The sequence below is a fragment of the Thalia democratica genome, chromosome 4 (assembly GCF_965202585.1).
Source record: "Thalia democratica chromosome 4, ktThaDemo2.hap1.1, whole genome shotgun sequence".
NCBI lineage: Eukaryota > Metazoa > Chordata > Thaliacea > Salpida > Salpidae > Thalia > Thalia democratica.
In genome coordinates, this window is record NC_139168.1 from 50,060,745 (window position 1) to 50,204,923 (window position 144,179).

Here is a 144,179-nt window from a genome sequence, read left to right on the forward strand (position 1 = left end):
GAAACGAAATTCAACTTTCTTGAAATTAAGTAAAATTGAATTAGCAAACAGCAGTATTTTTACGAAAGAACTAATTTTGTCAAAATCTTTGTTTGTAGTTAGTCAAAAACCTTAAAAATGTTTTACAAATTACAAGGCTAGTCTAAAAAGGTTAAGAAGCGACAGACATACAAAACAAAATCTAAAAATGTTCAAAAAAAAGTTTTGTCGAAGCCACTATTTGTAGTCGGACTAAAAACTTCTTTGAAGAATTCCAAAAACATTTTTAGAGTCTACCGTGCATACAAAACTATTTTAAAAAGATACAGTAGTAACCGAGGTTTAAGACAAAACTAGATAAGCAAAAGTTTTCAGATAAAAAGAGCTAGAAAACGGTTAAAAAATAGTTCATAAAAGATATCAAGTTAGTTTACACAACTGCTTTTTTTCGAATTTATGTTTTAACATTAAATATTTTACACATTAAGAACTTTTAAGTCGACTTGAAATATATATTTTTTCTAACCAAGATTAATAAAAATGGTAACTTTTTTCACTTAACTGTACTAAATCATCTTAAGTAACTTTTTAGATTTTTATACCTAGATATTTAAACAAAATAATTAACTTTAAACTTTTTGATATTTTTTTTTTTAGAATACATCTTGTATATACGACTTATAACTAAATTTTTAAAATACTAAGTGCTAACCTATTTTATACAATAATTCTAATTTAAATATTTACAAAATAATAGATGGTTTTTTTGTCATATCATAATTAATTTGTGCTAAATTTATTTGTTTCTTTTTACTTTAATAAATAGATTTAACTTTTTTAAGTCGTGTTATATACTTATTTCGAAATAAAATATCTGTTTTTGTATTCTTATTTCTTTTCGTTCTATTTTTTTCAAAGCTTTGGTTTATCAGTTACAATTATAAAATAAATCTTATTTAATTTAATTATAATATTTTTTTGTCATGGATTATAGTGTTTTTATAAAACCAGTTTCTCTGCTCTAATTATATAAACGTATATAATTTTTGTAAAGAAATCTATAAATAATTTTGCTGTTAATCAAACACCATATTTTTCATAAATTTTGTAAGTTTAGGTGTTACTATTGTGACTAAACTTTATTTTAGATACCTTTATCTTGAATTTTATTTATAACTTATACGCTTACTTTTCTATTCTTTTCTTTGTTTAAAAACTCCTACCGTAATACATAACTAAAATTTATAAAAGAAATCTAAATTCATTCTTACTATTTTTTAATAAGCTTATTTAAAAAAAAAATCTTTCAATATTATATTTTTATTACTTTGGTTTTATGTTGTATAGACTACAAGCTTATAATAATGTCTGAGACGTTGAGCTGTGTCAACTTTACCCACAAACGGTAGCTTTAGTACTTTGTACTTAAGCCCGCTTGGTAAGATCTCAACTGCGGTTTCTCGCGACTATGCCTGTCTAAAGAGTCCTAACAAGGACGAAACCGGTCGTAGGTTGTTTCGGATACTGTTTTTGTCGAATGCGTGGTGAAGATCATTGTTTATTATTGTTTCATGTTGCAAATGGTATCTTAAAAGATATTAATATAATGCTTATGTACGTCTAAGAACTTTTAACAAATACAAAGGTGTTTTAAATAAGTAAATGCTAAGCATTTTTTTCAACCATTTTAAAAACTAGTTATAATATACACTAAGTAATTCAATGATCATTCAGACCTTGAATTCGTTTAGTTAATAATTGAAAAAAAGTTTTAAAGTTAGGTTTACTTACTTTACTTACTATTACAAAAAAAAATTCAATTTATATTTTAGCTTGCTCATAGTTTTGGGAAGACTTATGAATTAATATGTAAAATATGTTTGTTGTACATAGTAATTTTTAAAGTAAATACTTGTTGAAATCCAGGTATCGGCAAACTGCGGTCCACGAGCATGCAAATTCGGCTCACAAAAGAAAAATTTCTTTAGATATTTGGAGGTTTGAAGTGAATAGCAAAAAAAAAAAGTCAACACTTGCACTAAATATTTTGAGTACACTATAAAAAGTAAAAACTGAAACTACGACTGCGGCTCGCAAATATTAAACTTTTGAAATGTGGCCTGCGATCACCAAATGCCTGTCTTAGATCAAGCTTTACGTGAATACATGAACATCAGTAATAAATAACTACAATAATTTTGTGTTTAAATAAAAATATCATTTAAGTTATATAATTTTATAAAACATAGATCTGGAATATTTCTGTAACATATTGAAAAATATATAACTATAACAATTAAATAAACAACTTACTTGCAAATTTAATAAGGAAAACTTTTATAAATAAGTTTAAAGATATTGAGGCCAAGAATAAAACAATCGAATTTATTATTATTATTATTATTTAAAAAAAGTGAGTCACAAAGTAAACATTTTCGAAACACAGTGATTAAAATATACATATTAACATAATTCACAGTCGAATGCAAGGGTGATTTTTGATTACTTTGACAGCTGAGAAACACAAGCAGAACCTCTTGATACCCAAAAATCAGGCTTTTTATCAGTTGGCAGATGTATAAAAACAACAAAATTTGTTGAGTGCCCTGTTGTAAAATTAAGTAAACAAGTTTGTGTAGTTAAGAACTAAATATCTAACTACATACAGGGTCGCCACTACTTTTTTCTAAATTTTTTTCAGGTTTTTCAGATTTTGTTCAAGGTTTTTGAAAGCACATCTTTTTTTGATAATTTTTAGTAGTAAGTTATTATTGAGTTAAATAAACTGCTATTGAAAAGATATAAATTACTAAAGAGTTACTGTAAATAGTGCAATTTATTTTATTATGTTGAAACCTGTACTAAGTTCTTTTAAGATGGTTGTTCAAAAGCCGTTATGTTGGTTTAATACAAATAGCTAAAAGTCTAGTTGAATTTTTTCTTAGTTCGAACGTGTTATCTTTTATTAATTCTTGTTAAACTATTATTTGATATTTTAAAAGTTGCAATAATTAATTAAAATCTCATACTTTTTTAAACAAGAACTAAGTCATAGAAGTAAGTGCTATTGTAATGCTATTTGCATGTTCTCCTTTTTGAGAGAGCATATTTTGTGTAAAAGCTCTGGGTACGCTTGAGCTATGCTTTTAGTTTTTGCTGCTTTGCAGTTAACTTTCAGCCACTAACTTTTTAATTTTTACTGTTATCAGTTAACTATCAGCCATCGTTTTTGTTGGCGACTTTTTGCTGCATTCATTTTGTGAATGGTTTCGATCTTGTTTAAGCGAACGACCAGTTCGCTTTTATTTTGTTTCATGAGTTTAGATTAAACAAACACTTAGTTTTCAGCTTCTTTGATTCATGTAATCTAGTCTTTTAAAACAACTGATAATTCGATTAATTGGTGTTTTATATGGTATAGTATTCTATCACTCTTTCGTTTCCCAATTTTATTGTAAATACATTTGATCACCAAAAACTCGAATTACGTTTAAAGTAGTATAAGTAATTTATTTATTAAACCTTTAGTATGTAGATACTAAGTCAAATTAGTGTATTTAACAAATATAGTTTTAACGTTAGCTTGGGGACATCTATTATATAAGTTAAAGCGCACGTTGCGTTGTAAACCAGGCCCCTAACATTGTATAAATAGAACACCCCTAGTTAGCGACACTAGAACTGATATAAAATTTAGCAAGTTATTAGTGGATTTTATATTAATATAATTTTTAATTAAATAAAACCGCAAGTGAAACTGCTATTTTATTAAAATATACATAGATTGTAACTAATGTAAATAATACTTTTAAAGATTTATAAAACATTTTCTTTAATTTAATAAAAAAATTAACTTGTCTGAAGTATATTATCCATCTTGTGCTAAAATAGAAGAATGACAACATTCAAAATGTGCATTGTTTAGTTTATTATATTTTTTTGTTAAAAAAGTTTGTTCACTTTATATTTTTCTGTAAAAAATGTGCAACATTTTTGTTACAAGTACAAAGTATTGTTTTTATTTCTTTCCTAATGACTTCCACTCACTAACAGTATCAACAAAAAGTTAATGTTAAAATATTATTGTTTTCATAACAACAAAGTTAATTAAAGTTATAGATTTATAAGTCATAAAAACTAAAGTATTTTAATTTTATCTGTTTTACAAAAATTAACGAAAACTCAAGCTTAAAAAAATTCTAGGTTTTCTGTTCAAAATTCTAGGTTTTTTATTGCCTAAATTATCAAATTCCAGGTTTTTTCAGGTAAAGTGGCAACCTTGTACCTAAATAAAAAAGAAATAAGTAATTTAAAGTAGCAAAAAAAGAATTTAATTGAAAAATTGTATAAGATCATTATTCATAAAAAACTTTTATATACCAGATTCATATACATTAAAAAATTAACTGGTAGGTTTAAGCTTGAAGAAGATAGATTGTTTTTCAAACAAATGTTTTTTAAGTCTAGAAAAAACATATTTAAAAGGATTAATGCATGAAAAAATTGCATATTAGTTTGATTATTAGATAGAAAAAAAGCATTTTTCACAAGAAAACGGCTAAGGAATTGACTGATAAAATATTACTACAAAAACAGAGTAAAAAAAAAGGATTTAAAAACTACTTAGGTTTACATGAGACTTAGACAGTGAGATTGATTTTATAGCTTTACTTTTGCTTCAAGTTTAAGCCCTTTTTCAAAAGTTAGGATTCCAAGTATTTATGTTTCAAGAAAGAACTTGTAAATTAGAACCAATATTTAAAAAAAAAAAATTTCATAAAAGACTTCAATGAGCAAAGAAGTTGAGAACTACAAAAATTAAGAAAACTTAAAAATTATGCTAACAAAAAAAAAGTTTATATTTTTTATTGACAATACTAAGTGAAGAAATAACTAAAACCGTTATTAGGCCCACATACTGTAAAAAAAGCAAAACTATTAATTTTAATTGTTTTGGTTTCCTATGTATAAAACATTTTTAGCTGTCCTACTATTTAAACGTTACTACTACTTAAGCTACAAGTAAAAAAATTTAATCTAATATCTTACACGTTTTAAAGTACAAAAAAGTCTGTTTACTAGCCTCAAATAATATATTTGCTTTGTATTCTACAACCTTATTTTACGCAAGTATTTAAAAAATTATAACCTAACAAATCTGAAGCCTTACCTTTTAAAGAAATTATGTTAACTAATAAGTTTGTAAAATAAACATAGTTGAAAGACTATAAATAGTTTCTTTGTACCAAGTTTATTATAGAAACACAAAGATTCTGACTCTTGTACAAACGTCTCAGTTGCTAATAATTTTATGATATGACTTTTTGAATACTAATATATTCTTAACTATCTTCTTGTTTCAAATTTAAGCTTAAAAAAATGGTTACAAAACGATAACCTACCAGTAGTTGATAAAATTCCAGCTCTAGCTGAAGTTTTGTACAGAGGACATATGTAGTCTTCTAAGGGTGGAGAGAAGTCAAGTTGAGGCTTCATGTGCAGTATTGGCATTTGCTCGTTCATAACTAGTTCCTTTTCACTTGCCATTTTCATTGAATCTAAGTCAAATCTGAAGCAATTTGTAAAAATTCCATGCACATAAACTCCATCTTTTATATCAGGAAGCTGCAAAGTGTATATTTTAGAAAAGTTGAAAAAACTTGAAACATTTTAAAGTTGTACAATTATTAATTTTGCTGTTTAATATAGACACCGTTTTTATACTAATAATAAGTTATAGTTCTAGCTGATTGCTTTAAGTATTAAAACTAATGACATGTTTGGAAGAATCAAAAATTGTATGATTTAAAAACTTGTAGTTATTTTTACACCTACATATTAGAACTTTTTAGAGTTTTTGCTATTAAACTTAGTTTTAGTTATATAAAAATAGAAGGTATGATCATAAATACTCAAAATTTTAACAGTTTAGAGTTTAAATTATTTCAAAGTGGTTTGTTTACCATCTACAAAAAAGGAAAATATATATAACTCTAAAAGTTCACAAAAAAAAATATTAACAATTAAAGATATCTAATTTTAGTTTTAAGTATCAAGCACTAGTAAAACCAACTATTAAAAGCTAGAAATGTGCTGCGTTTTCAAAAACTATTTAAACTTTGTTTATCAAACTTAAAATATAAATTAAAAAAAAACGAATTCATAACTAAAACAGGCAAACTGGAATTAGAATACATAAATTTAATTTGGTTTATAATGCCCGAATATAGTTCTTCTAACTACTATTTTTTATAAACCAGTTTTGTAAATGAGTTTAAAAATATATTGTACTAAAAATTATACTATACTTGTAAAATTATGCTTATTGTACTAAGCTAGTACAAAATCTTTAAAACAAACACAACAAACAATTTGGTCGGATTGACAAACTTCACCATACTGCATCTTATCAATTTCATCTATATATTGGGACTGATCTCTTATAAACTTTGTTGCTGAAAAATTAAATGCCAGTCTGTCAATAGGATAGTCATATTTTCTTGCATGGTTCTGTAAAACACCGGTAAGGAATCCTGTTAAAATGGGTTATTATCTCAATAAACAAAGTTTTACATTTGATACTTAAATAACTAATTTAATATGTTATAAACATGTTAGTAACGTTTTAAAAAATAAACATTAGTATTTTTGATTAAGTATAATTAACACCGTATAGATCTAAATAACTTTTGCCACAGTAAACATGGGCAGAATGAAAAGTTTAATTTAAGTTGTTTAAAAATAACAATTTTCACCTTGAGGAAAAAAAAATCCTGACAACCAAAAACTTTTTGGTGGTCCGTTAATAATCCAATTGTAAATAAACTGACATCTGAGCTGAAGATCATAAACCCAAGAGGCGAGTGGCTTCAGTGACGGATAGGCTGAGTCGGACCACATTGTTGGTACCTTGTAAGTATTGTTCAACTAGTTTTTAGTGAGAAAACACTATAAAAAATTTTCACCAAAAAATATTACATTATATGTATTATATGCGTGTAGTGGAACAAAATAATATTCGGAACCTTAAAGTTTAAGTTTTAAATATGGATTGTTAATAAAATTTATATTCATTTAATTTAAAAACACAATGATTGAAGTTTAAAAAATTTATTTCAATGAAAAAAAATCAACTGATCGTACTAAATTTACATAAATTAGATAATAAGCAAGCAAATCAAAGTAAACACTTCATAATTTTTGATTACGGGAACTAGAACAGTAAATTTAAAGGTTAACCAAAAACACTTTGATACAACGTTTAAATTAAAAAACCGTACAGTCCTGGTTACATCGTCCTCTTGTGGTCTCTTGCCAAAATTATAGATCTATCTTAACAAAAAAAAAAACATAAAATAATAACTGATATACTCACTTGATTATTGAGGAAGCTTTTGTAAATTAATTCCATTTTTTCACTCATTACAACAATACCATTGATCGCTTTCTTGATGGTTTTTAGCGAATCAATTATGATGTCAAGCAACTTGTTGAAGCGTTCTACTTCTTGTTGTAGCACAGTCGTCAACGAGTTTAGTCTGCGAAATTGTTTTAAAAATATTAACTATTTAAAAATACAGAATAACAGTTATTACAGAAATTAAGAAGTGCTCTAAATGAGTTTAACTTGTGTTTTTGAAAGGAAAAGTCGTTGTGCTATGTTTGTATTAGGCTGTAAAGCAGAAAACTAAAATATTTTTAATAACCTTATAAATTAATGATATATAACTTAGTATTTAAAATTGAATTCTTCTAATAAAATAACTTACTTGTATGCAAAAATAGTACTTATAAAAAATAAACTTAAATTTTGACGTTTAAGTTTTTAAAATTTTTAGATCACCCTTTTTATGTTATGAAATTTAATCTAACTTTTAGAACTTAGTAACAACTTTAATTTTTAGCTTTAATTAAGACTATGTCTACGATAAAAGAAAACATTTTCCAACTTAAAAAAAAATTAAGAAAAAGTAAAAGTTCTGATTAAAAATAGAATATTTATCTTTTGTACTAAACATTTATCGTTTCGCTGTTTCTAAAAGATTAAAATTTAAAACCATTATGTTTATTGGCTACTCAATGAGCAGTTTAGGTCTAATATAAGTTTTTATAGTTTTTGAATTTAAGTTTATCAGAGTTTTTTTACGGAGATCTGGGTTTAATTTAAACAACATAGTATTATTAGAATATTAGAAAAATTGCTTAAAACTTAAGTTCTTTGGAAATATTTGAGTGTAAAACTTAAATTAGACAGTCACCTTCCCTTGTCATCAACTTGGAATATTTTAGCATCAGCTTTATCCATGTCGAGTTTGAAGCAACTCAGTTTAGTGAGTATTAATTCAGCCAACTCCTCAACAATCTCATCAGCTGTCTTTCCTCCATCTGAGGACGTCATACGAGGCTGCACTTCCAAAATAGAATTAAACATGTCATCCGTTTCTTGAATCTGTTGTTTTATAAAAACATATTAACTTGAAGAAACCAATTTAGCATAATTATTTCGTTTAATTATAATCAAATTTTTAAAGTTTAAATCTTCACTACTAAATTTTATCAGATATAACCTTGTGGAAATAGTCTGTAAAATATTTGAAACTTGAGTTACACTCTTTATACACGAACGAAAAAAAAACAACTAAATAAACTAACTGAAATAGGAAAACATTTTCAAACAGCCCAATTAAAAAAAAATAAATAAAATAATAGTCGTGCAGCAACGATCTATCAGCACGGCTGAGCATATTACTCAAGTTAACAAATAGAGTTAAACATTTTATTAAAAAAAGTTGAAGAAGAGTAGTGATTTTCTAAATTTACTCTGCACATCATTGTGCACATGCAAACTTTGAAAACATTGGTATAAACAGTTTCCCAAAGAAAAAAAAAAACAGTTATAATATGCATTATACTTTTTAAACTTGTTTTGTCTTTTTGACTAAAATTCATACGTGGTTTAGTAGTTAATTTAAAGCCATTTTAAAAATAGTTTATATAAAATAAGTTATTATCTACTTCTAATTACTTATTATACACAAACAATTAAGTATATTAGTACAGTTGCTATGACAAAAAAGACCACTGAAATGCTCACTAAACTGTTTTGTATTATGTATTATGTCATAGAAATAGCAAAGCTTCAAACCAAATTTTACTTACTTGGAATGCAAGATTAGCATTGTTATGCATTCCGAAAATTTCCGTATTGTCTTCCAAAGGTAAACTGTTAATATACTCCTCGTACTGTTGAAGAGTGTCAAGATCAGGAGCATAATAAACGCCACTATCTGAATATTTGTAACCTTCATCCAACGAGTCTTCACTGAAAAACTTTGACAACACCTAAGAAGAATTAGTAAGACTAAAAAGTTCAGCGAAGATAATTAAACTTAGAATAATTCAAACAGGTATTTTATTGAAAGTAATACTACGAGCATGTTTAAAAAAGATTAGTTACTTCTAAGCAAAATTTATGCTTAAAGTTGTTTTTTTAAAAGTTTAAATAAAATGACTAACAGTTCTTAGACACCTCTGGTCGATAGCATCAGTTACTCTACCACCATAAGTAATTTCTCCAGTAATATACACTAGAGCATCCCATGGTATTATACCTTCTTGTGAACAGAACAGTTGCAAGTTAAGCTGAGCACATTCTCGGTCGGAGTCTGTGAATGGATATCGAATATTCCATCCTAGAGGTCCAAATTTTTTTCGTTCCTAAATATATTAAAAAAAAGTTAAACACTTTTAAAGCCATTAGAAACAGATAAAAGTAAATTACAAAGTATAAAGCTATTAATGCATTAAACAAAAATATTTTTTATGTAGAAAAATAAAATATTATAAAAAACTTGCACTAAAATCAAATTAATTGCTTCTTCAACTTGAATAACTTATTAAAAATTAGACAAGTAGTACTGTATACACTACTTTAAAACCAACATACTTGTATAATAGCATGGAAAAAACAAATTCCAAATATAATTTTCCTCCACGAAACACCAAGATGGTGGTCTTCAAAAAAAGTGGGTGTCAGGGCAGCAAATGCACCGCGTAGATTGGACCGAAGTCCTTTTGGAGGCTCGTTTGTTACCTAAAAAACGTACTTATTTATAAGTAATTTGTAATTTAATTTAAAACTACTAACCTTTACAGAACCTTGTAGCAAAGTAACAGGGAAAAATGGAGCTGGCATCGAACTCAAGAACAACCTGAACTCTGAGTGAATTTCTTTTCTTTTCATTTCTTTCATTCTAAAAAGAAACATTTGTCAATTAAGGGTATAGGGGGCAAACTTATCTTTTTTACATAAATTAACATTGGCACTTATTTCAAAGCTTAGAGTATATACTATAAGATACTTTTTATAGAACAGAAAAAAATCAATTAACTTTCGAGATATAACAAGTTTAGTTAAAAAACCGATACAACCGTATGGAAGTACTTAGTAATATTACAAACCACTTGTAGAAACCAGATTTTTGAAAAAAATAATAAAAATTGTATGACCAAAATTAAAAAAAAAACATAAAAAAAAAAAACTTTTTTATAAAAAACAAAAAATAAAAAATCTGTTTCCTACAAGTTGTTTAAAATGTATTAATGATTACTCTCAAAAAGTTTTAAAACAATTACTGAAAAACTAAAGGAGGAGACAAACTTTTGTGAAATAGTCTATTGTTGCTCTTTTAGTTTGCGCCTCCCATAAAGAACCTATTGAGGGCTCTAACTTTGATCGCTTATATCTCAAAATTTACTTTGATTTTTGACAAGCAGTAAAAAGTAGCTTATCTAATTATGTAAAAAATCAGACTAAATTTGAAAAAAAGTGTGTTAACCCTCCTATGCCCTTAACAGCTAGTATAGAATGACAGACAAACGAAAAGTTGTACGTTTTGTACCTTTATACCAATAAATGTATCTTATAATAGAAGTCGAAATAATGAAAAAAAATTAAATATTTTAAAATACACAAAAACTTTAGTTTTATGTCAAAGTAAAATACAAAAAAAAAACTTTAAGTGTGAGACTGCAATTATTAAAAACGACAAATACTAAAAATCAAACACATTTTTTATTAGCTCAGTCAGAATCAATTATTAAAGCAAATTTTTTTTATAAACTGTAATTATATAACTAAGTTTAAAAGCAAACATTACTCACGCTTTGAAAATTTCTTCAAGTCTGGGCATAAAAGACTTGGCGAGATGACAATTTTGAAGAAAAACCCAGCCTCCCGAGATCCTTGCATTTTCTAATAGTTTCTCTGCAACGGGTCCTTGGCCTAAATTAAAACATTAACGTTTAAAATATTAAATGACTCTAACATGTGTTGTTTAAAAAAAGTCAATCAAAAGTTCAAATTTGTTCTGATAAAATTAAAATTGTAACAAAATTTTTATTTCAAAGTGGAAAAAAAGTTATAAAAGCTAGATTTTTGAAAATACTATTTGAAAATTTCGTGAATGAATTAATGTAAAATAGATAAGTTTGTATCTAAAAACGAAGTAACACTTTCTGAAATCTATATAACATTAACTGTCCGAAAGTGTGTTTTACTTTAGTCAGTTACTTTTTGTTGAGTTGTTAAACTGTAAGCGGATTTTTGTTTTCGAATGTATAAGTAACTAATAATTGTTGAAAACAATAGTGCTTTAGTTATCTATTTCGCTTATGCTTAATTAAGTATGTTTGGTACCGCATAAATATTTTAGTTAGCTTTTGTAATGTTCACTAACTTTTTTTTTTGTATTTTGCACTTATAGTAGTGTGTGTAAATTGAATATTATTTCTCAACAATTATGTAATTCACATTTAAAAATATAAGACGATAGCTTGAAAACAAGCGCAGGCATAACCAATTTCGACCACAATACCTTATAATATCCTTTTTTACCCAACAAACCCAGCTGAGGTACAACAAGAATAAGAATAAAGTATTTTGAAAGCAATCAAACAGTATAACAGTGTGCCATAGGCATGCATTATTTTATATTTTTGAGAAAGAATCTATCTATTCGCTAAAAACAGCTATAAAAATATTCTCTCAGCATTCTTAAAACAATTTTCCCAATTCCCAAAACAATTATTTATTTGAAGGAGTTAATTTCTTTCCGATGCATATATATCGGCGTTTGTCTTCCAAACACGTGTTAGTTTTAAATTGCGCTTTGTGCCGTCTTAAGTTACAATGAAGTTCGCAGAATCAACGAATCACCAAGTTAAATTCAACGAGCCAAATCATTAAAGAGCTACGAGTTTAAGAACATCGAGCATCTAATTTCGAGATCAAGAATATCAAATAGCGAACATTAACTCTTCTAAACTACTAGTATTTATAAACTTTACGATTGTTTACACTTTTCATAGTTTTTACTTGTGTAGTTATTCAAACAGTTTCTTTTAGACTTTTTGTAGTTAATATACTAAAATAAAGTACTTTTAATTCTTTCAAATTGTGCTATAATTTATAACTTAGGATAAAGTTACTTTAAGTATGATTACATTATTTGTAACTTTAGTACATTAAGCTTCTCATAAGTAAGATACATAGTTTAGCTAAGTACTTGGAGACCACAAATTTAAGACCATAAACATAACTAGTACTATAAATACATCTCTGTGGTTATAACAGTATATACTGGTTTTAAAAATGTCTAACTACTAATTTTATTTAAGTAGTAACCAATGAAAACTCACTATTATTTGATTTGGTTTGAATCATAAGAGTTAAAATTTTTATAAGCTTTTGACAACTACAATTTTAAAGTGTTTAATTTCAACGTAAAGGGGTACTACAGAGAGTTTTCAGAAAGACTTAGTAATAAATATCAGATTTATATGATAACTTTATTAACTTATTTTATAATTTTTTATATAATCTTAAACCTTGTCCTAACGATATGGCCTGATAACTTTCTTGTTTATTTTTTTCCTTGGTGAACCTGATGAATGAAGCCATAGGATCTGAGCCAGGACTTAATACGAACACAAGTGGAGTAGTATTAGTCATGTCTTCGAATAAAGAGTGAAAAGTAACTGGGGGATTTTCGACAAACTTTCGACCCAAATTCATTAAAACAAAGTCCATTATTGCTGGTACCACCTATTTAATTAGTTAGGCTGATTTAGTCCAAAAGTTAACAATATAAAATAAAAGTATTTTTCAGACAATAAGGTTTAATGATATAAAAATATTTATCTTTTTACATAAAAAAAAGTACATTCATTTCAATATAGTTTTTAAAAACAGCTTTCTTTTTTACTCACTCTCGCTGGTTTGAAAAGTTTGACAAGTATGAGTTTTTGAAACATGGTTAGCCTTTCCTCCCAGTGCCCTATAACATCAACATTATGATTCTCATCATCATTTGTACCTTTACTTGAATTTTCTTCATCTAGTAAACTATTTTTCTTCTTAGCAGGTCTGTAATCCGGTGGTGTTTGATGCTATGCAAAATATTAAAAAGCTATCAAATTTTTAAAGAAGCAACCAAATGCAGATGTTTCAATAAAATATTTCAGCATAAATATAAATTAAATAAAGTAAGTATGTAGAATGCATTAGCCTATAAAACTAAGTTTTATACACTTATACAACACTAGCTTACCGAGTAACCATCGTATTCTTTCAAATTAAGTCTTATTTCAATTTCACCTAAAGCACAATATATAGGAGTTCTTGTAAGATCTTTACATAAACCAATAAACGGAGGTAAACTTTCTTCCAAATCATATATCTTATTCCAATTCTGGTCAAGTAGAAAACAAAATATTATGTTACTGTTTAAAAAACATAACGTTTAGTAAAAAACTTATAAACTTAGTTGAATTTAAATTTATACTGTATCTCGTGATAATCTATAGAATTTTGCTTTTTATTTAATACACTTAATCAGTGGTCGGCAGGCAACTTCGAATCCGTGAACCCTAAATCACAAAATTAAAATTCTGTGCACCCCAATTTGCATTCCTTAGCGCCGCTAGTATTTAAGAATATGTAAACACTTCTAATCTTTTTTTTTTAATAATAATTCGGTAACAACCAGTTAATTTTTACACGCTAACTTTAAATTTACCAGTTTACCCTATCCATTTCAATAAACTTCTAATATCGATGATACAATTTTTACAACAGTATTTTACTTGTATCACCCAGGTCTAAAATACTAACTAGATTAATTTAATACATTGCCACTACCCCAATTAACAATCAGTAGTCTTGGTACTTTTTATTGAATGGTAAATTTAAATATTTAGTTAAGTTAACTATATAATTTGACTTCTATCTGTTTTTAACATCTATGTTTTAGGAATCTATGAGATTTGCTCACTTCGATTTTTCTTTGGGCGGCTAAGGGTGGAAGAATTTTTACATAATGTAACAGAATAAAACTAGGAAAGTACAAAAACGGTCGTTTTATTAAAAACAAAATGGTCAATTAGATATCAAGGTTGAATATATCTTAAATGTAGTAAGATTAAAAAAAAAAACTTTAATTTAGTTTCTGCGCAAAAAAAAATTATGTACCCCAAAATAAGTTTCATGCACCCTAAAAGTCTCGTGCACCCTAGAGAAATTTCATGTACACTAGTGTGCACCGTGCCGACCACTGCACTAAATTACAGTTTCTATATATATGTAGTATGTATTATTATCGAAAATAGTTCTGGAATATTTCCAGTTTTCAACATTAGTTGATGAATTCGAAAACACGATTTAAACTCAACTTTTTTTTACTATAGTTATATGATATTTTTTGAATGTTAAAAGTAAAACTAACTAACAATTAAACAATTAATAAGAATTTTAATTAGTTTTTTTAATATAAAATTTGTAATAGCCTACATATAGATTCTTATTATTATTATATTGATTTTGAAACTTAACTAAAGTCTAAACTTTACCATAAATTCAACCTTAAAATTAAAATTTAATTTGTTTTTAAGTAAAAATTTTAAGTAAATAAGCTCGATCGCCTAGACAAGTATAAATTACAAAATAATAATATGAAACTTAAAAACACGAAAAACTACATACAAATTTCAGAAATTCTTATAATTTTATTAGGCATGAGTCTTTTATTAAGGTGAATCAAATAACAATTGAAATTTACTTCTTCACTCAGCCAAAAAACGTTAGGCTTTTCGGGTCTTTGTCTGTCAATTGCAGATGCTCCTCGAATCAAGTAAATCCACTCTTGCGTAGATATCATGCTGTTGTTACGCATTATTTCAACACACATCATGAAACTGAAGAGCAACTTGTGTTTTTCAAACAAACCTCTAGCTACGTTTCGGTAAACAGCAAAAGTTGTTTGTTCCTGTAAAATTAATAATTACATTAAACTTTTAAAGTAGTTATTAATCATATTTGGGCGAGAAAAAGTTGCTAAACACAAAGGAAAAAATATTTATGAGTTTTATTTTATTTGTGAGTTTCATAAGTTTATATTAAGTAAAAGACTACAAGTGTCTTTAAAGACAAACTTTTAAAGGCAAAAAGTTAATATTGTAATAACTTAAACCGCTAATTTATTTTTTATTAAAACAGTCGTACAAAGCTTTTAAAAAAAATTAAACAAGTTTTGTTGTAAGAAAAAAGTCAGATCTATAAATTGCTATTTTATAAACAAAACTAAAGCAAACCAATAAAATATTTAGTCTTTTGTTTAGGTCATCTGAAACTGGAGCAGATGAAATTGTGGTATTAAAAATATTGTTAAAGTACTGTAATGAAAACATGTACATTGGGTCTATTTCCTGCAATGATGACAGTACAAAAAATAACACTGATCCCCGCGTTGCTATTGGTCGATATCTGTTGCATTGTTTAAATTAATGATGTTGTAAGGATTATAAAAAGAAGTATTTTAAATTTTACTTTTAATTTTTGATAATTATATGTTTTTTAAAGGTGTAATACGCTTAGAAAACACCTATTATGCGAAGTAATTCAATAAATAACAAACTTCACATAAATATTTGGTAATGTTTCAAATAATTTAAATGACAAGTAGTTTAAAAATTTGTAAAAAAAAAAACTATTATACAATGAATTTTGTCAGTGAACTTAAAAAATGAAACAAACTTTGTAGCCTAAATTATGTGACAAACAAAACTTTTTGTACATCTGAGGTGAAAAAAAACATTAACAAGATTTAATCTACGTTTATATTAATTTAAGTAAAACGAGCAAATAATCTTATACTTTTCCAAAATGAAAATTTTAGGGAATTCATAAAAAAAAACTACTTTTCTCTAGCAATAGATATATTCGCTTCTGTTTTTTCAGCTTCCAACAAACGTTTGGTTATAATACTACTAGTTATTTTAGAATTATTAAGAGTATCGACAAGTTGCTGGTTGTCCAAAATATTTCCTTCAACATTAAATAATAATCTCAGTATTTCATCTTCTAACTCTTTTAACTGAGTCTTGTCGGTGTTGATTCTAACAAACAAAACTTGATTCAAAACTAAAACACGAATATCGAAAAAATACATTTAAAGTTATTGAAATCTGTAGTTTGTTTGCTTTTATAACACATGAAAGTGCGTACTAATGCGAGCAAAAAACTAAAAATATAGTATTGCTGTCAATAAAAATGTATAATGTAAAATGTTTTACGATGTTGCTGATATAATAATTATACACAAAAATATTTAATGAAACTTTAGCATTACTTAATACAAAAATTCCTCATTTAGCTAAAAATATACGTACTCTATTAGAATGTATGACAAAGAGTTAAATAATAGAGACTTTTTATAACTTTTATTCATTTTTAAATATGAGAAATGTGTTTACTAAATTTAAATTATAAAAAGTTTCAGAACTAAATGCTCTTTTAACTAAAGGTTTAAAAAATATATATCAACCTCGCACAAAAACCTAAGAAAAAAGTGCCAAAAACTACATACAGTAACCTCTCGCTTATTTACGCACATTGTGTCCACAGAAAAAATGCGTAGAGATACGAGAGATCGCAAAGATACAAGAGGTACCAAATATACTTGCTATAATGGCTGTTTTTTCATATTGCTTCTAGTTTAAAGCAGACTGGGGACTTTCCCACTTTTAACAATTTGTTTACTTTATTTATAAATATTAAAACGAAAGATAAAACTATACATATATTAAAAAAGGGTTTAAATTTATATAAAATAATAATATTTGTTTTTAGTAATTTTAATAATAAGTAGATTTTATTTTTATATATAATACTAGGTGATTTATTTGACACTTAACACTCATATTCTATTCTATTTAGCAAATTCAACTTATAATTAAGCATTTGTTTACAATTAAGGAATGGTGTGGTGTCCATTTTTAAATTTGTTCCTATAGTCTTTTACAAAATTATGCCTTTGGTGCTGTAATGGATTTCTTCTTTTGACAAAAATACTTAAAATATAAGAAAAATGTTTAATAAAATTTGTCTATGTTACTACAACTCTTTTTAATTTGACCTTTGCCCACATAAGGGTAAACTTGTCTTGCATTGTATTAAAGATATATTAATGGATTTTTTGAGCAGGAATGAAATTTCATGCAATATGAATTTGAGGAATTGCCTAATTTGTATAAATTTAAAGTTTTTATTTTTTGAATTTTTAGAATATTAAAATGCGTAACTAAACGAGAGTGCGTAACGTCACGAGTGCGTAAAGATGCGAGAGGCTACTGTAATGGTTTTCAAACCACAACTATGTAGTAAAACGATTATGTTACGGAAAAGAATAAACATTGATATAGATTTAGAGAAGTCTTTTAATTTTCAGTTTTAATTTGTAAATAATAGACAAAAAATGCTTAAAAACTAACGTAAGTATGAGCTCAGTTCTCTGTTTTTCGAGATCAGGTCTTTCTAATCTGACTACATCCGACAAAATTTGATCTTCTAGCCCAAGTTTTGTCACCGTGAAATTGATGATAGTGACCTTGCATAATCGTATCATAATTAAAAACTAAAACATTGAATCCAATATGAGGTTATAACAACACATCAAAGGCATAAAAGGGGGGTGTAAAACATATTTTTAAGAGTCTTATTTTTTACATAAATAACCAAGTTACGAGTTTTTTACCGTTTGTTAAAATTTGGAGTTACTTTTGAGATATATGCGATCAAAGTTAAAGAGTTTAATAGGTTCTTTATAGGAGGCGCAAACTAAAAAGGCGAAAATAAACTATTCTTATAAAACCTTTGTACACTTTTTGAGATAAATACGTAAAGCTTTCAATAATTTTTTGTTGAAACAATAAAAAAAATATTTAGTAAGTAATTTTTAAAATTTTAATTTTTTATTTCGAAAATAAACAAAATATTCTTTTTTTGTCATATTTTTATTTATTTTTTAATAGAAAAACTGTTACTACAGACTTTTCTCCTCACATAAGGAACCTAACTTACTCTCTGCATTTAACCAGGTTATCTCAAAAGTTACTATGTAATACTTTTAAAATAGACTGAGCATTTCAAGCTAAAAAATAACTAAAGGGTCTATAATATATAATTTAATAAAATAAACCAATACTCTAACTTTATCAACATATTTTTATAACAAAATCTAAAAATTTCATATAAATTAAACTAGCCTACCATTTAATATTTCACTATAGCTTTTTAGATACTTATAATTATAAAAATATTGTTTAAGTTTTGATTTATGCAGCAACTTGTAGACATTTATAAAAATTGAGTTGTTGTATCTACGTGTATCAGAATTAAACTAACGTTATATTTTCCTTAATTAAGATTTGAAAATAAATAGTGTGTTGTTATTTTGAAAAATTTTTTGTTCACAGTTTAAAATTTAAAATTTCTCAAACATTATGATCTCAACTGGAGATTGAATTAAACGATAATATTAACAAAAGTCTTAGCACCAATTTCAAAATTATATAAACTGCTTGAAAATTCTGTATGTTATTCATAATCAAAGTATGCTAATAAACAAAAAAAACAATATACCTTAATACAAATTTCAGGCATATAGTGGGGGTTTGCCATCTTAGTTGTCATATAAAACCTAAAGTTTTTATCATAGTCGATGTCTGAATCACCTAACCTGATAAGAAGACGACCTCCTGATACGTATGTCTGTTTGTTTATTTACTACAACAATCAAAATATCAAAAAGAAGATATTTTACAAAATAAATATGAAGTTTAAAACTACTTGCTAGTATCAACGCATTTAGTTTTATAAGTTTTAAAATACATTAGTTTACTTGTTTTAATAAGATAGGCTCTAGAGAAGGCTCCAAGCTTTCTTCTATTTCCTCGCATAAAACCGGTGTACCCATTCGTATAGCATTTTCAAGAGTTCTTAAAAAGTTTCCGTCAGTTAATTTGATTATTTTTAGACCATTTTCAGCTTCTTTATTACGAATCCATCTGTATTAAGTATTTTTACAAGTTTGTTAAATTAATCTTTATAAAATTTAATAACAAAAAGTGTTTAAGACTATTTTAATAGCAAAGTAGCCAGACTTTTAAGATACTAAATTGTACACTGTTTCAAAGAAAACAGTTCTACTTATAACGTTATTACTTCAAAATAGTATTGAACAAATTATTAAAAGGCACAAGCAGCCTTATGACAGGTTTTGCTATTTATGTTTGTAATAAACAACAAAACCAATAGTTCGTAAACAAGTTTTACCTGTTTGCTTGGTCTTGTGGGTCGATCATTAGAGGCCACCGTCTTGCTTTGGTGCACATGATTGCATTTTCAGTGCTTATTACGTCACGAGGTAGTCCTTCTGCATTCCATTGCCGTGTTACATAAGGATCACCTAAAATGGTCACTAATGAGGTGTCATCGGATGTTGGAAGCTCCTGGTAGTTTATTATTTTATGTAAACATTTAAAAACGTTGCAACAGAAAAACAACTTACAGCTTCTTTACAGGCCGCATTCCAAATACTGACAAGTTTTTCTCTGTATGTAGAAGTGAAAGCTCCATAATAAGCAACACAAGCGGCAGATATAAACACATCACCAATTACATTAGATATTTGCTTTTCATATGCTGCAATATTTTCCTTCCAACGTACCTACCGTTGACAAAATATTTTAAAATAAACTAAAAAAAATGAGACTTTACTAGCATAAATTAATAGTATAAGTCTATAAAAAAATATGTGTAATGATTTATTAAATAGTATAATATAATCTAATAAATAAAACCACTTTTATTTATTGATTGTTAATAGCAATAGGTAAAGTATTTGTAAAAAAAGCAAACAAGTAAATGTTTTATTTTATATCGTTTTCGTCTGTAAAGCTAAAGCTTCACACTTGCTTAATAAAGGAGTTGTGTAAAACCAGATGACAATTTTGGACATGTGAACTTTAAAAATGGGATACAAACTAATGAAGTATAATTAAAAATTTAATTATCGTTTTATATAATTGATTGGCTCACCAATAAAAATGTTAAGTTTTTACTTATACATTTTGAAATACAGTTTACAGTTCTTGCCGCAAATCAAAAAACTTGAGTGCGTTTTAATTAAGGTTAGCATGAAAAAAAAGCTTTAAGTCACAGTTAAAAACTACTTACTATAACTTAAACTTACTTTTTAAGTACAACTTTTTAAATATCATCAACAAAATTACATTAATACAAATTAAAACAAAAAATATAAAATTATTCAAAAACGAGTTATAATAAATCCTTAAGAACGTAACAAAGCTCCTTTTTTTCTCAGGACTCGGTAGCATACTACCAACCTAACTAAATGAACATAAATTTAATTTTAAAATTCAAATCTGGTCTTAAAATTAAAATTTCTTTTAAAGCACAAAAATATATTTAAGTTAAAATTAAATAGTTAAATAAGAAGTGAAAAATAGTTTTACATGTGCTTGATTTATCTTATTAATGATTTGAAGTAATTGGTAACAACTAAATTCAAATAACTTAATACATCATTAATCCTAAATTTGAACAAATAATAAGCAAACATTTCTTTAATTCATACAGTTTAATAGAAAAAACAATTTAAAAAAGCCTTAAATATACGAAATATAAGTTCATTTGTTTCAAAATAGATGTTTAAATATTTACCAACATCTATTAAATAAAAATACAGCACTAACAGCTTCATCAGCCAATGCTGAAGTCAATTTACCAGCTCTTGCCATTCTTGCTTTTGTAAGTTTTTGTTGTTTTAAAAGTCTATCTTTTTCGTCTACACTCTCATCAAAAGTTTGCTAAGCATTAGACAATATTTTAGTTTTTCAAACAAATACTTTTGAAACATATAAACAGTAACATTAACCTAGCCTCTCTTAAATTAGCTATGAAACTAATATAAAATTTCTATGCAATAAAAATTAAACCAAAAAAAAATGTTTAAAGTGATATAGTAAAAATTGTTTATATTTAAAATCAGCTATTGTTTTGTATTTCATTGCATTTTATCATACGAAATAAAAGTAAACGATTAAAATTTATCAAAATTATTAAACAAATGTGCGTTAAAATTTCAAACACTATTCCTAAATAAAACTATATACATAAAGCTTCAGAAATTTACTGATCTAAAAAAATATACTAAGTTTTTGATAAATTAAAAAAAAATCGCTTATTTTTCGTAATTTTTTATAAAAGAAATTAATTAGAAGCAAAAATTCTCGTCAATAGCAAAAGCTTTTTACTTAATATATCTAATATAAATTTACTAAAAAAATAAAAACAATTTAAATTTAATAATATTTTTCAAATATATTTTAAAAGATAAACTTAGTTATCTTTAATTAATTGTGTGGCAACAACGCATGTAATGATTATACGTATGTTATATCAATTCTAAACCTGTAACTCGGCAATTTGTGCTTGAACACTTTCTAATTTATTTTGTTTTTCTTTTAAAGATGTCATGACAATATCCAACTCAGCAGTTGCCTGTTTAAGCTTTTGACGTTTAGGTTCTACCTCCTTCACAACTAAAGAGTATGTGTGCATAGCTCGGACCCACATGCACAAAGACTTGCACGCTTTTGAAACCTATTTTGTTAAATATGATACTAATTATAGATTACTAGAATTTAAAAAATGCTAAATAAACTGGTAAAATTATATACAATACTAAAAATGAACAACTACATATGACGTTATGACTTTGATTTCAATTTTCTTCCTATTTTAATTGCTTTTGAAAGTTTAAAAAAAAGCAAATTAAATTTTTTTAAATATTCTACAATAATAGGTATTTTCTAAAAGTGTTACTAATGGAATAACTTTGATTTATTTTTGCTAACTGAATATTAGATATACAGCGTTTTTCATCTTCATTTTAGCATAATTTTATACACTTTTGATTGATTATAAACTCTTTAAACTACAATAAACTTTTGATCAACTTTTCAGTTTCTAAACAGTGTATTGAATAACAAAATCATAAAAAATAAATTTACTTTTTCTACTTTTTCTGGAACAAAATCGGGATTATCAATATACTTTTTTAGTTTTTTCAGTATAATATTGCTAATGTTATCTTTGTCGTACTCAATGCACCTCTTTAAAAAGTTTGAATCTCCTAACAAGCTCTTTGCACTTGCCCAATCAGTTTTCATTTTAAACAGTATGCAAACCTGTAGTATAACAATATATTGTAGAGCTGTATCTGAAATTTTCGCTTTTTATAATTCTAATTCGTAAACAACAAACTAGCGTAATAATTAATTAACTAGACTATTATTAATTAAAGATAAACAAACTCAAAAAATCGTGTTTTTTTATTAATTGTATGTTTTATTTTTGTGAAACTAAGTTAAAATTAATAGTTATACAATCATATCAAACTGATAAACAAACTTTAATTTAAAAAAACGTTAAAAACGTTGAAAAATTGAAACTTATTACCGGAATGTTCAAGGCAGTCTTTAAACTACAAGTATATGTAAATCAAAGATAATAAAACAAAATTGCAGAAACAAATAAAATTCATTTTGAAATTTAACACAACACAAAAGTTTGACATTTTTTCAGTTAAAAATTTGTAAATAAAAAAATCTAACAGTTTCTAGTACAGTTTGAACAGCTTCAGGTGGCTTGATAAAATTCTTTATTTCTGTAATATCAGCTTTATCAAGAGCATCTAATGCTTTATTAGCTTTATTTAACACTGGCATTGCTTCGTCTAGATCACGTTGTGCGTCATCAGCTATTGCTTGTGTTTCTTCCGCTTTTACTTTGGCAACTGCTTCGTCTTCTAATACTACCTTCTTCACCTGTTTCGTTTATTTAATTTTGAGCACACTTAAAACTTTAAAGATTAATCATTTGTCTCAACAAAAAAATAGAACAATTTCACTGCATTAATACATTGCAAAATACATTAATATAAGAAGATAGTTAAAACTTATGTTTTTACTTTGTCAGCTTTTTCTTGCTCTACTTGCACTTTCTCCATTAATTCTTGAGTTTCTTGGCTTTTAGTGACAAGTATTGGCTCCAACTCGTTTGCTTCAACTTCAAGAACTGATACAACTGAATTTGTTTCGGCTAGCTTGTTCATGCCAGACTAAAAAAAAAACAAATTGAAAAAGTTTTTTACAAAAAATCTAAAAGCGTTCAGTAAATTTATTCAATACTCTTAATAACAAGTTAAATACGAATGCTTGCTAACAATAAATCTATCTCTTTGCCCGATAAGTTCTTTCTTTTTAATTCCAAGCATGCTAAGGTATAAATTAATGAGCTCTAAATACGAAGTTGGAGTGGTATAATAATGTCTTCGAAGTTCTTTATAAAACCTATAGGTTATTTTATTTTAAACTTTAAAATAAAAGTATGTAAAATTAAGACTTAATATTTGAAAAATTTTATTAGTGAAACATATAAACAATACAATCATTAGATTGTGTCTTAGTTTTTAAACTTTTTAATTAATATACCCAATTATAAGAAAATACAGTAATAGTTTATATACAAACTTTTCGGCCATGTTAGTAACACTAATATGTATGGTAACACATATTTTAGAAAGAGATTCTTTGTAACTATCTTCAAGCTCATCTACTGGACCAAAAAAATTCTTTGCCACGCTTAATAAAGCCTCTTCTGGCCACTGTACAAACCTGCAATTGAGAAACTTATTTTAAAACATGGCAATTTTTAAACAGTTAAAAAATTGACAATAAAAAACTCTATAATAACTCTAAAAAATGAAAATTAGTTTCATAAACCAGTCAATAGTGCAGCAGTTGACCAAAGATGGAAACATTCTACATCTGCTTCTGAAAGCATCTCCCACTGGTGACATACATAGTACTATATGAAGATTTTCACGTACTCTGTAACAAAAAAAAAATCAACATATAGCATTTTTATTAAATATAGAAATTTGAAATATGGTTACTTTTGTTCGTTGTGAAGATCGCAATTCCATCATTTTAAAAAATTCAATGTTATACTTGTTTTTGAGCAAGAGATTTAAAACTTAGATAAATTCCTTATATAGTTTCAAAACTTCACATAGTGAAGACTAAAACACTAAACAAAATGTCACTAATAATATTCTCTTTATTTTAATTTTTAATTCTTGTGTGCTATCAATAAAACTACTAGTAAAAAAATGTCATTTTAAAGAAAATTGTTTAAAAGTTATAGATGAAGATAGCTTTTTTTTTGTTTTGTAAAATTCCACTTTCTATACAAAAAACTCAACTTTAATCCCTGATATCTCTAAAACTACACTGAATATTTCAAAGATGTAAAAAGTATCTAGTGACTGATATTAAGATCTACCAGAAGATTATAACTTATAAAATCAAATAAGACTCCCTCCATAAATTTTAAAATTAACACTGTAGATTATGGTTTGAAACGAAAAAGTTTTTACAAAAAGACAAACCTAGCTATAAAGTGCTGATACACACCATCTCTGTCACTTTCACTGATACCTTGGAGTTTGGCATGTGGCCTTACTAACTGCAAAACTTGCTCAAGCTCGTCTTTTTCAAACAAATTGGCTACTTCCCCACTATTTAGTATGTTGTTGATATCCTCTAGAAACTCCTCTTGAACAATCTATTTTATTTAAAGTCATAGATTATCTAAAATATCAATAAATTTCTTAATCGAAATCTTTCTTAAATCTCTAGAAAAATACGCCAATTTTAAATTGTAGTATTTTGATTAGTAGATTACTGCTTTTGTCATACTTAAAATGTTTAAGATATACAACATTTAGTTTTACACCTCTTTTAACTAAAATTATTGAAACTTTATTGTATGGAAAAATGTTGTGTTAATAAAACTTGCAAACAAAAACTTAGCTCAAAAATTTTTTATTGCATCAATTTATCTACAAGTTTATGATATAAAACCTACTTGTGTATCAGTGAAGAGAAAGACAGTATTTAATCCATTACCACCAGCTAATTTCATAACTTTTCTCAAGTCTTCATGAAAACTCTCGTAGTTATACCCTCTAGTAAGCTCGATCTGGTAACAATGATACCCACATATGTGGCAGGCAAGTCTTGTGAGGGACTGCTTACCACAACCGCCTACCCCCACTAGTAACGCATTTCCTCGCTGTGTAGTTATCATCCGAACTATTCTGTTTAAAACAGTTTAAACCTTTCAGTTGTGCTTTAAAATTTTCCACATACACTTTTTTATTTATTCAAGCGATCGAAGTAATAGCTTTAAAACATATTTTTGAACTTGTTATATAAACGTAAAAAATTACAACCGGAAAATACTAAAATGGACCTCAGTAAAACAAATTTATAAATATTCAGTACAAAAACAAAGAAAATACATCTGTATCATATTAAGTAAATATAAGTTTATGTCTGACGAAATGTGACTAATTTATTTATTTATATTCGTAAACTTTTGTCTGAAAAAATAAACAAAACAATTATCAGGCTTTGCCAACCTAGATACATGATCTATAGCATCTTGGAAAAACACAAGTTTCATTTCTTTTGAAGAATTCATGTTAAAATCATCTAGATAATCTTCTAAAACTTGCTTCGTTCTATCCGGTCTAAAATATTTTTTGTAGAGTAATAAGACAATAACTAGTAATATTTTTTTAGTTATATTAAACGTTATTATACGAAAAACAACTAATTACTAAAAAACTAACTTTTTTTATTAACAATCATAACTTGTTCTGTAAGTGACTTATACTTTTGTTAATTTATACAATTTTAATAACACTAAAACCAAATACTGTTTTACGTACTTTTCAAGTTAAATGTTTTACAACACATTGTTTAGCTTGAACAGTATGTACAAAGGTGTTTATTTGTATTTTCAATATATCTTGCTCTGCTTTATTTCTAAAGAATCGAAAACTATAAAATCATTTTAAAATACTTCATCATAAAAACTACATATATACGAAACTATCCCTAATAGTAAAACATTAATATTTGATATAAAATAAGTGAGCTATCAAAAAAATCAAGTTACATTTGAGTGAGATCTTCATAAACTTTGTCCTCGGGAGGACAGCTTATCTTCATAAAGTTACCAAAAATAATTGGCTTTCTTAAAAATTCATCAGGTTCCATCTAATAAGAAATTGCTGTGGTTGAGTGAAGTAACATAATTCTTACAAAGAAAAATTTATAAATCAAAGTCAAGCTAAAACAAAACAAAGTTTGTAAATAATTCTAAAACTTGTATGTTATTGACTATAAAAACTAAATACTAATTTTTTATCAAAAAACTAATAAAAACACTAGGGTATTCTATTTTTCAAGGAAAAAAAACTTTAATTTAAAACAACTTAATGTTTAGGAAATTATTAAACTTGTTAGAATGTTACAATCCTAAACGATCTTTATGAGTGCAATAGGTACTAATTAAAACAAACTCACTGATATATTAAAATATTTAGATGCAATATCGCTGAGCATCGTGTTAAAATAACTTTTATCTGGTTGATCTATTAATCTGTCGTGAAATACTCGTAACGATTCATGAGCAAATAAGTAGAATATTTGTTTCTGTTGATTTTGGTGAAACACGTAGTTTACACGACTTAATAAAGTTTATTTAGTTAAAGAACTTTAAAACTGAAAATTTCATAAGGTCTAGTTTGAGTTATTTAAAATACGTTATTTACACAAAGTCTTTCGTATAATAAATTAAAACGAAAGTTTATGTTTAGAAAAATATTTCAATATTGTGGTACAAAAACATAAAAACTAACAGGGTCGCCAAAGATTTTTTGAAAATTTTTCCAGGTTTTGTATATTTCTTCCAGGTTTTGAAAGTACAAATTTTTTAGTCTATTTTTAGTATAAAATTAAAGTTAAGGTCTAAAATAATATAAACATTTTGAAAAGATACTGTAATGCTACTTTAAATGTGTTACATCATAAAAAATTAGAATTTTACAAAGTAAAGTTTATGTGATAGATGTTTTATATATAGTCTAAGTTTTGTTATTTTTCATGTAAAAATTGTTAGAAATTCTAGATTTTAAATGATTTTTTTCAATTTCACGTTTTGTCACGTATTTTCAAAATTTCTCAAATTACAATTTTCCACGTTTCTTTTTACCTAAATTATAAAACTCCAGATTTTTTGGCATCCCTGAACTAAAGACTCACTTGATCTCTTATAACAGTTTCATCAGCTCTTAGAATTCCCTGGACGCATTTGCTTAGATCCCTAAGATTAAATACATAGTGGGATTTGTCAGGAGTGGGAAGCAAATCGGTTGACATACTATTGTATATTTCTACTGCTGCGTCTACTATTTTGTTTCCACATTCTTTTACTGCTGCAGGAAACTCTTTGAAGAATCCCGTTAAAATTGTCTGTTGAGTTTAGAAACAACTAAAACTATTTAACTAGTTAAAAATAAAATATTGCAAATTAACAATGTATGAAATTATTTGTACAACCATGTTAAACAATACATAGTTTTGATTAAATTTGGTTTAAAGTGCTCCATATAATTAAAAACCTTACACCTCCTTATGTAATTTCTATTAAGTTGTACTTTTACTAGCTATTAAATAAAAACGTTTCGTATTTTAAATATCAACAATAAACCATTTATGAACGTCTTTACTTAAAAAGCATTATAGATATTATGTTATAGCATCAAAAACTTTTACTAATTAGTCGTTAATATATTTTTAAAGTTTATATCATAATACACTCTAAATGTTAGTTTATGTAATTTTAATTTCCTTATAAATTTTCGTATATTTAGAAGGTCAGGTAAAAAATATGGAAGAGTGATAATAAGGATAGTCTAAAATTTTCGTTATCAAGTGTAATATATTAAATGCTAGACAATATAACAACTTACAGAAAATATAGCTTTAAGATTGTGATCACTTGGTGGTGGAAGTGAGAGCATTGAAAAATGACGGGTAAATCGAGGTGTTATTGTGTTTCTTCCACCTCCTGGTGGCGCACAAGCGGCACATATTGTGACGTCATTTATGACCTGTTGAAATTAGTCGCATGGTAAGTTAAGATTGGAAATATATTTTAATTAGTGATCTATCGGATGCACAAAATTAAAATCCGTCTGGATATTTGTTAATTTGAGATTAAGCCGGATCCAGTTAATTTAAACATTTTAAAGCTTTTTATGTGTTAAACTACACTTCAATTTTTTAAATCACTTATCATAAATGTAGAAAACATGAAATAATGTGGATATGCAAGATTTACAAGCCTTTTGCGGAGCGGGCATATTCGAAAGTAAATCTTGGAAGGCTGTGTAACTTTGGATAAATTAAAAATTATTTTTCAAGTTTTCGGAAAATCGTTTTGAATTTTTTTTTGTATAATTACTGTGTATAAAAATAAATTATAAACCACATGTGTAATAATAAAGCTCAATGTTGGTTGCTTTGCACAAGTTGTTTTCAAGTTAAAAAAAGTACGTCACACGAGGGAGGTTTCTACTTGGCAGGTCAGATCTACCCATACTTTGTCCATCCCTTACTAATGAATTAAACATGTTCTAGCTAATAATATATTTACGTTAAATAAACAATTTAGTTTTCTTTTAAAGCTTTTATTGTGTAACATAGGTGTAAATGTTTAAATAAAGTTGTAAAAACATAAAACTTAGTTATAAGTCTTTTCACTGTAGTGCAGACTAAAAAAACTCTTAGTAATAAATAGTACTTACTTTCCAAAACAATTTTTCTCTATCATACAATCCACCAAAATCTTGGTACTGTCTTAATAGTTCAATTGGGGGCTGACTTCCGTAAGTATCATGTTTTGGCATGTTTAGATCATCAACAAATATGATTATTCGCTTTCCTTTAGGGGCTCCTAAAAATATTCTATATAAAAAGTTATATGACAAAGGTGTCTGGGGAATTGAGAGGTGAAATAGCTTAAGTCATTATATACTTTAACTACTTATCTCTACATACCTATTATATTTTTTCTTTTTCGTTCAAGCTTAGTTTCAATAAACTCCTGAGTTCTGAGAGACGAAGTTTGAGCAGAGAAGTTCATGAAAAGTGGAACGTAATTTTTAGGTGAAGCTATGGATTCAAGCAAACCACGAGCAACCACCGATTTACCAACACCACTTTTACCTAAGTTAGATAAAAAAAAATCAATTTATACCCACTTAAAAATTTGTTAAAAACGAAAAAAAAGTCTAGTTTAACATAATTAATTTTATTTTAACAATGCATATCAAAATTAGAATCCAACAAAAAGCTACAACAGAAAAAAACCGAGTTGAGGAGTTATAATTTCATAAAACTAACGATTATTCAATTATACTATATTTATATAAACTAAGTATCGATTTCACTTATAATGATCAGCTTTAATATCTAACCTAACAGTTAATGCCTTCGTTTTTAGGTCTATAACTGTCTTAAAAAATTAAAAAATAAACAAATTAATATTTTTAATCAAAAAAAAAAATTCTCTAAGTTAAGCAGCTGCCGGATTGTATTTATTTGCTTATGTTTTTCATTTAGATTGTTTCAAAAATGAACACACTTCAAGCTTTTTAGTCTTTATCTTAATGAAAAAAAATTTAATATAAAAAGTTTTATTTTGTTTTTAATTACTGCTATCAGAGTAAATAAAGGTTTGAAGTGTTTTATTAAATTTCTAAAAAAAAATCTTATTTCAAGTAAGTCTAAATTATCTGTACTTACTAAAAAAATGTTAAACAAAAAAATTTAAAAATAACAACAACTCATTAATAGAAAATAACTAAACAGAGATAATACATTTAAATTGTTTTTCTAAATTAAATCGACATAAATAAAATATTTTTCGACAAGTAATAAATTAAAGTGGTTCTAAAACTTATATTAACTGTGAACAATAGATCGCTAAAGTAAATATACTTTTTTAAATTTAAATTTAAATATATAGCAGTTTTGAAAAGAAAAACTTAAAAAGGGCTTTAAATAATTTAAAAAACATATTTTGCAACAACTTTGAGGAATGCTGAAATACAAAATAAAAAAACAACTAATAACTGATAACATATAGACTAACTTTTTTCATATTTTAGTCGCTCAAGAGTTTTATTTTTTGAAACAGTTGATATAAGTGAATAACAAATTTTAAAAATTTTTGTTTAAAAATATACATTTTAATTTAAAAAAGTATAGCAAAAATAACTAAAGAGAAATTAAAAATATGCTAATAAACAAACGAACCAGTAAAAAGAACGGATTGGTTGACATCTAAAAATTTATCCATAAGATATCCAAACCTCGTAGTATCTACAGTCGGTACTAGAATATTAAAAAATGGCATTTTAGGGTCATAAGTAAATGGTAACACGCATCTTTCCCATAGTTCGTACCTCTTTGCTTCAAAATCTACTAAGTAACTAAAAATATCCCCAGTAGCAGGTATCTGCAAGTATGAATGATCAGTTGGTTGTTTAATTGTATCAACAACAAACCTTATTTGATTTTAAAGGAAGTTTAAAAAAAAACATTTCAGACGTTAAATTCTAACAGAACTAGAAGTTTAAGAGAAGTATACATTTTACAAAAAAAAAAACATTTGTTTTTATATGAAAGTTCAAAGTATAGACTTTAAGTAACTTTTTATAGAATATAAATAAATATAATTGTTGAGATATGGTCTTTTTTGTAAAATGTTTTCGATATAAACGTATGGACCAATGTTATTTAATTATCATGTTTCTTGAAAGTTTGAATATTTACTATTTTATCTAAATATGTTTTTTAACTACTTAAAAAATATAAAATAATGGAATTTAAAAAAAGTTGTGAAAATAAATTTTTGGCCCAAAAGCTTACAAAAAGACTTTCATCTTTGAAAACACAGGGAATTTTATGCAAAGTTATAAACAAATTCTGCAGGTTACTTTCTAAAAAAATAGTTAGTATTGAACTGTAAAATTTTAAGATAAAGTTGAAAGAAACTTTAGAACTAATCTTTTTTTTGTGCTTTCTATAAAAAACTTATTGAACTTGCCATTTTTGAACCCTTATATCGAAAAATTGCTTTGATATCTGTGAAGCGGTAAAAAGTGTCTGATAACTGTAATAAAACTATAAAAATAAAATCTATTTATTAAAAAAGGTTGACCCCCTATGGACTTAATCTCTATTAACAGCATTTTTAATAACATGTATGATAAAATAATACTACTTACTAGTTTATAATTAAGGTAATATTTAAAAAGTTTAAAAATGGAAGCACCTTTAGTTCATGATTATCTTCTACAAGAGATCTAAAATAGGTATCGAAATCGTCATAACTGTTGTCATCGATATTGCCAGCTATTGACCAAGTGTAAGAGAAAACAAAACTCATTCCAACCACATGCTGTAACTTAGTGCGATCCTAAAAAAAAGAAAATTTAATACAAACTACAGTCTAAGTTCTTAATGATTAATTCATCAAACTAATTTAAAGTTTATACCATTGCAAAAAATAGCACTTATTTAATTTACAAACAATTTATTTTAATCAAAGCTTAAAACAATAACACTTTAACTATGTTATTCATCGATTCTTTATATCATTAGAAACTAAAATCAGAACAGACGAAAATGAGACAATCTGAAGCTAATACAACTTTATTGGAAAATCCAATTATTGTTTTAATATAAAATTCAGAAAGCATTAAATTTATATTATGATTTTAAAACTAACCATTTTAAAGTCAGGGCCATTTTTTCCAAACAGTAGAGACTGCATGAGTTTGCATAAAGTGTTAACTTTAGATAATGAAGATTGCTGCATTGTTTGTTTTAGTTTTTTTTCCACGTACCTATGAAAAAGTGTTTTATTTAAATACAAAATCTTACACTTCAGTATTCTAAAATATCTATTAGTGAGTAATTTTATTACGATTTAACTTTTTTATTTTTTCACTTTAGTTGACGGTTAAAAAGTATATCTTTCAAAATGAAATGTTACTAGAAAAAAAAGCTTTTTACACAATGACATCTAAAAGTATCAAAATATTGTCGTAAAATGTACAACCTAAGTCCATCTTCGACATAGGCATCGAACAAATCGCTGATAAAGTTAGTGACAGCGTTGTCTACATGAGGTGCAACACAAGTTTTTAACCACGTGCTTACCAACGGGCGCCACCCTAGATCTGTTGGGTCAATGTATACCATACCACACCTAGATACAGTAGCTGGAGAAGCAACTGCTAAGTCCTAAATAAGTGTAACCGAAATATACTTCAATATCTTTTTAAGTTTTTTAATTGCATATATATCTTAAAATTAAAACTTAAATCCACTAAACTATTTTTAATTCAAAATGAACAAAAAAGTTGAATAGATTGTAAGAGATATCAAAACAAGTCATATAAGGTATAAAGTAATAGAAATTATTTTAATTAAACGTATTATTTATTAAGCATTAGCTGACTTGAACTTCAAAAATCATGTGAATAGTTTCAGCTAGCTTTATTCTCTCACTGTTTGCAAGACACAGCATTTTATTATCATCGAGTACTGTGTTCATGTTTTCAATCCATAATGCATCAACCGGACCATCACAAATAATCCATTGATGATCAAAATTACCATTCTCGGTTTGCTGTTATGCGACAAAATTAAATAGTTTAGGCTTGATTTTTTAATAAAATTTCAAAGTTCGTACTGAATAAAAAAAGTTTGAAATATATTAAACTACTATTTAGATCAAATTAAAATTTTTAATATGTTTTTACATAAGATTAGGCAGAAATAGATATTATTTAAATAAGATAAAATTAAATTAAAACGAAAAACTAACTGTTACTGAATTAATTACAATTTTTTCTAACTTTAGAGGAATCAAACCTTACAAGCGTTTCTGACACTTATAGCCATCAACCCATCTTTCCATTCCATAGTTGAAGAGTCTTCTTCCCCGTACAGCTCTCCCATACTGATTGATTTTGGGTTCATTACAGTTGTTCTCACTTCTTTGTAATCTGGGTTGTCGTGACCTTGTTGTTTAAGGTCTTTTAGCACATCTGCAAGAACTTGATAACAAGTTGTTTTTCCCCCTCCAGTAGGCCCGACTAACATTAATCCATGGCGTACTAACATAGTCTCGTACAACTGGATGACCTTGAATATTAATATAGTATCGTTTTAGTTAAACTTTTTTGAATATACTATGACATTTAAAAAAAATATTTTTGTCTTATGTATTCAGATTAAGTATTATTAGTTATACAGTAAATAAGATTATTAGTACTCTGTTGAAAGAAAAAAATTAAAAGATTATATACAATTTAATCAAACAACATAATGTTGTAGATAAAACTTGTAGACTTGATCATAGTTGTTTACATCCAGAAATCTTCTCAATAGAATTCTGAACAACATGGAAAGATTTTGGAAAATTAATATAAAATACAATTTTGATAATAATATACTAAAACACCTTAAATAACAGTTTGCTAGATTGTAATTGGTTAGCGAAGATAGAGATATTGAGTTAAAAAAACACAAAAGAAAAAAGAATTACCTACTTTGAAACATTAGTAAAAGTTTGTTTTAATTAGTGTTCATTATTAAAACACAAACCGAACAAAAACGTTTGTTATAAACATTCAAAAACTAGTTTTGAAACATTTAACATTTTTTAACAAACTTTTTTAACAAGCACAGATACAGGTTTTAAATGTTTTCTGTTCATCACATCCTTAATGGTTTTTTCAAAGACTCCGTAGTCATGTTCCGGTATATCAACACCAGGGAATAAATCACTTAAGATTCCTCGAAACAACTGTGCATCCTGCATTATCAGATTATAGTTTATACGTTTGAGCAATAAACTAAAAACATATAAAATATGCATTGAAAACTGTACAGCTCCCTATTTTATTTCTATATTTAGTTTATTTTTTCAAGTGTTGAATCTTTAGTTAGTATTTTGCTTGATATAATGTTTACAAAAGTAATGTAAAAAAACTTTTTTATCAAGTTTAATAATCGCTAAATTATTGTATACAAAGTCTAAAAAGTTTTAACAAAAAAAACATAATATATACTTGAGAAAGAAATTTAGGTAAGTTAGAATCCCTAAGAGCTCGTATCAGGGTGATTTCTTCGTGAATATGAGGGTTTTCTCTTTTTAGGGAACCTGCCATAACAAGCACAGATTTGACTGCTCTCATTCCAAAGTCGTAGTGATCTTGTTGCGATAACTGTAATTAGTTTTTTTAATTATCATTATAATCAAATTAAACAAATAAAGATAATATAATGTTGTGTACTTCAGAACATTCAAATAACATTAATGTGTGTTTCTATCGAATTCCTGCTTAAAAACAAAAAAACTAAAGTTACCTGCTCAGAGCACAACTTATACATTTGTGCCATTTTTCTCGAAAGCACTTTAGAACCTTCAAAGCCTTCAGAATACAATATTACTTCAGCAATGAGCTGGTAATTAGGCACCATCATGGCGATGGGGCGGAACAGGGCCGACAGGTTATCAGGAAGCTCTGTCCTTCCCGCATACCCGGGGTTCATGGTGATAAAAGTGGCACAAGTGCGCACTAACTTGATCTCTCGTCCTTCAAACACAAACCTACACAATTATAGATTTTATATTAAATTGAAAATGTAAAAGTTAAAAACGTGCCTAGTTAAAAGAATCAAATTTAGGAACGTACAAGTTGAAAATGAACAACTTAGAAAAAAGTTTAAAATGATCGAATTGTAAATAAAAAAATTAGAAACCTTAATAAACCATGTTTATTTATAAACCCTTTTAATTATTTTTAGTGTTTTCCGTTGTCATTTTTATAAATCTAATTAAATATAATTAATCTATATCAGCTGTATTGTACTGGCTAGGGCTGTATAAAGCTAACCGTGATAAATGCTGCATTTTTGCATTTCTAATAGTAAGTAACTGTTGCGCAATGACTGACAAAACTTCAATATCAATTCTATTGAATTCATCACAACATAACCAAGCTCCTGATTGCGCTAATCCACTATATAATTTTACATATAAAATAATAGTCAAATACAAAATTTCTATCTATATAGTTTGGTTCTAGAAAAAATAACTGTAAAAAATCTTACTACTATAACATGTAATTATCAGCCAGTTCAATTTTTAGACATATGCTATTGTGAACATATAGTGTTACATATGGTTCTACACTGGTTTTAAGTTTAACGCAATAGCACATGAATGTTTTATTAAATATTGAAAACGCCAAGTTTTCGATTAAGTTTACACCACATTACATAGGTTTTTATAGATTAATAAACAGCTACTATAAAAAAACAAATAACCTAAAAAATCTTCCCATAATTCTGTAATCAAGACTCTCACTGCAGTTAAATACCACACAAATATTTGCCAATGCTTTTGCAAGGTCCTTAGTAGTTTCTGTTTTTCCTGTACCAGCAGGACCTGCCGGTGCTCCTCCTAAATCCAACTGTAAAATTTTCATACTGTTTTAACTTTAAAACAAATATTATGTAGCCTAATTGTTTATACAATTTCCTAAAAACCGTAATTTTAAAGATTATAGTAACAATATGTGTAGTACTTAAATAATATCATAAACACCAAAAACTTAAAAACCTGCAAAGCACCCATCATAGTTAAGTAGTGCCGATCAGTAAGAGGAGTTATTACTAGTCTAGCAGATGCACCAAGATACTCGTATCCATAAACATACCTATTTCCTGCACTCCTGATCACACAGTCGTCTATATCAAGTTCCCAATAGTATCTCAACTGCCGATTCCACATAAAGTCATCATTATTATCAATTTTTTCACTTACCTGAAATTATTTATACATAAAACTTAAATATTTCAATTTTAAATTTTTTAAACAGTATTAGTAGTGTTTTTACCAGTAGAATTATTAGTTACTTATAAACTAATTTAAAGCTTAACATTTATTAAGTTTTAAAATAATTATTAATATACAAACTATAATATATATGTATATATATATATATAGATTTTCGGGCAAAGTTTTAAGATAACTGATAAATTAAGATCAGTTGACTAATGATCAAAGAAAATATCGGCAAAAGTCTTCAGAGCTAAAGCCTGGGTTTTGAAAAATAAATAATTTAAAGATTAAGAGTTATTAACCGCATAAAAATCGTGTCTAAAACAAAAATCGAAATTGAAATTCCCGGACAGCTACAATTTTATATATTAATCATTTCAAACTGCTTTAAGTTTAAAACTATCTTCCAATGGGATACAAGACAAAAATATGTTTTTGTTTTGTCTTGTATACCACTAGACAAAAATTTTAAGCTTATTAAATGGTTTTATAATCTAACAACCAATTAATAATCTTTTTTTTTTACCATCTGAGTTATGATATCTCTAGCGTGCACATCAATGGTTATTAGTGCAGTAATATTATTCCTATGAAGTTTCGGAATTTTCTGTCTAGTCAAAGCTGCTAAAGAGTTTAATCTTTCAAAATTGACTGCTTCAAACTTTTTCATTGCTTCTAATACTGGATTAGAAGCTAGTTCTGTATAAGCAATGTTTTAGTTTATTGTATTATTATTCCAACACAACTATTATTTTATAATTTAAATGTTTTGTATCATGTTATAAATATATTGCCTAATTTTGTTTTATATTTTAAGTTAACCTGTGTTATTTTTCTTCATGTTGAATATCTCTGTGACTTCTGAACACCACATAACTTGTGATATGGTAAGTACTACCTGACTACAATGATCAACACACCAATCTTCTCTGATCTTTGAACTAAAATCTTGCATTGCAAGTTTAGCTAATTTTCTTAGATTAAATACCATTGCCTCTTCTACCTTACCAAGCCAGTCTTCGACGTTACCACGCGCTTCAAAGTATAATGAATTTACCAGCGCGTGAATTTAAAATTGTATGTTTAAAACAACAAATATATATTTCAAACATTACAGTAAAAAATATCATGCTTGACTAAGAAACTTTTTGAAAATATCGAGATAAAAAATAAATTTATAACAAAACTTTAAAAGTGAAATTAGTTGAATTAGCTCTAAACTTATAAAAATATGAACGAAACTTAACTAACCTAAGGTCAGAAAATTTATTAAACAACATGTAATTGTATAAAACCTAAAAAAAATATGTTTTCTATATTTCACTAACTAAAAAAAAAGTACAATTTAAAAACCTTTTAGGCCCTTGCCTAAACTGACAACTTCACCTTCTGGAGAAACCATTGAAAAGATATCAGTCGTCGCGTTTCCTTCTTCATTTTCACCAAACTGCAACTTTTTTATCGCATCGAAACACTTCTGAAGATGAGGTTGGACCGCCTTTTTGATAAAAAGATGTATAAGTACTACAGAAAGGAATAAAAATGTTTAGTAGAAATAAAAAAATTCATCAATAACTATGATTTGTCAAAACGATGAATATTTTACTAGTAGTCAAAATAGTTCACAAAAAAACTTATGCGAAAAATAACTGACGAGAGGATTTCTAGTTTGTGCAAGTATCTCTAAAAGTTCGTCGTTAGACAAAAAATAGAATCTGGGAAAAACTACTCGTTTAGACTCAAGATAAGCTTCTAGGCACTTTTGTATTTGGTCTAACAAAGCATTGTCTTTTTGAAACTCTTCAAGCAAACCCGGTGTTGTTGATGCCCTGTAGGTGTAATTTTTTTAGAATTTTTAAAATAAATATTTTACGATATATTCTTTTTTTAACATATTATTTTTTGTGTACAATGAAAATAAATTTCAAAACTTCAGATAAGTCCATGTCAGTCATTATATAAGTATGCAGACAAAACATTCACTGTTTCTGACTAAAACATGATTTTGTAAGTAAAGCATAAGTATACTCCAGAAAAAGAAGCCACAATAGTAAATTGTTAGTCAATGTTTACTAATCTAATTTAACTAAAAAATACTATAACATTAAAAAAGTAAAACTTTTTTAAATTTTAGAAATTATAGTTTATATTGTTGGAGGTATTTTTAAATGAATTTATTAATAAAAGAAAATTATATTTATACAAAAAAAAAGTATTAGTTTAAGCAATTCATTTTTACATAGCTCATAAAATGTCTTGCAATTAAGATATATTTTATTATTGTTTCTTTATTTACTACCTGAAAGCATTTGGAAGCCTATAAACTCTGCGCATTATTTCCTTAAATGATTTGTCAACAATAGTAAACATTTTCGCTTCTGCTGGTAGCTGGCGTTGTATATCAGCAGCAGAAAATATTGATTCTAAGTACAACCAGTTACGTTGACAATTCAACCATTCGTCCTGATAACATTTTTGCATTAAAAGTTAAAACATATTTTTTATATATGCATCGGAAAATATCGGTATTTTACAATCAAAGTTGCTATTTCTAAAGCTTTAAATACCTTTTTTTTTGAGGACACAAAACTTGGTGGTTAATGTTTCAATTATAGATTGGTCGTAATGATATGTTAAAAACAAATTTAAAAAGTATAAACTTGTTATTATAACAAGAAATAAAAGGCAAGGTAACTATACGAACTTTTAAAAAGATAATCTAGTGTGCATTGAATTTTTTCAAAAAAAAAATTAAAAACTTTTTCACTTTTCTACGCGTTCAGATCTATTTTAACTAAATAAGTAAATAAGTTTGTAGAAACAATAAAACGGCAGTAATAGCAAAAAATACTCTAAAATGCAATAATAATACTACTATAATTTCTTAGGATATTATGATATCAATTAATTATAATCCAACAACTAGAAAAACAGTAAATAATAAAAATAAACAGTTTCTAGTAAAGTGTATAGTATTAACGTAATTAACACTAATTAAAGAAAACTTATTTAAAAATAAATCTTGTAAATTGACAATAAAATAGACTAAGTAATGTTGCTACTTGTCTATCGATTAGAACAGGGTCGGAAGCCTTTTATAAGCCAGATTTACTAGAAATGGTTTCTCGCGGGCCGCACTTAACAAAAGAAAAACGTTTTTGCGGACCGCAGTTAATTTAAAATAGTTGTGGCATTTAGTATCTAAATACTATTAACTAAATTTATGATAAAATAAGCACTACTATAACAATATATATATAAAGTAATTAATACATTGAGATCCTAATTATTGTAACGATATCTGCACATATCTCTTTGAAGAGAGTATAAATAACGCAACTAAACGCAAAAACGGTAAAAAAATCACCGCGAGAGAGATCAAGCGTGGTAGTTGAGTCGTTGTAGTCGTGGTAGCCGTAGCGTGGTTGCTTTAGCGTTAATACTAGTTGGCATTAAATTGTTTTCTCGTAGAGTTTTCGCGTATGTGTTTATTTTTCGAGCACTACTTTTGATTATGTTGAAGACGTACTTTTGAGTCGTTTACTAAGCATTATTTTGTTATTGGGCATTGACTCATATTCTTGCTAATCTTCTTAATTTTCAATTAGCGAGTCGCTTAGTTTCTTTTCTATGATCGTAGATTTTTACATACATTGTACAATAAACATTGAGTGTTAATTCATATTTGTTTACTTACTAGAATTTAACCTAGTTAAGCGTAACTTATATATCTAGCATTAGTTTATAGGCTAAATTATATCAGACCTTTTGTAGAATACGTTTAATTGTAACATACACTCACTAACACGATTAGTAACACTAATCACCTATATTTGAGTATGAGCACTAGCAGCAAGAAATCCATACCTGTGTCAGTATACGACCGCTCGATGTTAGTTACTGATGCTAAAGAAGGTATTGACACTCACATACCAACTACAAACCCTAAGCCAACTAATTTAAGAGAAGATATTGTAAGAGTAGAGGGTAATATTATAAGTTTTTTACCACAAATCATTTAACTCATCATTTTCAAAAAATAGACTTTTTGCTAATATTACCTCGTGGACCGCAGTTTGCCGATCTCTGGGTTAGAACTTTAACGTAGTTTGGAAACTCTGTACATCAATTTTTTAAATTTGTTACAATACAAATAAGTTTGTAAACATTTTAGTAACCAACTGAACAAAAAAATCATAAATGTATCTCACTGGCAAACAAAAAAAACTAATACTCACAAGTGTTTCGTTCATAAGATTTAACTGACGCTGCCATTCCTCAACTTTTTCTTTGATGGGATCAACATATCTACTGCTTGCTATTGTTGCTACTGAGATGCGACTATCGTCAAGCAGTACCTTAAAATGTTAACATCGTAAAAGCAAAAGAAGATTAAAAAGTGCTGTGCAAATGGTTTAAAATGCAAGATAATCTATATATACTTTATTTTATATCCAATTGATTCTAGTATCTATTTTGAAAAATTATACATTATTAAGTAGCTAAGCTAACTGTAAGTGACAAAGTTAATAAGATCTTAATTAATCATAAGAAATTGTATAAAAGTGTATTATAGAACTAATAAAACTTGTTTATAAGTCACAAAATAGTTTTTTATTCTAGATAGTTTTTAAATTAAATTTAAAATAGAGTTAAACTTGTTTACAAGCCACAACATAGTTTTTTATTTTAAACAGTTTTTAAACTAAATTTAAAATAGAGTTAAACTTGTATTTCTTCAACCGATCCAAGAATAAAAACATCTTTAGAGTCTCTGTGATTTATTAAAATAAACTCCAAAACTTTCCATTGTTCCTCAACTTTCCGCATCATAACTTCCAAAGCTTCCTCTCCTGATGCCATTCCAGAAACCTCCTCTATTTTTCCTGCATGAGTAAATGCTTTCCAATTCTCTAACACCTCTAGTGTTAAATACTCTTCCTCATCTTCTTCCTCCTTTGGTAAGACTAAATAAAGAAGAATTACATTTATTTTCAATCAAAACGTTATCATTACTAATGTAAAAATTTTCGCGATACTAAATAAGGTACTTAAAACATTTACAAACTAATATTACACAGGTCAAAAATTATATAGTTATCTTCCTTTATTGTACCAACATATGTTTCTGTGTGTTAACGAATCAACACACTTCAACTGGGTTCTGTAAAAAAATATTTACTGTAATGTAAGAATAGAAGCATAGAATAAAGTAGGTGTATACATGTTTTCATAAAAATAAAAATAATTTATACAGATTAATAGTTATTAACATGTAAAATAATTAAAGTTAAATCTCCGACATTTCATATATTCACTTTACCCTCCGACTATAACTCTTTAAATCTTTATGTGTTAAGTTCAAAGTTTAATTGGAAGCCTGTATTCAAATCACAGATAAACCGTGCTTTTTTACCTACTACACCCAATAGAGCTAGAGGCCTTTTTACTAAAGGTTTATACTTAGCATATGACCACCTTGTTGTTTTGTGCCGCTTACGCGGTAATTTTCTCTTATTCATTTTCTTCTTTTCTCTCAAGCGGAGTATAAATCGAAAAAAAAGCGAGTTTAAGAGGCTTTTAGTTGTGACTTCGTCGCAGCAACTTTAAGTCAGTGCGGCTATTCGCTGCACTTAAGTTGTTAATGGTTTTAATCTTGTTTGTCGAGTTTATTTCGATTTTAGAACACTTTTTGAGTTTGGTTTAAACGTTTAGTTTTTAGCTTCTTTGATTCAAGTATTTTCGTCTTTTAAAAGAATTGATAATTCGATTTATTAGTTTTATGTTGTGAAATATTTTATCATCTTTTCGTTTCGCAATTTCATTGCAAATATAATCATTATCACAGATTCGAACTACGTTTAAATTAGTATAAGTAACTTATTTATTAAACATTTAGTAAATAGTAAGTAAATAATTTAAGCGTTATCTTAAGGACTTCTATTATACAAGTTAAAGCGCACGTTGCGTTATAAACCAGGCCCAAAACATTGTATAAGTAGAACCCCGTTAGCGACAGTTTTATGTTTTACATTTTAACTTTCATGCATAACACAGTTTAATTATTAAATACTTAAAATATCTGTATGGGATCCTTAATTTAAACACCCGACTGCTACTTTATAAAATAACAGTCAATTATTTTAATAACTGTTATATACAATATATATGTAATTTAAGTCATTATGATTTTATGTATGTCACTGTAACTTAATTATCGGTCAGTGCTTTGTAAGCTTAATAACAAGTTTTTTTTTTTTTTTGTGCTTTGTTTTCTTAAATTTAAATTTTTTTTATTTTTAATTTTTACATTTAAACTAAATCTGCTTACTAATCGTATCTAACTTTGATTTTGTTATAATTTTAGATTTAATCATTACAAACTTTTAAAATATAAAACACACGTTATATCAAGTTCCTGTGACTTTTATTGTCTTTACCGTTGTTAAATTTTATGGATTCATTAATTAATGGTTGTTGTTTCATTTTTATTCAAAATAGATTACACACTACTTTTAATATTAAAGCGCTTTACAGCTTTCCCAAACATAAATACTAAATTAACCAACTTCCTAATATAAATTAAATAGCTGTCTTAATCTTCATACATATTGTGACGTAATTATTGGATATATTTTATTCAATCATTGACAACAGTAAAATAAATTTGAACCAGTATTTCTTTCCATTAAAGTAAGTTATTTATATTATGATTTGTTGTTTTGTTGTGTATTTTAGTTTACTTTACTTAATTTAGACTTAATAATTACAAATATTATATAGTTTTATAACACTCGGATTTAACTTTAAGTATTTTACCTGTTATTAACTATTAACCTGTAAGTATCTGTATAAATTATTTTTATTTTAATGAAAACATGTATACACCTACTTTATTCTATGCTTCAATTTTTTCATTACAGTAATTATTTTTTACAGAACCCAGTTAAAGTGTGTTGATTCGATAACACACAGAAACATATGTTGGTACAATAAAGGAAGATTACTGTATAACTTGTTTTTATTTATTCCAGTGAACTTGTTTCACTAGGATCTTTTGTTAGCAAACGATTAAATCTATATTTTGAACAGTTAGTACACAGGTTAATTTTTAAATGGAAATTATAAACCTTGAAATAATTAAAAAATGCAGTTTTAACAACTAGACTGAAATGAAAAAACATTTTGAATTAGTTTAACAAAGGTTTTTTTAAGGTACAAATGGTGAGAGAAAAAAAACTTTGTTAAAGTTAAGTGTTTTAATATTTACAGCTATAAGAAACTTATAAATACTTAAACTATACCTGAAGTATAGTTTTTTTTTGTATTTAGAATTAGTTTTAAAGACGAGAAGATTGGACTTTAAGTAATGAGTTTTCTAAATTTTTTTTTACTCAAATAAATACAGCTGTATAAAGTAAAATGACAATATGATCCAAGTTCATCTATAGAGACATTAATTTTTTATTATTAAACTCCATTTATATACATTTTAAAGCAGCGATATGGTGTTAGTGGGAACGGGTCAGATATATACGGAGGACACTTTTGCACGAAGACTTTTTTGCACGGAGGGTCACTTTTGTACGAAGAGTCATTTTTGAAGGAGAGAAAAAAAAATTGTGAAAAAATAATTAAATGATTATCTAATAAGAAAATTTGAAAAAAATAACAAAAAAATGTTACCGAAAGAGGGTTAGAGTTAGGGGTAACAGTCATAGTTAAAACAAAAAAGAAAAAATATACCAAAAAAAATGCTTAAGAAATTACTAAAAAACAAAAAAAAAAGTTACCGACCGAGGGTAAAGGGTAACAATGATAGAAAAAAATTTTATATCTAATAGAAATTTTTAATAGAAAACAAAAACAAGAAAAAAAAAAAAAAGTAAGAATAAAATTAAAGAATATATATTTACTTACAGAGGGTAAAGGTTAGGGGTAATAGTGATAGTAAAACAAAAATAATAAAAGTTAAAGTACAGAAAAAAAAATCAAAAATTTTCAACCCGTGCAAAAGTGTCTTTGTGCAAAAATGTCCTATTGTGCAAAAGCGTCTTCGTGCATACTAGACTCCTACCCGGTGTAAGTAAAATTGTTCAAAACTTCACAGCCACATACCTAACATAAAATATTGTTTTTTTTTTTAGTTTGGTTGAACTATTCAAGAAATTAAGAAAATTGTGCAGTTGGCTTTAATTTTTATAAACTGGCTTGAAGGTGTTGTTATCTCTGTTTTTTTTTGTATTCTTTAAGTTGCTTTGTATGTCAGTATAAACTTTCAGTTAACTTTATCTGAAAATATATATTGTATTACATAAAGTTTTAATTTATGTAATGATAACTTGTATAATGTTTCTTTTTTATGTTAACTTTTGTATAAAACTACTCAAATTTAATAAACTAAATAACATGTAATCAAAACAATATGAAACTCTTATATCAGCTTGAGTCTTTAGCTACTACTATCAGTTACCAAATGAGCTTCCTTGAGAAAAACTATTTTGGCCATAAACACAAGTTTGACTTATAAACATCAAAAAAAAAGTTTAAAACAATAAAGCCATTTTCACCCTTTTTCTACAACTGAAGTTTTTTTTTTTGAAAACTATTTGAAGCAAATTTTATTTGCAAACACATCGATTTTTTTAAAGAAATCAAATCTGCTCACAAAGCAAACAAAAAATTAAACAGTATTTAAGCTAAGTACAACCTTTGCGAACAAAATTTAGTTAAACCAGGCATAATATTAACTGAAAACTCAGATGTTTAAACGTATAGGATTCAAATAATTTAAAAAAATAAACGAACCATCTGTTTTGTCACGGCCAGGTATCTTATTTTGAAGAATGCTTTCTACTTGTACCCAATGACGATCTTTTAAAGCTGGATTTCTCAAATTGTTTATCATTGGCATCTGATTATTGTAAAACATACGTTAACACGACTCGCGATTTTAATAAAAACAAAATAAGAGTATATTTTAACTTTAAGCAACATACTAGTGCTAACTGAGTTTAACACAATTGTTATACAAAATTTGTAATTAATGCATATAAAATTATCTAACCTTGTCTTTAAAATCAACTACTTTAGATTTTAAAACGTTTACGATATCGTTTGGTGGTAGTCCTTTGTCTAGTTGATTGCATATTTTAGCATATTTGTTGACCTGTTATTATAATTATATATAATTAACTAATATATATTTTATTTTTTTGTAGATATTTTAACTTATACTTAAAATTAAAGTATTTCCAAATTAAAACGTTTGACTTGTTGATTGAAAAAAAATTATTTTATACAAAGAAGTTGGAAATACTTAAATACTTATGTAATTCTAATAATATTAAAAAAAAAAAATTTAAAACCGTATCTAAAATCAAATCATTTTAAATCAAAATCTATTTTTTAACATTTTAAAGACAAAATATAATACCTATAATTTAAGGATTAAAATAGTTCTAACTTGGTTGCTCATGTCTTCGGGATCAATATCATCAAACTTCAAGACCATCCAATTTACATAAGACTCACTCCATTTATCCATGGAACTCCAGAGAAGTTCTTTTAACTTTAGCTCAGCGTGTACTTCTTCTAGCTCGTCATATTTCGTTACTTCTACCTATTATGACATAGAAAGTATTTTGTATTAAACATTCATGAAAACCTTACAACTACACTGATTCAAAATTTACATAAAAGCTAAAAAGTCTTTTAAAAATTCAAACTTTGAATTGCTTCTGGTATCCCTTGTATCTGAAAGCATCGCTTTGTAAACCATCCATTCTCGACATCATATTATTAATAGTAGATACAATATGTTCTTTTTCCGAATTTTTATTTAGGATTGCAGGGTCCTAATAACAACAATGCTTAATTTTAAGATTATAAACACAAGAATATTACAAAAACAAAACCTTCGATTTCAAAAAAATTTTAACAGTGTAAACAGCCATTATCAACAGTGTGGAAAACTGTTCTTGCGAACATAAACTTAAACCACAAAATATATTCAAGTCAAACCTGACTTTCTTGCTTAATATCTTTAACTTCTTTGTTAAGTTCCTCAACGTCTTTTCTTAAGTATTCTTGAAACTTTTCTATATTTATATCTCTTTCACTTACAGATTTATCAATTGCATTATGAACGTTGTTAACAGTTGTATTTAGTTGCTGAAATAAGGTATTTTGATTATTCTATGGTGCCTTTTTACAGAAAAAGAAAAGATTTACTACAAAAGTGATGTTTAGGAAAGTAAATCTCTATTAATAAAAAAAATTAGAATTTTTATGATATACTTATGTATTTTTTGAAATTTTGAAGTATACCAGTACAACTATTTGAAAAAAAATATAAAAATAAGATAGAATTAATATGTCTTAGATTCCTTACAAAAAAATATTTCTAAATAATAAAACTTTCATGATAAAAACAATTTTAGAACTCTGATAGTATTTTTTATAAAAAAATTATAGATAAAATTCAACTTAGAGCAATATAGGGATCTACAAAGACACTTTTTTTAAATAACAATAAAATAACTTTGTAAGTAGCCAAATCCTCAGGCGCTACAGCGATTTTATACTGCTCAATGAGCTGATACATTTTATGTACTATCACAGCTTGCTGGTCTAGTTCTTCTATACGATTCTGAATAACTTCCAAGAATGTAAGGCTATTTACAAACTCTACAGTGGAAGAAGCGTTCATTTCCAAGTTAAACTGGGCATCCTGACACTCAGTTGTTATAACATCCATGCGAACTTTTGCTAATTTGGGCAAAATCTCGTGCAATTCCTGATGAAAAGTTTTTTGTTTATATCTATACTTTACTTAAAATCGATGAGCTTTATAAAATTAGCCGTAGAGGACGAACGTTCTTTTGTAAATAAGTTCTTTGAATTATTAAATTAGAATTTGATTTTAGTATACACTGTAAAAGTATAACTATTGCTTAGAACTAAAATGTCGCTAGTTTTACTTATAGTTTTAAAATTTTTATACTAGCTGTCTTTTTACTAGCCAATGCTTTGTAAAAATTCATAATGAAATTTGAAATAGTTTTAAACATTGGTTTTAAAATTTTTAAAACAGTTCACAAACTAAATGTTCTTGTAAAAAAAAGGAATTGGTAATATGCAAGTTTTATAAACAACAATAAAATTAATACTTTTAAGCATTTGAGAGGGTTAGGAACAAGTTTGCCTTTCATTTTATCTCCATCAACCAGCAGTAAACCTAGGTTTCGCTTTGGTGTGATACTCTGCGCTGATTCGTGCTGATAGGTAAATCGCGACAGTTTTTCTTCAAACCATCTAAAATAAAATCGTTTATACTTTGCTAGGTTTGTTTTTGCTTAATAAGTTTGTAACTTTGAAATAAATATACAATTTTTTCTATCGATATTTTGGAGCTACGGACTTTGGTTAAGCAACTATGCCTTTCAAGCCATACTAAACTTTAATATCATTAATTAATTTTTTTTGTAAATGAAAGCAACTTATGCATTTATACACTAATTATAAAAACATTTTATTAGTAATTTGTCTGTTTATCTGTGTTTGGCTCTTTACCACAAATTGATGTAAGGATAATTGAGCACTTTCTTTGTAATCTAATACAGCAAATATATCAGACAACATTGTTATAAAAAGCATTATATTTTCAACAGCTTTGCTAATTTCAAAACTGTAGTTACTTTTTATTCTACTTGAATAAGCTTTATTCTAGTTTGAGGAGCTGTATTTCAGTGAAATGGCATAACTTAATAAATTTTAACAAAAATCAGTGTACTGTTATTTATCTGATAACAAAAGTTTGATAGATGTAACCTATCTGCCTATATTCAAGTAATGTTATTTTTTAGACCATATACTAAATCAATTTATATCAGTAATAAGCTAAAGTATTTGAAAAATAAATATTTTGTTTTATTTATTGTCAATCTATTCTTTTGCCGAGGTTTTTTTTTATGTACTTTTACATGGCTAGATTCAAAATGTTTGAGCAGATGTACTGTTGAACTGAAAATTGAAGCACTGAGAAAAATCAAAAAAGTTTCTCACGTAAAACACTTTTGTATAAATTTTCAAACACTATAAAATGTTTTCATTTTAACCTTTTATTCAATTTATTTGTTGTTAGAGAATAATTTTAGATTATAATTTAAAACTTATATAATACTTTCGTAATTCAAAATTGTATCTAAATATAGTGTTACTATAAGATTTAATAATTATTAATTTTATAGAATACTTTAAGCAAAGGATTAAGGTCAAATAAAATAAAATAAGTAAATAATTGTGAGAATTGAGGTACAACAGGGAAAATTAATCATAGTTCAGACTGCATAGAAAAAATAAACCGCTTTTAATGGTAAATGGATTATATAGAAGTCCAAAACTTACTCTATATCTAATTCTTCGTGATTAATTGAATTAATATCAATCGCTTCATTTTCAACAAAAAACTCATGAAAGCTGATAAGCGTTGCGACATAACAATCAGCTGATTTAAAAGCGCTTTCCAAGGAGTTCTAACAACATATCAAAATATTTTAGCCATAAATAATAACTTTAGTGTGTTTAAAAATAAAAGTGGAGTTTATAAGTGGTGTATATTAATTTCATAATTTAAACAGTTTTATTTAAAACTAAGTTAAAACGCTTAATTTAAAAGACAATTTCTTTACATGTGAAAGACTCAAAATACTTATAAAAAGGCTCTAAACTAAACACTTATTTAAATTTATAACAAAAAAACAACAAAAATAAAGTTATGCATAATAAAAAATAATATAGTTCGTTTACTAAAAAAAATATTTTTCTTTATTAATATTTTAGAATGTTTCGTTTTCTACGAACTTGAACACCAGAAATAAATGAATGAAGCTGTTTATCATCGTCAAACATAGCAGATAATTTAGGACCGTCACCACAAGTTTTCTCCTCAAACTTTCCATTAATGTTGGGCGTTGTGAAGGCGTTAAAGTAGTCATCAACTACTAAACTACCAACACTCAACACTGTATCTTGGAGTCTACATTAAGTTGTTAACATATTTAAAAATATCAATCTTAAAATGATCTTTGTTTCATTTACAGGCATAAAACTTTATTAAACTTCAAAGTTTAAACCTAATTATAAAATATTAATCTATAATAACTCTTTAACGCTTCTTCACAGATCGTATTGAAAAAAAAAAACTTTTAAAGATTCAAATTCTTAATAGTATGAACTTTGCTTTATTCAGAAGTTTTAGGTACTTATAACTTGATAACATATATAAGATAAATTTATAATTAAAAAAAATAAAATCGCTTTATTACACAGCTACTAAATATTTTTTTACTTGTTGAGTGTATCTGAAACTTGTAACTGAAAGCTCTCAATACTAGGATTAAATTTAAATCCGTCTGATTGTATGTCTAACTCCGTAATGAAGAGAGGCTTACAATTCATGCGTTCTTCTTCTAAAAATTATGAACTATTTTTAACCTAAGCTTTATACTTCTATTTATAATTTAATAATTTTTCAATAACTGCTAATTATTTTTTAACAAATACAGCAGAATACAAAACACCAAAATATTTTTTTAGTAATGGAAGTATCTAATAACATAATTTAATTAACTCTTAACTAAAACTAGTTAGTTTTGCACGTAATTTCAATAGTGTAACCTTCAGACACAGTTAAATTTTCTTTCTTTATTTCTTCTACTCCATTTTCAGTATTCTGAAGATTCGATTCTATCTAAAAAAAATAAATAATCTAAAGATAGTTTTTAATAGTACAAAAATTATACCAAATGAATCACTTATATAGTGATTACAATGTAGTTTTAATGCACTTTAAGAAAATTAAGAAACATTTTGTTGATATTTACAAATCTTAAACGTTAGTAAGTACAAATAAAGTCTATGATAGATGAATAATAAACAATAAAATTTGACAAAGTATTTTAATCAAATAAAATGAACATAATAATAACTTTATTAAGTATATGTTGCCATAAGTTATTTAAAAAAATCAGGTAAAACTTATTTTATTTAAGATTATTAGTTGTTCTAGACTTAAATATATATTAAACACTTTAAACTAAATACATTTAGCTACGGTAAAAACAAAGAAACAAAACAGATGATATAGTCTATACTTTTATAAAGTTATCTTACTTGTCTCCATGCTTTAATTTCTTCATCAGTTGGAGCTATTTTAACTAAGCTACTTATATTTTCTAAAACTTTAAAAGTAGAACTTTTTGCCAACGCATGCATGGTTGTAGAAATTAAGTAGTCTGCTAATCTACAAAAAAAGTATTATTCAAATTTCACTCATTTTAATTCACATTTGTTTAAATTTTAACTTTAATACATTAATTTTGTTAAGGTCAGTTTTTATAACCGTTATAAACTAGAGCAAAAAAGAACTTAACAAAACTGTAAGCACTGCTTGATTGTTTTCGAAATAGACTTAGAAAAAATAGTTATACTGTTGCGGATTAAGATTGACGCTAACCGAAGCTTCTACTTATACACTATTATTGGCCTGATTTATAACGCAACGTGCGCTCTAACTTGTATAATAGAAGTCCCCAAGATAACGCTTAAATTATAATTGACTTAAATAAACTAATATGAATTACTTACCATTTACTAAAGGTTTAATAAATCAGTTACTTATACTAATTAAAACTGAGTTCGAATCTGTGATCATGATTATATTTACAATGAATTTGCGAAACGAAAAGATGATAAAATACTGCACAACATTACACTAATAAACCAAATTATCAATTCTTTTAAAAGACGACAATCTCGAATAAAAGAAACTAAACACTAAATGTTTAAACCAAACTCAAAAAGTATTCTAAAATGAAATCAATTCGACAACAAGATTGAAACCATTAAAACTTAAGTGCAGCGAAAAGCTGCACTGAGTTCAGACCGCTGCAATGCAGTAGAAACTAAAAGAACTCTAAATTACTCGAGACTGTTGAATTTATACTCGCTTGAGAAAAAAGAAGAAAGTATAAAAAAGAGACAATTACCGCGTAAGCGGTACAAGATTAAACGCCGAGCGCAGCGAGAGATGCGCGTGCTTTTCGATATTGCATTAGTCAAGATTATTACGCAAAATTCTAAAATTTCAGACTGACAGGCTTCAATTTAGATTGCTTTAGACTGACATTTTCTTGAACCTTTGTTGGTCCACGCCCAGTTAAGGTCAGAGTTAACTGTTGCCTTGCAAATAATGCAATCGCCCCCTTTCAAATTATAATTGCACCTACCAGCGCAATTAAACTGACTTTGAGCTTGAGGTAACTCGAGTCCCCATATATTTGAAAAGGCATATTTTCGTTTTTTTAACTTCTCAACTTTAAAGCGGAAGAATCAGGCAATACAGCTGGACCCTCTTTGTAAAACCAAATTCTTTTTACCCAAAAAATATTTTTCAACCTGTCCAGTAAAAAATTCCTAGTAACTCGCATAATTCTGCACCCATAAAACATCCCTGCGCTACATAAAAAAGAGTTACTGTTGTTTGATTTCTTTCTGCACCACAGATTTCCTTGTTGGCAGAGTACTGACTTTCAAGTTCTTCATTAGACTTAAGTCTTCAGCAGGTACTTTAGTATAACTATCAGCGAAGTTTAGTCATTCTAAAACCAATTCTTCGCTAATAAAAGGATAAAAACAGAACACATCAAACTAATAAACCTAACTAATAATTCTTAATAATTATTAGTTTGGTTTATCAGTTTGGAAAAATGAACGTACGGTTATAACTGAATAGTTCCAAACTAATTTAGTGTTGGTCTATTGCATTTGTAAATATTTTTAACACATAGCTAATATTGTTAAAGAGTATGAAAATGCAATGATAAAACTTAAAATGATAGTGATTTAGATTTTTAAAAGCTAAACACTTAAGTAGTAGTTAAAAATAATTCTATTTACAAAAAACTTAAAGAAAGGGAACAAAAAACACCTTAAGAAACCGTTTTACTTTTTTTATTACTTTGTTGCATCGAAGTGTTTGTAATTATTATTATTGTTGAGTATTCTGTACCGAAACAGTCTATCTTAAGCACGATACTCATAGTTTAGTTCGGAGATATATGTTAGAGGGCATATGATTATATTATTGCGATTTGTGTTAAATTTAAAACAAATTTTTAATTTATCACCAAATTTCGAAAAGAACTCAAAAGTTTTAAAACTTATTGTGATTGACCAGTTATTATATTTTTAGATTTAAAATAATTTTAGCTATTTTTAACAAACTTGATAAAGCCAGTAAGTCTTTTGCAATGAGCTCTTTTATTAGCTTGTTCAGTGTATGTCATTTTTTCAGGTCCATCTCCTAACATATCTTCTATCTGAGACTAAAAATTAAACATAGTCATTAATTATAAGTAAGAAATCTTTAAAATTATTTTATGAAAAATTTTCAAAGCATTTTAACAGAAAATATGTTTATTAATAAAACATTAAAAAACTAAGCACTTATGCCAAATATCAAATACTTTCTTACTTTTGTTATTTACTTAATTTTTAGATTATTTAATAAACGTTAAAGTTTAGACTCAAAAAGTTTAAAAACTATTGGTCAAAATCTGTAGGAGAAGATAGAATTTTTATAATATTGTTTATTTTTGCTGTTTAGATTGCTTGTTTCATAAGATATCTGTTTAAGTGTCTTACTTCGATTAGTTATATCTGAAAAGTTAGCTTAAACTTAAAATTGATAAAAAAATAAGTTGTAAACATTCTGCGTTGCTTAAAAATATCGATACAATTTTTTTATCATTAACTGGTTACAATTTTAATTGTGTAAATTCTGTGTCAAACTCAGGAGGCGTTGGTGTGTATGTCAAAAATTCAGTAATGTATTCAATCAGGAAAGGCTTAAATTTTATATGTGTTAGTTTTGAATCTATATGGTTAGAAATATCAGTAGGAGTTAAAAGTAAAAACAATAAAAATATTTTAGTAGGATTAATATACCGTCACCCTAGTGCTTCGATTCCTGAATTCAGTAAAAAAAATTCAGATTTCTTCTTAGCAAAATATAAATAATTATAAAAATATTTGTATACTAGGAGACATTAATATTAACTATTTAAATGATAAAGCTATATCAGAGAAAAATTACTTAAATTATATAAATGGATTTGGTCTTACAAATATCATCAAAGTCCCAACTAGAATTAATAATTCTGGGGGTACATTGATAGATCATTTTTATTGCTCAACACCAGAAAAAGTTATTCAGTGCCAAGTGCTTATGTCGGATATATCAGACAACTTTCCTTTGTTTATAAAAACTTAAAAATTGCAACCTAATGAAAAATGATTTCAAAAATAAAAACCAATACTTTCAAGACTTCTAAAAAATCAATACCAAAAAACTTTTAGCAGATGCTTCACTGATTTTTAGCATACATGAAACTAACAATTTAATTCAATCTGAAAGTTCTATTGATACAAAGTTTAATAACTTAATAGGAAAAATTAAAGAAATAACATTCAAAAATGTTCCAAATAAAAAATTATCTAAAGCTAAACTAAAATTGAAATCAAAACCTTGGATAACTAAAGCAACATTAAATCCATAAAACAAAAAAAATAGATTATACAAAAGTATCTGCAAAAATAATTTTAATAATCCAATTAAAGTTCAAGAATACAAAAAACACAGAAACAAGCTTACAAAAATTAAAACAATATCAAAAAAGGCATACTATGAAAACATGCTTAAAATCTCTGAAATCAATACATCCAAAATTCGGAGAATAATAAATAGTATAACCAATAGGAAAAAACAAGAAAACCAATTTCCACACCAGCTAGATATAAATAAAAATTCTTATAACAAACCAGTTGAAATAGTTGATATACTAAATAGACATTTTGCAAATATTGGCTTACAGACCTGTACAAAAAAAAGGGATACTCTGAACTCAGGTAATAAAATAAAAAATGTTAGTAACAGTTTCTTTTGGTTAGATGTAACAGAATTAGAAATATTTAACATTATAAAAAACTTAGACTCAAACAAGGCCATGATAATATATCAGTTAAAATTCTTAAAAAAATTAATAGTCCTACCTCTAAAGTTTTAAGTGAATTGATTAATCAAGCATATTATGAAAGTAAATATCCAAATAGTTTAAAATTAGCAAAAGTAATTCCAATATTCAAATCAGGATCAAAAAACTTACCAGGCAACTATAGACCAGTCTCAATTTTATCTAACTTAAATAAAATAACTGAAAAAGTAATATACAATCGTTTATATAGTTTTTTTTACTAAAAACAATGTTTTAAACTATTCACAATTTGGTTTTCGAGAATACCATTCTACTACCATGGCTTTGTCTGAATTTGTAGAAGGTGTTCTGAACAGGTTTGATAAGGGAGAAGCAGTATGTGCTGTGTTACTTGATTTAAGTAAAGCATTTGACAGTGTTGATAGAAGGATTTTGCTAAACAAATTAGAATGTTATGGTGTAAGAGGGAAAATGCAATCGTTAATTAAATCTTACTTGACTGAAAGGGAACAGTATGTTAATTTCTGTGGGTATGAATCAACACGTAAAAAATTGATGTAGGAGTTCCACAAGGTCCTAGGACTTCTTTTATTTCTCATACACATAAATGACTTACAAAACAATACATACTTAAAAGTAATAAATTTTGCAGACGATACCTTACTGTATAAAACATTTAATAAAAACACATATTTACAAGACAGTGACAACCTTAATTTTGAACTTCAAAAAGTCTCAAGTTGGCTTGAAGAAAATAAACTTAGATTAAATATAGGTAAAACTAAAAGCATTCTATTTCACCCACTTAAAACAACTTTTTGGAAAAGTATAAGACTTTGTGTCAAAATAGGTAAAACAATAGTAAAAATGGAAAAAAGTTATAAGTACTTAGGAGTAATAATAGATAATAATTTAAGTTGGGCGGAACATATTGAAATGGTAAAAGGTAAATTATTAAGGGCAATTGGTGTTATTTATAATACAAGGTACTTTTTAAATGAATTATCTCTATACTTAATTTTTATTTCACTTTTTATGAGCCATATAAGGTGTGGTCTGTTAAACTAGGGCAGAACTAATAAAAGAAAAACTAATGAAATCAATGTACTCTTAAATAAAACACTCAGGTGCATTCACTACAAAAAGTACAACGAGAGTGTAAGAAATTTAAAAGTGACAAAAAATGTTAAACTTCGAAAATTTATTTAAATATGAGTTGGGAGTTTTTATGTTCAAATTTGTAAATAATTTTTTACCTGTAAATTTTAAGTGTTACTTTAGAAATATAAATGATGTACATAGCCATTCAACTAGGTGCTCAAAAACTAATATTTTCTTACCAAGATTTAAAAGCGGTAATGGTCATAAGTTACTAGCTTATCAGGGTAGTAAACTTTGGACAGACATACCTATTAAGTTAAAAGACAAAATCCATTTTGGAAGGTTCCAGGTTAAACTAAAAGAATACTTATTAAATGATCAATTAATTCAATAGAGTTTAAATAAGATGAACAGGAACTTTTTTTTAATATAAACAGTAGATTAGTATCCATTTTTCATCTGAGTAGGTATTTTTTTTTTTTTGAGTAGGGGTTTATAAACTGGGTTTCAATAGCATTGGTCCAGTCTAGTTTGTAGAAAGTTGTAATATGTATTTTTTCTGTTTGTAGTTTGTTAGTGTATTAGTAAGTGTAAAGAAAATTATTAGTCTCTAAATATATTTTTGCCAGAAAACAAAGAAAGTTGAAAATTTAAACCATGAGCTAAAACCACTGATAAAACTTTAAACTAGTAACAGGTTGACTTATTTTATGATTTTTAATGTTTTTATCTTATTTATTATTGTTATTTATTTTTTTCTTATTACAAAAAGAAAAAAAAAGAAAACAGGAAAAACAAACATGTTTCTTGTGGTTCTTTACTTTATTATTTTGGTATAGTTAAACTCACATATTTAGACATTTATTCAAGTTTAAAAAAAAAGATAGTTTTAATTAAAATAATATATTTATTTTATACTTTTTATTTAGTGTAAGCAATTTTTTTTATGGATACAGCTTTATCTTACTTTTTATTAATATTGCAGCTTTATTTTATTTATTTTTTATTTTTTCAATATAATAGCTTTATTTTACTGTTACTTATTTTTTTGATAAGTTAAAATAGGTTGGTAGTAGAGTCGAAATTCTTAAACACACATAAAAAAAAAATTAAAAAAAAATTCAAATATTTTTATATTTTAATTTTTTCTCTTTTTTTAAATCATATAAAAGGTTAACTTATTTGCAAAATTCTGGATGAATTTTAAAATTAAAACTTCAGATAAAAACTTAACCTTTTAACGTAAAGTTAGATATATATTTTATGTGTTTATATTGTGAGATATATGTGTTTATAAAATTTTTTATTTTTTTTTGGAAATTTATTTATTTTATAATTATTATTATTTTTTTTAGAAAAATATTTAATGTTTTAAAGTTTAATTTTTTCATAGAGCTTTTCGTTTTAGAATTTTAAACGTTTCTTTTTTTTTCATTTTTAGCTCATTGTAATTTTGATTAAGTTTGGGTATGCAACTCGATGACCGAGAGGTCTTTTTGCTATCCAGGTCATTGAACCAAAAAATTTTTGAGCAATTTTTTTTTTCATTTTTGTTCAATAAACTAACTAACTAACTTTGAAAATGTGTAACAGGATGACATCAATGTCAATGGCAAAATTTTATTTTCAATACAAACTTGCTGTTAATTAATCAAAATAATTAACGTAGACACAGTATTTTAGATCTAAATGAACCACAGGTACTTTTAACTATGTATTACAAAAACAATTGAGAAACTGAAATATACAAAAAACTACTTGTACAAGAAGAGACGATCCGGCTGTGCCTGGTGGAATTTGCCCTGTGAGTTTATTTTCTTCTAATTCCATAAAATAGTCATCCGGAGTAAAACCAGCTTCCAATAAAGCAGTTCTTTTTTTTAGTCAAATATATAAGTTAAGAAAATGACTTGCACTAAATAATTTACAACAAAAAAAAAGCTTTTTTTATAATGAATTGTTTTCAAGTAAGAAAATATAACTAAATTACTAACTATGCTTTTACTTACAAAACATACTCAAACTAGTAATTTAGCTGTTACAAAAAACATATTTAATTTTATAACTGTAGATGTGCTTTTTTTTTTTGATATGCAACATTTACAATAGAATACTAACCTACAGGCATTTCTTACTATTTCTTTTACAAGTTCTCTGAACTCTTTGAGTCTTGTCTGAACTTGGGCGAGTTGTTCGAATTGGGCTTCAATAAATTGTTGTAAAGTGTAGGTTTTGCCCTTCTCTATTTTCAAAAGCCCCATATCACCTATCCTGTAGCACATTTCCTTTACGTTAAGCAATGCTTCACGGAGTGCCTTAAAGTTTAAAAAAAACTCAAAAGACTTGAATTTTTATAATTTTAAACATTCATTAAATATTTTCTAATTTAGAAAAGTTATAAATAGTAAATAAAAATTGAGAACACCTTTAAAACATTTTGTATACAGATGTAAAACAAAACATTTAAATCATGTGTATAAAAAGATCTTTTTTTGAAACAAACATTTTATTATATAGTTTGTTAGTTTACTTACTATTAGCATACTTATTCTAATCATTTAAATCTAATCATTTCTTATTCTTATCGTTTTAATTTTAATACATTGTGCTTACTTTTGGTTTTTAAATAGTAAAAGAAATTTTTCAATTGCTTATAAAGATCATGATGATTTGATACATAGTTTAAAAATATTAAGAAATAGTTTAGCTCGTTGGTTTTTATCTTATCAAAGCTCAGTTTTCAAGCATTTAAAAATTGAGGTAACTTAGAACAATAAATCAGAGGTCTGCAGGCATTTAGCGGTCGCAGCCCGCACATTTTTTATTTTTGCGGACCCCAGTAGTAGTTTTAGTTACAAAGTGTTTTTTTTTTTACTTTTTAAAATAAATCCTGGGATATCTAGTGTAAGTTTAAAATGTGCTGTCAATTTTACTTGAGCTCTTTTTTTATGCATTTTTTAAAATACCAGAACATCTAATGTATGTTTCAAAAATTTATTAAACAGGCATATTAACATTTTACATTCTTGCAGGCTTAACTATATTTATAACAAAAACATGCTTGCAGACCGCATTTGGCCCACAGTCCTCAGTTTGACAACCCCTCCAATAAATAAAACTGAAACTCAAAGTGTTTATAATAAAAATGTACAAAAGTAAGATTTCACTGACAGGATTTAGTAAAAATAGGTTCTTTTCAAGCGAATGAGCATGTGATCTTATATTGCAATGTTTGACATTTTTTCTCCATACTGCAAATGCTTTCCACATTCGAAACAACTTGAACGTTTTAATCTTCCGTAAAATGCAATAAGAGCTGAAATAGTTTAAACTAAAGTTAAAGGTTACTATTTAAAAGAACTTATTAGATTGCTAAAATAATTATTAAGTATCTTTCTTACAGTTATTTGTAATTTTTTATTATCAGTTGTAATAATGGTAAGGTAAAACTTTTTTCAAGCTTAGAAAAAACTAGTTTAACAAAACAATAAAAATCTAACTTATTATTTATGACATAAAACTCAATATAGATAGTTTATTTGTGTGAGATACCTATTTTTAAATTTTAATTACTTTTTATTTAAGTTTTTACACTAGTAAAATACAAAATTTTACCTATATTCTTGAATCCACATGTTAATCTCTGTGAACTCTTGCTCCCTATCTCGGACCCAAGTAACACCTCTTGCACTGATAGTGTAGTAGTTATTTTGACAAATATCAGAGTATGAAACTACTTTCACATTGTATGGAGAATATTCATTGCTTGTGTGGTGATGTCTTGGTGTAAGATACAGATACCCAAGATTTAAACTAAAATAGTTTAAATTAGAATTAAAATAAATTTCCACACTGTTTTTTTTTTGATTTAAAAGTCAACTTCTAATTTAAAAAAAACTGTACCTTTAAGCCACTTAGGGTAGTTTAAGCCTTATAAAATAAGGGTAATTAAAAAATGAAACTAATTAAACTAAATATGTAAGTAAAACATAAATGACAAACAAAATTTTGTTTAATATTTCTACAGTAATTTACAATTTTATCATGCACTTCTACTAGTATTTTTGTACAAATGCTGTTCTTTGGAAAAACTACTATGTTCTTTAAAACAATTTTCATACTTTGATTTTATAATTTCTACAATATCGTATGGGTCAGTGATAAAAGATTTCAGTACAGTATCCATAGTAGCTTTCTTCAGTTTTTTAACATCATATAAGCGATTTTCATTTTTAGTTTTATTTTCAATTGGCTGCTTACTAATATCTAACAAAATCTTCTCTTTTGAGTTTGATTGTTTCAAAGGTATTTCATTCTTAAAAGTATAGTATTAAAGTTTAAAACAATTAACTCACAGATGAGTATTTATTAAGTTACAGCAAAACTTACAAACATAGTAAACAGTTGTACAACTTTTGTCATAAAAAAATTAAAATATATTAAGATAAAAGTAATACAGCTACTAAACTTTAATACTAACAAAACACAACTTAATAGAAGCATGTTTATAATTTTTTTAATGTCCTGGACAAGACTTAAAAGGTATCCGTGGTGTACAACTCAATAAACAAAAGGTTCTTTGCGCACCAGGTCCTCGGACCAAATATTTTGAGCTTTTTTTTTTATTGTTAAATAAACTACAGAGTTATAGTGAAAATTACATACCAATCAAACATTTTTTTTTACGTAGTCAACATAGTTTATAGAAAAAAATAACTATTGCTCTAAAACTTTAGTCAAATATAGTTTTAGTAAAAACATCTTTTATGACTTTCCGTAATAACCAAATAAATTTAAAAGCCTTAAAACTTTAAAAATACAGAAAACTTCACTAAGCTGAAAAAGATTAATGGTAGCTTATATAAGAGTATACAAAACATGAATAAATTGAAAAATAAGGTTTTCCTTAACCCTAAAAACTACATTAGTTAATGTTTAATAAATAAGGTTGAACGTACAACTAGTTCTAGCTAAAAAATGTGATGAAAGACTCACAAGCTTAAACTTACAGAAAGTATTACCTAAAATATTTTTTTAAGTAAATTTAAAACTGTCAAACAAAACTAATAGAATAATTTAGTCATAAGTTTGATAATTATAACTATAATACACCAAAATTATTGTTTTGTATACTTACAACTTTTTCAGATATCCTACTTTTCTTCAACAACAAAACATCTCTATTTCTTTTCTGAATGTGACTCAACTGGTTTAAAGATTGGTATTTCTGAAGGCTTGGCTGCAATTATATTTCTAAATAATTAAAGAACAAAATATAAAATTACTTCGTAACTAGTATAAGTTAAAAAAAATTAATACAGAATTTAAATATAACTTCTATAAAACTGTAGGAAAACATATATTTTTAAAAAAGTAGCGTTTTCATTGAAATTTGTTTCTTTAATAAAAACCCTATTGTAATCTTCAACTTTGTACTCCATATCTCAAAAACTATTTTGAAATTTACAGCGTAACCAAATGTTTTTGAACATTTCTAAAGGTTTTCTGAATTTCTTCCAGGTTTTAATAAGATAATTTTTAAGCCTATTCTTAGTTTAAAAGTAGAAAACTGTCAAAAACCAAATGGCAACATTGAAAATATACTATAAAGCTACTTAAAATGAATTTTTGAATATTTTTTTATATATAGGATAGATTTTTTGTATTTTGAAATATCATTACTTTACATGGAAAAATAGTTTAAAATACCTGGATTTTTATTTATTTATGTTCAAAATTTAAATTTTTCTTTCAAAGTTTTTTAAATTCAAGGTTTATGCAGTTAGTTTTTGCCTAAAATGTCGAATTCTAGATTTTTCCAGGATTACAGGTATTTTAGCAACCGAAAATTTAACAAACAATAAAATGCAATAGTTGTCAAGTTAAAGTATGCAAAAAAATTTGATAGAAAAATGACTAAAAACGACTTAGGTAAAAAAATAAAAACACTAACATTTACATTGATATAAATAAAACAACTACACATTTTATTTAGATATATAAAAAAATAGCTAAATACCATAAAGAAAACTTACACACATACAGTTTATAATAATAACATAAACTGTATTTAAAAACATCTTGGTTTCAGTTAACAAGCACCTTTGGAAGATCAAACTAAAAAATTGTGAGCTCAAGAGAAAGACTACTGTATAGTAAAAACTTTATTATAACTAAAATGATATTTTGGAAGTATTTTAGAAATATAATTAAATTCAATGAATAAAACTAATAAAGATTTTATTGAAAGTTTATTAAATGTAGACAACCTGAAAAAAATGTATCACATTCCTTCATTACTAAATCAATATTGAAAGATATTCAATTTTTACACCAAAAAGTAAAAACTTTACACAGAATAATAAACTTATGCTAACTAGAGGCTCAAGTCTAATAGGATGTTTTCTTTTTAAGGCTAGCTGTTGATTTTTAGTTACTCTTTTAAAATCAAGAGTAAGAGGATTGTAAACATATTTGGATTGTGAGGCTTTGTGAACTAGTCTTGATTTTAACTCATTGTAATTTACATGGGTATTTATACCTGAAAAATATACACTTAATTTATAATATTATTTACAAACATAAAGACTGTTTTTTATTTCATTAAACTAATTAAAACTTTTAAAAAACTACTACTTGTTTCTTTATATTTAAATTATTATATATTTATGTTATAATATATTTAAATATTTTTAAAATTAAGCAAACTTATAGTAGAAGATTCTTGCACATATTTCTTAGTTTTATTGACAGATTGTGAACTATTTTTTTGATTTGTGTTTAGGTTCCCATTCATTTTACTCAAAATTCAGCTTCATATACCTTTGAAAATGTTTTAAAACACGTAAAGCATTTATAACTTTTAAATTTAAGAAACATGTTTGTTAAACGGTCAGATTTGTCATAAAATTTAACAAAAAAACTAATTGATATATTTTATAGACTATATTTTAGCTAGTTTTTTGTTTAACTTTTCTTTTACTTGAAAAAATGCTAAAACCTCAATATACAAAATATGTATACTGCAGCACCAGTTTGTTTGGATAATTAACTGTGGTTGTAAAGATAAAATAAGTTAGAATAAATAAAAATATAATTTTATCTACTATCAAATAGTGTCTTACTTTGGATAGCAAAAAAACAGTTCTGTGAAAGTTTTGATTTGAAAAACTTTCAATGTGTCCTCCAACTTAAGTTGTCATCAATAAAATTACTCAAATTACCCTGTTAAAAAACAACACTTTTAATCATTAAATTAAATTATGTAATTTCTAAATTGTGTTAAAAATCAAAAACTATGTCATTAAAATGGTTATAAAAAGTAATAATATAAGTTACTATAAAATTTGACAATATATAAAAATCACTCTATCATTAACAAAAAAATCACAATTTTAATGTTTTGTATACCAAAATAAAACTATATCACAGTGTAATAACTTAATAAACTAATATAATGAGTTCAAAACTGTATACCAAATAATTTATAACTATTTAAAGGCTAAGTAGCCTGACTTCTTTAATATTGCTTTAATACTCAATTATAATAAAAACTAAACTAAAAATTATATTTTTTACAAAATTTACAGTTACTCAGTTTCACAGCAAAACAGATTTGGTAACTTAAAATTTGTAATAAATATATTTTTAAAACTTGTTCTTAACATAATCGAGTATAAAATAATCATAAAAAAGTCAATTTCGTATCCTGTGCTATATCTGTTTTAATCATACATTTTAAAAACTATATTACTATAAATTTCTCCTTAAAAGCATCTAGTTGTTATAGCTACTATGAGATTATTAAAACGCAATAGAAAGCTGTTATATAATCCCCTAAGCTAACACAAAACTACTACTTTTAGCTGCATCGGGTGCAAATCTAAGGCGCTTCTTATTTGCTAAAATTTCACTTATTTTTATTTTTAGCTTTAAGTAATAATATTTATTTCAGTCTATTTTTATATATTTAGGTAAAGTGGGTTACGGGTAAGGGTTTAGTTGTTATTAATATCTGCTATATTATCACTTTAGCTCATTTGCATAATGTTAGGCTAAAGACTTACAACTGCAGCCTACCCTAATAAATTTCCAACGACTTACAACTGCAGCCGACCCCTTATAACTTGTTCAAAAAAAGTATTTATCAACATTTGAAACAGACTAGTTTTAAGATATATTGTTTATTGAACGAAAAAAAAGGCGCTTAAATATTTGATCTTAGGACCTGGTGTACGAAAAAACCTTTCGGTTATCGAGTCATACACCAGGATACAGTTTAAAGTCATGTCCAGGACATAGATAGTTTAACATTAAGAGATAGTGTAACATTTAAAGAAGAAGTGCGTTTACACCTGTTTTGTGGAGTCTGTGGCCTCTGTGCTACCCCTAAAAATATAAAAAATATTTTTCAACAAAAACGTTGAACAATAAAAATTTTACTTATTTTAATAGGTTTGCTAGTGTTTTCTATCTTAAATTTAAGCTTATAAGAACATGAACAAATGTCCTAACAACATGTAAACATAAAGGAGCTGTATTCTTTTGCAGTTGTGCACTTAGAAGCAGCTGATAGTAAAAAAGAAAGAAATCATAATAAATTTTTAAATTTTGAGAGATTTTTGTAAAAGGAAGCTAATAGAAGTGTTTAAATGAAAATATAAGAATTATTAAAAAATAAAAATTTAACATTTTCATTGAACTATACTTCGCACTTTTACTCAAAAATACACATTTATATAAGTAAAACCGCACCTATATACTTGTATAAAAATATTCATTTTATTTAAAAGATATTCAAATTTGGGTCATGTTAAAGCATGATGATTAGTGATGTACCGGACTATCTATCCGGGTCCGAGTCCGGCCGGATATTGCCATTTTTGTCTGATATCCGGATCCGGCCGGACTCTAATTTGAAAAAAAAGTCCGGATCCGGTTCCGGCCGGATTCTAATTTGAAAAAAAAAGTCCGGATCCGGTTCCGACCGGATTCTAACAGAGATCCGTCCGGACCCGGATCAAGTTAGTAAAAAAGAGCATACTGAAAAGTATTTTTTCAAAAACAAACCCTGTGTAAATTAATAAGAGTCATTTTCATCAGTTAGAATTAAACACCTACCGTGATTGGATCATTTTGTACACGTGACTAATTTACATTTGCTTACATTTAAACAATGAAATAAACATTTCAGAAATGTAAATATTTACATATGTTGTAAAATTGAAAACTTTGGAATGAATACTTGCATTATTTGTTGTTTAAAGTTGAGCTCAAAGAATATTTAGAGTTAATACGGTTGAATTTGTGAATCTGTACGAGCCAATGAGAATCATATGACGAAATATTTCAAACTAAATACTGATGCAACAAAACATCAGAACATGACAGGCAGTTTATATGTAAGCAGTTAGTTAGTTTGGTGTGCAGCTTGAAGCAACAAAATATCTTGAACTTTTTTGTGAATGCTTATTGTAAGTAGTGTTTTGTTTTAAAAGTGAATATTTCAACTGGTGTTTAATTGTTTAAATATTTAAGCCAGGTTTATAGTTTAATAGTTTATTAAAAGTTTAACTGTTTCTTCTTTACGAAAAGTTTTACTTAATTTTTAGTTTATTGTTTTAAGTCTTTTGATATAGATTTAAATAGCTTCAAGTTTTTAAAGTGTTACCAAAGTAATTAATAATTTTATATATGCTAGTATTTCTTGTTGTGTTTTATAAAAAAGATTCATCACTCAAAACTGTCGTGTCTGATCATAGAAAGTAGTCTCAGTTAGAATTTAGTATTTGTTAGATATTAATTAAATAAGGTAGGATTTAATATGATGGGTAGTACTAATAAGTTAAGTGTACCACAATCAGTCAACAACTTTACTACCAAATTGTCAACCTTTGCTAGCTGTTCTACTGATTATTAAAATAAAGTAATTTTTTCAGGTTTTAAAAACCTTATTCTGACTCAGGCTTGTTTATACTCACTATAGCTAGTTTTATTGACTTAAACAGTCGCAACCCTGCTAGTTTAAAAATTTTTGGGAATTTTAGAAAATCTTCGACTGCCTCAGGCTAGTTTAGTTTTTTATAAAAACTCAGGCTAGTTTTCTTTTAAATTTTGAATGAGTTTGAGCTGATCCGGTTTTCAATATTTGGTATTTTCTATTGTATTTTATTCAATAACTTGATTTCAGATTTTTAATTGTAAATAACAACTAAATTTGTAAACCTTTTGGCTAGCTGTTCTACTTATTATTAGATTAAAGTTCTTTTTTTTCAGTTTTTAAAAACCTCATTCTGACTCAGGCTAGTTTATACTATTGATGTAGCGGACTCACTATCCGGGTCCGGCCGGATATTGCCATTTTTGTCTGATATCCGGATCCGGCCGGATTCTAATTTGAAAAAAAAGTCCGGATCCGGTTCCGGCCGGATTCTAATTTGAAAAAAAAGTCCGGGTCCGGTTCCGGCCGGATTCTAACTTGAAAAGAAAGTCCGGATCCGGGTCCGGTACATCACTAATGATGATACCTTTTTGATTTTTTTTTTTTTAGTTTTTCAAATTTTGATTTTAACCATGTCATTTCCACTACTCCATATCAAAACCAAAACAATAAAGTTATAAATTATTAATAAATTGATTAATAGCTTAAAATTATTTATATTCATTTATCTCCCGAAGATACTTGAGCAATACTAATGCTTGAAAAAGTAAACTTTTAGTTGTGATGTTTCAATTTTCAAAAGTTAAATTAAAATATTTAAAACTAAGTGATTATATTTTTTAAACTAAATTCAAAATTAATTGTTTTATTTACTAAAATATTAATAGATTTCTAGTTCCTGTTTTAAACAAGATCTTATTTTTTAAATTTTCATTGAATAATTTCAGTGAAAAAAGCTCTTTTTTTCGAATAAAAACTTTTTATTTAATATCTAATAAATATTAAAAGCTGTTACAAAATTAAATTAAACAAAATCTTAGTTAACTTACTTTACTCTATTATTAAAAAAAAAAATTTTTATATTAAAAAGTACATAAGAGAAAAAATTTATAAAACTGCTATTTAAAGTCTGGTAACATTTTTTTAAATAGGAATTTCTTTATATAGTCTAACAAATACAATAGTTATGATTTTTAACTACATAAAAATATAAAACCTATAAAATTTACAAAAGAAATATTTATACAAAGTTGCATTCATTTCCAGTTAAAAACGATTTAGACTTACTGTGTATTTACTTATATCACAATAAAAAAAAGTTGCTTAAACATTTGAGTAGAAACTTATGTGAACTTTTCGCAAATTATAAGAAAATCTACTAAATAAACCTCTGTGTTATTTAAGAAAGAAATTGCGCTACCCGAGTTAAAAAAGCCTTGCTAAGCCCCTACAATATACCCTGAGAACAGTTGAAAATGTATATAAAAAAATTTAGTTGCTAAGTTTTCGTACGCTTCTTAATTAAGTGAAAGGTGCGAATGTAGGATTTAAAATGAAACCTTTTTTTGTTGTTTTTTTCTTTATGTTTATTAATAAAATAAATCAGTACTTTTAAGCTTGTATCTATTTGTACAAAATTTATTAAAACATTTTTAAGGCACTTTTTTATTAACAAATATTTTATCAAAAATTATTTAACGAGATTTTACTTTAGATATTATACTGTTTAGTTAATAAGTAAAATGGACTTTATATAGTTTTAAAAAAGTATCTATTTTACTCTGTTAAAGTTTTGATAATAACTAAAAGTTAGATTAGTATAATCATACTAACTGTACAAAATATAGATTTGGTCGTTTGCTAACAAAAGATCTTAGTAAAAAAAGTTAACTGGAATATTAATAAAAACAAATTATTCAGTAATCTTCCTTTTTTGTACCAACATATGTTTCTGTGTGTTAAGGAGTCAACACACTTCAACTGGGTTCTGTAAAAAATATAATTACTGTAATGAAAGAATATAAGCATAGAATAAAGTAGGTGTATACTTGTTTTCATTAAAATTAAAATAAAATAGTTTCTACAGATTTTTACAGGTTAATAGTTAATAATAGGTAAAATACTTAATATTAAATCCGACTGTTATAAAACTATATAATATTTGTAGTTATTAAGTCTAAATTAAGTAAAGTAAAGTAAAATACACAATAAATCATAATATAAACAAACCACTTACTATAATGGAAAGAATAACTGATACAAATTTATTTTACCGTTGCCAATGATTGAACAAAATACATCCAATAATTACGTCACAATATATATGAACATTAACACAGCTATTTATTTTGTGTTGTAAAGTGAGTTAATTTTGTCTTTATGTTTGGGAAAGCAATAAAGCGCTTAAATATGAAAAGTAATACATAATCTATTTTGAATAAAAATGAAACAACAACCATAAGTTAGTGGATGAATAGAATTTAACAACGGTAAAGACAATAAAAGTCACAGGAACTTGATATAACGTGTCTTTTATATATTAAATGTTTGTAATGATTAAATGTAAAATTATTATTATTATTATTACTATTATTATTATTATATTATTATTGTTATTAATGTTATTATTATTATTATTATTATTATTATTATTATTATTATTATTATCATTATTATTATTATTATTATTATTATTATTATTATTGTTATTATTATTTTTATTATTATTATTATTATTATTATTATTATTATTATTATTATTATTATTATTATTATTATTATTATTATTAATATTATTATTATTATTATTATTATTATTGTTATTATTATTTTTATTATTATTATTATTATTATTATTATTATTATTATTATTATTATTATTATTATTATTTATTATTATTATTATTATTATTATTATTATTATTATTATTATTATTATTATTATTATTATTATTATTATTATTATTATTATTATTATTATTATTATTATTATTATTAACATTATTATTATTATTATTATTATTATTATTATTATTATTATTATTATTATTATTATTATTATTATTATTATTATTATTATTATTATTATTATTATTATTATTATTATTATTATTATTATATATACCATTATTATTATTGTTATTATTATTATTATCATTATTATTATCATTATCATTATTATTGTTATTATTATTATAATAATTATTATTATTACTATTATTATTATTATTATTATTATTATTATTATTATTATTATTATTATTATTATTATTATTATTATTATTATTATTATTATTATTATTATTATTATTATTATTATTATTATTATTATTATTATTATATATACCATTATTATTATTGTTATTATTATTATTATCATTATTATTATTATCATTATCATTATTATTGTTATTATTATTATAATAATTATTATTATTACTATTATTATTATTATTATTATTATTATTATTATTATTATTATTATTATTATTATTATTATTATTATTATTATTATTATTATTATTATTATTATTATTATTATTATTATTATTATTATTATTATTATTATTATTATTATTATTATTATTATTATTATTATTATCATTATTATTATTATTATTATTATTATTATTATTATTATTATTATTATTATTATTATTATTATTATTATTATTATTATTATTATTATTATTATTATTATTATTATTATTATTAATGATGCTGTTATTACTTTTATTATTATCATTACTATGTTAATTATCGTTATTACCAATAAAAATATCTTTATTATTGTTATGATTAGTATTATTGTTTATTTTCACGTATGATAAGTTACATTTAAAACCTTTTTTTTTAATACATTTTCATATGGAACTTTTATTTCGAAAATATTTCTGCACTGGATGACAATGAGCTTAAGCGTTTCTGGGTCATTATTGGGATAGCTTTTTTTATATGTCGGGGATGGTCAGAATTTGAATTGATAAAGTTAATTAAACAAATTGGTTTTCGGTATTGGGGAAAAGTACCATCAGGTAGGTTGTAAGTGACATCTAAAAAATCAGTCACTTGATTACCCAGATCTAACGTAATTTTTAAACCTATATCTGGCTTTACCTTAAACTTGTTTCCTTGTTCTTTCGTATACGACAGGTTTTGCTAGATCTATCACACCTAACCAATCGTCTCTATACAAACCACAGTTACTGGAAACATTTCTCAGTTTACTGAGGATATATAATCCGACAAGGTCACAAATCTCTGCACCATGGAAGCTTCCCATAGGTACATCGAAAAAATTGTCGTTATTTTTCTTTTTCCAAACATTGTTGTCTGAGAAAAGTAAGGAATCGCATGCATGTAGAATAATTTCTTTATCAGAATCGGCGAATTTTTAATAAATAGAAGCATAATTTAAAGAATTTAAAAGGTGTTGTTCGGTGATAGAAGGATAGAATTCAACTATATCAAAACTGACAAAACGCCTATTGCTCTTATCATCCAATGACAAAAACCATTTTAACAAGTCACCGGTACTTTTCGAACCGGTTGCGGTTCTTACATCATTAATAATGCTTGCTAAAATAACTTTAGATATTTTACAAATATCTGTTTTACTTGTATTAATTAATCTACATTTATAGTTGCTGGAAAGTTATACTTATGATCTTTTATAGTAATATACGATTTAGAACTATTTAACTTACGGTTACGTTTACCAGATATATTATTCTTTATTAATATTTCTTGAGCACAAGAGTTTATTCAGTCGGCAGAGATTTTATCACATTTTTTGTAATCTTTTGTATGGGAATTGTTTAATAACTTATAATAAATTTTAGGTCCGATTTTATATAAATTATTTGTTTTGTCTGTAAAAACTATTAATTTGTTAGATTATTTTATAGAATTAATTTGATTGCGTAGATTTCTTGAAAGTTGTTAAACTTGTGTTTAAAGCTAATGCTATTAATCAATTCAAACAATTCCGATTCAAAAGGCAACAATTTAGGGCATACCGGGGCACAATTATTGTTAGTGAATGGTAATCTACCAACTACGAAAAGTTTACTACTATTTAAGCAATCATTAATTCTTGTATTGTTGTTATTAGGCAGTTCATTGTTAATCTTTCTTTACTGCATTAGTAGTTTTTTTAGTTAAACTAATGATTTACTGATTCTACATATTAGGATTTGTCCGAATTCGGGACATTATTTTAAAACAAAGGTAAACATTTCTGTTAAATTAATTTTCAAGCTAAAAGTATAGCTTTTTTACACATCTTTTAAATTAACTTTTCGATTATTAATACGCATTTGTTTTAAATTAAATTTATTCAATAGAAAAAATAAATTCTTAATTTGCCAGATACCTAAAAATTATTAAGTTTAAATTTTACCTTTTTTGGTAAGTAAATAAAAATCAACAAAAACTTTATAATATACCGATATGCCTCTTAAGAAAAAATTAAATATAAAATTTTGCAGGGTTCAAAGAGTGGTGCATATTTTTATGTTATTATAATGATAAAACTAACTGCAAACACTGTATTGTTTAACTATTTAAAACCATCTTTACTATTTTGCCAGAGCAAAAAGACTGATAAACATATTGTATTTACTAATTCAAATTAGACAACAAAATTAACAAGATGTTGGAAAATATAATTTTGTTGTTAGGTAAAATATTTTTTTAATAAAACAAAATTGATAAAAAAGTTGTTTAACTTTTATCATTTATATTCTACTTTATGCTATTTGTTGACTTTTCTGACTATGTGAATGCCATATTTATTCTCTTATAGAAAAAAAATAAAGTTAGTAATTTTTGAGAAAGTAGTATAAGCAGTTTTTACTTTTCTTATTTTTTTTAAATAATCAAAAAAAATTAAAATCTACACTGAGCTGTAATAATTACATAACAAATTGTTATATCAAAATTTAAGGGACTACAATTAAAAAAGTAACTTGAAATTAAATATAAAATTGCACTTGAAGGTCTAAAAATACTTACTAAAATTATGATAGTAAAAACAAAACTATAAGGAAAAAATCATAAAATATAACCATGTTTTAGTAAGTTTTAAAAATTCTTTCAGTCATATCTCAAACAATCATTTAAGTTTAAGATAGATTGATGTTTTCTTTTGATAGTCTTAGAAATAAGAGTACTATTGTTTAAAAAAAATTACTAAAACATACAATTAAGAATAACTCAAAACTATTAGAACTAAATTTGTTGAAATTGAATTTTTTTTTAAGTTGAATTATAACTGTCGTCCTCACAAAACTGTCCTGAAATGATTTAATAATTATAGTTTTGAAACATAAAAATAATCTTATTTTCAAAATAAAAAATTATAAAGTGTTCAATGTTATTAAGATAATCCTGCAAACTAAGTCTAAAAACATTATTTAAGCAAACGTTTATATTGTTATATATTTTTTATTGAACGGCAAAAAAAAAATCGCTTATAATGTTTGGTCCGAGGACCTGGTGTAAGAAGAACCTTAAGATATCGAGTCGTACACCGTTTGGATACCTTTTAACGTTTTGTCCAGGACTGAAATACTTTAAATAACTTTTTCACATGCAAACACAGAAAAAACAAGACTTTAAAAAAATGTTAAACCTTTTAAAATATTTTTGTCTGTGTTTACATGTGAAAATGAACTTGTTTTTACACGTATAAAAAACTAAACTTAAAAAATTCCTTTCTTGTGATAGCATGTAAATGTTTAGTAAAGTGAATAAAAAAACCAAAGTTTTCTACATGTGTATAAAAAACATAACCAACGAGAATTGCTATTATTAGTTTACTCAGCAGAACTTGTAACAAAATGTTTAAGTTTATAAAATTTTCTAAACTATTCAACTTAGTCTTAAAGTGTACTAACTATGACATACAACCATGGTTGCTTTAAACACCCTTAAATTCAGTGTTCAACTAATACAAAAATCGAAACTTTGTATTATAATGTGTATCTTGAATCGGTTAATAAAATTTGTTTTAGGTTTAGTTTAGATTTCAATTAGCTTAAGCTAACTAAAAAGTTTATTAGATGTTTTTATACTTTATTTGTTTATGTTTTATGAGCTCAAACAGCCAGTACAATGTAAAAATAATATTGTAGAAATTGTGTGTCGATTTGTGTTTAAGTGCGTTCCAGTACATATTTTCGTTTTACAAGTGAGTTAGTAATTACTTTGAAATGTTTCATAGTGAATAAATATTTTAAAAAAATCTAGCTAATTTTAAAACGAAATAGGCGAAAATTATTCAAACTTATTTATGTTTATCTTGTTTTTAGTAATTTTGTAATAATATCTTTTTTAATTAAAGTAACAACTATTTTGAAAAACTTTAAATCATTAATATTTTATTGAACATAAACGAAAATAGAAGTACTTTTTAATTACGCTCGACAGTATTTAAATTAAATTTAAAATGCTGTATTAACATTAACTAATAAAAAGACTTTATAAAAATTAATAAATTGTAACACAGTTATAATAAATGCGAAATAAATCAAATGTTTAATCAGTTTAATAAATGTAACACAACTATACTAATTAACTAGATAGAGGATAAAGTTAATTAAACTTTACTGATATCGTCATAACAAAATGTCTTTTCAGTAGTCCTTGAAATTTTATTTTTGTTATCCTAATTCTAACGTAAACATATTTCGGGACAATGTGTTTTCTTAAACAGCAATTTTACTAAATTTAACAACAAATAAAATACTGGTCGAAAAGTACTTCTACACTGTCTGTGTTGAAAAAATATTTTTAAAGTTGTGTATAATCATGACGAATAAACTTTGACTTTTTTTGTAATAAATATTACTTTTAACTAAGCCAAAATGGAAGTTTTAAATAAAGTATTTGTTTGTATATCTTGAATGTTTAAATGAAAGTAAAAAGTTTTTTAATAGTATTATTCTAGTATTATTAAAAACTTTCCAATGTGTTTTCAAAAAATCGTTTGCAATAATATGTTGGACTTAAAAAAGCAAGATTTTATTAAAGCAGACAGTGTATGAGGAGGTATTTTATATATATTTTTTTTTTTAACATAAACATGCAGAATGAAATTTTTTAGAGTAATTAAATAAGAAGTATGTTGTTTTTTCTTAAAGAAAAAGGTCGTTAAAAAATAACCAAGGCAGCATATTTTTTACAGATAGCATCATCTTTATTGTCTCAAACCACCCCAGGCCAATAAAATATAATGCTTATCGTTTGCATTATTTTAAGCACTTAACAGCTAAGTTTCGTCAAAAACGTTATTTTATGAAAAGTTTAGTAGTTAATTTAGTTTTTTAGAACTGTTTACTAGTTTACACTTACTTATTACTGGACAAGACTTAAAACGTTACGTCTTGTTAAAATGTTACGTCAAGTGGTGTGTGACTCGATAACCGAAAGGTCTATTCGTGCACTAGGCCCTAGGACCAAATACTTTGAGCATTATCTAAATAAAATCATTTTGATAAGTTTGTTATGTAATAAAGTTTGTTATGTAATAAACAATTATCTACAACAAATGTAAGCAAATACTAGTTTGTTATGCTACTAAAGTTACAAAGAGATTAAAACAATTTAAATGTCCTTTTAAAGACTTATAAACATACAGTATAGTATGTATCTTAAACATAAATTATTGTTTTAAGTTTATTAACATTTTAAAAAGCAAAAAAAAAAAAAGTTCTTACCATTGTACTTTTTAGACTTATAGTATAATAATTTAAATATTATAAAGATTAGATCAACTAAAATAAACAATATAGTTATACTTAGAGTTTTAATTTTTAAAACTATTAAAAAAAAACATTCTACTCGAAAATATAGACTTCAAAATAACAATGGACTATTTAAATTACTTGCTTTATAAATTAAGACTTAAAAAAATACTTTGTAGAATAACATTTTAACTTAAAACGTTTTAATGTAGCTAAAAATCATATACATACGCAATCTTTTTACAAGTAAGCAGTAGCTGCTTAACAATTATAATTCCTACATATTTGCTAAATAGTATTAACTATTACTTCGCTAAAAATTTCAGAACTTTAAAATACTTTGAAAAGTAAAATTACAGTTGTAGTTTTTTTTTCAGTATAGAAAAGTATTAAACAAATTGTATTAAGTTTATTTGTGTTAAATTTCGAAACAAAACCTTTTAAATTTATACTAGCTTTACTAAGAGCTAGACACAAAAGCATGGAGTTTAGTAATAAGTAAAATGCATTTAATAGGTACAAACCCGTCTAATCCTAACAAGTACTTGTTTGGTCAATTGATCATGACGTGCTAAGGGTTAGCGTAGAGGAAATAGTGGTCATTCGAAAGTTATTTACAGCTAATAAGCTTGCAAAGCATAAGCGACATACAAGTTAATTACATGGCTCTGAGTTCTTAATTTTCGTTTTAAAAGTTATTGTCAGCTAACAATAAATATTTGTAACTTATATTAGTCATAGCTAAGAAATATCAATAAACTAATTGTTTAAAAGGTTTGTTCTTTGATTAATGTAATTCTACTTAAAGCCCTTTGAACACTAGTTGGTTGAAAATATTGATAAAAATTCTAAAAACATAATTTTAGTCTCGTAAAAAATCTGACCAAGTAAATTTTTTTAACTATTTTACTAACAATATAAAACAGTAATCTTGTTATTGAGTTTTTTAATTAAAAGAAACAAGATCTTTTAAACGAAAAATTTCTTAACTACTTAAATATAATTCATGGTTTAAGTATTTTTTTTAAGAAAAAGAAAAAAAAAAGTTTTTTATATTTTCTAATGTATTTATTACAATTGTTTTATGGTGGAAAAATACACAAATTGATTATATTATTTTACAGCTTTTGAGACAGTGTAAAAAAAAATTTATTAAGCTTAATCAGTAATTTCATAAAAATTTGATGAATTGGAAGGATTAAAAAAAAAGTAGGTCCAAAGTTTGTACTGTTAAAATATAAAGTATTAAAATAGTAATTTTCTAAATTTTTAAAAAAAATTTAACTAAAAAAACTAAAAAGTAATATTTTAGTATTTAAATTAAAGGTTTAAAAATAAGTTATCTATTAAAACTGTAAAAAATAATACACAAAGTTTAAAATTATATGTATGTAAAGTTTAACCACAGATTTTGTGATTCATAGTTTGTGACTCAAATGTAGAAGGTAAGAAAAATTGTGTTTATAAATCTTGTTTACTGTCATTCATTTTTTAACACTGCAAATTTTTCCTTAGTGTAACAAAAAATACTAAAAATAGAATTTAAAAATGTTTTGTGAAAATCTAAGCTTTGGGTTTGTTTATGGTGAATAATAATATGATGTAGTCGTAGCGCATACTATATAATTTAATGTTGTTCTAATAAGGAATACGTTTGAATGAAATAGTTCGAACTCTGAATTTCAGAGAAATCTTATTTAAAAAATTGTATGTTTTACCTCTTGCTTTGTACTAAACTTTACATGATTATAGCTTTTAAATGTTTCATTAATTTCTGATATCTGTAATTAATGTGTTTTTAGTTAGAATAGATTAAACTAGTTTAAAATTGTAATTAAATTATAAAAACACTAAATGTCATACACTAAAACAAAATACATGCTCAATTTACAATATTTTTTTAGGTAAACTTGTCATTTCAAAATGTATAAACAACGATCGAAACTTTATAAAAATAGTTAAAATATAGCTAGTTAAAATTATTTAAAGTTATGAGATTAGCTTGTAATCACATAAAATTTATCAAATTAAATACTTCTAAAACATTCATCAAGCACATAATGTTTTTATCAAATTTATTTTCGCTTATTTATGAATTGTTCTGTTTATGCAAGTTTATAATGCATATTTATAATTGTATCAAATTTATAGTCAGTCTTAATTAATTTATATCATATTTATATAGAGCTAACTGTAGTATAAAATAGTCCATTTACAACTTGAAACAGATGAAAATAGCACAAAATAACTTAAATAACATAAATTACTCTATTTTATAACAATTATGCATAAAAGAAAGTTGTTTTTATTTGATAAAAAATGATATTAAAGCTTTTTTTTGTTTTTGTTTAACATAATAAATAAATTATAAAATTGTATAACAAATGATTTGATTTTTTATGGGAAGCTCTCGGTAACTGAGAAGTCTTTTTGTACACCAAATCCTTAGACCAACTCTTTTTTAAACATTTTCGTTCTTATTTTTGTTGGTGGTCAATAAACTTATCAGCTGATAATTATATGCTTTTATCAAAGTTTCTTTAGTTAAAAAAATACAACCTATGTCAGATTAATAAAACAGGTTACTTTAACTCCGATATACCAAATAATGATAATAAATGAAATTTAAAGTTTAAAAATAAGAATAAAATAAAAAAAGTAAAAGGTAGTAGCAACTTTATTTTCGATACTTTAATATTAGACATATAACACTATAATGAATTTAATTACAACCATTAAAATTGTATTTTAAACTTAGAAACGCATTTGCACTTGCAAAATTTTAGACTAATTGTAGTAATGTATTTTGAATTGACTGCATACTAACTTAATGTTTTACAATAAAATGGTTTGATTGTGACAATACAGATTTATTTACCTATTTAGACAAAATAACTTATTAAGATGATGTAAAAAAAAAAACTTTTAAAATAATTTTACTAAAACAACAACTTGTTTATAAAAAACAATTGTACATGATTTCGTTTAGTGAAACCTTTAACTTGTATTTTAAACTTAAGTTTTTAAACAAAAATATAGTTACTTATTTTAATAATCTAAAATGACTACGCAAACTTTTTTATAAAAGTAATAAGTTTACAAACATAATTTGTTACTAAGTAAAATTAAAATTATATCTTATTTAAATTGCAACGAAGTGAAATATCTTTTTTAAAAACTAACACTTTCTAAACAAAAATAGAATATAAGCTTCATTTTATTTCATTTTTTAAATATAATGAAACTCTTTTTTATTCAGTTTTCTGTCTTATCTTTAGAAGTTTATAAAGTTACAATACTAGAGTTAATTAAATTATAATATATATTTTTAAAGTATAGCACATATAAAGTAAATCAATAATAGGAATTGACGAGTCAAAAGTTAATTTTTAAACTTGCTATCGTACAATAAGTTACTGTTATATATCATTTGAGTGAGAAAAAGTATTTCAACAAAGCGAAAGAGTTAACTTTTTCACAACTAATTAATAGTAATTTAATTTTTTATACACGTAAATTAAAAGTTTCTGAAATTCTACATTGCAACTATTTTTTAATAATAAATTATGTTGTATGTACGTTATTTTTGAAACTAATCGTCTTGTGTTTTTAACGTAAACTTCTAACAATTTATTTTTTTACATTAACTAAAAGTTGTAATAGTTTACAACACATCTGTTTGTTTAATGTCTAGACCCTAGGTCGACATTTTTAGTCTCTAAATTATTTTTTTTTATCATATCAAATTTATCAGGCATGCTTAGAATTAAAAAGATAATTTAATTTTGAAAAAAAATTAACTTTTAAATATCTTTATTAGTTTTTTTTTGACTTGATTTTACTTAAAAAAGAATTTTTTTTTTTTTTTATTATCTTATAACAAAAAAATAGCTAATATACTAAATAGTACGTCATCATGACTACACGAAAGTTGTTGTACCACCGAGGGATAGATGACGAGGTTGGAACTTACATCACGGATTACATCGAAGCTGCAATGTGCTTTGTATTTGGTAGTCACCTCCTCATGAAAACTCTTTTTCAATCAACTTCGAACATAAAGTCTCGTACTAAAAACACGGTTGCTGTTGTTATAATAGAGTACTCCATGGGGGCTGGAGCTCTATTAGCAGGACTTGTACACCAATTTTTGCAACAAGTTTATTTCATAATAGTCTCACAGCTATTTTTTATTTAAAAAAGGATTTTTTATTCGAAACTTAAAAGAAATATGAATGATATAAGTTAAGTATACAAATTAAAACATATAGTGTTTCCATTTAAAATTCTAGAAAACACTTAAAATCATAACGATTAGAACGATCTTTACGAAAACAAGTTTATAATATTTAAATTGTTATTGTGGACTTTTTTTAATCATGTTCTATAATAAAGTTTTTTTATAGAAATAACTATTATAACTATAAAGAAAATTTGTTATACTTATAATTATAAGTAAAAAATCCAAAAATTTATCTTTAAGTGTTTGAAAATGATTTAGTAATAATTACCGTTTTTTGTTTTAATAAATTTTGTTGGTTTTTTTTTGAATTTACAAATACAAAGAAGTAAAAGGACTAAAAAAAGTTTTACTACAATTTATTCTAGATGTCAAATTCTATATTTGAGTAAAATATTATAAAATACAAAACAGTGTGTATAAAATATATACTATAAATTCATGATGAAAAATGTTTTACATACCTTTAAAAAACTTTATATAAAAATAAAAAACTTTTAAATTACTGTTAAGAATTTTGAAAATCTTTTTTGTCCTCTATTCAAAATAAAGTAATTATTGTCTGCTCTATTTTTTGATATAAATAAAATTAAGTAAAGATTGTGTTTTATTTTTTACTAAAATATATTAAATATATATAATCGTTGGTGCTTTTAAGAAACTACAAACATTATAAAAACATAAAGTTTAGTTAAAACATACTGTAGGTAGAAAATTATACTGACTGGACTTCAGATTGGAGATGGGTAATATTATGGCGAATCGGGTCTTCATTTGCTGCTTTTGAAATTGTTGGTCTTATATGGATTGGACAACAGATAGTTAGTTCATTTAAAGTTTTTCTAACTACTACTTCTAATCCTAAAAAATAAAAGTCAAAGCTGCAAAGACACTTTTATAAATGATTAAATTTACAAAACTATCTAATTGTATTTTTTTTTATCTCCATATAATAAACAAGGTATCATAAAGGATTTATATTATATAGTTTTAATATTTTCAATTTAATTAGAGCTCAAATTCCATATTGTGAAACTTTTAGTACATAACTTAATTAATATTTTTGTTGATTTCAATAAAAAGTCTTATATAAAATTTAGTATATTTGTTTGCTACGTCAAGTTATAGATTTGATGAAACAAGATTAAAAATTAAATATTTAAAAAATTCTAAACTCCGTTATTTATGAAGTTTACTAATGAACTTTATTGAACGACAAAAAAAGACGCTCAAATTATTTGGTCCTAGGACCTGGTGCACGAAAAAACCTTTCAGTCATCGAGTCGCACACCACGGATACCTTTAAACGTCTTGTCCAGGACTTAATTATATTTAATATATATTATATTTTGTATATGATATACCTATAAAATATTATAATAAACTAAAATGATAAATTTAAGTATAGTACATAATTTAATTTATTTGTAAATATTTAAACGAAATATGTACTAATAGTTAAAAGATTCTCTAATCTAAACTTAAAAGCTAACTATCATTAAAGTAATATCTTAAACATTTTTCTTTTTGAAAGTCGAAGTTTTAACTTAACAAGTTCTATATAACTTGAAATTAAAAAAACAACTTTTTTCTTTCAAAAGTTGTTTTAAAGGTTACGAAATGTAAAAAGTATAAAATGTACTCATCTTATTTTAAGTTGCTTCCTTGATAAGCTTAGTATTCAGTACAAAAGTAGACTTAAAACTTTAATTTGTTTTTAATAGTTAACCGAAGAAAAAGTATTAAGCTTATCAACGAAAAAAAGAAAGTTGTTGCTATGGATACCTCTTATTTTGTTTACATCAAGTATCTTTATTTATTGCCTTGCTATGTTAGCACATCCTAGTAATCCATGGGATTTACAAATCACTTTCATTTGTGTCTACCTAGGTATAAACGTTTATTAATACTCAATACTTTCAAAACTTAATTAGAATAGTATTAGTTTTATTCAGGGTTTCCCAAACTTTTTTTCAAAAGACCCCTTTTAAAGAATTTTAAAAAGCTATGGCCCCCTCCGACAACACTTCTCAAATAACTACCATTAAAATCGCCTAAGACTTTTTTTTTGTTTTTCATCATCAACTACACAATATCTAGTATAAGTTTCAAATTGAGGCGTTGTGGATCCCCCTTTTAAGGCTTGTGGCTCCCTAAATTTCCAATCTTTTTTCCATTATACCTCGTGTAAGTTTCAAAACTACCATTAAAAACCTATAAGACATTTTTTATTTATTTTTTGTGCTCTTCATCATCAATCATAAAATATCTAGTATAAGTTTCAAATTATGACCTCATGGCCCCTAATGGGGCCACTTGGCTCAGTTTCGGAAACCCTGGTTTAATTTGTTTATTTTGATATAAACTGAAATATTATGGTAGTGAAATTAAAAACTTTTTTTTTATAATTTTTTTTACAAAAAACAGCTTTCTTTAACCTAACTAGACTTTTATAGTATACAAGTACAATCTACCTACACAATACAAAGTACCTTTAAATAGTAGAGATTTTTTGTTTAAAAATAACATTACGTACAAACCGTTTACATATTTAGAATTCAAGTATATAAAATATACAATTTATCTACGAAAAGTATTTTTTATACTAAGTGAAACTTATTTACAGGTTCCTTAGCTAGTCTAATAATGATAATAGTAGCAACTATCTATGGTAAAAGAAAACTAGATAGAAAAAATGAAAACAACGGTGAAAAACTTATTATTTTTTAGTTTTCCGAAAAATTAACATTAAACAATTAAACAGTTAATTAAATCTTTTTTCAAATATAGTTAGTTTTAACACTTAAAGTTGTTTGCTCTGGTTTATACATATAATGAAAGAATATTAGTTGTTTTGCCAAGATTTATAATGACTGTTTATATATGTTGTTGTTGTAAATAATTTTATTTTTTTGCTCTTTTTTTCATTGATAATTTTTAACTGATTGATTAATATTTAAATAATTGTACTTATATATATTAAAAATATTTAAATCTAATCTTTAATTTACTTTCTTATTTCTAACAATTAATGTTTTGTATAACTTGAATAATTTTCTTAACATATTTTTTTATATATAAATTTAATATAACATCATAAGCATGATATCATAATACTGCTCAAAAACTTTTGTTTAAAATGTTTACGTTTTTATTTGTGCGTTGTTTTGTTAATAAACTGACTGAAGATCTGGTCTACTTTTCAAAGAAAATGAGACAATAGTTTAAACGTTCTGTCTTCTTGATCTTTTGTCCAAAGTTTTTGATTTTTGAAAAGTATATAAGAACTGGTAACTAAGTTTTTCTTAGTTTATTTTTTTACACTTCTTACAAAAGCATACATATTTCAATAAACAACTCATCTGTTTTGATTTTATCGTTTTATTTTATTTAAAAACTTTTTATATAAAAACGATGCAACAATTTATTTAGGTACATCAAAAACTAATAATAACTCAAAAACAACTTACGAATATCTGTGGTATAGAAAAGATTTAAGTTTGCACATTTTAGCTCCAATTTCATTTCTAATTGCAGGTTAGTTTGTTTTACATAAAAAGAAAAAAGTATACCTTAATAATTACGTTGTTGTTTTTTTTTGTTGTTGTTAAAATGTATTATTATGCTTATAGATAACTTAGTTAATTTATTGTAAAAACTCATAAAATAGTTTAAAAAACTTTGTCTTACATCATATAACAATAAAAGTAACTTTTAGTCTTCATGTAATACTTTTTTTAATATTTTTTTCTCAATTAGGAGTGGTCCACCAAGTTCTTGCAAGGACAGGTTGTAACCAAAGTGAAGGTTCTCCCGAAGCTCAAGGCTGTCCTCTTCCTCCCGAGTTCAATCATAATTCTGTTCTTCATCTCATGCTAATGGTTACTATGACCATTTATTTTATTGCCGAACTCCAAGCAATAAAAAGAAGAAATAATTTTTCAGAAAAATGTGATAAAACTGTTAAAGCTGAGACAATTACATGATTTTTTAATTTGCCGTAAACTATTTAAATAGTTAAACTGTCAATTCTAAATGGTTTAATTAGTATTTTTAGCACTACTTGAATTTTATTGACACAACAATGTTTATTTATTCCAAAAAAATTAGTACTTGTTAATAAAAATAAATGTTATTTGTCAAACAGAGTTTAATCAAATGCTAACTAATCACTACCTCAATTAATTAAGATATATTTTTAACTGAAGCTCTATGAATTAATAAATGTTAATTGCGTTTTAAGTACATAACTCAAAAAGTAATTTCTTTTTAATAATAGTTACTACAGGTCTAAAACTTAATTATTTAGACTATATATTCAAGTTTAAAACAAAATTGTTTTTTTTATTTATTATTTCTATATATTTTGTTAAATTTGTATTATTCTAACAGTTGAGTGATAGCGCTACTTAAATAAAATATTGAAAATAAACATAGAGACAATTTGTAATAAACTAAACATATTTTTACATAGCTGCTATATAAAAAACATAGATTATCATAGTTTAAAAATGTTGTAAATATTATACAAACTGATTACATGTAAATATTCTTAAGGTTCAACTTGCGATAAGTTGTGAGAGAAAACTGTCACCTAATTAAAAGAGCAAAGCTCACTGAAAAAAAGCACATCTTAATGCAGAATTTTAATGCTAAATTACATTTATACTACTGTTATTATAGTTTCATACCATAACGATAACTAATAAAATTGTTAGCAAACAACTATTTTCAAAAGTTTCTGTGCAAACTTTTTTTATTCACAGAAATGTCTAGCTTTTAAAAGTTTAAGGATATATACTGCTTTGGCAAGCATTAAATACGTTTTATATCTTTAAAACTATTTGTTGACTATTTTTCATAAAAAGACAACTTCTGTCGCATCATTTATGAACAAAAATTTAAACTGTTTTTTTTTTGTCATTATTTTCTTTAGTATCTTACCTTTCGCATGTAAGTAGCATTATTTGAAGCAAAATAAGTTGTCTTTTAATTTGTTCGACAAGCAGGCTGATTTAGAGGGAGCGGGTCAGAATGACACAGCGACAAAATGACACGGTCGTCAAAATGACACGGTGCGTCACTCTGGCACGGTGCGTCACTTTGGCACGGAGGGTCACTTTGGCACAGCGACAAAATGACACGGTGCGTCACTTTGACACAGCGACAAAATGACACGGTGCGTCACTCTGGCACGGTGCGTCACTTTGGCACGGAGGGTCACTTTGGCACAGCGATAAAATGACACGGTGCGTCACTTTGGCACAGCGACAAAATGACACGGTGCGTCACTCTGGCACGGTGCGTCACTTTGGCACGGAGGGTCACTTTGGCACAGCGACAAAATGACACGGTGCGTCACTTTGACACAGCGACAAAATGACACGGTGCGTCACTCTGGCACGGTGCGTCACTTTGGCACGGAGGGTCACTTTGGCACAGCGACAAAATGACACGGTGCGTCACTTTGACACAGCGACAAAATGACACGGTGCGTCACTCTGGCACGGTGCGTCACTTTGGCACGGAGGGTCACTTTGGCACAGCGACAAAATGACACGGTGCGTCACTTTGACACAGCGACAAAATGACACGGTGCGTCACTCTGGCACGGTGCGTCACTTTGGCACGGAGGGTCACTTTGGCACGGCGACAAAATGACACGGTGCGTCACTCTGGCACGGTGCGTCACTTTGGCACGGAGGGTCACTTTGGCACGGCGACAAAATGACACGGTGCGTCACCTTGGCACGGTGCGTCACTTTGGCACGGAGGGTCACTTTGGCACGGCGACAAAATGACACGGTGCGTCATTTTGGCATAGCGACAAAATGACACGGTGCGTCACTCTGGCACGGTGTCATTTTAAGTTTGTAGCAACACCTTCAAAAAATCATTGTGCATTTCACTTAAAGATCGAAATTTTGCGCCTCTATGCGATTTATGTTAGTTGCAACATATATCGTGCACTTAGAAGTAGAGTATATTGCTCTTTCGCAAATAAAATTGTGCACCTAAGCACTAAAAATGCATAGATAGAAGTATAAATACAAACAACCGCAAATAAATTAGTTTTTATAGCAAAAAATTCCTTACATCAAGCATCTCTTTAAACAAAACTCAATAAACCACTTCTACACACTTGTAATACAATTGTAGACTTGCTTTAACAAAATACAATTTTTCTTACTGTTATAATAGTAAAACTTCGCAAAATTAAACATTATCACAATTAATATTGCCAAGATTTGAAACTCTTTAAAAATTGGTTAGTAATTGTCTAAAATGTTTTCTCGCTGCGTTTTTTAATGGATTAGGCGTCTGACTCCTATTAGAATATTCCTAAAGCTCAGGCAACTCGTGGTCTACAATATCTCAATACAGATATTGGAGACCACGGGTTGCTCATGATAATTAGGTAAATAGCACATCGCTTTCACCAATTACTGCCGAATGCCCCATATTTTCAAAATATTGTCTATTTTATATCAAAAGCAAATAAAAAAAATTTTTTGTTACTTTTTCATCAGAAAGAAATTAACTCCTAATTAATAAACAAGATTGTTTTAAAATTAAAAAAAAAAAGTTTTTAGAAATCCTAGAAAACGTATTTATTTTTACAAAAACTTTTTTTTATTAGCAAGATAAAAAATTAAATATTATCTTCATAACAAAGTTAAGAAAAAACCGGGATTTTAAAACTTTGTAACAAAACTCAAGTACATAAAGTAGCAGAAATGTTTTACAAGCAAATTAAAATCTGCTTTTACTGTATTTTTATGAAATTTATTTATTGATTTTGTTTTAAATATAAATGCTACTTTATTGCTTATATGGAATAATATACTATAATATCTGTCATACTCTTAAGTTTAATTCTTTATATTTTAGGCTACAAAGTTTTGTAAAAATAAAAAAAACTTATAGTATTAACTTTAATAGAATTAACTAAATTGACGATAAACTTAGCATTTAATACACTATTTTTAAGAACAACTAATTTTAATTTATTAGGACTCAAGTTGTGTCAACGCCGTTTGTTACTAGCTTAGATTAAAAATTGGGCAATACCCTTGGTATTTAACTGAACATTAAAAGGGGCACATACATAATAAATATACGTATTGTTTTTGAATAGTTTAATGAAAGTTTTAATTGTAATATTTCTATTAATCCTCTTTTATCTGAAATGCTTGGTGCAACAAAAAGATTAAAAAAATTGACAGTTAAAAAAATATGTTTTAAACTGCTCGTAATAGATTGTTAAAGCATGTTATTTACGACTCGATAACTGAAATGTACTTTGGTATAACTTTTCGAGCGATAATCTTTTGTGGTTTAAAAAACAGTAATAAAAAAACTTTTATGTTTAAACAAATTAATAGATTAAATAGTAAACATATTTAATACAACTGGCTAGTTACTACAAAAGCAGCTTAACTCTGAATTTTTAAAAACTAGAGTTAAAACACGCATGACTTAATCTAACAACGAAATAACTTTGTATTAAATTACATCTAAATTATCTTTTTTTACAATTCCTGATAATAATTAATTAAACGTTTAACAAAAAGTACTAAATTTTATTCTAAATTCGTTATATAAATATGAAAAGTCGTGAAACGTTAAAAACAAAACTTAAGAATTTTCTTGTTTTTATACTATGACTTAAATTTTAAAGCATTGTATCATATATAGTTCTAAATGTATCAAGCTACTATAGTTTGAAAAAATATAATAAATCTTTTGTTTAACTAATTACTACCAAAATTTTATAATTAAAAGTTATATTACTGAAGAAGTTTAGTTTTGCTTATAAGTTTGTTATAATTTTGTTTTATAAAACTGAATGAAATCTTAAAATAAAAATAATTTGTTACATTATCGAACAAAAAACTTCTACTGTTTAGTTAAGCTTCTTAGTTTTGTTTTTTTAATTAACTATCAAATGTATATATCTAAAACGCTTTAAAAACTATTTTGTACAAATATTTTTAAAACTAATTTAATAAAATTTGAAATAAAGTTGTATTTTAAGGTTTACTTACATATTTAATGCGCATTTATATTTAAATCTTAATTTAGTTTTCAAGCATGTGCTTTGAACACTACATTTTTCTAAATATTTACAACTCGAATTCAAAATGTGTTACTTTTGGAGTAAAGATAATAATTAAAAGAATAATTGGTTTAACTCCAACTTCTGTGTTGTTATACTCACTTTTCCCAATTTTGCTTATAATTTTTACACGTACTATAGAAAAACTTTCAAATTAAGGTTTTTAAAAGTAATTTAAAATTAAAATTTAAAATTAAGCAGTATTAACGCTTATTGCAAAAATATAAAGTTAAAAGACCTTAAGAGCGAATATAGATGAAAAAAAACGGTGCAAAAAAGACAATTCATGCTATAGTGACGCACCGTGTCATTTTGTCGCTGTGTCAAAGTGACGCACCGTGTCATTTTGTCGCTGTGCCAAAATGACGCACCGTGCCAGAGTGACGCAACGTGTCATTTTGTCGCTATTCCAAAGTGACGCACCGTGTCATTTTGTCGCCGTGCCAAAGTGACGCACCGTGCCAGAGTGACGCACCGTGTCATTTTGTCGCCGTGCCAAAGTGACCCTCCGTGCCAAAGTGACGCACCGTGTCAGAGTGACGCACCGTGTCATTTTGTCGCTATGCCAAAATGACGCACCGTGTCATTTTGTCGCCGTGCCAAAGTGACCCTCCGTGCCAAAGTGACGCACCGTGCCATAGTGACGCAACGTGTCATTTTGTCGCTATGTCAAAGTGACGCACCGTGTCATTTTGTCGCTGTGCCAAAGTGACCCTCCGTGCCAAAGTGACGCACCGTGCCAGAGTGACGCACCGTGTCATTTTGTCGCAGTGTCAAAGTGACGCACCGTGTCATTTTGTCGCTGTGCCAAAGTGACCCTCCGTGCCATAGTGACGCACCGTGCCAGAGTGACGCACCGTGTCATTTTGTCGCTATGCCAAAATGACGCACCGTGTCATTTTGTCGCTGTGCCAAAGTGACCCTCCGTGCCATAGTGACGCACCGTGCCAAAGTGACGCACCGTGTCATTTTGACGCTGTGCCAAAGTGACGCACCGTGTCATTTTGTCGCTGTGCCAAAGTGACCCTCCGTGCCATAGTGACGCACCGTGCCAAAGTGACGCACCGTGTCATTTTGTCGCTGTGTCAAAGTGACGCACCGTGTCATTTTGTCGCTGTGCCAAAGTGACCCTCCGTGCCATAGTGACGCACCGTGCCAAAGTGACGCACCGTGTCATTTTGTCGCTGTGTCGTTCTGACACCCACCCGATTTAGACCACTTTTTATAATTGAAAACAGCATTTCACTGAGTAAAATATTTTTATGGCATTCTCACAAAAGTTGTAAATTCATTATAAAATACAAATAGACAGGGTCTGCAATAAGCTTTAAAAAAAAATGCTATTTAGTTTTGCAAAAAAAGTTAATTTGTTCTTGCATCTATATGAAAGTTATGAGTATGAGTTGATTCTATTTTCTTTTTGTTCGTGATCAATATATAATGAAGTTTTAAGTCCTTAGAACTTGTTACTGTAGTATTATCTATAGCTAGTATTTTAAGAATAAGAAATATTAAGTTATAAAAATGATAAATAAAAGCTTTTAGAAAGTTTCGGCTGTTTTCTCCCATAATGCTTAAAACTTTCGTTAATTCATATGGCTAACTAAAATTTGATAATCTAATATAAAAATAAAAATATGGCTAAAATAAAATACATTTTATTGTTGTTTCTCTATTTTTGTATACCATTTATTTCCAAAAATTTTGCATTTTTTGCACATAATTTACTTTTATGCTTATTATTTTTTATTTCATTAAATTGCCTTTGATTTTCATCGATTAAACTAAGCATTTTATTTTACTTATCTAATTAAAATTAGTGTTTTCAAATCGCTGCTTAACTTTTTTTAAATATTATGTTTAGCATAAAATTAGTAAACATAAACAAAACGAAATAGTTTACCGAGAAATTTGAATAAAATACATACCGATACTTAAACAAAAGGAAATATTACATAAAAAGAATATATAAAGCTATTTATCTGTTTAATGGCGCGCATCTATTTTTTCAAATATAAAAAGTTTACTAAACAAAGAAAATGAAAGAGAGTGTTAAAGTAGTGTTTACAAGTAAAATATAAGTTAAATTCAGAGTAAATTGTGGCGCTATTTTCATTGTTAAATTGTATAATTTTTGATTGGACAAATTAATTTTCTTTTAGTATAATTTTTCAAAAGTAAAGCGGCCTACTAAATTTACAACTTTCTTAAAAATCATTGAAAAATGTGTAAAAATGTTAATTGATTTAGAAATAAAAAAATAAAACTAATTTTAAAATGGTACATAAGTACACAAATAATTAATTGTTCGGAATAAAAAGAAGGAAGCAAAATTACTATAAATCAATCTACACATTTTTTGTAAAAATTAATAATACTACTTCTTTTCAAGATTTAATTACTTTTTATAACTCACCAATAAGTTTGTTCACTAACTTTAAGAAACTTTTGATAAATAAATAATACTAACGTAAACACTAAACATACTTTTTTAAAACACATTTACAGCTATGATATTTGTTTATGACTTAACTAGCTATTAAACTATAGGTTAACTTTTTTTTAGTTTAAAGCTTAACGAAGCGATCTGTCCATAATAAAATGTAAACCGTTCTTTTAAACTAAATTCTAAATTTTCTTTAACTTTCTAAAGTGTATATTTTATTAAAATCTTGAAACGGTTCAATTTAAATTAAACGTTTAAAAAAATAATTTCAATCATGACTTAAAATTAAACTTATTGTTCTTCAATGTATAGTTTGAATATTTTTAAAAATGTCGTGTTTGTACCTGTACGATCTCATAGCATGGATGTGATTTATATATCAGATTTTACTTTAATCAGTTTTTACTCATAAGGTTCCACAGTTAAAAAATTATTTTTGTTTAACTAGAGTTCTTGAATCGTAGAACTAATACTCTATTTGAATAAAAAATGTTTTGCAGCTGATGAACTTTTTTGGTAAAATCTAGTCTTACTATGAATTATTACCAGTATTTATTTTGGCGATCATTAACAAAGTTGAGACGTTTTGTGCAAGAATAATAAATAAATAACTTCAACGCACGGCCAAAAACAACAGCATCCTACGACTGGTTTCGTCATTATTGGGACTCATCAGGCAGGCATAGTTTGTGGGTAAAGTTGAATAAGTTGATGCAGCCAAATTGTTCACAGCCAAGCATCTAAGACATTGTCAGCGATGTGACTGTTTTACTATTGTGAGATTATAGTCTACGCTCGTTGGTCAGTTTTAACGAGGTCACTTGAGTGCTTATGTATTTAATCCCTCTTTGTTAGACCTCAACAGCGGACTTTCGCGAATATACCTGATGAATCCTAGTAAGGACGAATCGGTCGTAGGTTGTCTTGGATGCTGTTGTTGTTCGTCGTACGGTGAATTTTGCTGTTTATTAACATATTTGGTCTAATTCTTCAGATTTTTTTGATTGTAAACATCATAGAGGTTTAATCATACTACTTCGATCATCAGACCACAATATTTCAGCTGACGAAACCCGGGCTCAGTCTACCGAAAGCTTGTGGTCTGATGATCAAGGTGGTATGATCAAGCCTTTATTTTAACTAGAACTTGTCTCTTAGCATATGTAAGTCCAGGCTTAGGCTCGGTTAGACTTTTGCTGATATTTTCTTTGATCTTAATTTTATATAAAGAACTATACCTGTTTATTCTAAAACGAAAAGTTAATATTTTAAAGTATGAAAAATTATCTTTATTGACTAGGTTAGAAATAAGAAATATGTTTTTAGTTTTTTATTAACAACTAAATTTTGTCAGTGGATTACTTCGCTAGTAAAGTCTATATTTAAATATATTTACGTATACAAATCAATAAAAACATATTAAGAAATCTAATAATTGATAATTACTTGAGAATTATTTTTAGTTGATTTTAATTTTTTGTCTTTTGATTAAGTTTATTATAAGTTGTATATAAAATGAAAATATAAATATAAAATTGATTTGTACCATTTTAGTTTTAGTGTATACTTTAGAAAAAAGTAACACAGCTTTAAAATCACATTAGAAAATTTTGGTATAAAAATTTTCAAACTTAGTTTAATTAAATTTAACTTTTTTATATAATGACCTGAAACATATGTAACTTTAAGTTCACACATTTCTATATAAAATGGTTTAGTAAAAAATAAACTAATTTCTTTTACAACGAATTTACAAAAAACTTGAAACATGTTACACAGCCAAAATTGAATTTTTTGGTAACTAAAAATAATAATTAAGTTTTCTTTTTGTTAGTATATAGCTGTGTTTTTTAGTTTTTTGCTTAAAATATTTTGGAGGTTAAGTGAAGTTTAAAACCGCAGATTTTTCTTAATTTTCAGTTAAAAACTACTACTCTATAATTTTATATTTAAAATACTTATTTATGGCTCTACTTCAGGGGTCGGCAAACTGCGGCCCGCGGGCCAAATGCGGTCCTTTAAGTCAAAATCTGCGGCCCGCGACCTCCTTTTCTGCAAAAAATATACATTTTAAAAACAATCAAAATTATAATTTTTGTAATAAAAACTTACACTTAGGCTCTTTATTCAATAAATACTATTTATTAATAGTGTAATATTACTGTTATATTTCTGATCTTAAACAATACTTTTCTACTGATTACTAGAATTTTTTTTTAGATAAATGCGGCCCTCAAAGGTTTTTTTTATAAATAGTGCGGCCCGCGAGTCACATAAGGCTGCCAACCCCTGCTCTACTTTTACCATTTTTACCATATTAACATTGTGTTGTTTTCATTAGAGAAACACATAATTTATTTGAAAATTTAACTTTTTAACATATAATTTTTTGTAAGTTACTTTTTTTTTAGATATCAAGGGTGCTTCTTAGGCAATTATTTGTTCGCATAGTTCAAACAAACATAAGTAAACACTATATTTGTATACATATGTATTTTTTCTTATACGTATAAATAGTACACTAAAAGGAAAGCTATTAATAAATTCGGTCTTACAATACAAAAATTTTTAAGGTTTAGTGTGAAAAATTTTAAAGACTATATACGTATTTTTGTTAAACATTATGCCATAATTAAGAGAAATGGTTAAAAAATAGTTATTAGTAATTATTTCAGGTATTTTTGAGTAGTTTTTCCAGTCACTTGTTGACAAAAATTGTGAAGTACTTTTAGTAATTTGGAACTTAAAAGTATAAAAAACTCGTTGCCTTTGAACTATCTTCTAAAATACGTAAAGGAAAAAAAACGAAACTAGTTTTGAAAACGAGAAATCTAATTATATTCAACTGTTTACATTGTTTTGATTTTTGTTTTATTCACCTAAATAATTTTTTTGGTAATTTCTAATTAAATCCCTTTTAAGCCCACTGTGTGTTAGAGCTTTTAAAACAACTTAAAACATATTCATTTTAAATGTGTGTAAAAATGTTATTTTTACAAAAAAAAACAAATAAACTTTGTTTTCAAAAGTTGTTTTTTATTTAGGGCTATCAAATAACGTGTATTTCAATTTAAGGTTTTAAGTAACTAAATAATAAAATTTTTAATCAAAAAAATCAAAAAAAAAACTATAGTTAAATACAGCTTTTGAGATCACATGATTATGGAATTTAAAAAAACTAGATACAATACAACATAACTCATTTTGCTGTAAAATAAGCTAGAGTTTTAAGAGTTAGCTATAAATAAATTGTGTTGCATATTTTTTCGACTTTTTCAATCATGAAGTACGTGAGCACTTAGCACTAACATTAAATAACATGCAGTGTTAAAATAAATAGTTACAACTTAATAAAAGCTATAAATGAGTTAGATGTTTTTATAAACTTATAACTTTTATATGACTTTCAATATAAAGAACTTTGTTCAGACGGTTTTGATTATTGCAAACATAACTAAAATATTCATTAGTCATTAGTTTTGACATAAACTTGAGTAAGCTATTTTTTTCTTTAACAATTTTCTATTTAATACATATTTGTACCTTTGTTAGATGTTTAGTGCTTTTTTGTAACAGTCAATAAAAAGTTGTTGTTCGTTTTAATTTTTTATCATTATCTTGGTTTGGTTATTTTAATAATTTTTCACCAAAAAACAAGAATTTCCAGTTTATTATAGTTAAGACCTATCTTAGTCTAAACTTTAGTAGTTTTGTGTTTTTTATGCTTAAAGTAGTTAATCGTGTAAGTTTTTGTTTTTTAATTTTTTTTATGCCTTCATAATATGTTTTAATTTTTTTTATTCAAACAAAGTATTAGTTTTATATAATCGAAGTAGTTAAAATCATTTAACGAAACTTGTTGGTTTGTTACAATAATAATTTTTTTTTTATAAAGTTTCTATTTTTAAATGTTTTCAATTTGTATAAAATATCAATAATAATTGTATAGTTTCTGCTACTTAACTTAAAAAAATAACTAAAATATTTTTATTTGTCTCTACATCAAGATAATTATACTACCCTTAAAAGTAAAGCGCCAAATGTTTACAAATGTAAACTTTTACAGATTTTACGTCTTTTTAAATAAGACATCTCATTATATTCATATAAAATATTTGCTTAAACGTTTATAGTCAACAAAATGTATAAAGAAAACTTTTATTTAAAAAGAATTTTAGCAGAATTTTACCAATTATTTAGAACTTATGTTATAAGAAACTATATTTACTGACATTCTTAAAAATAGATAAGTACAAAATCTTTCTAATATTTGCTTTAATGTTATTATAACTAACGACTTAAACATTCAATTTTACAATAATTTACAACTCATACTGAGCTGTTATCTATAACTTATAAATTATTTTACAAATAAAGTTTTTATAAACAACTGTAGATTTAAACGAGCTAGAGATTATTTAAAAGTAAAACTTTCCCTGAATCACAATGGTTTTCAAAGATAAAGAAAATTCAAGATTTGCGACTTTTGTTATCTTTGTTTGTCAGATAACTTGCTTTTTTCAACTTGGTATTGGTCTTACTGTTCTCAACAACTCCGCTGATGCACTCAAACAATTTGTTATTAATTCATTTCAGGTTTTTAGTTATCGCTCAAAAAAATATATAACAGCAAAAGGTGTAAATTTGTATCATCAAAGTAAACGTAGTAGTAATTAATTTTTTTAAAGCTGTCTATAAAAGTACAATTTGTAAAAAGTGATGGCTTTTTTTTATTCAAAATTATGTTTAATGCAAAATAAACTTTTGAGATATTTTAACCACTTTAACAAAAATTTATTCTTTGTTATATACAATTTTATCATGAATTTATAAGTTTTTAAAAATGTTTAAAGTATATAAAGTTTCCACTTAAAGTTTTATAGCTATACTAAATATAACAAGTTTCTAAGTCATCAAAACTTGTAAATTTTGTAAAATTTTGAAAAAAATGAGTTTCGCAGTTTACAATTATCATTTATTACTGGTTACAAAAAGTATTTTTAGTATTGACTTTGTTTGATAGAAGTTTTTAATCAGATGGTTAACTAAAAATATAACTTAAACAAAACATTTGTACAAATAAAATAACAAAACTTGTCGCTTATTCTTATATTTTAGTCCAGCGGTCGGCAAGTTGCGGCCCGCGATTATGTAAGTCTGGCGTGCTAAACAAGAAGTTGTTGAAACTTACACTAGATAATAAGAAACTTATAACAAAGAGTAAAAAAAGTTTCAAGCATAATTGACTTGCGGGTGATATGAAACTTACACTAGGTATTTTTGGGTTTGTATATTAAGAGTAAAGAAAAATATACCACCAATTGCTTGCCGACCCCTGATCTAGTCAAAAAGATTTGCTTTATTTAATGTTTTTGTAAGTTTTAAGGAATATACTTACAAAAGTATAACAGTCAGGTATTTTGTTATAAAATAAAGGCTGTATGAGCAATTTTAAATTAAGTATTTGGTTTTAAAATAAAAAAGACTAAAAGTCATTGCAAAAACTTTGTTAAACATTTATAAAAAGTATCAATCAAAACTTTTAGACATTTTGAATTTTTATAAATACATAACATAAATAAAAAACAATAATTAAATTGTTTCATCACAGATTAGGTTTAACACATCATCAGTGGATCACGCACAAGTTCAGTTAATGACTCAGATGTCGCTAACAAGCTATGATGTTGGTTCAACTTTTGGTGCCCTTGGAGTAAAGTTTACAACAAGCTACTTAAGGTAAATATTAACTACAACAGTTATTGAAACACGTAAAAAGAAAATTACTGAAATTAACCAGTATCGTCACAATAAAATATATACTTGTATCTTGCTGTTAAATCATTTTTATCACGCAGTAAACAACAAAAATTACTTTAATAGATAAGTGTACAATGTATTCACTGTCATCCTGTCTTTTATTAGAGTAGTTTGAAAAGAACCGTTAGGCAGCTTAATTTTGCTTAATTTGTATTGTCCTTTTTTCATAATTAAGTAGTTAGAAATATTTTTGCACCAATTGTTAAATTAAAAGCTATGCGTTTAAAATTTCATGATTTTACTTGAAATATTGTAAATACACCAAACTTTAGATAAAACATATTTAAAATTAAAGTACATGATTGTAATATATACTTGCAATAAGATTTTTTAGTTATATCGATATAGGCTCCTTAAGTGTGTAGCTCTCTAGTAATTTATTGTCTAACTCTAAAAATTAGATTTTTTATGTAATAATTTGCCCACTGTCGGCCGAAATCGGCCCTTCATATTGTGACTTATTTTTACGTAGAGAAATAACAGTAAAAAATTGTTAAAAACATAGTAATTCAACAAACTGTATACAAAACAAATGAAATTTTTTTTCAATTTGACTCTCATTTCTTCGTCTACTTCAATTTCTTATAGTGTTGTGTTTCCCGTTTCTTAGGTCTTTTTTTATGAAAATAGATCTCCATCTGTCGTGGTTATTTGCAAACTCCTCCCTCTCATTACTGCTGATATTCAAGTTCTTTAGATTGCGTTTGCAGACGTCCTTAAAACGTAGTGTTAGACGACCGCGGTTGCGTTTGCCTAACACAAACTCGCTATACAACAGAGACTTTAAATTTTGCTCAACACCCAAAATAAAGAATAATCATTGATGCTCTTTTGTTACCATATAGTTTTAAGTATACGACGGAAGCATCGTAGGTCGAAGGTATTGATTTTTGTCTTACACGCTATAACTATAATAACTAAAATGTTGCCTGATGGCGTAGGAGTCCAAATGAAAAAATTCAAAACTCTTGAGTTAAACATTGCAGAATCGAAACACTATGGTCGACACATATAAAAACAAAATTATATTTAAGTTATTCTTCATAACAAAATAGAAAAATTATAAAAGCAAATCCTTTTTTATGTATTTTTAACTTTTTTTTAATGTATTTTTTTCTCATTTAAATCTAAGATACATCGTATGCAGGTCTATTTATTTTGAAACTCTATTTCAAAAGTTCTGTTTTAAATTTCTTGTTGAAATTATATAAATAAAAATAGCTACAGCTTTAAAAACTAATAAAAAATGTCATTTGAAAAGTATATTTACCTAATATAAGTTTAACACTTCACAGCCGCCGAGGAAGCTTAGCACTTATTCACGCATTCTGGCTCGCCTCAGCCGTTCTTATGTCGCCTATTGCCTCGATGACCGGGTCAGTAGAAGCAATAATAGTAGGCAGAGTTATGGGCGGGATCGCAAGGGGAATGTCACTAAGCGTGGTGCCTTTGTACGTCTCAGAAATAACTAACAGAAACAGCCTTGCCCTGTATCAAGCGATATGTACAGTATTTGTTGAAAGTAAGTAAACTGTAAAACAAATATACATAAAATTTCTGCTTTTCTGCTAAAACTTGAAAATTTTTCTTTTAGTTTATAAATTTTTCGAAATGAATGAATAACTTTTTTTGAGTTTCTTTTTAAATTTTAAACCTAATATAAAATTTTGCTTAAAAAAATTCATTCAAACGATTAATGTTATATTATTAACAGTTGGATTAATATTGGGATCGGGAATCGGAGATGAAAACCTATTGGGAACTTGTAAATTTCTTCCTATACTTTTCGCACTCCCAGCTGTACTATCTATTTTGTTTTTTATTATTTTACCATTGATACCTGAGCCTCCATCGTGGATAATATTAAATAAGGAGTCCCATTTGTTGAAAAACTCAAGTCAAGAGTTAAAAAAGATCGAATTTCATGAAGTTTTTTAGTTTAAATTAATTACTTTCACAAAATAGCTGTAGATAAGCTGATAGTTTATTGATAATAAACAGATAATGTGAATTCTTTATTGGGATAAAAAAACAACTTTATTAATATTAATGAATGTTAAAAACTTAGAATTTTGTTTTACTTAAAATTCTATTCAAAAAATTATCATTTGTTTCATTAAAAATTTTAAATAGCTAAAAACACGTGCTAATTATTTATCACGTTAATTTTGCACGAACTTTTTCTAACGTGTGTTGTTAAATAACATAATTTTTTTTTAAATACTTTTTAAACTAATACACCCGTTTGTATTAAAAACTTTTATCATTTTTATTTAGTTGGAGTCGTACAAAACTTTAAAAAAGCTGAGATCTGGAACTGAAGAAGATATTGAAAAAGAGCATCAGTTAGTAATAGACGAAATAAAAGCAGATTCAGCAATCGAACAAGCTACATTGTGGAATTTTCTAAAAGTTTCGCATTACCGAAAACAGCTTTTAGCAGGAATAATAATTGTAGCAGGTCCACAATTAACAGGGATAACTCTTATATTCTACTATTCAGATGCTATTTTTCAAGGAGCTGGCCTTCCTGTGGATTTGTCATCTTATCTTACTATTGGTTAGTTTAGATAAATTATGTTATATAAGCTGATACTTTTTTTACTTTTTCAAACTTTCAAACTCTTTACTATTAAAACTGATTAATAAAATTTCGCTAAATTTAACAAAATATGTTTTTTAAATTAAGAAAACTATCGTTACGCTTAAGTACTTTTCTGTTACACAAAATTTGTATATCAAAAAAAAAAGTACATGTACATTTCCATTTGAAAATGTTTTTTTTTTTACTTTGTTAAGAATAGACATAAACTATACATTTAGCACAGGGTATAAGGTTCATTGCTACATTGGTATTAATTAACAACTGCAATTAATTTTTATCACTATTAAATCTACCTCAGAAAACACTTGTTTACATAAAGTTTTAAGTATAGTAATTTACAAATGTATAAAGCAGTTTGTTTTTAGTACTTGATTCAACGTTAGCATCAATCAAGTCTAAATGCTTAAAACTTTAGTTTGTTTTAATTTTAATATACTTTATTATTAGTGATCTATTGGACCTAACTATCCAGATTTGGATCCGGCAGAATTTTAATGTTATCGATAAAATAGATCATTGCAAAATGCTTAAAAAATATTTAAATAGACATATTTAAGAAGAGCTTTAAAATTCAAATTAAATACTACAAGAAATTTTTAAAAAATACACTAGATATTCTAAAGTTCGTGATGAAAATATATAAAAGATATTATGGTTTAAAAGGCTGTTTTTAAAACTTATAAAACATATAAGAAGAAAGCTTTTGAAAGCTATACTAGTTACGACGAGAAAATTTTAGAGTTTAATAGGATACGGCTGGATCCAAATTTTATTGATCCGGTAAGTCAGTTACTACTATCATATCTTAAAATTCATAGAGCGTAGTTTTTTAAGAGTTAAAGACTTTCTCTTTGTCCGATTTCAGACTTAAAATATTTTATGATTGATAATCAGCCTAATTTTTCTTTTTATTAAATGTAGTCTAATAGTATGTATCTAGTCCTGGACAAGACGTTTAAAGGTATCCGTGGTGTGCGACTCGATAATCAAAAGGTTTTTTCATGCACCAAATCCTAGGAATAAACAATTTGAGCGTTATATACTAACAGTAACCTAACTATAAGCATTCAAAATAGTTGTTTTTTTATTTCATTAAAAAATGTTTAGCTCTGCAACAGTAAGATGCACAAAAGCACTCTGAATATATTAAATCTAAAAAGTTAATACAAACTATTTTTAAATTTAACAAAATAGTTAACAATAGTAGTTTGTTCTCTTCAGGGTTATTTGGACTAGTAATGATTTTCACTTTGTGTTCGTTTCCTTTGATTACGAGGTGGGGAGCTAAAAAAGTATTTGTGTACAGCGGATTTGTTGTTTTAGTAGGCTTGACTTTAATGACTACTTCGTCAATACGTCCCCCAATTATCGGAAATCATGCCAGAGTTAGTGTAGCCGGAGCCATTCTAGTTATTAGTAAGTAGCATTTTATTTGTTGTTACTATTTTTAAGCTTTTATACTTTAACATCACTTTTTTTTTACATAAGCTTTTATAACTACACAATGTTTACAGTTTTTTTTGTTTTCTTTTTGATTAGTATAAGTGAACTATAACTAGATACTTTTAAGTTAAACAACAAGTTAATATATATAATTTATTGCCTATACTATATTGAGCTTGTTTCCATGAAAATTTAAGACCATAAAATTAAGTTGAAATTACTAACTTTATTAATTTACTTTTCAAAAATGCTTTATCTAAATAAATGAAATATTTGTTTTAAAAGAAGAAAATTCTTCAACTACTTAATGTTAAAAAAAAACACGTCTCTATGATAATATATAACTTAACTATTGAAAAGACAACTTTAATCAATTTTTTAAGTTTTGTTTACATAGCTGTTTCTTAAATCATTTTTTTTTAATTTGTAATAAGTAAAAAATACTGTGTAAAAGTTGGAGGTATTGGACCAAAGCAAACATTTTCAATTCTTCCGTCTGAGTTGACCACATATGTGACCAGACCAATGGTTCTATGGCTGTCAACACTGGTATATTATATCTGCGCTGTAGCTATCACATTTATCACTCCTTATGCTATGGACGTTATGGGAGGTTACGCCTACATTCCATACATTGTATCATTTGTGCTAGTGGTAAGTAATTTATGACGTGTTTGACAGATAACAAACGAATATTAATGCTATATTAGTGTCATAAAACTAAGACGAAGTCTAAATTAAGAGCCATAGGGTTTAGCATTTATTTTTTTATTTTCTGAAGATTTACTTAACTACAAAAAGTGAAATTTTATGAGTATTTTTTCGTGTTTAACTAGTTGGTATACACTGGTGTAAATAGTAAAAACTTTACTTGAAACTACTTACTATATTTTTAGAGTTAATTCAAATAGTTATTGCATACTGATAAAAGTTTTTTTTTAATAGTCTATGATAAATAAAACTAGTTATTATGTTTTAAATACTAAGTATGTTTTCGCTAGTAGAAAAGTTTTTAATTTTTAAAGGTTTAAAATAACAATAGGTTTATTTTTAATAAAAAAACCTAGTAACAAATAAAAGGTTGAAATTTCTATTTGTATTTAAATACACAAAACATTACATTTTTAGCTCAAAAGTTTACCAAAGCATTAGCTTTTAGATTTTTAAGCTAACTAAATTTATGAATCTTCCAAAGTAAATTAAAGTACTTGTGCTTGTTTTGTACATTACTAAAGAAAATTTTACAAAAAATAAGATAAATTAGTTTTGGTCTAAAAATTTTTCAATTTAAAGTTAAAAAATACTACAGATGGCTTATGTTCAATATATAGTTCCTGATACTCATGGAAAATCAGCAGCAGAGATACAAAACGAACTAAAAGTTAAAGATGTTATTAATGAAAAAACTCCACTAATAAAAGATTGCTGACCTAACATTACGCCTTTAATCAGATATATTAAACCGATCTTTCAAAATTTTATACATTTTAGCTTACTTAAATTTTAAAACTTGTTTTACTTTTGTTTATACCTAGTATTGTGTTAATTTTGTTCTAGTAGTAAACTTTTAATACTATTCTCATATTTTAAATTTTTTCTAGAAGAAAACAAATATATCTTAAGTATAAGTGTAAATTTAGTTTAGTTGTTGTCTTTTGTTGTAAAAATGATGAACTCTTTTTAGTTGTAAATTAAAAACTAGTCAGTTTATAAACTCAAGTGTTAATGTAAAAAATTCATCCGCAGCATATTATTACTTTTAAGTTTGGCCAAATACGTGAAATTTTCGATTCAAAAATTAAAGCTTCTATTTTAAAAGTGTTTGTAGATTTGAAAAAGTGAACACACAGTAGTGTTAGTGTTTACAGCGAACAAAATTCTAATTAGTTTATGAAAATACTTTAACATGACATGTTTTTGTTTAAGTTTGTATATTTTAAAAAGTCCTACTAATCAAAAAAAAATCTTCGTTTAGTTACAAATATAAACAAACCATAGTTAAGCAAATTTTGTATAAAAAATATCTAAAAACGAATAAGTGATAAATGAGAGTAATAAAAGTTAAATAGTAATCGAAGCAAAATAATTGTTAAACTAAATATTATACAAACGAAACAAATTGGTTAAATAGCTAAAGAAAGACGCTTTATAATTAAAATATTTTTGTTTAAAAACTCTAGTATATTTCAAAAAAAATCGTAAAAGCTTCTAGCAAAACTAGGTCAAAAATATTACTTCAATGGTTAATAATTTTGATTCTAGATAGCTTTTAATTTTTAGTATAAACAGTATCATTTATCAAATGCTTAGCTATCAATTATATTTTCAATACTAGTAACCGTTTTGTCTCACTGTTATTCATTTTCTATGCGAATTTTGATACATACTTAGGTATATGTACTTTAATCCTTTTTGAGATCTCTAGAGGTCTGCCCAACATAACTTCTTTCACAAAAGCAATTAAATTTTTATACTACAAAGCTTTTTACTAAGTAGGATTTTGGGTCTTTGAGCTCCAATTTTAGAGCTTGGTTTGAAATAAAGTTTTTTATTTATTACACAATAAACGTAAAATCAAATAAAACTCAGAACTGTTTTTGTTTTAAATGAAGTTCTAAAATCGGAGTTTAAAATAGGGCAGCACGTCTAACAAAAGTTTTAAAGTTTAAGATAAAAATATTACGCTCTTAAGACTGAATCAAGGCGGCAGTACAAACAAGTTATAAAACCATAAAAATTAAAACTTAGGATAAATCCCTTGCTCTTTTTTAAATAATTTATAGAGACACCGTGTATAATAAAAGCTACAACAATTTTAACTAAAAGCTTTAGAGAAAAACATTAAAAAAAGCTGTACCACATCTAAAATAAGTTTTGTCACTTGAAAACGTCTTTTAAAGTAAGAAAACTATTCTATTTGGTATTTGACACTAAGGGGCTGAATGTTTTAGTTAATTGTAAACAGATAAGCTTTAAAGTTTAAACAACTTCTCATTGTTTCAAAACTTGATTAAAAATTAGTTTAAACACCAAAAATTTGTTCATAAAAAGTATTAATTATTAAGTTCGTTGGAATAAAGTAATGTGGCTTTTAATACAAATAAAAGAAATTTGTTGGTCTAACTCCAACTAGTAAAAAGTACCAACATACTTTTTTTTTTTTTGCTTAAAATATTTATTGAGATATTTTTAATACACGTTTAAAATATAGTAACTTTTAGTAATTTTAAAATTACTTTCAATATTTTTCAAAAATCCTTTTTGTAGAAATTAGTTAGACCTACAAGTAATTTTCATTTTTAAATATATATTACTTTTCAGTTGTGGTACTTTAACAAACATTTTATAAGAATTCAAATTGTACTAGCTTGAAAAGTCATATAAAAAAGTAGACTGGTCTATAACAGGGTTTTCCAAAGTGAGGGCCAAATTGGAGCCATTTTGAAATTTAGTGGGCTATAAGTAGCAAAGGGGCCAAAGAGGGGCCCAAGAGTAGTGGGGCCACAGGGGGCAGGGCATGAGGCTATAATTTTAAACTTACACTAAATTTCTGCATTTGATGATAAACAGCAAAAAAAGGTCTTAGGCGTATTTAAGGGTTGTTTTGAAACTTATATTAAATGTTATGGGAAAGTTTAAGAAGTTTAAGGGGCCAACATCTGTAAAAGAGGAGCCACAAAGCCATAATTTTAAACTTACACTAGATATTCTTGAGATGATGAAGAGCGAAAAAAAAACTTTAGTTTCTGAGAAATTTTTTCGGAGGGGGCCATAGATTTATTGTTTTCTTTAAAGGGGTTTTATGAAAAAAGTTTAGAAAACCGTGGTATAAGTTATTCAGCCTATCTTAACAAATCAAATCGTGTTTGGAATTTAATTTAAGAATTATTTATACCTTGAATTTTGCTATAATGAAGTGATGGAAAAAAAATGCAAAATTATTTTCTTAAAATTGTAAGTTTTACAAAACTTTTATGTAAAAACGTGAGTACTTGATTAATTTAAGCAATTATAATAGAATTAAAACATATAACATAAAAACTCCAATTGGCTTTAAATGGCTTTATGACGTCATAATGATAAAACATAAAACAAAGATCAGTTAAGCAAGAAATATTTTTTTAATACTTTTTAAACTATTTTTGTTAGCTGACACTTTGCTCAAAAATTTGGTTATCATTAAACATGTCTTTCAAAACATAAAAATTCACCAATGATTAAATTTTAGATGAGGTTTTAATATTTTTTTTTCAATTTACATTTTAACATTCGCACCAAGAGACAAGCTTTAAGTTATCGACTTCGAAAAAGATTGGGTTCCGCTCTGAAATTTCTTGGGTTTCCCTATCCGAAAAGCCCTTTCCCCATCGCAACAAGGAAGCCAGCATCAACAATACTGGAAAACCCCTGTGATTAGGATACAAGGGGAGACGAAGCTCTCTGCTGTCGCTATCTTTTTGGTTTTGGGTTATACAAGCTGGAGACCAGGTCCGACGGTTTTAGTTTTAGCGATTACGTAGTGAAATTGGGTGCACCACTATTCAAATTCCGGCAATTCAAACTCTTGTTTTTTTTAAGATTCACAGCTCAAAAAAGTTATACCTATTAAAAAATAAAAATACATGTGTTGGTCTAACTAATGTCTACAAAAACTTTTTTTTATTTGAGTTTAAAAAAATAGTTTTAGAGATATGGATAAAATAAATTTTTAAATGTAATAAGTTTTAGTTATTTTTGAATTTCTTTTTAAAAAATCTAGTTTATAAGTAGTTTTTCCAAAAACAAAAATATGTTTTTAGGTATTAGTTAGACCTACATACGCATCTTTTATTCAAATATTTATTACTTTTTGAGTTGTGATGATTTAAACATTTTTTAAGAACTTGATTTGTCAGAATTTGAATTATCTGAATTTTTAATGTCATGCAACCGGTGAATTTTGATAAAAAGTTTAAACATAACAAAAAAAAAATTATCATAAAAAAGTTTTCGAAAGTTTTTTCGTTGGTTTATGTTTAAAAAATTTTTGACTTATGGATAAATATTAGAACTGTAAGTAGAAACACATTTTAAGAAATACTTCTTCAGTTTTTCTTTTTTTATATAATTTTAAACTAACGCTAGTAACGAAATTTAAAAACACATTGTTTTAGACTCTAGAGTATCATATTTTACGTTAATATATTTTCAAATAATTTTCGTTATATTATTAAAATATAAACACTTTAAATCAGTAAAAGTTTACACGTAAAATTATATAAAGAGTTAGCATACAGTCTGTAGCTGCTTCTCTGTATTGCTTGCATTTGTTTTAGCGGCTTATGTTTAAACAACATGCACAATAGTAGTAAAATAAACTAGGTGTTTTACTCCTATATATATATAATTTCGATCTTGACAGTATAAATTTATTTGTTATTGAATTATTTAAAGTTTTTACGTATTTCAATTTTGTATAAGTTTTCTGTTATAAGCAAATTCAGAGAAGTAAACGCAAGTACATAATACTAGGTTTTTCCGTACAAATTAAAACATACTATTTTTGATATATTTCAACATTTGTTTAATAAGCTTTTGTCGTTAATGATTTAACTACTAGATTATATAAATTTTTCTTCATCCCTTAAATGAAATCTTATATTATTTCAAAATTTATAAAGAGTTAAGTATACATTTTTATTGATGTAAGTTTATGCAGATAAAACAAGAAAGATTTTTTGTTAATATGTACTTAAAAAAAGTAATATATTTACAAGTATTTTATATATAACTTACTGATTAAAACATATTTATCAAGCGAGTTACTTTTATTAACAATCTTATGCTCTTAAGCCTTAACATTAAGTTGTGTTCAAAACATTTAAACTTTAAATATCATACGCAACAAAACAAACAACATAACTTAAACGAGAGGCATTTTATTAACGTTTAACACGTAGTTGACAATTAGTTCTGCTGCTTTATTTGAGGAACCTCTGCTGCAGCTGCGGGAATTCTTCTTTCATCTTCCTTTTTCTGCATTTTATCGAATCAGTGATCTTCTTTTCCGAACAACTTCTGCCGTCCCCCTCCGCAAAAGTTGTTCTGATGCAGCTTAAAAAAAGCCCATTCACCACCTCGATTGCAGCTATTTGAATTTCTTTATGCTGCAGTATGACCTTAGCAGCCTTGAGGTTCTCACCATCTCTTTTTTAAAGTGAGAGTTGGACTTTGTGTCAACCTAAATGCAGACGTCTACCGTTGACCCGTTAATAAAGTTGACAATTTGTTTTTCATCTTCGTAACCGCAACTTCAGCCTCCTCAGTCATTTGACTCAGCTGCGTTCACCCCGCAGTTGTCAGGTGCAGCTGACACGTCTTCTTCGGAACTACTTTTGTGTTTAAATAGTAAAAATGCAGTCTAAAAAATAAAAAAAAGTATGAACTGTTTAGTTCAACTCGTAGAAACTTTAATATTTGTTATTATGATAAATCACTAACGGTGTGTTTCTAATTTTTTGTATGTGTGCTCTTCTTTTTTCTCTTTTTCTTTGCTCTCTAAGAGCCACCAGAGTCTTATAATTCTCAACTGAGCTATCAATATCATCTCAACACTTCCATTAAAATTTTTTTATCTTCCTTTAGTCCCCAGCAATAAGTACGTTAGCCCCCACCCTTCAATGATTTTGCTCTAGTAGTTGTATGTTTTAGATTAAGTAAATTACGTACATTTTTGTAGTGTTACTGTTAGTCACGTTTTTGCATACATTGACAATAACTTTTAATATGTTTTTATGGTTAGAAATAAACTAGATTTTAATATAGGTTTCTAAGCAGCTACCAAATCGTGCATATATTAAATTATACCATAAAACAATTTATGCTCATTTATAAGATAAAACTAACAGTTTTTTTAGAACCACACCAGTTTTTCTTGAACCTATAATTAATCAAGCCTTTAAGCTCCTTCCTACCAAGTGAGTTGCCACTGCAACACTGTGATAGTTTAAATCAAAAGTGCTTTACCAATGGACTGTTCTTTGTTTACTATGTACTTCACTACCATAATAAAGCATAGTTGACTTACAAATTTACAGATGTTATAAAATGTTTCTTAAACATCATTAGATGCTTCTTTTGTATCAATGGCTGACAGCCAACTAGCGACTTCAAGTCTTTTATGGCGTCAGAGAAGTCCTGTTCAACCGGAGCACACGCACTAACTACATTGCATGAGCATCGCCTATGTAGTTGATCCACGTCATTCTGCTTTCGGTGGCTACCTCACTTATTTGTGAGTTGTATTGTCCTTTAAAAAATTATTTAGTAAATAAACCTCTCCGAAAAAGCAAGTTAAATAAGATAATAACCTTTGGAGAAGTGGCAGTTTTTGACTACATTTGATGGCAATGGTTTTTTTGGTCTTTCGTCTGTTAATGCAACAGCCACGGTGGATACACCGGTCCTTCTCTGTCCTGTAAGAACAATGTTAATGTTTCTTTTGCTTCTAATGCAGCTCATGTTTTTGATTCTTTAAGATCTGAGTTTTGGTTGATTTTTCGGAAATCGTGAGTTTCATTGGCGACATCAATTTTATAGCCCATAATTTGGTGACATCAAGACGTAACTGATCAAAAAATTACAAAATTTACTCCTTTTTGGAATATTTCAAAACAACAACAATTATGCATTAAAGAAAAAGTTTTCAACATAAAAAAAGGGAATATCCCAAAAAATCGCAAGTTTATATAAATAACAAAGACACTGACCATTAAAGTTAATTCACATTAAAAAAAAAAATTAAGCAAAAATTTTTATGTATTTTTCGTTTCATGTAAGAAGAAAAAAAAGGCCAAATTGTCACATTTTTTCTAGGGTCCGATAGTAATGTAACGGTGTTTCCCAAAATATCTGCTGAGTAAGCAAAAATATTTTCTAACAACAATAAAATTTAAATTTTTCTTTAATTTATACCCTTATCCCTAACCCGCCTTACCAAAACATATCAAAAATTTATCAAAATATAATTTTCTAATAACTAAAAAAAAAAAAAACTTTTTATTTTGTAAACTTAGCAAATTTTAGGGGAATTACAGCTACATTACAACAATACCCTTTTTTTAAGGCTCTAGCACAGACCAAATAGACCCTAATTAAAATAGAAACATAATCTGTTCCAGCTGTATTATTTAGCTATTAAATCCTGCATAAAATATACTCAAAGAAAGAAGAACAAACAATTTGTTGTGTTTACAAAAAAAAAATCAAATTTCTTCTTTTTTAGAATTATTGTATCTAAATTATTTTCTATGATAGAAAAACATTAGTCTTACTCTTCCCTCTATAACATAAACATTAAATAGCAACTGGTAAAGTTGAATAAATCACCAACTTCTGAAGCAAATTAGTGAACTTTGTATATTTTTTTCTTACATTTTCCTAGCTAAAACTATTTTGAAAGAATCTTCTTTTGTTACAGTTAGTTTTTATAATCAACTATTGTTTTCATATTAAAAAATAATATTTTTAAGTTCATACAAAACTTATTAAAAATGTTCCTGAGTAATCAACCAGTAAACTAGTTTTTATATATATCTAATTTCTTAACTAGAAACAATTTTATAAAAATTATACTACATATTTTGTGCATAGAAATTTATTTGGTTTTTAAATATAGTTCTCATTTTATTCAAAACAAAGAAATTATTATTTTTTTAAATAAAAGACTTATTTGCTTCAGAAATTGATGTATTTTCAGCTCTAGTTCAAAGGTACAACATATTTAAAAAAAGTGTAATAATAAATCAAATATTAGACCAAAAAGTGTATATATATAGTAAAAGAATCATATTTAGAGACTATACAAAATTTAAACTAAACTAAATAATACAGTTTGAAAACAAATGTTGCATTAATGCTAGAGTTGAAGGGAGAGTCTAACATCAAAAAAACATCAGCTCTTATATAAGTATAAACAATAAGTCAGTTTTATAGAATTAAAACCAAACATGTAAATAATCTTATTTTAAAGAAATTGTAACTATTATAAAAAGTTTTTGAAGCAGAAATATAAATTGCAATTTTTTCATTAAAAAATTTCTTGAAAACTTAGTTCAATTAAAATCTATCTTCTTCATTTTAGTGCTAAGGACTCAAATTTTGAGGAAGCAGTCTTTTATAGTTTAAAATACCTTAATGTCAGAAATTAGATATTTTAGTAATTTTAGATGGTTAGAAAAAAAAAAGTTTTTTCTTAATGAAATTTTATTTTTTTAATTAAAAATGAATCCTGCATTTATAATATTTAAATATTAATGAGGAATTACTATAAAAATTTGATTAAGGTTGTTTAAAAAATGAATAAGAAAATTTTTAATGAAATATTCATTTTCAATTTTGGGTTGCCACCCACACTCAGAATAACTCAAGACAAATTGAAATTAAAAAAAAAAAAACTCAGGCACTCAGGACACTTTACTTTTTTTTATAAACATCTCAGGATAGTTTTATAAATTAAAAAAAAATTCAATTCAGTTTTTTATAGATCCTTGGTGTGATTTAGTTGATTTTTTTCCAATATTTTGTTATGTTATAAGTAATTTAACTAATTTTATTAAAGAACTACTTTTTAATAATACTGAAACATACAATAATTTTTTTACTCACTTAGGACAGTTTTTTGACTCAAAGAGTGGTAACACTGTTTTGTTTGCACTTTCTATTAGGAACCTATTAAGCAAACTGATTTTGATTGGTTATATCTCCAAATTTACTGATTTTTTCAAGTGGTTAGTGATATATAAAAAAACACAGACCACCCTATGTTTTAAATTGCTAAAGTAGAGCTAATATACAGCTTGCTTATGGAGAAAATTTTTAAACAAGTTTTGTATGAAGTTTAATTGTTTGATTTTTTTACTAAATAAATGTTTTATTATAAAAATTAACTGTATAAAAGAAGAATGTTTGAAGATATTTTTGATAAGAATAAATATTGAAAAAATATTCTAAAAATAAATTATTGATCTCAAGTAATAGTATTGTCAAGGTTGTGGCACACTTAGTATACTAAGAATAACTCAGGACAGTTAAAAGTTTTAAAAATATCTTGATATTTAATTTATATTTTTCAAAAACTCTGTTTGACTCAAGCCAATTTTTTTTGTAAGATAATTATTTCTGTATAGCTTTTTGATTTAAAAAAATATTAATCAGTTTTTTTTTATAAATCTTGAATGAGATATTATTTTTTGATATTTTAAAACCAACTTTGTTCAAAAATTTTATTTTTATTCATATAAAAACTTTTAATTAACTTAAATTTTAAATGGTTTTAAAAACTAAAGATGACTCAGAACAGTTTTTGATCACTCAAGATAGTTTTTTTTGACTCAGAGATTGGCAACCCTGTTATTATCAATTAAATTGAAAAAAAAAAAAAAACTTTCCTAATCAAAACTGTTTATTGTAAATTATTGGTCTTATAGTAATACTATTTTCTATAAAAATGATTGTTATGTTGTTGTTTGCTTGAAATAAATTAATCAATCCCCTTTTAAAAAATTCAAATCCTTATGCTTTTTGTTGAAACTTAAAATATAATTGGATATGCTTCTTCAAAGTTTTTGCTTGATGTTGGATGTTTGTTGGCATAGTGTAGTTTAAGTGCAGCTTGATCATTTGAATTAATAACACAAACATCAGTCTATTGCAATTTAATCAAAATATATAAAAATACTCAGATGCTATTGTTAAACGTTTGTGTTTTCACTGCATATATTCAGTAATGTATTGCAGAACATCAAGGTTTAAAACACAGATTTTCACTAAAAACAACAAAAGATTATCTTAATGCTAATTAGTGATTAATGAGATTAACAGAAGTAAAAAAAAAATCTACGCAAAAACAATTATTAATTTAACTCTAATACATACAAAACTAAATTGTCAGTCAATTAAACAAATAAAAACACTTTATAATCAAAATTTTTTGTTTACGTATTTCCGGTTTGTTTAAGGCCATAGGGGGGGTTGACACTTTTTTTTTTTTAAAGATTAACCTTGGCTTTTCTATGAAAGCTTTAAGTACAAACTATAGGCCAGTTTTATAAAATTCAAAAATTTCAATTAACTTTTGAGATATTTTATTTTTTGTAAAATTTTATTATACAAACGTATGGACATCAAATTTTTTGGAGTCATTTAAAGTCATTTTTGGAGTCTCCGAAATTTAAAAAAGTACTAAAATCTAGCTTCTTCATTTTTCAAGCAATATTTTTCTAATTTTCAGGAAATGTTTCTTATATTATAAGAAAAAAACTTTACTTATGATTTTTAATAATATAGAAAATTAAAAAATAAAAAAAAAGTCTATTTTTTCAAAATAAAAGTCTTTTTTTTTCAAAAAAAAGTATTTTTACTTAAAATTTTACAAGTCCAAATAATTTTTTTTTTGTTATTGTATAAAGATTAGACTGTGAAAGTCTAAAGAAGATTGCTTCAAAAAATGTAGGAGGAGATAGATTTAAATGCAATAGCCTTTTTTCACTGTTTTAGTTTTTCCTTCCCATAGGGATCCTGTTATGCGTCCCGACTTTGATTGATCATATCTGAAAAAATAATTTGAAGTTTTTCAAACAGTAAAAAGCAACTTGAAGCTTAGTAAAAACTTTATAAAATAAGAGCAACTTGTAAAAAACATGGTTTCACCCACCCTATGGCCTTTACACATTTAGGTAAATGATCTTTAACTATTATTTTAAGATGCCTGGAAATCTGACTAATATAACTTCTTTAACATAAGCAGTTAAATCTATATACAACACAACTTTTATCTAGGTTGTTTATTGTGACCTTGAGCTTCAATCTTAAAACTAGGTTTGAAACAAATATTACTCTGGGTTTTATCAGATTGTGTGAGATCTAAGTACTTTCTTCTCATATAACTGATATTTTACCCAAATATGGTAATTTAAGAACCACACACCTAACCTAGATAAAAGTTGTGTTTTGTATAGATTTAACTGCTTCTGTAAAAGAAGTTATATTGATCAGACTTCCTTTAAAACAAGTTATAAATGATTTTTACCTAAATGTGTATTAAATTTCATGAAAGAAAAGACTATTTTAAACTTTTAGAAAGTCATAAGTTATTTAGAATATATTTTATATCTATAGTAACATGCAATTGAAATGGCTTTACATCAGTAATATCTTTCTAGCTAGCTGATTCCACACATTTTACATTCAAAATTTAAAATACTAAAAGTAAAAACAGTAGAATGATTTGCGTTTTATATTAGAAAAAAAGTACAATTTTACAGACAACATTTGCATATTATGTGTAATAATGACATCATAATACATCAAAAGCAGTTGAAATGTCTTTAATTTATGCCTATAATTATAAGCTTTCATGTAAGGTATAAATTATAAGTCTAGGACATGTATAATTGATTTTATTACTTTTTAAGTCAAAAAATATGTGATTTTTGGGCAATGAGTTTTTTTTTTGATTTTTTTTTAGATTCTTCTTAATGAAGCAAAAACACATCCGGATCATATCTCCTCATAAATTTTACAATATGACAAAAAATGTGCTGTACTCCCTACTCCTAATGTAAGTTTTATTGACATGTAGGCCAGTCTTGATATGTGTGGGGTGGAGCGCAACAACATAAACAACCTCAACTATTTTATTTTATAAAGGCATAGGGGGTAAACACTATTTTTAAATTTAGTTTTATTTTTTACATAATTAGATAAGCTACTTGTTAAAATTATTAAAATTGGATGTAACTTTTAAGATATAAGCAATTTAAGTTAGAGCCTTGAATAGGTTCTTTATGGGAGGCGCTAACTAAAGGGCTAAAATAGACTGTTTCATTAAAAGTCTATCTCCTTCTTTAATTTTTGAGTAATTGTTTTAAAACTTTCTCAGAGTAATCTTATATAAATTTTAAACAACTCATACCAAACAGATTTTTTAACTTTTATAAAAAATAAACAAAAAAAAATTTTTGGTCATAAATTTTTTTCTATACTATTTTTCAAAAATACTTTTCCTACAAGTTGTCTGTAATATTGAAAACTACACTTTCTGAAAATATGAATTATATTGCTAGAAAAATAAAGGAGAAGATAGAACTTTTGTAAATTTTTCAAAATTTCAAGAAAAAACAACCTTGAAAACTTTGAAAACCTTTGATTCCATACAGTTGTATAGGAATTTTTTACAAAACTTGTTATATCTCAAAAGTTAATTAAAATTTTTCTGTTCTATAAAAGATTTTAACCCTCTATGCCCATTTGTTCAATAATTTATACTCAAAATAATTATTAAACAACAGAAAAAAGTATTATTTAAGTTAGTTTATGTTGTTTTGCTCCACCCACGTGCTGCCACTGGTGGGTGTTTTGTTTAGAATAGATCTACAATGTTTTGAATAATTTCTTTTTAGTTTTTTCCAAAACAAAGCAGTCGTCAAATGAAAGATATTAAGGTGGAAGGGGGTTCATTTTTTTTATAGTTAACATTGCTCTCATATGAATTAGTATAAACTACAAGTCAATTTATAGAAATAAAATAAAAAAAATACTTCGAGATATCATAATTTTTGTAAAAAGTTTCAGATACAAACATAAGTACCACAACTTTTTTATTGTCAGTTTTCTTGGAAATCTAAAAAATCTTTCTTTTAGGATTGTCACAAACTCAGGATGTTTTGAAATACTTAAAAATTTCATGGAGGCTCAGGATAAGTCAGGGTATTTAAAAATTTTTCTTAACCCTCATGAAGATTCAGGACAGTTTTGACTTCATATAAACATCTCAGGATATTTTTAAGATTATTTTTAAATCTCTGACATTTTTTTTTCTAGATCTAGAATGAAATTTAGTTTATCAACTTTGGTATTTAGTTATTTTACATTACCAATTTTGTTCAACAATAATTTTCATTAATTTTAAAATGATTATTTAAAAATATTCCGCCTTGTTGCTAGTCTTTACTATTCTTAGAAATAACATTGTTTTTTGTTTTAAATCTGAAATTAATATTTTTCATGATTTAAGTTAGTTCGTGCCAGTGAGTACTTTATGTAATAAGATTAAAGATGGTGAATTAAAGTAAAAAATAAACTATTTTCTATTATATATAAAGTTAACTAACATGATAACATAAATTATTAACACACTTTGTTTTTAGTCTCAATTGATTTAAATTTTTAACATTGAATATTTGAAAATATATTTTTTATACGTTTAGTGTACATGTAATACAGAACCAAACGCATACAGCCTTCATTATAATTATTCAGAAGGAAAATGAACATGAGTTACAAGTCTTTTTTAACTTTTTTTTAGGATTAAAAAAAAAAAACTCAGGATGACTCAGTGCAGTTTAAGATCAGAAAGGGTAGTTTTTTTTTGACTCACAAAGTGGCTACCCTGGTACAAGGTCCATAACTTATATTTATTGAATTTTATTGTTAAACTATTTTTTGTATTTCTTTTAGCTGAGAATTAGCAAATAGTTGTGTGTATAGCAGTATAGTTATTAAAATAAACCTAAAAAAACACTAAATTTGAAACAAATAAAAATTAGTCTGTAAAGTTTCTGGAAAGCTGCTGTAAACAACAAATAAATTTTTCTTAAAGTTTTTTATGGAAAACTATTTTTTTATATATTTCAGAAGACCTAGTGTCATTTAAAATAAGATAAAAAATTAAATGTTTGTTAAAAAGACATCTACTCATGACCATGTTGGATTGCTTGTTATGTTTGTCACAATGTTTTTTAAATTGCTTCGTGATATATGTGTATCTCATTGTAAAGTTCCAAAAACAGTTGCTACAAAGAAGAAAGAAAATCTTTGGTGGAACACAATTTTTTCACTAGCACATTCAATTGGCTGCAGTATGATTATTTCTTATTGCTTTGCTCAAGAACATTGGAGTTTTACGAAAGATTTAATTAATCATTACAGCATGTTTTCTATGATTCCATTAATATTTAGTTGTGGATATTTCCTAGCAGACACTTTTGATATTTTGATAACAAGAGGTTTTGTTAAAGAATTAGGGATTCTTCTTCACCATTTTGTGATGATACTAGGAATTTCAAAAGGTTTAATTACCCGACAATTTGTCAATGCAATATGCTTATCTCTTATTGCTGAGTACAGCTCTATCATTTTACATGTAAGAATGTTAATGAAAATGAGTGGTTATTTTGTTGGAGCAAATAAATTCATTTACACTATTGTTTGTTATGTGAATTGGATATCATTCGGTTTGATTCGCTTTAGCACAATTTCTTACCTCTACAGATTTCTATACAGTGTTCTAGACCAATTAAGTACTTTTGACAAGTATTTTTACTTTACTACTGGTTCTCTCATTGCGATCATCAATTCTTACTACTTTGTGATTTTATTTAAATCAGATTTCTGCAAAAAGACACAAAAAAATGATTAACAGTTTTTGTTTTGTATGATTCTTATGTTGCTATTGTTTAAATAGTTATTTTTTGCAATTAAGTGAATTTTTACCTCAATTTTACATAATTTTATAGTTATACTTAGTTTTTAGTTCCTTCTAATAAGTATAGAATAAGTTATAACTGTGTACTACTAAACAAAAGTTTGTGTTTTATTCAAGATAAGTTCTAAACATATTTACTTATACTGTGTGACTTTTTACTAAATAAGGTTTTGTTTTAAAGTTACTTAATAATTTAAAAAGTATCATTTAAAGCAATAGGTAAAACTAACCTTCTTTTATTAAATTTATTGGTTAACATTATACAAGTACAAAGACTAGTAAATGTTAAGTTACATTTTAAGTTGGTTATTTATATAAATTTTTCCTATAGTAAATTAGTAAACCAATTTATTTAATGGTAGTTTTCTTGAAATTTTCACAATCACTTATAACTTATCTTCATTTTTATTTTTTAAGCAGGGTCCTCAAATTTATAGTAAAATTACTGGTTAAATAAATACAAAGTTTAAGAATATTAACAATTAATTATTTAAACGCCTTTTAGCTGAAAGCTATACGACAATTAAGAAAAATTTTTTAATTTTGAAATTACTTACATAAAACGAAAGCTTTTAAGATAGTTGCCAAGGAGATAGCTTTTTAATGAAATAGTTTTTATTCACTATTTAGTTGCTTCATTTAAAAAGGAGTTCAGACAAGAGTAATTTTCATCCTTTATATTTTAAACTAGAAACTTCATTAACTTAAAAAAAAAATGTTTGATTAGAAAATGTAAAAACAGTAGTTTGTAAATAGATGGTCGATGATGAGTTAAGAAGTTAAAACTGTTTGTCCTTAGTTTAACGATGTATGTTTATTCATGGTTGTTTAAAAGTTTAGTTTTTCAAACCAACTCTGGCTGACTCCTACTGCTTTTTATTGACTCATTTTTTTACTTAATACAATCAGAACTGTATTAAAAGCGTACTGATAAAAGTAGTTGTTTTTTAAGATTTTACAATACTAATAGGTTTTGCAGCACACAATCTGAATAACATGATTTAGTGCTTTTTTTTAAACTTCATTGCAAACATTCTTAAACTTTGCTGCATTCAATGTTTTCAAAAATCATAATAAATCTGAATAATATATATTTATCACTGTTTTTAAGTTGGAACAGATGTTGAATAATGTATAAAATAATTATTTAAATGTTACCTTTATAAACGTTTTGTTTAATTATTAAAAAAAAAAATTCAGTTTTATATACAATTAAATGATGACTAAAATAAAAACTAATAATAACAATAATCATATATGTTTTATTCAAGATAAGTTCTAAACATATTTACTTATACTGTGTGACTTTTTACTAAATAAGGTTTTGTTTTTAAGTTACTTAATAATTTAAAAAGTATCATTTAAAGCAATAGGTAAAACTAACCTTCTTTTATTGAATTTATGTAGAAGTTGGTTAATATTATACAAGTACAAAGACTGTTAAGTTAAATTTTAAGTTGGTTATTTATATAATTTTTTCCTATAGTATATTAGTAAACCAATTTATTTAATTGTAGTTTTCTTGGAATTTTCACAATCACTTATAACTTATCTTCATTTTGATTTTTTAAGCAGGGTCCTCAAATTTATAGTAAAATTACTGGTTAAATAAATACAAAGTTTAAGAATATTAATAATTAATTATTTAAACGCCTTTTAGCTGAAAGCTATTAGACAATTAAGAATATATATATCAGAAATAAAAATCGTATAAAAAGGACTTCTAAGTTTTCTCTCATAAAGAATTACATCTTTTTATCTAATTACATAACATCTAATAACATATAAATATATGTTGTAACTAAAATTACTTATCTATTATAATTCTAGCTAATATTTTTTAAATACACATATTTGTTTTTATTCTTTTTCGCAGTACTTATTTTTTTAGACTCCTGTGGAACTGTGTTAATTGTTGAACACAGAGAAACGTTTGTCAGTTGAATAAATCAATTACTGTGCAAATTGTAATTTAAATGTGTAAATAGTATTTGAAATAAAGTATTTTATAAATGCATTATCTTTGATTGTTGAAAAAACAATATTTGTTCATTGTATTTGGTTAATTAATAAATTTAAAAGCTAAAGTGCATCTATTTTTTCATAGTTTATTAAAATTAATTTATAATTGTAATTTCTCTTGACTTGTTCACTAAATCTTCAATATACAAATATTTCCAAAAATAAAATTTATTTAAAGAAAGCTTACTTTTTTAAACCTTGTTGTATTTGCTATAAAATGTTGTACTTAATTTTGAATATATAAATTATAACATAAACTCAAACTTATTTTTTATGTTTCTTACAAAGTTTGTTTGAAACAGTTTTTACTTTTTTGTATAATGAGGTTTTTTATCATGTTAGCATAAAAGTTAAAAACTTTTTCTCTACAGCTAATCGAGTTTCTATAAAACATGTCTGAGGTTGATGGTTCTAACCCAGTTAATTTTGATCTGTCAGCTGATACAAACGAAGGAGTCACTGCAGTGGAGTCTTTGTGCGTTCAATGCGAGGAAAACGGTGAAACAAAGTTCCTTTTTGTTAATATTCCATTTTATCGTGAAGTTATAATAAGTTCCTTTTATTGCCCACATTGTAATTGGAGTAATAATGAAATATCTTCAGCTGCAGCTGTTATGGACAAGGGAGCCGAGATTACACTAAAAGTGACTAAGACTGAGGACTTGAATAGACAGATTGTTAAATCAGACTCAGCCACTTTTAAGATTGAAGAAGTAGGTTTTGAGATTCCTGCTTTCACTCAAAAGGGCACACTTTCCACATTAGAAGGTATTATCAGTAGGGCTATTGAAGGACTTCTGCAGGATCAACCCGTGAGAAGAATTATGCATCCAGAAGATGGTAAAAAAGTTGATGAATATGTAGAAAAACTGAAACATCTTTTGAAAGTTGAGAACCCCTTTACCATTTTGCTTGATGATCCTTCTGGAAATAGCTTTGTTGAAAATCCTTATGCTCCTAATGATGACAAAAACTTGAAAACTCGCTTTTACAAACGCTCTAAAGAACAACAGAATGCTTTGAAGCTAGAAGTTGAGCATGAGCAGCCAGAAGAAGAACCAGAAATTTCTCTTCCAGCTCCATCTAAAGGTGAAAAGTCAGGAGAAGCTTTGGATATTACAAATGAAGTTGTGAGTTTTAGGATTCCTTGTTCTAGTTGTGGTGCAATGTGTAACACAAACATGAAAATGGTGAAAATTCCTCATTTTAAAGAGATTATAGTTATGGCCACAACTTGTGACCTGTGTGGGTATCGAACTAATGAGGTTAAGAGTGGATCAGGATTTGAACCAATGGGAAAGAAAATTACATTTAATTTCAAATCTGAAGATGATCTCAAGCGGGATGTATTAAAAAGTGAAACGTGCAAGATACTTATTCCACAAATTGAACTAGAAACTGGAGCAATGGCGCTCAGTGGAAAGTTTACAACAGTTGAAGGGTTACTGGTAGACCTTAAGAAGTTGTTGGTTGAAAAGAATCCGTTTGTAAACGGAGATAGTTCACAGTCAACAAAGCTGAAAGAGGTTGGATCTAGAATAGACAACTTTGTTTCAGGTAAAGAAGCCTTCACACTCATTTTGGATGATCCCAACAGCAATTCTTACATTCAGAGCTACAACGCCCCTGATCCTGACCCGAGTTTAAAAGAAGAAGTTTATGAAAGAAGCTGGGAGCAAAATGAAGAATTAGGTTTGAACGACATGAAAACTGAAAACTATATGTAGAATCACTAGAAGTATTTAATATTATTTTAAAGCCTATGTAAATTGCACTTATACCTATAAGTATTTTAGATTAATATTTAAAAAATATGTTTGTTTTATATATGAAAAATTATTGAAATTGGTTGTGTACTTTTTTAAACACTAGTTTACATATTATTATAAAAAATACTGGGCAAGAAAGTTTTTAAACAACAATTTTTACTGAAGAAGTAATCTTTTTTATCTAGCTAATTCGTGTAGTACTCAGATCTTTAGACATTAACTCTTTTAGTTTGTGATTATATAATCTAATTTTAAATAAGTAAATAACTGAAATTGATGAGCAATCCAATTGATAATTCAATACATGAAAAGGATGTGTTAAAAACCATTGAAAACTTATATGACGTAAGTAATTTAAGCAAGCTTATATTTTTGTTTAATTGTATGATGTAAATTTAAATGAAAAAGTTAAAACAACACATTACATAACTATTAAAGTTTATTTTAGACTATTTCAGTCCATAAAAAAACTTAAATAATAATAAACAAATGTTAAATGAAATTTTTGAGATATCAAAATGATTAGTTTGAAAATAAATTTTCTAATAAAATCAGTACCGAAACAATAAATTTAAGTATTTTTATTACTTTATAGATTGTTCAACTATTTCATTATATGAAAAAATATAAACAGTATCAGTTTTTAAGACCTTATTAATTTGTTGAACAACTTCAATATTTAAATATTGACAAATAAACAACAGTTAGTTACATCAAAAGAACAACTACAAGAAAAGTATCAACCAATTGAAGAACAACTTAGTCATGATATAGAGTTTAATCTAGGATTAATACAAGATACTATGCTTGAAAATGATGTTTGTTAATTTATTTTTGTTTGTTTTTGTTTTCTTAAATTTTTGCTATTCAATTTTTTAAACATTTAGCCTTATATGGCACAGTGGGCTGAAAACAGGGTTCAAGCGGCCATTTACTATATTTTTTTTTTGCTAAATAAGAAATCAAACTAAGTATTAAACATAGTTCAATAGAACTTAATTTCTTCATTTCAAGATTGGTTTTATTTATTTTCTGCCGTAAGTATTTAAGAAGTTATGTAAGTTTAAACCCAACCAGTTTTTGCCTTTCACAGTGTTAAAACAACTCAAAAATTTTCATAGTTTTCGTCAAAGAGTTACAAAAAAGTACTTGAAATACTTATTTAGAAAACTTTTTAAACCATTTTTTTAATTGGTATAATATTTATCAAAAATAAGATAAATTTAAAAATAGTAAAAATTGAATATTTTTTTTATTAACAAAAATTGTTTTTTTTTAAAAGTAAATAGGCATCAAAATATCGCTTGTATAAACCTAACAAAATAGTGATAAACCAATCGATAGATTAAAAAAAAGTATATAGATTCCTTGTCATGTTTGCATAAAAATTATATAAAATAATATAATTGATGGGTGTTTTAAGATAATTTAACTTTTAAAAATACCCTATTTTGCCCTAAAAACATCAATGAATTTTCGGAAAGAGTAGCAGTTTTTTAAGTAAAAATTGATATACTTTCTTTTTATATAAACAAACAATTTTGACTTTTTAAATTAAAACTAAACCAAAAAAATTCTAAAAAAAGTATTTGTATAAAAGTTTTTAAGGTGTTTTTTAGCAGTTGCTGTAAGCCTTAGTTTTGAAATAAACTTTAAGATTATTCGAGTTAAATTAAAGCTTCAGAAGAGCAAAAATTTGCTACGTTTAACCTGACGTAGTTTTTAATATACATGAAGCAGAACATAACCAAACCCAGTTATTAAAAGAAAAAAAAACCTAGCTCTACACATTTAAATTAAACTCTTGGTTTAATTTTTTGGTCACTCAAAATTCACTTGCTAGCCCACTGTGTTATAAGTTGGTTATATTATTGATATTTAAAATCTTTGAAAATACAGTATTTATTTTTTTCAATTTTACCACTTCATACTTTTCAGTTGTAATTATGAATTAAGTTGCAGTAATCAAGGTGATGACCTAAAATAATTGTTCATTTAGTTATAATTATTGTATAAAAGATGAACATATTTAACATAATATATGACAAACAACTTTTAGAGTGTTGCTCAAGTTTTAATGGAACAAGGACGCATCATAGTTTTTATAAAAATTTTCAATCTAGCTGTGAATGGTGTTTGGAAAAATTTACGACTCTTGGTACGCAGTATTTATAAGCTGTTTATAGTTTAACTTCAATTTATTTACCACATACTACGTTTCTTTAAATATTTTGTATATTTTAATAATAGAGTAAAAAATATTACACAGGAAATGTCACTCGGAATTCTTGCAAATTCGGCCTGTTATGAAAATCATAGGGATGTGCTTTCTGCAGTTCCAGAACTTAGGTTTAATTTTGTATATAGTAATATTTTTCTTCTTCATTTGTCTTTATTTTATATAAAATTAAGTTCGTATTTTAGTTTTAAACAACTGCAAATCCTGAATAATATGGTAGTCTTTGTAACAATGCATCACTGGATTTATGAGAAGTATTTGATATTATTTAGAAGAATATATTGTTATGCATTTTTTAACCATAACTGTTTGTAAGTCATTTTTTAAAACGTTTTAAGTTGCATTAACGAAATTAAAGAAATAACTTTGTATTAGTTTATGTTTCTTAAGACAACATTATTTTTTTTCCTGAATACTAATAATTGTTTGTACTAACAGACAATATGCTTTATATATGTTATGTGAAAGAGATACTTCTATCCTATTAGAGTGCGTTCGATTTATTCATACCAATACAAGCTCTAAAGAATATAATAAATTTGGTGAATGGAAAGACACTTTAATGAAAAATAAAGAATTGTTTTTAGAAAATGTTGTTTTTATTTTAGAAAATTGCACAAATGGTGAGATTTTTGACAAAAGGAACACCATCCAAATGTAAAAGCTTAATTTATAAAATTTTATTACGTATAAAGATCATTAGTTTTTGGTTTTCAAATAGTTGTTAATTAACTTGCGTTTATTTGCATTCATAATATAAGTAAACAAGATGTCTCATAACTTATTTTATGTTATGTGTTTGAAGTTATACATACATATTTTTTTAAGTAAAAAGTCTTAGTTATAGTATTTTAATTTTAAAGTTTTTGTTTGTTATACAAATATCATAATAATCTATATAGTTAATGATAGGATTTAATAACAACAGTTTTTTTATTACAATTACTTTTGCAGAAGACCTTTTGTCGCGACTTCTTGGTTTACTTGATAATATACTGGATGTTGATGAAGATTTACTAGAAACTTTTTCATGTGTTGAACTTTTAGGTATATTTTTTTTCAATTATATGGCTTGAGTCTAAAGTTTTAACTAAATATATAGTTTATTGTTATCTTTACTTATAATAGTAATAATTAAATTTACACTTCACAAGTAAAGTTTTGTGAAATTAAAAAAGTACGTTGAAAAGTATAAAAAAAGCTGCTCATGTGAAATTTGACTTTATACACCCCTGTAATTTAAACATTTATGTGCTTGAAATTTTTTTATACATCACTAATCACAAAATCTTTTGAATATTATGTAAATGTTACTTAAAATATGTAATAATTTGATAAAAAACACACTACTTTTTTTTACATTACTTTGCCTTTTTTATATAAAAAATTCAGCCAATGGTTTAAATTATAAATAATTTTGTTTTTATTAAGGAATTTAGAATTTTAGAACTAATTCAATATCACTTACTTTGAAGTTTATAAAACTTCGTAACGTCTTTTAAATAAATTATTTATAGATAAATTTACACCACTACTTATACACAACTACGACGGAAAAGGTTTTTCCTACTAAATAATACTTAACTATCTATTTTTTTATTTAGAAACTGTGTTTTATATTTTGAAACTGACAAATAGTTGTGTTTTAAAAGCATAATTGTAAAAAAATTGTTTCAAAATTATAAACTAAGTTGATAGTAAATAAGTGCAATACAAAATTTACTTAAAAACGTAAACGTAAAAGGACTAAACATTTTAATTTGCCTCTATAACTAGAAAAACAATTTTTACAGAAGCAATTTTAATACCTCTCAAAGTATTTCTTTGTGACGGAAAGTTTGAAAGTTTTACACTTATTTATCGACCAATTCATCTATTGAATATATTAAATGTCAACGGTAACTTTTTCAGTTCATTAAAACGTTAGTTAAGTTTTATATCACTTTTTCAAGCATACATTTGGTATAACTGCTGTTTATGTTTTAAAGTTTGTATACATATTAAGAGTATTTTTTTTATGTTTTTAGGGTTATTTTTATTTAATCTTGTTGATTTTTTCAAAGACAGTTATTTAAAATAAAGAGCTTTAATCAATCTTCTCTTGGAAATTAGGTTGAATTACCTGAAAACATTCCACTATATTTAGTTAAACATATTTTTGCATTATTATTTCACTAACTTTTAATTGTTCTCTTGAAAATCTGTTATACCAAAGTAGTGGAAAATATCCCAGTACACAAATAGGAACAAAACACAATCAATTAAGGGCATAGGGGGTCCGACATTTTTTTTTTGCTAAAAATACATTGGATCTTATATGAAAGCTTAAAGTACACACTATAAGCTAGTTTTTCTAGAATTAAAAAATCTTGTTTAACTTTTGAGATATTGTAATTTCCACTACTAATTAATAAATTGGAGGTCCGACATTGTTTTTTACAACAACTAACAAAGACTCTTTTTGAAATCTTGGAGTTTATACTATCATATGGGTTGGCAGGAATTTGACGGTCGTGGGCCAAGTATCGAAAATAAAAATATTTGAGGGCCGCAGTTCTAGTTTTAGTTTTTACTCTTCATAGCAGACCCAAAATGTATAGTAAAATTTTCGATTTCCTATAAATTTTCCCTAAGACTTTTTTATTTCTCTATACTTCAAACTTTAAAACATATAGTGTAAATTTTATTTTTTAGCCACATTTGCATGCTCGCGGACCGCACTCTTACCCTTGATGAGCCTCAGCTCGCCAACTCCTGTACCAAAAGATGCTTTTCATAGAGTTAAAGAAATTAAAATAGTTTTTAAGATATCACCAGCTTTGTAAAAAAAATCCGATAAAACCGTTTTTTTTTTCGAGTACTTCATTTTGTTTGATTTATTTTATATTTTTATGTCTTTTCTTTCCATGTGCTTTTTGTTTAAGTGGCTCAGGTTCTGATTCCCGATTCAAACGATTGTATAATTAACTACAATGATAACTATGTGTATTTAAATAAAAAAGTTTTAAATATTTATGTTTGTTAAAACTGTTTTTATTAAATAAACTAGAGCTAAGTTGTATTTAAAAACATAGATATATAACCAATGAACTACTATAAATAAAAAACGTTCAAGTTAAAAAAAATACTGTGTTAAATATTGAAAAATATCAACAGTTGATACCTATGACGACATAATTGTTATTGTAACATCATTCTCTCACCGGTGCTTGACATGGCGAGTTTTATCGCGAGATAAGGAAAATCATACATTTGGTGATAGTTATATGAGTTGTGGAGAAGTTGCAACGCTCTCAATACTTCAAGTTGCTTCATGCGTGCTTAGCAAAAACATTCATGAAAAAGTAAATGAAGAAAAATCAAAAAAGTTTAAGAATACAATTGAACTGTTCGTTTTTTGTTAACAAAATAACAAACATTTATTCCAAACATTTATTCAAAGTAAAATTCATTCAACCTTTACTGAATAAACTATACTCATTCAACCTTTACATAAATAAATTATATATAAAGCTCTAAGTCCAATTGAAAAAAAAAATTTTGTACTAAAAACTTTATTCTAGTTTACAAATTCTATTTTTTTTAGCTAAAATGACCTTGAATTTAATGAAGATTTATTACAAAATATATTGGCTAATATTTAACACATGATTTATAAAAAACAAACTATTATGAATTAAGTATAGAATTTTGTTGAAACATATAGCTTTTGATAAATCAATTTTTTAAGTATACTTCTAATCTATACTGTTATAAAATAATAATAATATAAACTTTTTTAGGTTCCATAACAGCAAACTTCAGGAACGGGTTCTAACTTGGTCTAATTTTCAGTTTTAAATTTATTCTTTTCTATATAAATACAAAAGTTAACAATATGATTCCAAATAATTAAAATGGTATCTAGACAATTTTTTATTAAATTTTTTGCAAAGTTTAAAAAAAAATGTAGCGTTTTTTTGAAATATTATCGTAAAAATTTATTTTGTTTACACTCGGTTAGCTAAGTTAGAAATATGTTTACGATCATAAAAAAAAAGTATATTGTATAATAGTTTTGTTTGAAATTTCGCACAAAAGTTAACAAACAAAATATCTAGGTCCTATTTTATTAATTTGTAATCATATTGTTTAATTTTATATTATCACAGAAAATAACTAATATAAATTTGAAAATTGTATCGAGAGTCAGAATCCTTCTCCAAATTTCATTAAATTATCATTTATTCAAAAAGAAGTTTAAAATTGATAGTTGAGAATTTATGGATATAACATTGCGTTATTTTTATGTTTGATTAGAATAATAAAACTATTTAATATTAAAAGGTTTGCGGAACAAGTATTAGATATTAAAGGAATACTAGCAAATATTGAGATAAACTACGAAGATGATAGACCGTGGTCTGACGTTAGCAATGAACCATTTGCACAAAACATCAATGAAGTATGCAGCGAACTAATGCGAAGCGCTGATAGTGTTTTAACACATTTCAGAGAAAAACCAAACATTTGAAATTAGCTCTTTTGGTTTAGTAAAAAAATGTCTAAGATAAGGTATTTGGTGATCCGATCAAACATACAGTGTTTGTTTTTATAATGCTAGGTCTATAAAGTAGTTATAAATATTTATGACCAATTTATTTTATTGAATACTTAGTATGTAGATTACTACGTTATTTTTATTGTTTGACCAATCATGTTTTGTATTAAAATGTATTAAAATAAAACATTGATTTCTACCTATACTTCACAAACTTTTTATATTGTTGAATTAGTAGTTTTTATATGTTTTTTTTTGTAGTTTGTAAAAAAACAAAACTCATCAAATTTTATACGAATTTGTTTTTATAGTTTTATTATATAAAATCATAGTTTAAATGTAAGCTAAAATGATAAAAATAGCTTTTGTTCATGCACACAGATATGTTTATTCTAGTTTAAAAAGATTGTTTTTTGAAATATTACTTAAAAAATATTACAAAAATTTTAACAAGAGTTTTTCATTTGTAGAAATATAATTTATATTAAAATGATAAGGCTTCAATAACCTTCTTAAGGTTTATGAAAAAGTTAAAATTAAGATTAATCATTTTAAAATAAAAAGTTGTTACTTAGTAAATCGTCTCAATGAAAACATTTTAAAGTTTAAAACTTGTCTCAAATTAATTCAAAAAGCGTAGAACTGATATTTAATAGAAATGTTATTTTAGTTAGTGCTGAAGAGTGGTATACTATCAAAATCCACCTGCGTTCAAAATCCACCCACGTTCAAAACCCAACTATGTTCAAAACCCACCCAATATTTTTATCTACCTTCTTTATTTATTAATTTATTCTATATATTTTTTGCATTTTTTATATTTATTTTTCACCATCACTTTTACCCCTTACCCTCGATCGGTAAGTGGTTCTTAAACTTGATTGGGTGGATTTTGATCGGGTTGATTTTAAACGTGTCCCTTGAAGAGTACAAAAATATTTATTAGTAGTACTGGCAGTAATCAGGTTTCACTGCTGATCGAATTATCAAACTGCAATAATGTAATGAAATATTTATCAAATGTGTAAAAATTGGAACAAATGCATTTAAGTTTGTTTAAGAATTAATAATAAAATACTGATAAAATTTTCGCTAAGCGGACTCTGAAGGTGTTTAAAAGTTAGCCATTACTAAATACTCTAGACTGCACTTGAGTAATTTCTTTTGTTTAGTCAATAAACCATCATTTTTTCAGACAAACGATATTTAACATTTTTTGGTAAAACTAAATTTTCTGATAAATATGTGTACATAATGAGTTTTAATATAATCAAGGTCATAAAGTCTGTTGAAATCTTGTTGACTGCCGTACAGTAATTGGTTGATGACGTAAAATGTATCATACAATAATGATGATACCCAAGAAGCTTATGTTCAATTGTAATCTAATGTTTAAAATGTGACAATGAATTTTTTTTTTCTTTTTCGACTTAATTCAGCAACGGATAATTCAAATCTAAAGTAATTAGCACCATTTGGTTCGACTTTTTTCACGTATTTTTCAGGGCTATTATTCTCTATGGAACGACAAAATAATTGGTTTTAGGACCCAGTGTACGCAAAAACCGTTTGGTTATCAAGGTGTTAAACACTTGAATACAATTTAAAGTCTTGCCCAAGATTATTTAAACCTCGTGATTAAATCTAACGAATTATACCAATATATTGTAAAACAATCTAATGTCTTCCGCTAAAATTACTTTTGGTGGTCGTGCAATGCGCTTTTGTTCTACTTGAATGCTTAACCAATACATTATATAAATCTGAATGTTCTTAAAACATTATTACTTTATAAAAACATTCAATAAGTTTTTAAGTTTAGTTTAAATTAACCTATTTTATCTGCCTACTTACTAGAAACTTGTTATCACAGAATCTAAAGCGTAATAAGTATTTATATTAAGTATACAATGGTAAACTTTTGTTAGAATTGTTTTGTTTTATATACTACAAAACTTTGTAGCAGTTATTTAGTAAATTAATTCTTTTAATCAGTTAGTTAGTTATATTTAAAACCAAGTTTCATTGAAGTGTATAACTAAAAGATTGTATGCAATTTATAGATTATTAAATTAATCTTATTCAAAAGCTATAAGTTTGTTAACCTTTAAACTTGAACAATTAGAGTAAAGGGTTTTACAAAATTTCTTTGGAATAATACTATGACAGTGATAAAGTACAATTTTTAGAAGCAGAGAAAAAATACTAAGAGCTTAATGGAACAATAAAATAATTACATGAACTAAAAATTAATTTATTATTCTGAACTAGTTTTTGTTAGAAAATTTTTAACTAGTTAGTCATAAGATAGTGTTATATATTTAAAGGAGTGTTTAGAAAATATTTCTTTATAATTGTAATCACCAAACTATTATCATTAGCTTAAGACTTATACTTAAGCCTTAAGTTATAAGAAAAATATAAAATAAAAAACAAAAAAGACATGATAAAATAATTTTATTGGTATTTAAGTTATCCAGTTTAAATAAAATTTTCTCCCATATTCAGTTTAGGTGCACGACTATTCAAGTTGAGACAGTTCTAATTCTGGCAATACGAACTCTTAAAAAAACGTTTAAAGGACCACAACCTCTAATTGAAAAAAAAAACGTATGTTGGCCTTATTAACACATACAAACTGTTTATCTTTTTTTTTTAGTATTTTTATTTGAGATATGGCTAAAACATGTGTCAAAACAATTATTTTTTATTGATTTCCAATATTTTCATACAATAAGTTTTTTTTTCAACTTTTTTACTATCATATTTCAAATTAAGAGATTTACAACCCCTTTTTTATTTATCATCAACATTTATTAGTTTTTGAGATATGGTCTCTTAAATTTCTAAGGAACTTGAATTGTCAGAATTTAAATTTTCCCAATTTAAACTGTCATGTAGCCACTCTATTTAGTTTTGAAGCAAAAATTTCCGAACAGGAAAACAGACTTGAAAGTAATAATAACTAATTTAAAATCTCATTAATATAGCAAATGCGTAGTGTTAATTAATAGCTTTGATCAGTCAATTTAGTTGTTATCTCATGGACAATAAAAATAGAGTACAGCCTAACAAAAATCTTCACAGTATAAATATTTTTTTAATGACAATACGAGGGTGTCACTTTTTTGGTCTAGTTTAAGTTTAAAAAAAATCCGATAAGTGTGACCCTAGAGATTTTCAAAAAAAGGAATTTATGATAATATAAAAAATTAATTAACAATGTCACACTATTTACAATTGTTTTCTAAATTAAAACTGTAGAAATAAATGTTAGAGCTAAGGAAGCAATAAGTTACAGATATTTTTTCAAAAAATCAGAATACTTTTAGTTTATTGTTACTTAGACTACTAGTTTTATTTTAGAGATTGTCAACCTTCTACTAAGCAGTATATCTAAAATTCTAAACAAAGTTACTCAGTGCTATAAATAAAATATATATTATAAAAATTATTTTAAAGCGAGTTTTTATATTTAACAACTTTTAATGAAACAGTTAGAAGCAACAAAATCTTAATACACCAAGAAAGATCAAATTGTTCCAATCAAACAAATTGAAGAATACATCACGTAAAAACATTTAATGGCTGTGTTATTTTACTTAGTTTTGTTTTGTTGAAATTAGCTTGCAGAGATGGCTTTTTATACTGTGAATACAATCCTATGTAATGATCAAAATAAAATACCACTAAGACTAAATGACACATATTTCCTTTAAGATTTTTGCATCTATGTTAGATTAAGTATTAATTATAAGTACATAATGAAATCAATATTCTTATTATTAAGCTAAAACTATTAAAAAAGATTAATGTACAATGAAAAATTAAATGCTGATTCTTAAATACAACTTAAAATGCTTTAGTTATCTTAAGTAGTTATTTTAAGCTGTTTTAGATAATCAACATTTAATCTTTATTAGCATTAAAATTTATTAATTTATGGTTATTAATTTACTCACATTCATTCTGTTTTAAACTGTTAATGACTAATACATACTGTAGTTACTATTAGTATATTTTTTCAGTATCTAGCTACTTTTGTAAAATATGTTGGTCAATGGTCATACAACCACACCATGATACAGCTTAATATCTTGTCGAGGACATAAACAGAATTGGTAAGATGTAAAACTAGTTAAAAAATATTATTGAGTCTAAAATAATAATTATAGAATTAAAGTAAATGTGCTCAGGAAGATTAGAATTTTTTTTTAGTTTTAAAATTATCAAATAAAACGTAAGGGAATGTTAAATCTTAAACATTTAAACAAGCATGACCTATCAAACTAGTAAAAATTCTGTTAAGTATGTAAGTTTATTATTTCAGTCGAGGTGATTCACTTTCTAACAAATATTATAAGAAGACCTATAATGCCAATGACTAAAAAAACTTATCTAACGAGTAAACTAATTAATTCTAAAGTTTTTTTTTGAGGAAAAAATGATTTTTAGATATAAAAAAGGTTGTTTAAAAATGTTAAAATTAATAAATCTATATAATAAAAAACTTAAAACAAATTTTCAACAATTTTGAAATAAAAGAAAAGAAAGCATTTTTTATTGGGTTTAAATAACCAGAATGTTAATTTGTTTTTAATTAAAAAAAAAGAAGTTAAGTGTATGAATACTATTAAAATTTTCTAAGCTTTTTATTAATTTTATTTACTAGTGTAAGTTAAAATGTATCCTAATTTACTTTATTAAATTAACAATAAAAACTTAAATAGATTTTTCTAGACAATGACGTTAAACTGTATCCAAATGGTGTACGTCTCGACAACTGAACTGTTTTTTCGTACACCAGGTCGTTAGCCAAATATTTTTAGCACCTTTTGTCGACCAATAAATAGTATGTTATACATATGCCATTGGTTTCATATTTAGTATTAATTATTAAGTAAATTAATAAATTCTCATATAAACATTATTTTTACGAAAACATCGGCGAAAGTCAACAGAGCCTAAGCCTGACTTTCGTATGCCGTGATTCAAGCTCAAGAACATAATAAACTGTTTGTAGATTGATGACTGCAGGTATTTCGGTTAAGACTGACTAATAAGTCCTAATAAGGACGAAACCGGTTTCAGTCTACTGAAGGCTTGTGGTCTGATCACCGAATTAGTATGATCAAACCTTGTATAACTTTTTCTATTAGTTGAAAATCTTTTTTTTTTTCGTTTGTAAGTTTTAGTAATAATTTTTATGTCCATTTAAATTTTTCTAATACGAAAGGTTTTTTTTTAGAATGCAATGTTTGTGGTGTTTTGATTCGTGTTTTTAAACATTGTTATTAATTTAAAAAATATTCTGTTTTATTTAAAGTAATTATTTGTTAGCCAAATATAGTGTTTTAACAGGTAACGGAGTTTTATAATTAAAGCGAAGTACACGCTAAAATATCTATAAATAAAAGTAAGCTTTATTGTGATAAAAAAACATCAATAAGTACCACATTAAGTATAAAAACATAAAGTCGCCCTTAAAATATTCTGCTAATAGAATAAAATAAACGACAAGAAAAAGTTGTTTTGTAGACTAAATTTTTTTATGAAATTTTATATATTTTTAAGACAAACTAAAAATTTATAAAAAGTCTTTTTACTAGTTAAAAACATTTAGAATTAAATGATTGAAAAACCATAGATATGTAATATTTATTAAATATCTGTAAAGAGTTAAAACTTAAAAGTTATGGATTTTCTAGATTTCGAATAACCTAGTTTATAATTTGTATCGATTTTTATTAAACTATCATGGTTCAAATTAAATTATACATCAGTAAAATATATAATTAAATCAAATAAACAAATAAATAATTATAACCTTCATTTTTATTGTTTTATGTTAATTTTGTATTTAAGCAATATTTTGGAATATTTAAAAAACATCTTATTTTATAAAAATTTTTAGGTACATCTCATGGAATACAATCAACTCTAAACTTAACGATTAAAAACTGCATAGAGCTAAACTTCAAAAATTTTAAACATTTTTTGTATTTTTGAATTGCAAAAGAAAGCTCAAACAATTGGTTCTAGGACCTTGTGTATCAAAAAACCTTTCAATTTTGAGTCATACACAACTTGGATACAGTTAAACGTTTTGTCCAGAACAAAAAAATTGCTTAAAAACTTAATAGTTAAAGATTCAACACAAAATTTTAGATCGTTCCAAGTAAAGATAAGTTAATAGCAATGAAATGTATAGTAAAATATTTTTTGTTTGATGATGAAATACTTTAATGGATTTATAATGAACATTTATAGTTTTAATAATGAGAAAAATAAGGGAGTACATTTTAAATCACTCAAAAAAAGTAAAATGTGTTTTTTTTTTTATAATTTGTATTAATTTTTTGAAAAATAAATGATTATTTTTTGGTACTAAAACGAGTATTTTAACTATTTAAAATCAGAACATAAAGAAAATGACTAAAATAAAATATTGTTTGAAAAAAGTTTAATTTATAACGGTACAATAAGTTTTATTATTCTATTATTATATTCAAATTTACAAACATTCAGATTACTTAAGCTTTACTGAAGTTTATAACTACTTTCTGTATAACTTTTTTGACTACTTTCAAGACATAAATATTTATTTCGTAAATGTTTCTATTGTAGTAAAATTTGAACACGCCTTTTAAGCAAACTGTTTGTTTGTACTTTGTTCATTAAAGTTTACAAATTAAAAAATGAATACGGTTTATAAACTTTATACTACGACAAAATATAAAAACATTTCAGTAAAAAAAATGAAAGTTTATTTAAAATTGTTTATTTTTCAGTTAGTGCAACATACTTTTTTAAAATATAAAATCAGTTTTTAGTAAAATTTAAAAATAAATTAAATTGATATCTTTAATACTTGTCTTATAAAGTTAGCTAGTTAAAAAAAAATTGTTTTGTTGAAAGTTCAACTTTCGTTTATACGATTCAAAATAATTCTAATTAGAAACAAAGTATATATTTAAAAAAAGTTTGAAAAGTTAACAAAATAGTTATAAATTTTCACTATAATTTTTGTTTCAAAAAAAAACTTTTAGTGGATAATCGAGAATATTTTTTTTGTTTAATTGAAAAATGTCTCTATTTGAATATACTTTACAATTTATTTTTTTCATAAGTTTTTACAAATTGTTCTTTATATAAAAAACAATCAAAAAATTAAGCAAAAAATACTTAATCTATCCTTGTCAGTATACTTTTGTTGTATTAACATATTTAAAAAAATTTATCAAGCTACTTAAAAGTTATAAACTGTAAAAAAAATCCTTAATAAAGGTTTTAAATAGTGTCAAGGTAAAATTTTTTTATATGTTATTTAGCTTTTTAAAATCATCTTTGAATGAAATACTTTTTATAATGGGAAATCAAATGAGTAAAAGTGAAATAAATAATAAATTAATTCTAGCCGTTGAAAATGGAACAGAAGAACAGGTTTAATGTTTTATAAACTAATTTAAAAAACGTATTTTTGTTTTTTAGTTTTACTTAAAGCGTAAACACAACATGTTGAACTTTATAGAAATAAATTTTCAATTAATAAGTATTGTCAGGTTTTTACGAGATAAATATTTAACGTTTAAATATAATTCAAAAACCTCTGAATTTTAGGTTAAATTGTTGATAGAATCAGGGGCAGATCCAAACAATCCTCCAGATGAGTGCCGATTTTTAAATAGAAATGCTTTTCATCATGCTGCTTTGAGCAAGTGCAGTATTGAAAAGCTAAAAACTCTATTAAAAGTGATAATAGATATTGGTGAGTAGTATTATTTAGTAATAGTATTATTACATTGAGGTTGAACAGAAAAAAAATATGTTACGAAAATATTTTCATATTAGGAATAGCGTGAGTTAAATTGAATCTTTTCAGTATCATTTATTTAACTAAGGCAGAATACAAATTAAATTAAATATGAAGAAAGTTTAATAAGGTTAAAAGAATTTTATTGGAACTATTGAAGAACTGTTTTCAATCAGTAGTTTAAAATTGTTTTGCGACAACGCTATGTTTTTTATAGATTTAAAAAGATAGATATAGACGCAAATAAGCTGAAAATAGTATAAATAATAAAAAAACGATTGGAAAATATTATTAACAAGTTTTTGTAAAAATAAATAAAAACATTATGTATCAGAAAATCAAATTTTTTGATATAAAAATAAAACTAAAATGAAAACATTTTTCATGCAATATCTCGTAGTAGAAATGTGGCAGTAGAATGTGGTTTAATCTATAACTTTTTTCGTTTTAAAGATAAAATGATTCTTTTTTTTAAGCTTTTAGATACTCATGTTAACGTTCATTTTTGTTTAAACGACTTTTTATTTTGCATTCTGTGGAATTTTATTTAATCTTCCTGTTATAGTTTATGCGAATAAGCAGTAACTTCAGTAACAATCTTAGATGATATTAATCTTCTTCTATTCCCTCTTACCTTAAAGCAACCTCTAAATTGCGGGAAAAATATGGTTTTATTTGAGATATTAGAGAACAAAATATATAAAGTGTGCCAAAAAATGTTTTAAATTTTTGTAATTGTAAATTGAAGTATAAACTGTATATAAATAAGATAGATTCGATTTTTTTTTTCAATAGTGTTTTTGTCAAACCAAACTCCATGCGCTATAGTTTTTTTTATAAACTAATACAACGTAATATCTTAGAACTTACATATTTAAAAGAATTTGTTTTTAATGCGTTCCAATTACAGACAAGCAAGACGATTCTGGAAACACGGCAATGCATTATGCTGCTAGATATAGGGATAATGTCGAATTTATCACTACATTGTTAAAATACAAACCTAATTGTAATGTTCAAAATAAGCAAGGAAGAACACCGTTACACAAGTCTATTATTGTTGTCAAATATGCTTTGTTTTTAGTGAATTGACTTAGTATAAACAAATTAACTAAAAATAGATAAAAAAATTAAGTATTTCTGTTTTATAAAATTAAAACTAAAGTTCAAACTTTTTGAGTTAATCAACATTATTTTTTTGCTTTTATTAGAACTATCAAACATTATAATTTTTTCATAACCAATATAATTTTTATAGACGTAAACTCAAAATGATTGATATACAAGTATTTGATTTCTATATGAATAATATTTTAAACAACTGAAGATCTCGTCTTAAAACGAGTGAAACATTGTTTTGTTTAATAAAATTAAAAATTTATTATTGATATACAACTAATATAGATTTTGAAAAATATGCTTATGTTATTCATATAAAAACATTAAGTAGAGAGCTAAGATTTAATTTATTAGTAGTAAGTAATAAGTGTAACATTAAGATTTCTGAAAGTATTAAGGAATTAAACACTTAGTTAAGATAGTTATTATTTTTAGTGCGGTGGACATTAGTCTTGATATTAATGCAGTTGAGCTTCTATTGACCAAAGGAAAAAGTAATACTAATATTTGTGATTCAGAAGGGTCTTCTCCTTTACATTTATGTGCATCTCAAGAAAGTGTTGATCCAATGATTGTTGGAATGCTTCTCAGGTTTGGTGCTGATCCTAACAGAAGAAATATAAAAGGTAACCATAGTTTACCTTAGTCAAGTAGTATAGGTTTGTAATATTTTTTCATCATAAAATAAATTTTTCTCCTGCATCAATAGTTACAAAAAATCAAACGATGGTTTAAAAAATCTACAAGTAAATGCATACTATTTGAGTTCAGAGCGCTTTCAGACAACAGTCCGTCCTCAGTTTTACTTTGTTTTTAGTTTAACAAAGTTCACTGAGGATGGACTGTTGTCTGAAAGCGCTCTGAACTTAAACAATATGCATTATACCTGTAGATTTTTTAAACCATCGTTTGATTTTTTGTAAAAGTTAAATATATAACAAATGTATTTATACAGTTTAAATTTATATATTGTATAAGATTTTTTGCATTTTGTATAAACCTAAAAAGCTTAAATTATATATCATGATACATCTTTTAGCTCAGAAGTTTCTAATAATTATAATGAATAAGTTAAAAAAAAAACTCAGTAAAAATAATCATTTTATTCTATTCCAAACTTTACGCAAATGTTACTACTGAAATAAATATTTATTTATTAGGACAAACAGCTTTACATATAGCTGCAACCACTGCAAATGTAATCGTTTTGTTGCTATTGAGATACAACGCAAAAGTTAGTTTAAAGTAGTACAATTTTCGATATTCTAAGTTACCAAAACTTAAGATAATTTACTTAAAATAGATTTTTAGTTTTTCTATAAAGTATTTTTTTGTTTTAATTTCGATCTTTACGGTCATTACGATCTATTTTAATTTTAAAAAATACGATTTTCAAAATTCAATGAAAATAACGTTTTTAAAGTTAAATGTTCTAAACAGGTGTTTGTCAGAGATAAAAATAAAAATCTTCCATCAAATGTAGCTATAACTGACGAAATAAAGAATATTTTGTTGTGGGAGGAAAGAAAATTTAAAGGCTTCTTTTTTTATTGCTATTATTTTTGTTTTTATTAGACAAAACAGTTTTTTATCATTTTTGACAAAAAGCTTTAATCTATATAAACAAACTACGTAAACAAGAACTAAGGTTAAACTGATTATTTTAGATTTAGGTAATAACAACTTGTTTTCGTTGACATGCAAGTTTTTATATAGTTTATTTACTACAGATGAAGGACTTCTAGAAAATAATATCAATGTTTCAAACAGTATTTCGAAAAAGTAAGATTACGTATATATAGATATATATATATAAATATAGTAAGTCTAACAAATTTTACTTTATTATAATTATTTTTCTATTAAGAAAAACGTTTAGTGTTTGCGATGGGAAAGGTCAAATAAAGTATCCTGACAATACAGTTGTTTCAATTCCTTCACAGTGTCTACCTAATAGTGATACGTTTAATGTGAGAGTTACTTTACTTTAAGAATAACTAAAATAATTTTTATTGTAGTTTTTATTTTTCAAATGCTATAATCTAATGAAGTTAAAACACACTCTTCATCAACAAACTATATAGGAAAAAGTATTAGTTTAGGTAACACTATATTATTAAAAGTAAAAATACTAAATTTCAGTTTACAATACAATCTTCTCCATCTATAAAAGAAAAAACTAACAATACGACCACACTAACTGATACTTCTTATTATAATTTTGAGTTGGATTTGGAAATAAACATTCCAGGTAAAGTTCTATAATATATACTTTATTTAAACTATAATAAGCTAGTTAAATGAATATTTATTGTAAAATTTTAGTTTGCGCCTCCTAGTGCATAAATTTTTTTTTGTATTGATCTTTTTATTTCACCTTTTAGTATATCAAAATTATTGTTCGAACACTTTAAAATAAGCTAATACAACTCTGCTCAACTTGAAAAACTTTAGAGAGCTTCAGATAAGTTTATTTAAAATAAAGAGCACTGGTAGTAATACCATTGCAAAATTAGTTTTGAAATAAACTTAGAGTCACTGAATCGTTTATATTAAAATTAAAAAAAATAAAACAAAATCTATGCGAACTTTATCAACAACTAAAACCACGTAAACGTAAGCTATAGATTTTATAACATAAAATATCAATTTACTCTAAAATATGTTAAACAGTCAAGTCGACAAAAAGTTGTAAAACAACGAACTTTATTAAAATTTTTACTTATAAACATCTGTTTAAAAAAATAATGCAATATTGTAGCTACGAGTTTGTTTTGCTAATTTTTTGTTTTTTCTTAGAGCAATTGTACTTATTTTAAAGCCTTCTGGTTTTAATTTGGCATATTTAGATATAAATTAGTAAACAAAATTCGACAATTGTATTTAATTTATAACAATCCCGAAGTAAAACTGAAAAATGTAAAGTTATTATAAATATCTTATTTTGATACTTAGCATCATTTATAAGCAAAAAAAAACTAAAAGTTATTTATTTGAAAAATATAAAACAATAATTTATTAAAGCTCAAAAGTAATACTTTGTTTAGCAGAGCTGTGAAAAATAAATGAAACTTGTGTATATCTAAAACTTAATAAACAGCAATTTGTGCAAAACTATGTTTTTTTTTAAATAAGTGAAAGTATTTATGTTAAAAGCAGCGATCTACCAGATAATTTAAAAAATCAATATACCGTCGGATTAGAAACCTCAACCCTGATAGTATACACTTTCCAAAATAATAAATGGTTAGATTACACCTCTGTTGTTTGGTTATAAATAAATTTATTTTTATAGCAAAAAGTTAAATTAATATAATTATTAGATGATTTCATTTCACTATAGAATTATTGTTTTATTATTTTAAACTAAATCAGCTTTGTTAATAAACATTGAATAAAAAATACATGAATAATTGAATAAAGTGAGTATATTTTTTATAAAAGTTTAAAAATCAATAGGAAAAAGTAAGTTCAAATTATAATTCAGTATACAAGAATCTATAACAAACATTAAATTAATATTAATAAACGTAAATAAATAAAACTTTAAGAATAATAATAACTAAATAAAGACTGTGGAAACCTTGGCAGTACAAATAGTTTTGTGTGTTTAATTATTTAATTAAGTTTTTTAAATATTTATACGGCCCTTGATTGTCTTAAATTAAAGAAGTTATTACATTATCACTGATATGACAAACTATGCGAATTTGAAAATTTTAGCTAGGACGTGAAAACACTATTATTTTAAAAACATAGCAGTTAATTATTTCAATTAGATTTTTTTTTATTAAAGTTATTATGAAGAAGTTGTTTCGTTCGAACTTCCATTAGCATACATTGTTAGTACTTATTAATTTTTTAATATATAAAGTAACTTACCCTAAGAATAATTATTACTGATCAGTTAGTTTACTTTTACTTATTCCGTTTATGATTTACTAGTTTAAACTAATATAATAGTATATAAATCAGACACCTAAAGTTTTTTTATGCTTATTAATTTTACAAACACAAAACTGGTATAGATTTTAACAACAAAAAATATCTTAATGAACTTAGGTTGTATGATAACTGACTCAAGTATCTACAATTATCCTCATTTACCTTCTTTTACTTGTGTGAGTTTGAAAGATGGTAAAGAATGGAAATCACAAAAAAATTTTATTGTCAAAGCAAACGGACAATCTTCAATAAGTTTTAAATTGTCTTGTTCAGAAACTAAGCTCAATATATCAAAAAGTCGAAATAGTTTGGTTTGTTGTACTTAATTTTTATCAGTAAGAGTTTCTTTTTTTGGTCGAAAAGTATATCTTTTCGATATGCATATTTTTTATTACAAAATTATAATAAAATATTAAGTAAAAGAAGAAAAACAGAGTATATTAAACAAATTTTGTAGTTAATTGTTAGCAATATTAGCTTAATGCGTAAAATAAATTTATGATGCATATCTTAGATGCGACCTCAATTTAAAGAAACATCGTCTTTAAACGAAAATGAAAATGTTTCTGCACAAAAGTTGATTGGAAAAAATATTAAAAACGAAGCAAAGATACTTATTGCGGACGTATTATTAAAGGGTCTGCAAACTGAAAACCTTTCTAAAGTAAATAGTGAAACTATAACAAACTCAAATTTACCTGTTATATACAAAAATGAAGAAGTAGTTTTACAGGTAAAACCTTTTTATTACCAGTTTAGTTAAGAGTGTTTAAGATTAAAGTACTGTAAAAAATATGATACCTGTTGAAATCATTGCTGGTTTAAGTCAAAAAATATGATAGGTTACTCATATATACTAAAAAAGAAATTTAAGTCTATAAAAAAATCTTTTCCATAGCTTTGAAATATAATGTTTACTTTTATCTTGTTACATAACTAAGATAATAAAAAAACAATGAAAAAGGTTAAATAGAATTTTCGACGAAAACGACTCACTTTTGAAGCGTTTTACCTTTTCAACAATTTACAAGTGCAATCACTTTTGCACGGTTGACTTTTGTAAAACAAAAGGTAAACTAAGTTAAGAAACAGTTTAGAAAAAAAAATTAGACTAATAAAATTTACACACGATTTGGAGAGACAATTTAAATATATAGAACAGCTCTTCTTCGCTAATTTTTCAATTTTTATATTGATACCATTTATTTTTTGCTACCAGTCCTAAATATACAAAATGTCTTATTAGCTATAAAAAATGAAATTCATTTTTACGATTGACAAGAGATATTTCAAATTTAAAATGGTTTTACAGCTGACATTAAAACTAATAAATTGGTTTAACTTTATTCAACATTTCACTTAGAATATGCTTTAAAAAATATTAAACCATATTAAAAAGTTAGTATTTCTTTAGATTTTAAGGGTTGTTACTTGCTAAAAAAGTTAAAAAAAAAAAGAAAACTAAAAAAAAACAACTATATTTCTGGTTAGTTTTATTTCTATAAATACAATCAATATAAATAAATTTTAAAATGACGCTGATAAACAGTAGTGTTCCTCTTGAGTTCGCACTTTTTACCTAAAAAGCGCTTTATTTAAAGTACAAATTAATATTTTTTTAGATGACACTTTAAAAGAAAAATTTAACAACTAAGAATTTATATAAAAATAAGTTTAAATTCTTTTTTTTTGTATTTAATAAAATTAAACCGAATACAAAGAGAAAATATTGAAAGTTGAATTAAAATTTTTGTAAAAAAAAAAACATTATAAGATAAAGAACAGTGCCGTATACATCTAAAGGTCTCATAATGAGATTAAAAGAAAAACATTTAAAAAGTGGTTAACAAAACTTACAGAATAAAAAAATAACAGCTTAATTTACGTTAGCATCATTTATAATTAAAACATAAATGTAAAAACTATCGAGAAGGCAGTGTTTAAAAACAAATTTTAAAACGAAAACAACAAACAGTGAAACTTATTTTGAAGTTTATGTTTTTAAAAACATTTCTGTATGATTAGCTTACTTTTTAGTCTAGTAAATTTAAAATCATTCAGTTTTTGCTTGTTTCATAGAAAGAATGTTTTAATGATTGCGTATTTTTATAAAATTATCAGCTTTTTACAGATTGAAACTAACCATTTTGAAAAAACAATTTGGTAGCGATTTCTTGAACTTGTACGTTTTTGTTTTGTTCAGCGCGAACTCAAGAAAACAAAACTACTGTACTTTTAAATAAAAAAGTCCAAAATGCAGAAATATGTAAAAACCCTGGTCAGGCCCTGGTCAGGGCTTCCACTCGGTTATAAAAAAGCCATTTACTACATTGTATGACTGACTTGAGTTTATAAAAGTAAACTTAAGTATTATTAGTCAAAAAGTTCAATATAAAAAAGTGCTTTTGTTTGAAAGCTAGTTTTATTGTAACATAAAAAAATATTATAGTTAAAAATTTATAATCGGTTAGTTAATACAAAAATTGTAGATAAAATTCTAAAACTCAAAAATTTTTAGTAATTTATTAGTACACTTTGATGCCTATTTCATATTCTTTTAATTTTACATAACATATTTTATCTTATTTTAGTTACGATCTTGTGTGTATACTTATTTCATAGTAAATTCTTTTACTAAAATGTAGCCAGTCATGATTTTTTCAGTAAACCTGACCCGTTTTTTATAAGATTGCCAACCCCTATTTTAAAAGTAGAATTTGCTTATCACATAAGCTAAACAAAATAAAAACACTAAAATTAAAAATTAATAGTACATTGAGTAGTTAAATTTATACTTATTTATTATGGAATTTGACGCTATAATTAAAACTAGTAAACACTAAATTTTTAAACAAAATTGTTTTTCTTTCGAAGGAAAAAAATAGAAAAGGTTCAATAAGTACACCAAGTACTAGTAATAATTCAGAAGACAAAATAATAAATGAAAAAAGAAAAAAAGCTCTGACTTCTTTAGTAAAGCAAATGTCACAAGATATAACCAATAAAAAAGTTTTATAAACTAATGTTATTTTTAAAATGTATTTAATTCTAAATATTTTCACTTTTAGCTTAAGTGTTAAACTTTTTTAGTAAATTTATAGTTTTATTTTATACATTTTTTGGTTCTAGATCGAAACATATCATTTCAGAAGATTAGAATTATATATGTAGATAATTTTAAATTAAATGATCAAGTGTATAAGCTTCTTAAATTATGTTTAAGAAGTTTTTTAAGAAATTTATTCAAATATTTCCTTAACATACTTGAGTTTATTTATTTAAGCAAATGTTTAGTCTACTTTTTTAACAATACTTACTTTTCATTTAAAGTTATTCTTAATTTTGTTTTATACAAAGTATTGTTCTTACTTTTATATACTCTATTTTTTTACAAATCTTTAATAGTAAAAGATGTTTTATATAGATCAAAGTAAATAAAGTAAATAAGAGGTATGTTGCTTGATACCAAAAGGTCTTTCTCTACCCCTTTTACCATACTTTTTAGCGTCGATTTTTTTTATCGTGTTTAATAAACTTACAAATTTGTATTACTATTCTCTACGTAATTTGTTTTATAACTTTTTTTGTTAATTAAATTCATCTTTTTAAGTTTTATAAAAAATAGACACTTTTTTATTTTTTTTTACTTAAACTAAAATTCAAGTTTACATAATATGCTACATTTTCTCTACTAATCCAATCAGTTTTTATTTTTATTACTTACTTATTTAAAAAGAAATATTTTTTTACAAATCAAAAACAATTTTAGATAAAATAAAAATTGTAAGTTAGTTTTTTTCAAGTTATTACTGAGTTAGATTATTGCATAAGTTTATACATTAAGTTTGTAAAAAAAATTCAAAACTATATTAAAACTAAGAATAATGACTACTATACTAATATATATGTGTAAAAACTTGTTGTGTTTATTTTAAATACACATTCATTCAATGTAAGTAAAATATCAGTAAAAACAGTCCTGCTTAACTTATATCTTAAATACATCAAAAAGAGGTGATAACATTTAATAATAAACAGAATTTATTACGTCATAAACTTCTTTGCGTTTGAAACTAAAAGTTGTGATCGGGTGAATGATAGAAGAAAGAAAACATTGTGACCTGAACGACCTTGCTAACATTAACATAAACATAAGATTGAGTTTATAATTTATTGTTGTCATATATATTTGTTATCACCAAGAAACTTAGTCGTTTTTTAGTTTCATTTCGGCATGACAGTTTTTTATTTTTTTTTTTTTTTCTTTGTTAGGTTTATAAGCTTTAGCTAAAGTATATTTACAGAACTTGTTAGTTATAGTTCATCAAAGAAACTGTCAAAGTCCTTTTTGCACACGAGTTTGTTTATAAGACTTTATTATATACAAAAAACATGATACTATAATATGTACACACCACAATTGTTTTTTTTATAGGTTTAATGTTACATTAGTAGCATACATGCATATTGTATATTAGTTAGCGTTTATGTAGAACTAAAACAAGTATTTTTACAATAAAAATACTTATTTGTATGAAAATTAGTATCTCATAACTTAAAAGGAGTCAAATGTGTTAAACAAAAAAATTTTAAGCTAATGAAAAGTAAACAAAACAGTTACACAAAAAAATTAAATAAAACTAAATTTTCAGCTTTTAAAAAACAAGTTTCTCGGAATGTTAACTAAGAATTAAACTATTATAATAAAAAGTTATCGTGTGCCTAACTTAAAAACAAGGAAGAAAGTCTTTTATTTTATTTATGACTTTAGTTAAAAATCTTTTTTTTTTGTATTTCATAAATAAAGCAGTTAATTGATCTCTGAAAATAAATTTTATAAACCAGTATTTTACCTTTATATTTACTTTAAATACATAGAAAAACCAAATATAAAGTTTGTTTCAAATAACTTCAAAAACATCTATAACCTAAAGCAGTGATGTTCACGGTGTGCACGTATTAATTTTAGTGTACGTATAAATTATTCTAATTTTCACAGAAAATTTTAAAAAGTGAAAAACAGTTTAAAAATGACGTTTCATTTGTTATTATCTATTATAAAAAGCAAATTATAAATAAGTTAGCTAGTTCTTAACACATTTTTGGTATACTAAGACTTTTAAAACATGAATATAATAGTATTTTGTTATAATTATTTAACTTTTTATAGTCTAGTGTGCACAGAATTTAGATTTCAGTAGTTTTGTGTACACAGATTTTAAATAGGTTGAATACCACTGACCTAAAGTATCATAAATGACATAAATGTATTTAAATACTATAATTCATAATTTCGTTTTGTTTAAACATCTAACACGACACTAGAAAACTAATGTTTTTGATTACAGTTTAAAATTTTTTTAAATACGAGTTAAAACGCTTTAAAAGTTTATTCAACATTTATCTTGTATATAGTTACGCATTTAGGCTAGTTTAACAAATTTTCAGTTTTTTCTAAACTTAACGTTCTAAAAGTGTTTAAAAAGAAACACAAATCGCTTGTAGAAATGTTTTATAATATAAAATATTTTTTAGTTTAGATTGAACCTTTTAAAACTACAGTTAAAAAAGTTTTACATCTCATTAACATACATTTCATCAACGTTAATGTTTGTTTTTATAAATCGTAAATATTAATTATAGTGTTTTTTATTAGATACACATTTATGTGTTTATTGAATCAAAAATTTTTTAAAAAGCTTTAACTTTTACTTTAGCACATATAATAATCATTATTTAATTTTTTTTTGTTAAAACAAAAACATTTTAGTCACGAAATTTTTGACTATTTTTATTTGTTAAGGCAACCTAACAATTCTTTATTTACTTAATAAATCTACTGCAAAGTTTTATAAGTTTAAAATTCTGATGCAGATTAAACATCCATAAACTAACAGTTACAAAAAAATATGGAGTCAATTAAACACAAAATGTCGTGTTTGATCAAAGAAAGAGGGGAATCTATGGTCAGAGCTGTTCAATTAGAAGCAGAAAAAGAAAAGGCTGAAAAACACGCTACTAACGTATGTCACCTTTAAAAAATATATTATAAAAACATAATTAAAAACGATTAGTATAAAAAACTTTATACTGCATTTTACTTGAATTAACAAATTGTGTTTAAATTATTTCCTTACTTACTTTTACTTTCATTGGCTGTAGTGAAGCTAATCATGATGTAAGTTTATGCTAAAAGTTTTAAAAGTTTTTTTAAACTCACTTCGATTATAGCTTTTATATAGCTACTAGTTATATTGTAAATTTATCAAAAAAAAAAATTATTAGATGGAGAACGAAACAATACAAGTTACAAAAAACATAAGCTTGTTGGAAGACAAGTTAGACAAAATAAATGAGGACTATCGAGCATCGATTGAAAAACTTGATGCTGCGGAAAAAATTGCTACTGATGTAAGCTGAAATAAAATAAATTAAATAAACATAATGA

General features: G+C 25.6%; 6 protein-coding genes across 8 annotated transcripts in view; 5 read left to right on the forward strand and 1 right to left on the reverse strand.

Moving 5' to 3' along the window:
• Positions 1-2,398: 2,398 nt before the first annotated feature.
• LOC145835223 (dynein axonemal heavy chain 6-like) lies at positions 2,399-62,625 on the reverse strand. Its single transcript, XM_082942784.1, has 80 exons — positions 62,526-62,625; positions 62,110-62,223; positions 61,779-61,942; positions 60,539-60,640; positions 59,523-59,716; positions 59,017-59,214; positions 58,573-58,717; positions 57,520-57,716; positions 57,160-57,274; positions 52,532-52,632; positions 50,420-50,549; positions 49,925-49,997; positions 49,596-49,716; positions 49,109-49,283; positions 48,653-48,780; positions 47,416-47,560; positions 46,788-47,042; positions 46,268-46,417; positions 45,973-46,101; positions 45,711-45,866; positions 45,312-45,413; positions 45,053-45,158; positions 40,973-41,211; positions 40,483-40,602; positions 38,544-38,707; positions 37,899-38,073; positions 37,598-37,742; positions 37,067-37,279; positions 36,771-36,943; positions 36,023-36,226; positions 35,728-35,873; positions 35,295-35,420; positions 34,765-35,008; positions 34,467-34,622; positions 34,067-34,210; positions 33,265-33,537; positions 32,849-33,019; positions 32,447-32,631; positions 32,114-32,231; positions 31,658-31,801; positions 30,637-30,838; positions 29,377-29,544; positions 29,124-29,272; positions 28,287-28,427; positions 27,577-27,786; positions 26,839-26,967; positions 26,429-26,529; positions 25,887-25,997; positions 25,331-25,562; positions 24,852-25,027; positions 24,184-24,291; positions 23,932-24,075; positions 23,625-23,751; positions 23,370-23,519; positions 23,014-23,226; positions 22,411-22,587; positions 21,809-22,000; positions 21,091-21,204; positions 19,884-20,042; positions 19,649-19,824; positions 19,215-19,380; positions 18,956-19,084; positions 17,806-17,921; positions 16,234-16,431; positions 15,628-15,799; positions 15,096-15,302; positions 13,590-13,730; positions 13,249-13,428; positions 12,868-13,084; positions 11,143-11,263; positions 10,127-10,232; positions 9,926-10,072; positions 9,496-9,696; positions 9,139-9,321; positions 8,238-8,428; positions 7,355-7,517; positions 6,735-6,888; positions 6,349-6,512; positions 5,382-5,604; positions 2,399-2,585 (listed from the first exon to the last, which is right to left on the reverse strand). Exons 2-80 carry the CDS (start codon positions 62,195-62,197, stop codon positions 2,482-2,484), a joined length of 12,576 nt encoding a protein of 4,191 aa, XP_082798910.1. The 5' UTR covers positions 62,198-62,223; positions 62,526-62,625; the 3' UTR covers positions 2,399-2,481.
• A 12,589-nt stretch (positions 62,626-75,214) lies between these two features.
• LOC145834788 (uncharacterized) lies at positions 75,215-82,503 on the forward strand. 2 transcript variants are annotated; one of them, XM_082942300.1, is made up of 7 exons: positions 75,215-75,297; positions 77,996-78,247; positions 79,036-79,149; positions 80,053-80,218; positions 80,955-81,035; positions 81,761-81,865; positions 82,088-82,503. In XM_082942300.1, the coding sequence occupies exons 2-7, from the start codon at positions 78,005-78,007 to the stop codon at positions 82,312-82,314; spliced, it is 936 nt and encodes a 311-aa protein (XP_082798426.1). In that variant the 5' UTR covers positions 75,215-75,297; positions 77,996-78,004; the 3' UTR covers positions 82,315-82,503. The 2 variants fall into 2 exon arrangements, with proteins under 2 accessions (XP_082798426.1, XP_082798427.1); XM_082942301.1 differs by having other exon boundaries at positions 77,996-78,169.
• Positions 82,504-93,339: 10,836 nt separating this feature from the next.
• On the forward strand, positions 93,340-100,190 carry LOC145833432 (solute carrier family 2, facilitated glucose transporter member 5-like). The gene is made up of 8 exons (XM_082940609.1): positions 93,340-93,489; positions 94,505-94,632; positions 96,009-96,235; positions 96,419-96,642; positions 96,991-97,273; positions 98,540-98,734; positions 99,216-99,415; positions 100,071-100,190. The coding sequence occupies exons 1-8, from the start codon at positions 93,340-93,342 to the stop codon at positions 100,188-100,190; spliced, it is 1,527 nt and encodes a 508-aa protein (XP_082796735.1).
• Positions 100,191-116,681: 16,491 nt separating this feature from the next.
• Positions 116,682-118,281, forward strand: LOC145833715 (zinc finger protein ZPR1-like). The gene has a single exon (XM_082940868.1). It carries the CDS (start codon positions 116,699-116,701, stop codon positions 118,031-118,033), a length of 1,335 nt encoding a protein of 444 aa, XP_082796994.1. The 5' UTR covers positions 116,682-116,698; the 3' UTR covers positions 118,034-118,281.
• Positions 118,282-118,295: 14 nt separating this feature from the next.
• On the forward strand, positions 118,296-125,036 carry LOC145833716 (uncharacterized). 2 transcript variants are annotated; one of them, XM_082940869.1, is made up of 9 exons: positions 118,296-118,420; positions 118,780-118,893; positions 120,135-120,233; positions 120,345-120,424; positions 120,753-120,937; positions 121,269-121,361; positions 122,108-122,236; positions 123,471-123,702; positions 124,641-125,036. In XM_082940869.1, exons 1-9 carry the CDS (start codon positions 118,352-118,354, stop codon positions 124,825-124,827), a joined length of 1,188 nt encoding a protein of 395 aa, XP_082796995.1. In that variant the 5' UTR covers positions 118,296-118,351; the 3' UTR covers positions 124,828-125,036. The 2 variants fall into 2 exon arrangements, with proteins under 2 accessions (XP_082796995.1, XP_082796996.1); XM_082940870.1 differs by having other exon boundaries at positions 123,471-123,658; positions 124,641-124,811.
• Positions 125,037-143,640: 18,604 nt separating this feature from the next.
• LOC145834998 (tropomyosin-like) overlaps positions 143,641-144,179 on the forward strand; it is a 2,508-nt gene continuing 1,969 nt past the window's right edge. Inside the window, exons 1-2 of the mRNA XM_082942528.1 lie at positions 143,641-143,754; positions 144,017-144,142. Coding sequence (XP_082798654.1) covers positions 143,641-143,754; positions 144,017-144,142 — 240 coding nt within the window. The remainder of the gene's footprint in view (positions 143,755-144,016; positions 144,143-144,179) is intronic.

What these genes read in the sequence shown, in the direction of transcription:
- LOC145834788 (XM_082942300.1), top strand. Translation starts at nt 78,005, where the DNA reads ATGACTACACGAAAGTTGTTGTACCACCGAGGGATAGATGACGAGGTT. An exon ending in TATGGATTGGACAACAGATA is followed by an intron (nt 79,150 to 80,052) that starts GTTAGTTCATTT and finishes TGTTTTTAATAG; the next exon opens with TTAACCGAAGAAAAAGTATT. An exon ending in AATTTCATTTCTAATTGCAG is followed by an intron (nt 81,866 to 82,087) that starts GTTAGTTTGTTT and finishes TTTCTCAATTAG; the next exon opens with GAGTGGTCCACCAAGTTCTT.
- LOC145833715 (XM_082940868.1), top strand. Translation starts at nt 116,699, where the DNA reads ATGTCTGAGGTTGATGGTTCTAACCCAGTTAATTTTGATCTGTCAGCT.
- LOC145833432 (XM_082940609.1), top strand. Translation starts at nt 93,340, where the DNA reads ATGGTTTTCAAAGATAAAGAAAATTCAAGATTTGCGACTTTTGTTATC. An exon ending in TTTACAACAAGCTACTTAAG is followed by an intron (nt 94,633 to 96,008) that starts GTAAATATTAAC and finishes AACACTTCACAG; the next exon opens with CCGCCGAGGAAGCTTAGCAC. An exon ending in CGGAGCCATTCTAGTTATTA is followed by an intron (nt 98,735 to 99,215) that starts GTAAGTAGCATT and finishes ACTGTGTAAAAG; the next exon opens with TTGGAGGTATTGGACCAAAG.
- LOC145835223 (XM_082942784.1), bottom strand. Translation starts at nt 62,197, where the DNA reads ATGAATGGGAACCTAAACACAAATCAAAAAAATAGTTCACAATCTGTC. An exon ending in GGCCATATCGTTAGGACAAG is followed by an intron (nt 11,264 to 12,867) that starts GTTTAAGATTAT and finishes GTTTTAATTTAG; the next exon opens with GCCAAGGACCCGTTGCAGAG. An exon ending in AGGATTTTTTTTTCCTCAAG is followed by an intron (nt 6,513 to 6,734) that starts GTGAAAATTGTT and finishes CCATTTTAACAG; the next exon opens with GATTCCTTACCGGTGTTTTA.
- LOC145833716 (XM_082940869.1), top strand. Translation starts at nt 118,352, where the DNA reads ATGAGCAATCCAATTGATAATTCAATACATGAAAAGGATGTGTTAAAA. An exon ending in CCATTGAAAACTTATATGAC is followed by an intron (nt 118,421 to 118,779) that starts GTAAGTAATTTA and finishes AATAAACAACAG; the next exon opens with TTAGTTACATCAAAAGAACA. An exon ending in TTCATGTGTTGAACTTTTAG is followed by an intron (nt 121,362 to 122,107) that starts GTATATTTTTTT and finishes CAATTTTTACAG; the next exon opens with AAGCAATTTTAATACCTCTC.